Here is a 144179-nt window from a genome sequence, read left to right on the forward strand (position 1 = left end):
TATAAACCGTGTCCAAAGTTAGTAAACACAAAATGAATCAAATGTGAAGTACAAAAGGATTTCTCCATCAAAATATTCGAGACGTACACTGTCTAATGCATGCCAATTAAAGAAAAGAGTGATTTACGTACGGAACCAAAATTTTTATCTCAAACACAAAATACTCTATTTATAGGTATAAATTACAAAGAAAGTCGGTCGATCAGCAATTTTTTATTTTTACCAAAATTGACCATCGGTTCAAGGATGCCATCATCGAACTGCATTTTTTTTTTTTAATTTTAATTTTTTTTTATTTTAAGATTTTTTGTTAGTGGGGCAATGCCTTGAGCTCTAGGAGCAGTACCTAGGTGGTCGGAGGTTAGAATCCTCAAACAGATGTTGAGCAGTCTGAGGTCCCCATTCTGGGACCGTTGTTTATCTCAAAAAATAAGAAATAAAGAGCAGTTTGAGAATGGAGACCTCAGGCCGCCTTGGAACTGAGTTGTTCTCAGTCCAAAGAGCGGTCCAAGGTCGGACAATTGTTTTATCTAAAAAAATGATATGTATTGCATGGTACGAGGACGTATGAGGATGGCAACCTCGGACTGCTATTGTTCTCAAAATATAAAAAAGAAAGAGCAGTTCGAGGATGGGAATTTCGGACCACTCATGAACGAGAGGGTAGTTCGGATTCGAACCTCGGACGGCCTGGGCACTGCCCCTTGATCTTGGGGCAATACCTTACGAAAAAAACAACTAAAAAAGAAAAAACTTAAAATGTTGTTAGTAGATGGCATTCTTGGACCAAGAGACAATTTTGGAAAAATAAAAAAGCACGTGCTGACTGACTTTTCTTGAAATTTCTGCTATAAACAGAGCTTTTGTGTTTTAGGTAAAGTATTTGGGTATGTACGAATCACTCTAAAAAGAAAAGATTGACGAGCAAAATTGGCTTCTTCTTCTTTTTTTTTCTTACAAGGTTACAAACTTTTATTGACCAAAAGGAATAGAAAGGTACAATTACAAAGCATAGGAATTAGAAATCTCCAATTCTAACAATGTGACACCCCTTCTAGGTAAGCCATCGGCCATCTCATTTGCCGTCCTATGGACATGAGAAAAGATGATGTTAAAGAAATGCCCAATGTCCATGATAGACAGCCACAAAGACCTCAACTCCTTGGTGACATTCCTATCAAACCCTAATCTTTTATATCGAACTTGCGTGACAGGCTTGAACACCATCACGGTAGACCTTCAAATTCTCTACCTTGCAATATGAAAGAAAAAACCGCTTAAGAAACAAAACCTCCTCAACACTGCCTAAAAACACTCACAACCCAAAACCAAAGACTGAAGGAGCAGCCTCTCAAAAGGCATCATTATTCATGGACCCGCCCTAGACTTGTGGGCACACAAAACCCTCAGGAGGCTTCATCCCACAAGTGACAAGCACTTGAAGTGCTAGAGGAATAAATATGCTTAGATTGAGGACCTTAAGCCTTATATTCATGCACAAGCACACAGCAGCCTCCAGCTCCAGAAGGCCTTGAAGTACTGGGCAACATGTGTTGGCAACTGGGTCACCCAACCCAACATGCACCAGGCCTCCCAAAACATCCACACAGGCCCCCAGCTTTAGGGCATCTATAGGGCATGTTGGGGGGGTGGGTGGGGTAATTATAACTGGAGGGGTGCCTATATAAGGTGGGTATTCATAAGTAGGGGGGTTCGGGTTTGGGTTTGGGTTTGGGTTTGGGTTAGGGTTAGGGTTGTAATAAGGTGGGTAATGGCTTCTAGGGGGACCAGTAATGGGTGGTTTGGTGAAATGGGGAGATGGGTTTCTAGGTTTAGGGTTTTTGTTGTTGTGGGAAGGTGGGGTGGAGTGTTGTGGTGGTTGGTTGCAGTAATCGCATGCTAGGATTGGTGGTGTGGTGGAGAAAAGGAGCATGAGAATGAGCAAAGAGGCTGAGAAAACCCCAGATCCCATGGCGTTAGAGAGGGGATTTGGAGGTCTCTAGATTTCTAAATTTCATGGCACTGGTTAAGGGATTGAGAGACAAATTTATAGGTGAGCAGAAAGCCTGGGTCTCATGTTTGGAGTTAGAATGCAGAGCATTGGGAGTTGGGTTCTGAGAGTGCATGGGGAAGGCCTATGAGTACCACCCGTGAAATGGCTACCCGTGAAGCTACAGGAGGTATCGTATGTGGATCAAGTTAAGTTTAAGGAGAACGGTCAGTCTGCAATCTACTCTTGACAGGAAAAGGCCCTTAAACTTCCATGAAAAAACCCTCAAACTTCCGTGGCTTCTACTTCGTAGACCAGTTTCTTCGCTGCTACATCCTCTCTCTCTCTCTTTCTCTCTCATGAAGCATATCGTGGCCAGCCCTACATCAGTAATCTCTTCATTCATGTCTACAACCAACCTCTCCTATTTACCTTGGCACAGGGAGGTCACAATTATTTATAACCATATGAAATCTAATAGCTTGGGTGTATCGCAAAGTTTAAAAAAATTTCTTTTAAACTTTGAGCTTAGCCAATTTCATATCCAATGGTCAAGATTAATCGTGACCACTTTGTACTATAAGTAAATGGTCTCATTATATACCTTTCCATATCAAAAGTAATCCGACACTTAAGGTTTTCTAGCTTTTAAAGAGTGGGCTTCACACTCAGTTTAATACCTGGAAAAGTAGCTCTTTAGCCTAGCTCTATGTAATCTAGTAGTTTAAAAGTGGGCTCTTTGCCTCCAATTGCAGTTTTATAACTCAAGCTTCGCCTTCTCGTTTTCTAGGTTTTAAAGACAAAAGAAAAACTAGATGTGGAATCCTGACCGTTAAGGTGGCTTAAAATACATATCATTATCTGAATTTTAATCTCTTTTTTTTTTTTATATAAATATGAGATGACATTTTGGGTGTATATATTTGATACCATTACACACCATATAAAAATATAAAGAAATTACTTTCAAGATTTTAAAATAACAAAATTAGCCCTACATTTTTTAGAGATATTTTGGTTATTTTATATTTTAAAAACTATTTGTTCTATATATTTTTTTCTTATACACCCTGTTTTTTATTACACATGCCAATTTTATCACGATCATATTTCTAAAAAAGATTAAAATTCAGATAATGATATGTATTTTGAACCACTCAATGAAGATCTGATGGTAGAGATTACAACTATATTACTATCTATTATAGTTGTCAAGTGCTTGTTAGCTTTTTAGTTTAAAAATATAGGCAACATTACGTCCTTACCATAATTATTATGAACTATTTTAATTTTATGGGAAAATTATGTGGAAGTACATTGGTCTGGTATTTACAAAAACGGATTGGTGTTTTTATTTTTAAACAAACACCCCATGCTATTTAATTTTCCATATTTTGCCCCAATGTGTGATAATTAGAAAGTCTAACGGAATTTTCCCTTTGTTTTTTCAATTTTGTTTGTGGCCTAGGCTGTCCAATGTTTTAAACATCGGACTGCCATCAATATAGGTTGTTTGATATTTGAAATATCAAACTCGTCCTACCTCATGATAAAGATGGGTCTAGAATTAAGAACATGGACCATCCATATCCCTTGAGGTTCATTCCAATATTAAATATATTGGATATATTTTAAAGTCGGTCTGATGTTTGAAATATCAGATCGAGAAATGAAGTGAGTATATATCGCACAGACATTTCAAACCACATTTCAAACCACTTAATAGTGTGAGCTAAGGGTTTTTGGACATAGATGAGAGGAGCTCCTAGGCAGTTTGAACCACTTCACATCGCGACCTTATATGGACAAGTTTGGATCAGTCCACACGTCAAGTTTAGGGTCGTTGAACTAATTCACACTACTAAGGTCATTTGTACAGCACACAAAGCACCAAACCCAAACTTCAGAGAACCTCACTTCGAGAGCCAGAATTCGGCATTTGAATTTAAGTATATTTCTTATGTAAATCTTTTTTTTTTTCTTTTAAAATATTGGAATCTCTAGCCCTAAAATCCTATGAGAAGATCCTTTAGTTTGATAAAATTTTTTAAAAATTGGTAAAGATTTTTCTTATTTTTGTGAATAAATGAGACATATTGGGCTAGTTATCAATTGGGAATGTTTACAAAGAGACAATTTATCGTTTGAACATGGAGGTCACAATCATTCCCACTCATATTGGAGGGCTTGGAGCGAGATAAAGTCCAAGAATATATTTTTTTTTAGAACTTTATGTCTGTTCAATGACACTCTTACAAACACCCATTTTAAAATTTAAGGGACAAGAATGATTATGACCTCCATTTAAAAAAGATAAATGGTCTCTTTATAGACAATCCCTTATCAATTTTAGTGAACTTCTTGTTTTCTTGGTTTTTTTCGTTTGTATAGCTACTCTATTAAATCCTCCAAATTGAATCTCCAATTTTTCTTTGAATACTCAATTTGGGTTTCTCTTAAGAGATAAATATTTGGGCTTATTATCCAGATTCATAACATATTAAATTTTGGGTATAAATTGTTTCTGAATACATTTTCTAGTATTTATTTTGGCCATGTACCTTCTATTGTCTTTCTTGTGATGGGACTGAATTACCGCTTCATTTATAAAATAGTAAATTTTATAGTTTTAATTTGGAGTATGAATTCATTTTTTAATTTCCTTTTATACAAAAGCACATATAATTTTTTGCATAAGTCACTTATAATTTGTTCTTAATTTACTTTTCAATGACTATGTAAATTGGTATGAGTTCTTATGAACAAGTTATTAACAATTTCATCCTATAAATACTTCAAAATGCTACTTTTGCATCTTTTTATGTGGGCAAAAGTTTATATAGAGCCGAGGCTCTAAACAATCAAATTCAATCCTACCTAAAAAATTTCACTAGAAAAGGTTGTTTTGATACCCAAATATCCCCAAGTTAATCATCTCAACATCAAGATGCATGGGCATGAGAAAAAAAAAATGGATTTCAAATTTTGGAAATAGTGTATTTTCTAACGCGTTTTTGGACTGTCAATTTTAAAGTTTTTATAGATCTCTCGATCTACACTATTTTTTTGAAGTTTTAAACTTTATAAATAAAAATAAAAAATATATTTTAAGGCTCTCAAAAAGATTTCCAGTATTTAAACCACATTTCCAGACACTATTTGAAGATAGGCTCTAATTTTATTGTTTAGAGCCTAGGCTCTATACAAACTGCACCCTTTTATGTGATTGTGTTTCTCCCTGTGATTGAATATCGCTAAGCGTCGGCTTTATCCAAACAATTTTAGTTTACAAAAAAAATAAAAGATCCTTTCATCAGTTGCCTTATTAATTTTTTGTAATAGTCATATATTTTTCATAATTTTTTGTTGTTATTTTGCTATATCTAGTTCTTATTTTCAATTGCCAATATATAGATATCATAAACAGGAAAAGTTTACATAGCGCCGAGGCCCTAAACAATCACATTAGAGCCTACCTTAAAAAATTCACTAGAAGAGTTGTTTTGATGCTCAAATATCCTTAAATTGATCATCTCAACATCAAGATGCATGGATATGAGAAAAAAAAATGGATTTCAAGTTTTAAAAATAGTATATTTTATAAGTATTTTTGGAACGTAAATTTTCAAGATTTTCAAGTTTCCATAGATCAGTCGAGCTACACTATTTTTTAAGCTTTAAACTTTATAAATAAAGATGAAAATATATTTTAACACTATCACAAAGATTTTCAGTATTGAAACCACATTTCTCAACACTATTTGAAGGTAGGCTCTAATTTGATTGTTTAGAGCCTAGGCTTTTTACAAAACCGCACCCATCATAAATTTGCATTTCTATTGCAAACTACAATCTTAATGTGTATCTCCTAATCTAGATGTACTTGATATATTTTACTTTAGATTATTTTGACGGCTAACTTCAATTCTTATTGCACCCACCTCTGGTCATAATGAAGTCTTTAAGTTGATACAAATGTTTAGATATATTTTACTTTAGATTATTTTGATGGCTAACTTCAATTCTTATTGCACCCACCTCTGGTCATAATGAAGTCTTTAAGTTGATACAAGTGTTTACAAGTTATAGAATATTTCAAGTTGTATTGAAAAGCATGAGGCATTAGTTTGTCTTTTTTTGTTTTGTTTCTTTTTTTTTTTTTTGTAATGGGTTATGTTAGAGTACTCATATTATAGAGCATTTTATAATTGCACTCAACAAATTTTGGACACTTATATACACTTGTTTTGTAATACAATTTTTTTTTTTTATATTTTTTATTATTAGGAGGGGTGAGACATCATGCATGTGTGTGATGTTACATCCCATGTGGATGATGTCTCATCCCTCCTAACTATAAAAAATACTCTTGCTAAAAAAATACTCTATAAATAAAACAATAATATAAAAGAGTCCAAAGTATAAAATTATAAATTTATTTATAATATGAACACCTTAACATAACCCTGCTGTAATGTCCCTATTTGGGTTTTGTAATGTTTATTCTCAGCCTTTAATTAACTTTGACTAGGTAAGAGCTAGAGCTGCCACATAGTGTGGGCTGATTTACGGTTACATATTCACAAGTTTCTCTTATGGTTTCTTGCCCGATAAGTAAAATCCTACTTAATGTTATAATTTTTACAACTTGTTTAAACAACTTGGGACTTCCTCAGATTTAATTGGCTCATTCATCCCTTATAGTGAAGGAAAATTGTTTCATGCTTTGGGGGACGCATTTCTACATTTGCGACCCCTTAGGTATAAAGCATCCATCTTAAAGATAAATCGCAAATAACTGTCCCAATGATTTTGTCATAAAAATATTATTTTTAATTATTTAATTTATTTATTTTTTCATATTTATGATCTCCATGTTAGATATCATATGTCATTAAAAATTGGGTAAAAAAATCCATCCAGCACTCATTTCTACTTGGATTATGACTTGGATTCAGACCATGTTTGGTTCTTTACAAATTCTTGGGCCAGCTCGCAATTAAATTTTGCGATTTATGGATTGCATTGTGAAATCGTGTGAAAACACTTTTATTGTCAATGTAGTTTGTGGTTTTCATTTACAATTTTTGGTGTCCATCAAATTGGGTATACACGGTCCATGTTTAGCCACCCAATGAGGACTCCATCTGACTTGGTTATACTTTGCTGTGACATTGCCATTAAAAGCTTTGCTTGTGACTTGTCAATTGCAATGTTCTATAGTATGCCAAATTGATCCAAAATGTTAAGTAATGGAACAGTTATGCCAAAACTTTTCTTTAGCTTCTTGACATAGTGATTGCTAATGACCAACACTATTTCTCTTGATAATGCCCTTGTTTTGTTTCAATTTCTTATGTTCAGAGTGACAAAATAGAACCATCTTTGCATTTTGAATTGTGTTTGGTATGTATTCCAAACAAAATGGCACACCAAGGAGGAAATGAAGTAGAAGGAGAAGCTAGGGTTCTCTTGTGAAGAAGAAGGAGAAGCTAGGGTTCTCTTGTATTTGGGAGACAAGCATGTCGCCGTAGACACTGCTAAGGGAAAGGTATACAAATTTTTTTGCAGTTATAACTGTTTTGATGTGCATGTTGTATTGAAATTTAATTCATGAGCATGTTGTTGTCAATAGGATGTGTCCTAAAATGTGTTTATTCATTGAAGGAGAGGCCCAAAATTATGTTAATGAGTCTTTCAACTCCACTAAGCAGGGCCCGGGCCCTTACACCTATGCAGGGGGGGGTTTTGTTGATAGAGTGAGGTTATTGCCCTTGGTGGATCTGGTGGCAGTTCCACCTAGAAATATGGACTACCAATTACTGGTGGTAATGGCAGAGAAATGGCTACCCCAGACGAATACCATCCCATCTCCCGACATATGTTGGAGAGATGATGCCAACGTTATATGACATATGGCAAATTCTCTAACTCTTAGTCAATGGCAATGTAGTTATGACCGGGTGACTGATGGCCATACGATGCATAGCTCCACCATGGGCTGGGAGCATGCTCTCCCATGGGGAGGGGAGTCTGCTTACGGTCAAGTTCCATGGCTTAGGGAGATCTTGGAGGAACTACCAAAGGAACCAACCGAATCGAGCGGGATTTCGAGTGCCACACTAGGGTCTTTTAGCTTTACCTGGTTGGTATGTCTATTTTCAAGAGCCAAGGGTAAAGTGGCGGTGCTTATAGTTACTTGGTGATAAAGAAAAATGATAAGGGTATTTTGGTCATTTTAAATTATTAAAAATATATTTTTTAATATTTTTATGTGCTGCACAATAGTATTAAGTATATACACCTAAAATTTTATATTAATCATATTTATATAAAAAAATTAAAATTTAAATAGTGATGTGCATTCTGAACTATATGATAAAGATTTAAAAACTCCTATTCTAGCTATATACTATTCATTATAATTCGCCAGCTGTTGTAAAGTTTACCTTTTATTTATATATATATATAAACTCTATTTCATGTTACACCTTTACTTATATCTTACACAGATATGATTTTCTCATAGCGCACTTCTAGTATAAACCTTTGGTAATTTGTTAGTACAGTTCTTGAGGTGAACGGATCATCGATACTTTGTGTGAGGCATGCATCTTGATTTTCATACTAAACCCATGATACAAACATGAATTTTTGATTGATGAAGTAAGCAAATGTGTATTTTTTATTATCCTGGAGTTGTAATGATGTTTGTCATCGTATGTGACAAGCTCTTTCCTCGTGTTGATATCTTTAATATATATATATATATATATATATATATATATATATATATATATATATATATATATATATATATATATATATATATATATATATATATATATATATATATATATATATATATATATATATATATATATATATATATATATATATATATATATATATATGCAACCATCATAAAAAAACGGTGGTAGAGACATTTGTTTACCACAAAATTTTAAATGCACAAACTTTTCATTCTAAATAACAATCACAACAAAGAAACTTTTGAAAAAACGCCTTAGGTGTTTTTTTACCCCAATTAATATAAGCCATCTATTTTAGTGAGACGGTTAGATGTAAGTTTTAGAATGATTTGTTTTATTCCCAAAATTTTTATATAGCGTTATTATCATTAGATTAACAAAGCTAAAAAAGGAAAAAGTAATTTTGAATTTGTTAAAGCCTAGATCTTGAAGTTCACCAAATAGACGGTCGAGATTCATTGTTGGAGGCTACTAATTTTGACCATATATAAGGTGCAAATTGAATTTTTTTTTCATAGGATTGATTATGAGAATGAAGAGAATTTATGTGCAAAATATGGGGTCATATAAATGTCAAAAACATAGTTTTTTAAAGATGTAGTTGCATTATACTACCATCCATACAACTTACATAAAATTATTCCCCATCAGTGTTCGCGAAATCGAACCGCAACAGTTAACCGGATATGGGCCCGAAAACGGTTTAATCGGCCTAACTAATAAATCATATGATTCAATCGCTCTAACCGGACAAATCCAATGAAACCCTGTCAAACCTTGTAGCATAGGACCCCTAACCATCACCATTGACCTATATCAAGTGTTGAAATTGGAAATGGGTTTCACCGGTTTACCCTTTCTTAAAACCTGTCATAGCAGGTGATAAATGAAAAACTCCCACTCTCCTCTCCTGCTGCTCTTGGTCATTGTCCCCCTTTTCTCTCCATCGCCTCGCCTCGCCTCTCCCACTGCTCTCCTCTCGTCCTTCCTGTCCCTCTCTTTCCCTGCCACGCCGCTCCACTCCTCTCTCTTTCTAAACCCATCAAAGCACCTCTCTCTCTCTCTCTCTCTCTCTCTAAACCAGCAAAGCACTCTCTCTCTCTCTAATCTGAAGCACAAGAAACTCAGCTTCGCTCCCTCCCTCCCACCATCCCATCTCTCCCCAAAAATACTCACATTTTTAATCCATAAAACCTTGCCCCATCCCCTTCTCTTTCTCTTTCTCTTTCCAACCAACAAAACAATAGTAAACCCCAGTATTTCTCCCTCCCACTCTCTTCGTCTCCCATCTCTCCCCTAACCTACAAAATCCAACATATATCCAAATCATAGATTTGGCGTTTTTTAGAGGAAAAATAGTAGGCTAAAGATTCAGGGAAATCTCAGTTCTGTGCGGCGAATCAAAAGCATGGTAGTCCATGAAACTTCATCTATTTCATGCATCCCATCAAAGCATCAGGTAGGCAAATCCAAAGATCTCCTAACTGCAAGCAAGTGCAACAACTAGGTTCATGGGTTTGAAGATTTAAGTCAAATTTGAAACCATTCTCATTAATTTGAGTTTGAAGCCCGAGATAGAAGCTCAAGCTCCCTAGAAGCTCCAAGTACAGAGGGAAAGTGTAATCTTGAAAAGAGAATCCTTTAGCAAGAAACTGTTTGTATAAAATCACAGCTGCATGAGGGTGTTACTAGTAAAACATTGTATAGATTTGTATACATGGGAGCTATTTGTTCATGTTATTCATACCTAATGTTGGTCTTGGTCTTGGTCTTGGCCTTGGCCTTTTGACCATTCTACATTGTATTTAGCTCTTTTTTTATTTTTAAACAAGCATTTTTACTCTCTTTATGCAATATGTCTCGTGATACTTGTGTATGATAACTTACAAAGAATAGTCGAATATAGATTACTCATTTTTCTAATCTCTCTCTCAATGGATCATCACTTGCAAGCACAATTACAACATAACGTCCTACTTAAAAGGAAAAACTTATACGATCACACCTAGTTTGATAAGTGGCTGGGAGACCATACTCTTCGAGATTCTTTTCTCGAGGTTTTCTTCAAAGTCGACAATCTATTGACCTCAGTGAAAGATCTCAGAAGAGCTAATTTTAACTCTTATTGGAATTTTGTTTGCAGGTACAGGAAGGTCTCATAATCTTTCTTTTGTGAGTTCTAATGCTTAGGAATCTGTTGCATAATTCCTAATGAAAATGATCAATTAGTGTGGGAACTCACAGCTTTAGGTGATTTTCAGTTAAGTCTGTCTATCGACTACTGCATGAGGAGAATCACAAAGCGATTAATCGTAGTTTACCAATAATTTGGAATTTGAAGGTGTCGCTGAAGGTTTAGTTATTTTTGTGGGTAGCTCTTCAAAAAAAGCTGCCTACTGTGGATAACCTTCGTAAGATAGGTTTCATAATTGTCAATGTTTGTAGGCTATATTTGAGGGATAACGAAAGTGTGAACTATATTCTTTTATATTATCCTTTCACTCTAAGCATATGGGATTGATGTAGAAAGTTGTTGAATCTAAATATCTTGATCCCATAAATCCTATAGTTGGTCCTCTCTCAATGGATGAGCCCTGGTTGTCGAAAGTTGGCACCGTACTATGAAGAGCTTTATGAGTGAGCATTATTTGAAATATTTGGAAAGAGAGAAATAGAAAAATATTTGAAGGGATACAAAAAAAGCTGCCTACTGTGAATAACCTTTGTAAGAGAGGTTTCATAATTGTCAATGTTTGTAGGCTATATTTGAGGGATAACGAAAGTGTGAACTATATTCTTTTACATTATCCTTTCACTCTAAGCATGTGGGATTGATGTAGAAAGTTGTTGAATCTAAATATCTTGATCCCATAAATCCTATAGTTGGTCCTCTCTCAATGGATGAGCCCTGGTCTGTCGAAAGTTGGCACCGTACTATGAAGAGCTTTATGGGTGAGCATTATTTGAAATATTTGGAAAGAGAGAAATAGAAAACTATTTGAAGGGATACAAAGTGAGATTGAAGTATTGAAGTCCAACACCTTAGCAACAACAACTGAATGGTTTTCAACAAACAAGGATTATAAGTTTATCCCAAAATCACATATTTTTAGAACCCATTTGCAGTTGCTAAGCTTAGGCTCGAAATGCTATTTGGATGCCGCCTCGTGAAAATTGTTTAAAACTCAATTTTGATGGAAGCTCGATTGCAAACCCTGGCCCAACAAGTTGTAGTGGTACCATTAGAGATCATATGGGTAATTACAAATTCACCTACTCGGGACCATGTGGACATACAACATTGAACGAAGTTGAGGCAAGAGCTCTTTTAGAGGGTCTAAAGATAATAAAGAACCTCGAGGGCCAAAAGATGATTGAAGGTGATTCAAGCAATGTCATTGCTTGGGCAAAGAAATGAGGCCACCTTGGGGATTATGCAGCATTTTCAATGAAATCTTTTTCATTTTAAGTAGTGGTTCTTGTGAGTTATCTCATTGTTTTAGGGAGGCTAATATAGAAGCCGATGCTTTAGCAAAACGTGGTGTGCACCAATATTCATTGGTGGTTACATCCTTTTCTTCTCGAATCTCTTTGTAATCGTTTATGGGTCGAATCCTGCGGCAAGCAGTGTTTTTTTTTTTTTATTGGACTTCAAAAGACCTCTTATGAAGATGTCTTTTAACATTAGGCATACTAACCAATACATAGTTTACTACTTAGTTGACAAAAAGAAGGGCCTATATTATATAAATTAATTTTTTCTTCATTTTATTTTTCTTAAAAAAGAGTTAGTCAAGTCAAATTTTTTAACACTGTTTTAATATTCTTTACATTATGGTAAAGATTAAAAATTTTTTTGGTCATTAATACTCACTTTTATATTTTTTCATATTTTTCAGAAAATTTTAAAAATACCCCTAGGCACAAATCTATTAATTAAAATCCATTTTTCATTAATTTCCAACTTCATTTGAGTGTGTTTTAATCATTCTTTATATTTTTTTTATATTTTAGTAGATTTTTTTGGTATCTTTTTTATTTTTTTCAAAACTTTTTGACCATCCGGAAATTGCCCAGTTAGACCAGTTGAATCAGATGATTTACAGGTTAGGCCAGTTAAACCGCTTCTAGGCCTATATCCGGTTAATTGTTCCGGTTTAATTTTATGAACATTGATGGGGAATGATTTCATGCAACGGTTATATAGTATTATAATGCAACCACATCTCTAGAAAACCATGTTTTTGGTATTTGTTTGACTCCAAAATTTGCACATAAATTCTCATCATCCTCATTGCCATTCCTATGAAAAACAAATATGAATTTGCACCCTATATATGGCCAAATTAGTAGCCTCCAACAATGAATCTCAGCTGCCCATTTGGTGAACTTCAAGATCTAAGCCTTAACAAATTCTAAATTAAATTTTTTTTTTTTTAGCATTGTTAATCTAATGATGATAAAGCCATATAAAAATGTTGGGGAATAAAAAAATCATTCTAAGGCCTATATCTAACCATCTCACTAAAATGATCGACTTTTATTAATTGGGCTAGAAAAACACCCAAGGCGTTTTTTCAAAAGTTTCTTTTTTGTAATTGTTACTTAGAATGAAAAGAGGGTACATTTAAAATTTTGTGTCAAACAAATGTCTCTAACACGGTTTTTGAAGATGGTTATATTATATTACTATACAACCATTACATTAAAATTTCCGTTTTGGCATGAAAAAATCAGACACGGTGGTAATAATAGAAACTATAATGGATATGTATGTAATTTTCCTTATATATATATATATATATATATATATATATATATATATATATATATATATATATATATATATATATATATATATATATATATATATATATATATATATATATATATATATATATATATATATATATATATATATATAAGCATCTATGCAACGCCTATGGGCGAGATGCTATAGTGATCTCGCCCATAGGCCCATTGCCATTCGAAAAAATTGGATGACATGAGTTTTTCGACCGCCATGGACCTAGCATATCTGTGGTGGTACCGTCACGGACATACTAGGTCCATGGCGGTCAAAAAATTACGCGGAACTGCAACAAAAGGCACACCATCTGTTGGGGGTCTGATCGATACACCGTCACGGATAATAAACCGTTCAGAACAGTGATTTTGAATTTCTTAAGGCCTAGATCTTGAAATTCACCAAATGGATGGTCGAGATTCATTATTGGATGGGTACTAATTTTGACCATATCCATGGTACAAATTAAATGTTTTTTTTTGTAGGATTAATTATGATCATGAAGAGAATGTGTGTGCAAAATTTGGGATCTTACAAATGCCAAAAATATGGTTTTACAACTGTTGCATTTGATCATTTACCATATCTATATATATATATATATATATATATATATATATATATATATATATATATATATATATATATATATATATATATATATATATATATATATATATATATATATATGAAAATGCTTCTATGAGCCAATGGGCTCACAAGAAAAAAGGAGCCCATTTGCCCAAATTGAATCTAGGTCGATCTAACGATCACGGATGTCCGATAGTGTTTGAGTTTTAATTTTTTTTACAAATCCAAATCACTTGAAATTTTAGTTGTGTATTGATAAAAAAATAGGTGAATATTCAAAAAATATTAAAAAAATGACCAAAATACCCCAAAAATATTTTGAGGGTATTTTGGTCATTTTAATTTTGCAAATTATTTTTTTTATATTTTTACTAGGTACGGACTGATGAGAAAAATATTCATGTAAAATTTCAAGTGATTTAGATTTGTAGAAAAAAAATAAAATTTGAGCAATGATCCAATGCAACAGTTGTATCATAGTATAATACAGCGACACTTCTAGAAAACCATGTTTGTGGTATTCATATAGCCTCAAATTTTTCACACACACTCTCTTCATCTCAATAATTAATCCCCCCCAAAAAAAATAAGTTCAATTTGAACCCTAGATATGGTCAAAATGAGTCCCCTCTAAAAATGAATCTAGACCATTCATTTTGTGAATTTCAAGATCTTAGCCTTTATAAACTCAAAATCAATTTTTTATTTTTTTAATATTGTTCATCTATTGATAATAAAGCCATCTAAAAAAATTGGAAATGAAAAAATCATTCTAAAGCCTAGATCTAAGCATCTCACCAAAATAAACGACTTATGTTAATTGGGTTAAAAAAATACTTTTTATACCGTGTTTTCAATTTTTCCTTTTTTGTGATTGTTCATTAGAATGAAAAGGGTGTATATTTCAAAATTTGGATCAAATAAATGGCCATAAGATGGTTTTTAAAGGTTGTTGTATCATATTGCTGTACAACGGTTGCATGAAATCATTGATATATATATTTGTTTTTTTTTTTTTTTCTTCTAATAATACAAGCACTAATTTCTGGCTAGAACAAGAAGTTGGAGATGCGCCATGGAAGAGCATGCACCATTATCTTCTCGATTCTCTCTCTCTCCTCCTCGCCACTTTAGTGTAGTTCTCTCATATGTTCTCTGGAACTAGAGGCTGCCATTGTTGGAACCAGAGGTTTTCTCTTATCTTCTCTGCAAATACTTTAGCCATTAAATGGCTTTTGGAGGAGGAGGAATAGGCATTAGTTATCCTCTAGCTAAGGCTCTTTTGAGGATGCAAGATGAATGTTTAGAGAGACATCCACAACTTTATGGGAGAGGCGATTGCCTCCATACCTGTATCTTTGAGTTTGTGGTACCACTGACACGAGACTCCATAAGGGATTTAATCTGTTGCCTTTGTGTTTATTTCATTGTATACGTTGGGTTATTAATTGCATTCTTCTCTCTTTACTTGATTTGATTGTGTCTTATTGAATTTAATGGTATTTGTATAGTATTTTATGAATTGGGTTGTGTTTTTTATGTTCATCACAATTTTGTTGTTCTGCAGACAATTTGTTGTTTTCATTGATTATAGAACGTTAATTATTTGATTATTTAGTCTTATTTTATTTTTATTTTAGTAAATTTTATTCTTTTTTCCCGAAGGATTGAGTGAAATTATACTCTGCTTTTTTTCAAGTTTAGATCCGATCGGATTTGGATATGGATCCAGACCCTATTTATATGTTTCAGATCCAGATCTGGATCTAGGTGGATCAGGACCTGATCCGAAAAATTGTCAGCCCAGATCATCATTTCTTAATCGATAGTAACAACACCCACAACTGCAGTGGCGTGGCACTCGCGTCATGATCATGTTTCCAACCGCAGTAAGTCCGTCTTGTCAACGAGGGTATCACCTTTGTTGCCTATCTAATACACTGTAGCCCAAAACCACATCGTGCTACAAAATCACAGGTGATGTAAGCGGAGTATTATGTGTCCTGTAATAAATGATAAGGAAACGAGAGTGATAACGGTGTTGACAAGAAGCATTCTCTTCCGCTCAGAACAACCCAGATTTGACCCCAAATTTCACTAGTGATCAAGGGGAACATTTGTCCCCAAATTTCACTAGTGATAAGGGGAACATTTGTCTATAAATATGGAGCCAATTCTCTGATTTTGAATGACGAAGAACTTACATATGCATCTAGACTCTGTTGTAATAATCCCAGTCTCAATATACCTGAACTGAACCTAAACCTTGGACCCTTAAACTCTGGCGTAGCTTAACCAAATCAAGACCCTGAATATCCCTACATTTCTAGCCTCAGCTACTTGCATTCACCTCACTCGACACACCCATAAGGGATCGAGAGAAGTCATGCAGTTACTAACTCTGAATCAGCACTGGGCCTCAGATGCGCTTTTATTTTTTTTCCCTCTTATTTTATTTTCTCTTTTTCTAAAAAATCTTTGAAATCTCTTTCTTTTCAACCCCGAGTTTGAAACTTCTTCTCGGACTTCAGATTCAACCATGCCAAGAGCTAGCTCTGCTGGCCATTCGAGTAGGAGAGGGTCTTGTAGCTTGACTCTCATCCGAATTGCAATTTAACGGGACCTATTTCTCGAGCTACTCCTCATTCGACAAGTTTACACCTAAAAACGAGGCAAGGACAGCATTCCTGACCACAATTCTCAAGTATGATTAGTAATGTTGGGTGGTTTCTAAGGTGTTATGAAGTGGCCACAAGTATTAAGGTAAATTTTGGTAAAACGTCTTTGATTGGAGTTGGGTGTGATGACTCCATGGTCGCTTCATTGGTAGAATGTTTGGGCCGTAAAGTTGACTCCTTTCCTTTTACCTATTTAGGTATGCCTATTTCAGACTCTAGCCTTCCTTGTTCTATTTAGGATAAAGTTATGTGGTGTATTCAATTTAAATTGGATCTATAGAAAACTAAATACCTTTCTTGAGGAGGGAGAATTACGCTTTTCAAGTCGCGTTTGGAAAATCCACCTATATATCAAATGTTTGTTCTTAAGATTCTCAGGGTGGTGGACAAGAGAACTGAATATATGATGCACAATTTCCTTTGGGGATCATTTAGGGAGGATAGAAAATACCATCTGCTTAGGTGGGATAAAGTTTATACACCTAAAAGTGATGGTGTCCTTGGAATTAGGAAGATTATGCGGTGAACGCACTGTTGCTCTCTAAGTAGTGGTGGAGAAGTATATATTTTTAGGATTACATGTGGAGAACGATTCTATTGGCAAAGTATGGCGTGGATAAGCAAACTCAATCGATTGGTAGAGGTAGAGGAAATTCAAACCCATCTTTTATGTGGAGGGCTATCTTTTCTTGTAAACAAGCAGTTCAAAGAAATGTCAGATGGTTGGTGGGTAAGGGTGATAATACTTCGTTTTGGCATAATAAGTAGTTGGGGGATAGGGCACTTAAAATATATTTTCCTAAACCCTTTGGTAAAGTTATTAATCCCCATGCAACGGTTGCAGAGGAGGAAGCAAACATAGAGAACAGACTGGTATGGAACATCAATCTTCATTATAACAGTGTGTTAGAGGGTGTATACAACTAGTTTATTAATTCGATGTAGTGCTTATAATCAGTGTATATTTCCAATTCTAAGGGGGATGAAGTTTTATAGGAAATAAAAAATGATGGGCAATTTACAATGAAATCAGTTTATAGGCTTCTATTTCATGATAAATGGCAATGGTCTATACCCCAGTTATCATAAATATGGAAATGGTCCATCCCTAATAATGTTCAAGCCTTCATTTGGTTGGCTTTGTAGAATAAGATACTCACGGTTGACAATCTAATTAAAAGAGGGAAAGCACTACCCAATGTATGCCTAGTGTGTATAAGTGATGAGGAATCGGGGTCTCATCTATTTCTCCATTGTTATTTCGTTGCTAGGATTTGGGGTCGGAGCTTTCAAGAATAAGGAATTGCATGGGTGATTCTTTCTAATGCTATGGACATTCTGATGCAATTCTTTTCGCCGATAGTGAATAAGGTCAGAAATGTTATAAGAAAAATTCTCAGAGGAGCCATAGGGTAATATGGAAGGAAAGAAACTTGAGGTATTTTGAAGGCATCTTATTGCCCTTTAAGAGAATGTTGAATAATATCGAGCATTCATTATGATGCTGGTCATCAAATTGCTAAGGAAGGATGGGGACTCTCGGAGATTGATGTGTTCTTGAGCCTCTATAATTTGATGAAAATGAAGGTGGTGAAAGCTAGGCCAAGGGTCAAACCACAACCTCCGTTACAGGGTTTTACAAACTAAAATTTAAAATTTGATGGCAGCACCTTTGGGGGTAGGGGTGGTTTGTGAGAGATTGGAATGGTAATATTATTTTTGGTTACGTTGGACCTTGTGGATCTACAACAACTAATCGTGTTGATTTAACCTCTCTCTTGCAGGGCTTGAAGCTTTTTAAGGAGAAGATTGGAAGTCTTTTTTGTTTGGTGGAAGGAAATTATTTGAATGTGATAAAATGGTGCATAAAGAGCAATGGGTTTGCAAGTTATGGATTTGTATGTTGTTTTAACGATTTCGTTCCAACATATTTATAGGGAGTTCAATGACGTTGTTGATGCTTGGGCTAAGAGGGTGCTTCTTCTGCGATGTTGTTGGTCTCTAATAATATAACCTCCATATTGTGGCTCTTATTTGTTATTAAAAAAATTTCTAAAAATATTGTGACAAAAAAAAAAGCAATCCAAATCAACTCCTAGCATCCTGAAATTTGGTCAAAATTGTCCTCAGGTTGTGATCTTTCATCCTATAAAACGATCAAGGCCAAAAGAACACCAATTTGAAAGTGATTTGAGTGTGTCTCTAGTTTTACATATTTTGAGTATTTTCATTCCATAAATTCCATCGAACGCATATTTGACCTAATCAACAGCCTTCGTCATAGCACTACTAAGGATGTAATTTATTTTAATCACCATTTCTCTCCAAAAATTCGAGGAGAGGCTGGTATGTCTCATCATGTTCCTCACTATTTCAACTAATGTCTTTTTCTGTCTTTCAGCCAAATGAGATGCATAGGATATAGTATACAGATGGATTAGGACGTATTGTGTATGCAAATCTTTTGGGAAATTATAAAAAAAATACATTTTTTTAGAGTATTAGAAATAAACGCTAATTTTTTCAAAACCTCATCAATATCTCTTTTCTGCATTGTTTGTATTTTTTTATAAAAGTCTTAGATTTGTGAAGGCAAAACGGTCGACCCAAAACCACGATGGTCGTGGAGAAAAAGATTGTGATGCTCTTAAAGTTTCAATACCCAAATAACCATCATGGTGTTTAAAATGCCGTGATGGCTAAGGGAGACATTATGGTGTTTTAAAGGTCGTGATGTTTAAGGAAAGCATCATGGTACTCTATAGACCGTGATGATTTTAAATTTCAAGTACACTCAGAACTATCATAGTATTTAAAATATTGTGATGGTCAAGAGAGCCATCACGGTGTTTTAAAGGCCGTGATGTTCAAGAAAAGCATCACGACACTCTACAAACCATGATGATTTTAATATTCCAATATGCTCAAAACTATTACGGTGTTTAAATACCGGGATGGTCAAAGGAGGCATCACAAAGTTTGAAAGGTTGTGATGCTCTTTAATCTCTAGTAAACATAACCCAATAATCAACACGATGTTTGAAATTACATTATGGTTCTTGGTCAACTATGATGTCTTACGGATCTAAGACTACCAAAAAAGGCATTTTCGTCAAAAAAATGCAAACAGTAGAAAAAAGAAGTATGGATGAGGTTTTGAATTTTAGAAGTTTATTTCTAGTAATCTTAAAAAAAGGTATATATTTTATAATTTCCCAAGTCTTTATTGTTGTTGGAGCTCTATAAATACTACTTTAAATCCTCAAATTCTATAAATATTTAAAATCCCCAAATTCTCTAAATGCTGAAAAATCCCAAATATTAGGGCAATTTCAAAAAAAAAATCTATGTTATTATTAAAATAAAAAATAGTCCTCAATGTTTAATATTTTATGCTTAAATCCCATTTTTTTAGGAGCTCATATAGTATTTTTAATTTTATTTTTGATATTGTACTTTATTTTTATTTTCTTTACTATACATTAGATTGAGCTCAAATTTAAGGAGTTGATGCTTCTCATCATCTCACGTTTAAGAAAAATGCAAAAACATTTTTTAAAATAAATAAAATAACCATATTTATGTATTTTACTTGAAATTAATTTATCTTGTTAATATTTTTTACAAGTGAGATACGGTGAGAAGTATGGATATCTAAATTTTAAGGTCAATCCGATATATAGAAGAAACAATATAATTAAAATACAATATTCATATAAAAAATGAAACTTGAAAGAAAAATATAAAATATACGGAATTACTTTTAAGATTTGGATGGGCTGGCCATGTATACCACAAATCCAGTACAACACAAATTAGAATGTGCGAGTTAGTTCAAGTGGAAAGCTAAAAAAAGACAAGGAGTAGGCCCAAAAGTACATAGTTGGAAGTAGTGACAAAAGATATGGGGACTTATGGCCTCATTGAGGGCATGACCCTTGATACAGCAGAATGACAAATTAAGATTCGTGTAGCTGACCCAAATACTTGGAAAAAAGACTCCGAGGATGAGAAAAAGGGCTCTGCGGATGACGATGATGATATGGAACTGCTTTTAAATTTAAAAAATAGAAAGGAATTTTTCTATTTCCTAATTTCTTTTATAAAGAATAACTTATTTTTATGAATATACCCGCTAGAGATGAAGTATTTAACATGCAGAATTAAGATGTACCTCTAAAATCCTTCAAAAAAACGTTGTTTTGAAATACATCTAATTGATCATCTCGACATCGAGGTGTATAGATGTAGAGAGCAAAAGATATTTCAAGTCCTACTAATAGTACATCTTGCAAATCATTATCTAAGATTTCCATATGTTTATAAATATGCTTGATTTAAACCATTTTTAGAGTGTAAAATTTTATATTTAAGATAAAAAATATATTCTTGCACCATCCTACAAATTTTTTATAGCAAAATTACATCTTATGATAAAGTTCGAAGGTGCACCTTACTTTGATTATTTAATGTTGCAAATTTTTTATAACAAAATTACATCTTATGATAAAGTTCAAAGGTGCACCTTACTTTGATTATTTAATGTTGCAACTTCATGCAAACCATACCTTTTTTGACATATTACAAATTTACAACTATTGCAACTCAAGACCATATAATTCGTTATAGGTATTTTGAAATTAAAATAAAAAGATATTGAAAAATGTTAAATTGCTCATCTCTAGTGAATAGGCAATTTGCGAAATTTCCCTTTAATAAATCCAGAAACCAAGAAAAATGGGGCACTATACCCATAGAGGGGACTGCCATCAATGGAAAAAGTCGGTGTTGAACTGATTCTTCCATACTCCCAGAAACATATGGCAACATCTATGGTTTTCCCAGAGTTGATGGTATGATTTGGGACATTTTCAGAGGAGCTATTATTTGAGAACTGTGGTTGAAAAAGAATAGAAGAAGAACTTTTTATGAAATGTATTTGGAAACACAAGTAATTAAAAACAGAATCCTTTATACAGTTTGGAGTTTGTTTAGTGCCATGGGACATTTAAAGTAGACATTGTGCTCAATATGGCAAACCTCATTTTGCTTCGTTCCCAAAAGTTTAGACCAAAGAGTACTTGGCAGCCGCATGTAGTAGTAGTGGCGTGTTTTAAATTAAAGTTTGATAGGTGTTCACTTGGTAACCTAGGGATGGATGGTGTTTGCATAGAGTGAGGATTGCTATGCTTGGTCCTTGTAGTTTCGTACGGCTGAAATTGCATTTCATGTGCAAGGGGTTTTAATTTGCAAGGAAAGGTGCCTTGGTGATGTTTTGATTATCAAAAGTGACTCTTTCAATATAAATAATTAGTTGGAATAACAAGATATCAAGACCACCCCAGATCCATGTGGTTACAGCATCATCTTCGGCAGTAAGCTTTCATCATGCGTATAAAAAGACTAATGGGGTTGCAAATTATTTGGCGAAGAAAGGTTCCTCGTTGGATTCATTCTTCTACTTTGTTTTGATAAGTGACTTGTATCTTCATTTTAATTAATGAGAAGTAAGTACTCTGGTTTAAAAAAAAAAAGAGGTCCAGGGAAGGGAGCAACAACGAAATGAAATTGCCGAGCAGTATGTCTCTCAGAAACCATGATCTGCAACGGAATCCCACAAAGGCACTAAGGAATTTCTGGTCTTGCACACCCACACATACCTTCGCCATTCAAACCAACCAGGAAGAGAGCTACTTTTTTCAACAAGGTTAGGAACTGGAGACATTGGGCTATGAAAACCTACCCTCCACCGTGTCTTGACCTAACCACATTTCCTAGGAAAAGAGCTACTTTCGTTTTTAGAATAAATATATGCGACAGTTTCCATAATGGGTGTGGTTCGTATTAGATGGCAACCTACGCAATCAAAGTAATTTTGGAGTAAAAACTTCTAAGATGGCTTAAGAGTCTATTTTCATCTCTAACTATAGAATTTTGAAATCCAAAAATGACAAGAGGTAGTAGGGATTAAATCTTTTTCTTTTTTACATCCATACATCTCAATGTCGATATGATCAATTAGATGGTTTCCAAGGTCAAAATAAACTTTTCCAGTGTATTTTTGAGGTGCACCTTATTGCTACATTATAATGTGTCGAACTTGTATAAACTTCTTCCCCAATTTTTTTTCCCCTTCTCTTATTAAGACTGCACTCACTAGCATTTTCATGCTGAGGTTACAACGAAAAACCTGAAGGCAAATCCCCCAATTCCTATTCAAATGGCCTGTTAACAAAAACCCTTCAATCCAATCTCCTATAAGACATTCCTCTCTCTTCTCTTGGAACTAAGACATGAACGAGAGCAGATACAAAAAGAGACCAGAAAAGAAAAACCAAAAAAGACAATTAGGTCCATAAAGGGACCAATGGGCTACAAGGTGAAGAAGCCGATGAATTTAAAACACACTTCAGTAAATTTGCAGAGAAAAATTCTCATTATTGGATTGAATTAGCCAATACAGAGGGGATACATCAAACAATATCAGAACTACATGGGCCTCAAATTTCATTCAACATTAAACAAGGATTTTAAAAAATGAAAATGGAGAGGAAAAAATCAGTTAGAAATACACGACCTCACCTACCTTCAGTTGTTGAATAACACGTTACCTTCTCAGAACCCATTCCAGATCTGCCGCTCCAGTTCAAAATCCAAAAGATGACAGTTCAGCAACGGGGAGAGAGAGAGAGATTGCAACCTACTAACCCATGTAATCCTTCTGCTTGTTTCTCAAGAATCACTAATCACGTCTCCTGTAAACTGCCCAAATATACAAGGACATCCATCCCATTTCTTCTCTTCTCTTGCTTCCCAGTACCCACCTACATAACGAAATGTTCCCTCTCCAACATCATTCCGAAACCACCGTGGCTTCCACCCATTCTCTTGCAATTTCCTTGACTGCAACGACAAAAACCACATCTCATCATATGAATCTCTACCCTGCTTATTTGACATTCATATAAGAATGCAAAACATATATATGCAACACATGCAAGAATGCAAGTACCACATTTATGTATATTATTCGTATGCTTGTATTTATGTAATGCATTATCCAGCTTATGTATGAATTACGCATGCGCCTATGTACCAACATATGCATGGTGACCATCATGGACGTACAATAGTTTGCTTGTACACATATGCTCGTTTGCATGTACCAAATAAATATGATGCCGCGTTTAATGACTTCAGGTTCAATAGTTTGGTAGCATCAGGCTTGAGGGCAGTGGACAGTACTGAACTATGCGAGTACATGGAATCTGCTTACCATCCGCTGCCTTGTCTCCAACCTCAGCTTCTCAGCATTTGCCATGTCATACTCCCCATTCTCCAGGTGTCGCTGGTCAGGCCTGAGTCTTGAGTCCGTAGGGGGAATTTTGTCCTTAATCCGTGATCAAACATTTGGGATCAGATGGCTAGAACAGAAAATCAATTAAGGATAAGGGAAAAATCAGAGAGAGAGAGAGAGAGAGAGAGAGAGAGAGAGATCTCCAATACTACCTTCAGCCCTGGTGTTAGCTCATTGAGTGTGATGGCAAAGGACGACAAGTTGTATCGAGTGAGATTAGGTGGAGGCATACTTCTTTTCCACAAGAGAGTAGCATCTGAAGAAGGGTTATATCCCCTGGGCTTGGTACAAACATCCCCAGCCACGTAATACATACTGTCGTCCCACTTTCCGAATAATGTAGCAACCTTTTTGCCCATTTTATCATTGACGAACCCTTGTACCTGTGAAGGATTCATGCCAACTTAAATTATTAGCAGCTAAAAGTAAGAGCCTCATCCAGTTCATAGGATTTTAAGCAGTCAAAACCCATCCACGGCCTAATATACCAACAGTTTTTAACCAAAATTAAAATGTTCACCAAAACCAACATGAATGGTATAAAAGCTGTTCCCTGAACTTTTTTCAGCTGAAATGATGTAAAATTTCATATTTTCAAATTTCAACATCCCCATTAACTCATAATTCAAACTTGAGCATAAAGAGCATATGTTCTTTTGAAATAAAAAGGACTTCCATTCAAGAATTTATATCCACAATGGGAATTCAATAAAAAGCTAAGTTTCACCTATGGTCCAATGCTCAGTGAAACACACATCTGTCTTGAAGCAATACCTGGTGGGGATTCCGGTCAATGAGAGACTGCTCCTTGAACTTGAGCATACAAGAAAAAAGGCCGTTTCCCTTAATTTGCATTGTTCCATGATGGTCACAGTATACTTTGCCGAAAATAAGATTATAGATAGATGTTGTTACCTGTGCAAGGCAAATACACTCAAGTTAGTTAACCTTAACAAGCAATGCTATAGAGTTCAAATTATCTCAGGCATAGTCAACCAACTCGAAAGAATACCCCACAAATTGAAAATTGAGGTTTTACACTATGCAGTGTGAGACAAGATTGGGTAGGAAGTATGAGCAAACCACTGGCATTTTACTCCAGAAACAAAAAGAAAACTGGCATTTTACTCCAGAAACAAAAAGAAAACCTTAACTATAGAAAACAGGGACTTTCATATGAATAAAAGTAGCAAACTCATACCTTACTCCATTGGAAGACCTCACCATCATCAAACTCCAGGGTCAGAACTCCCACAGGGTCAACTTGAATGGAGCGGCCCCAAAACTTGCTCCTAAGATTACTATCACCCCACAGTTTCCATCCCCTTCCTTCACAATGGCAAGCAATTATCATTGGGTGGTGGCTTACCTACCAAAAGGAAATAAATTTAGCCAATACAAAATCAGAGTTGCTAGAAAGTTCAAGACCCTGCAGCATGTTTTACTAAATACAAGAGAAATTGATATCAACGATGAAATAAATTATTTGCAGATGTCCTAGAATAGGGGTAAAAAATTAGGATTCGGCTACTATGTTCCTGAATTTGACAGGAAAATTGAGTCATTTGCAAATTTTATGATCATTTGAAATATTTAGAAGGAATTTCTGTGAGAAAAGCCATCTGAAATGGTTTTCATTGGGTAATGGCTATCCGAGTTTAACTTCTTGGGAAAAGCTATCCCCTGCACCTCGACCTTTGAGAAGGGTGATAAGATAATAATACCCCTCTTTTAAAACCCGAAAGAAAAAAATGAAGGCTTTTCAAATGAAAAAAAGGTACTTGAAACACCAGTCTTTCATGAGTTTGTTGATGCTTACATATGTAGCAAAATATGGGTAATTTGGATGCCCGTATTATCGCCCTTTTTTTTAAGCTCCTAATGATGAAACATGGATGATTGAATCACCCGAATTTGGAGTTTACTAGAGAGAGGAAGTAGCACTTAGGATAGAGAGATTCTAGTGTTTACTAAAGAAAGCAGAGCATTTAGAGTGACAGTCAGGAAGTATTTACTAAATTGAGAAACTTTAAAGAGAAATCCTCTGTGTATTCTAGAGAGACTGGAAGATCTTAGAGAGACATAATCAAGTGTCTACTAGAGATAGAGAAGATTTTTAGAGAGAGTGAAGAGAGAAGACTTTAGAAACAGGAGAAAGATGTTTACTAACGAGAAAAATGAAATTTGAGAGAGAGAGAGAGAGAGAAGAAATTTGAATAGACTCATCCTACTATTGCAGTACTAGAAGATGGACAATGATGTATCCTTGCCAATCCCAAAAAGTGACTTAGAGGGTGCATTGGTATTCTTAAAATGTTAATCCCCAAATATCCATTGGCTTAAAAAAAGAAAAAAAGAAAAAAACAAACTCAGATGGTTTTATAGCCCTTTTCACATTCAATCTAGCACAGAAGTCCCCCAAATCCGAACTCACCAGACCTCCAAAAACACACAGAAATGCCTGTTGAAATTCACCAGCTAGTGATTGTATAGTGAGTAGTGTTTCCATCACACTCCAGGCTGGTGTAACAAATTGACATTTCAACACGCCAACACCTTTCAACACTTGGGTGTACATAAATGCAAAAATATTGCCCAGAAAGGGCTCAAACCCAATATTTCTTGGAGAGATATGTGTGATCTACTACTTTGCCACCCATTCATTACTGATGATATAGGTAATATTAACTTACACTGTAAAATGTTTTATTTTATTTAAAATATGATGGTACACATGAATCCTGCCGCATTTACCATTCAGGCAAGACCAGCAGACATTTTCAACATGTGTCGGACACTTTCAACGCTACGAGCCCATGTAACACTGCTATTGAGATTCTACAATTTCGGAAACTTTTCCAACATCAAGATATGGTAAGTTCCTACATCAAATTATCACGATCAAATTTCAAAGTTGGATTGTATCCAACGAATGTGGACTCTTACTACATGGAAACTGTAGGCAGTTTTTCCATAGGAGCATTCCCCCTCAAATACGGTGAAGAAACAAAAGCTAAGGGCCAGTTTGGATATCAAATAAAAAAATCTGCACAAAAAATTTGCGAGGCTTTTTTATCTCAATAATTGAGAAATATTGTCATCTTATTTTATTGTCTTGGTAGATTGTTTGGATGTTTGTTAAAATATTAGAAGAAAATTTTACTTACTAGATATATGTGTTTGGATGCTTTGCAATAATTCTGAACATATTTTTTTCCTCATTTTTCTCATTATATAAAATTTAACCAACCTTGATATTGACTTTGTTGTTACATCAGTTTGATAAACAAATAATGTGGGAGGGATAACATCATTCAGCATACACTTGGAGACCAAGAGAGTTAAGGTGCAGAAGCATATCTCCAAAATGGAAGGCGTAACATTATTCAGCATAAACTTGGAGACCAAGAGAGTAACAGTGATGGGCCATATCTCACCAATTGGAATTCTGGAGATCATTTCAATGGTCATTAGGGCAGAGTTGCAGTCCACTGCTGCTAGAATACGATGAATTACCTTAACAAGTAAATGGGATCCAGTAAAAGATTGAAGGGTGGTAGGAAGGAAAAGATAGCGGCATTTTTCATTTCAGAAAAACCAGCACAAAATTGTAGTTCTAAATCTAATTGCCATAGTTTTGTTTATCTTTTCCATTAGAGAATGAATTAAGCTTCAAGAGACCATTTACAATGATCTAAATTAAATTACATTTCTAATTTTATAAAGAATTTGAATTAATTTTCTGCTGATCACGCAACTGAGGAACAACAACAGAATTCTATAATTTTTTGTTGTTATAACATGGGATGTAATATCTTTTTTTTTTTTTTGAACATGAACATGGGATTTAATATTTTCATCACATCTTCTTGTATTGACTGACGTTGAACATTTGTTTGAGTTAATTAATCAGTTTGAAGTAGAATTGATCAAGTAGACACTGGTTCAAATGAATGAACGCACTGTTATTGTGTAACAGCATCAAAACTAAAACTAGTGATAGTTCTGTCTTCGGGTTTTGATCTTTAAATAAAGTCAAACCAAGAGTTTATTTTAGCTTTAAATTGACATAGATCATTTAAAAAGTTGCTTTAAGAGAATTGATCAATTAGATTGAAGTTTGATCAATCTGTTTGATCATAGAAAATCAGACAATCATTCTATCGACCTTGCTGAATTAGATGGTGAATTGACGTAATGTCATTAAAAAATGATTTACAGCACAATTGTCTAGAATCAAGATCAAAATGAGCTGAATTTATGATCAAGAATTCACATTTTCCTAGGTACGTTTTTCTCTTCGTTTTTTTTTTTTGAGAATAAGTTTTTCTCTTTTGATGGCATGGAAATTGGAAGGACTCAAGATTGTTCATGTTGCACTCCCAACTTTCATTAATTTTCAGCTCTATCTCACTCAAATTGAAACATGCACTAGAAACCCTAGCCTCCTAGACTAGTGTAGAACAATTGGAAAAAGTAAAGACTTAACTTGAGCAGCCAAAGAAGAATACATAAAGGGTGCGGTTTGTATAAGGCTGAGGCCCTAAACAATTAAAGTAAAGCGCACCTTCAAATGGTGTCGAAATACATTCAGTACTAGAAATCTTTGTGATGGCCTGAAATTTTATTTTTATATTTAATTATAAAATTTAAAGCTTCAAAAGTAGTGTAGATCGTGCAGATCTATGATCGCTTGAAAATCATGAAATTGACCGTCTAGAAAATGCATTACATGATGCACTATTTCCAATATAAGAAATCCATTTTTTCGCATGCCTATAGATCTTTAGGTCGAGATGATCGATTTGAACATTTTTGGGCACCGAAGCAACCTTTTCTAGTGAATTTTTGAAGTGCGCCCTTATATAAACATTTTCCATACATAAAAAGCATCACACATAAAAGTAGATAGAGGAACAGAGCACATAAAGGCATCAGAGCTGACATGGCATCAAGGTTCTTTGCTCTGCTAATGAGAGAGTGGTTCACTGATCTGCAAATGAGAGAGGGGGATTGATTTGCTGATGAGAGAGAGGTTTGTGAGGAACAACTTGTTTAGAGAGTAGAGAACGTCCTTGACCAACCTGTGGGGGAGAGAGAGAACTTAAAAGACTTGAGTGAGAGATAACCAGTCCAATGAGAGAGAGAGCTAGTGAGACTTTATCGAGAGAGGGAGACAGCTTTTGTAAGTGCGAGGGATTTTCTGCAGAGTAAGAATGCCATGAGGGAGGGCCCAACAGGGGAAGCAAAAATTATTTTAAGCCAAAAATATTTGAGTCCAGCTCAAAATCTTTCGGCTCACGATTTTGGTGGGGTTTGGGGGTAAAGCGAGATTTTTTTGGAAGAGGATAAAATCTTACAGGATTATCCAAATGGTTCCCACCAGCCATTTCAAACTTTTTTCCTTGAAATCCAAAACAAAATTTAAATATGGGTACATCCAAATTGGTGAATGAAGTGGCTATGTGAAATTCCATAGAGTAAAATAAAAAGTTCTTTTTTTTTAATTAATATATTTGAATTCCACTAACAAGTGCAAGAAAACAATGCTGTAAACAAGAGATACAACCTAAAATACAAGCTAGGATCTTCTATTTCTACTGCTAAATGAATATGACTAAATCCAGAACTGAATACTAGCTTTAACTATTAATTCTAATACAAATAATGCTCCTGGAAATTGTAATAGATGGAACAATTATGATTAAGATAAACTTAGAACAGCTAGGAAGACTAACTTGACTTTGCCTAGGGTCACTTCCCTACACCCGATTACTTGCCCGAAAGGCACATGCTTGATCCTATTGGTCCTGCTGAATTCTTTGAGTCGCGAAGCTCCTTAGACAATACCTTTTTTAGATCTAGGGGTTTGAGAGCACAAATTATGTTTTTCCATAACCTTATAGACTCTTAGGGCATATCACCTTGGTGGCACCTCCTTTTCTTTCAAAGTGGATAGGGCATGCCCTTCTATGACCCTGTGGGTGGAGTGTCACCCCAAGCGCTCTAGGGTGGTGCGTGCCACCCCTTAAGGGACAAGAGAGAGAGAGAGAGAGAGAGAGAGAGAGAGAGAGAGAGAGAGAGAGAGAGGCATGGAGGAGAGAAGGACAAGGGCTAGTAAATTTCAGATGGTGAGAATGAGGAGGTCTACCCTATATTTATAGCCTCCAAAGGGGTCTAGTTATATCTCTATCCAATTGAGAATTCATCTTCGCTATAGGACTCCTACATAACCTGCAAGGTGAAAAAGAAATAAATCTGATCCATCCATCCCTTTAATCAGCCATCATGATTGAAGGAACAATATAGGGACCCCATCCCCTAAATCTTCAACCCACATCCACTTCTAGTCAACCTAGTATAAGACCAATCAAAACACATCTCCTATTTTGAGTAGAACTTCCTGTCTCTCACAAAGATATTGTAGGAATTCAAAGCGGAAAAGATCTGGTCAAATTCAAAGATTGAAAGACTATTTTCAAAACGTAGAACATTCTCCTTACTCACAAAAGATGGACACTAAATCTCTTTCAAAGATTTCATAAAGCTTCCATCTCTAATAAAACATCTTTATTGAAAAGGCATAACTTAATTCTTAACAAAAAAGAAAAGCATGGGCATCCTCACTAAGCTAGGACATGCAGGCCATGTGGGCCCCGGCCCACACCCATGTGGTGCCCCCAATGAGTGGAGCTGGGCCCTTGGCCCCCCACATGGGTCCCGCAATGCCCTAGAGATATTTGGAAATTATGAAAACACCCTTTTAGAGTTTTTAATTTCTGAAAATGATAATAAATTCCAGAAAATTTTTAAAAATCACATAATCATTTCTTAAGCTGAAACCAACAATTTTAGAAGCAGATTGGTATTAATGGATCAAGCAAAGTGACCGTCAGGGCACTCCTCCAAACTCAATAACTATGGTCCTCGACAATCTTCTCAAACCAACCCAACGAGACTCATAAACGACAGTCTCATGCAAGAGCTCATGATCAGCTTGTAAAAGCGGGCCAATAAATAGTTAAACCACAGTTTGGAATGTGGATTATAGGTTCCTCAAGAGCAATACACATGCACATACCACTACAATGCAAAGGGGACTCTCTGTGCGCATATAAACACATCCCTTTGCAGGGTAGCTTCTCAGTACGTGGCTGTCATGTGCACATGTCGTGCTGAAGTTTGTTAAGGATTTAGCCCTCGCTCTCATATGTCGACATCTGTACACAAGAGATCATGAAGCACTCCCGGACTACAAACCATCCCTGGACATATCTCTAACTTCAACAAGGGATACTCCTCTATGGTAGTGTCATATGCCCAGAGAAAGGTTTTTACATGACCATAGATTGCCTAACCCCAGGTCAGTCAACTAACACATACATTCCCAATTAAGTGTATAATCTACTATAATTCATTATTTACATGCTCTCACGAGCTTTAAAGGCCATAAACCACTTGATCTAAGGAATAAAGTAAACAATATACTCTCCAAAAGACATGTCATAAGACCTCTAAACTGTATTCCTCAGATCCTTCTAACATATGTTACAAAATAAAGTATGCATCAGCTAAATCTATAATTTGTTGTAATTTAATATTTTGCTTGTGACAGTTGAAGAAGAGGTTCAATTATCCTATACAGAATCTTTATAGATGCATTGCTAGAGTAATGAGAAACCAGCCTTTATATGCAAGCAACAATGCAGTTACCATAAATAATTTCTTCTTCACTCCCATCCTATAGTCACGCACGTCCACAGAGGGTATTGTTCTATTAATTATCAACCAAATCATAATGTGTAGGGGAGTGCTTTATAGTACTATTATGAAACACACTTTCATAGGCTATGTTAGGCGCATTTGTTGCACCCCAATTTTAAAGATGCAGAATTTTCACTGGGAGGAACAATATCAAAAAATACATATTCCAAAAATCACCCTCAGAAGTGATTTTTTAACTCAATGAACATAGGGCCCCTAGTTGATAGGGTGATTAGACCGAAGCCTTTAAAAACTTTTATCCCAATTTTTGTAGAGGGCCTTGTCAACATTACATGAACAATTTTAAAAAAGAAAAACTAATATATATATATATATATATATATATATATATATATATATGGGTGCGGTTTGTATAAGCCTAGGCTTTGAACAATCAAATTAGAGCCTACCTTCAAATAGTGTCGGGAAATGTGGTTTCAATATTGGAAATCTTTGTGATATCTTTAAAATATATTTTTACAGTTATTTCTAAAGTTTAAAGCTTCAAAAATAGTGTAGATCAACATATCTATGAAAACTTGAAAATCTTGAAAATTAACGGTCCAAAATACGTTACAAAATACACTATTTCCAACTTTCTCATGTCCATGCATCTTGATGTCGAGATGATCAATTTGAAGATATTTGGGCATCAAAACAACCTTTTCTAGTGAAAGTTTAGAGGTAGGCTCAAATTTGATTGTTTAGAGCCTCGGCTCTATATAAACTTTTCCCTATATATATATATATATATACGGAAAAAGCTTGGGTGAGCCCACTAGCTCATAGAATAGTATAAGCCTAACGGCCCAGATTGAATCTGGGCCAATCTGATGAATACGGACGTCTGGTAGTGTTTGAATTTTATTTTATTTTTCTACAAATCCAAATCGCTTGAAATTTTAGCCGTATGTTTTTCTCATCAAGCGGCACTTAATAAAAATATAAAAAAAAAAACTTGCTAAACTAATCGACCAAAATACCCCCGAAACGTTTTGGGGGTATTTTGGCCAATTTATTTCATGTAAAATATTTTTTTGATTTTTTCAAAGATTCACCTATTTTTTATGTACACACGCTCCAAATTTCAAGTGATTTGGATTTGTAGAAAAAACAATTAAAATTCAAACACTACCTGACATCCGTGCGTCAGATTGGCCCAGATTCAATCTGGGCCGTTGGGCTCATTTTTTAGCATCTTCTTCCTATATATATATATATATAGGAAAATTGTTTCTTGTGGGCTAGGCCACATTTCTACAATATGCGGTCCAGAGATAAAGCATCCATCTTAAAGATGGATGCAAATAGGTGGTCCATCCAAAAACAATTGTAACTAACAATCCAAATGTTTTCTTAATATAATTATTATTTTGAGTTTTCAATTTTTTTTTCCATATGCAGTATCTCCATGCTATAGATTATACAGTCTCCAAAAATTAGGATCAAATTATATTTAAAAAATATATTTATTGCCAACCCCGCATTTCTACAATATGCGGGCTGGCCGCATAGATACCGTGTCCATATATATAATGGAAAAAGCTCGTATAAGGTAGCAACTTTAAAATGCAGAAATAAAGTTGCACCTCAAAAATCCATCATAAAAGATTGTTTGGACGTAGGAAAACCCTCTAATTGATCATCTCGACATCAAGATGTATGAATATGAAAATAAAAAAAAGATTTCGAGTGTGTGAAATAGTGTATCTTGCAACACATTATCTGGAGCGTCCATTTTCATGATTTTCATGTGTTTATAGATCTACTTCATTTGAACCATTTTTAGAGTTTAAAATTTTATAATAAGAGATAAAATAGATTCTCAAGCCATCCTAACAATTTTTTATATCAATATTACATTTATAATAAAATTTAGAGGTGCGCCTTAATGGGATTGTTTAAGGTCACAACCTCATCAAACCACACCCATATATAATTTCATCCTCTAGAGGTTTCCAATGCATATCAACACATAAAGGGCGACAAAAATATGAAAACAATTTAGCATGAAAATCTTGTTTGTGGCACTAGAAAGTACTTGCGTTCTAGTAGCTTTTCTCTTAGCCCTCAGCCTAGGAGCTTCTCAATACCATCCACTAATTCCTATTGAGAAGATAGTATTTCTAGAAACACTAGCTTCCTATTTTCATCTTCCAACTCTGTCCAAAGTTCCAAACTGGACACACAAAATTTTAAACAAATTTTCATCATTTTTACTTGCTTCGAAAGCTTCGATGCAAATTGGTGGATTACAGAAACAATGACTTTATATATGCAATAGTTTATTGGCCTTCCAAGACATACAAGTGCAGCCTATGAAGGAATTTATGGGTCTATGAAAATTTGCAAGATTTATGCAATGGAAACTTCTTTAAGATGTAAACTTCTATGGATTTGGCAAACATTTCTCTATTTCCAAGGACAAAAGACACCACGACATCATGCTCGTTTTGTAATACATCAAGTAGAGGATATATTCTCTGTAAACATAATTAGCAACACTAAAAATGTGTTTTCCTACATTCATAACATACTGCAAACACTTAATCAAGAATAATAAGTTATCGATACCGGAAATTATGAAACGATACATCATTATCATCATCCGAGCCACATCCAAACTATTTTGGGTCGACTACACAAATCTTGTGCTACTATTATAATCTATCAAGGGTCATACCCTCAATCAGACCATAGGTCACCATATCTCTTTTGGGTTTTACCCTTGCTCTTTTAGAGCTTTCTACTTGAATCAAATCACCCCTCCTAACCGGTGTTGTTGTAAGTCGACCCCGCATATGGCCAGATCACTCAATTCTATTTTCCCTCATTTTATTGCCTATTTGAGCCACCCCTAAGTTCCCTCAAATGTTTTTTGAATTCTATCCTTTCATGCCTTTCCACTCATCCATCTCAATATCCTCATCACAGCTACACACATTCTATGAATGTGTTGCTTCTTTACCGCCAATCTCGTAAAGCATGGATTGTCTTACAGCGGTCCTATAGAACTTCCCCATCAATTTCATTGATATTTGACGATCATGTAAAACTCCGGAAGCACATATCCACTGCATCCAACCAACTATAATTCTATGCAAGACATCTTCCTCAATCTCTCCATTCTCATGGATTATTGACTCAAGACATCGAAATTAATATCTTTTAGGTACTTTTTGGCCATCACTCTTAAGATTCTTAACTAATTCCTAATTTCTACTTCTGTTATAGCTAAATTTGCATTTTATATATTTTATCTTAGTTTGGCTAATACTAAACCCTTTTGATTCTAGAGCATCTCTCCAAAGTTCTATCTTTGCATTAACAGTGCCTCTAGTCTCATCAATCAAAACTATGTCAACCACAGATAATATAAACCACGGTACCTCAGCCTATAGATGCCTAGATAACTCGTCCATTACCAAAACAAAGAAATATGGGCTCAATACTGACCCCTAGTGTAAGCCTATCACTAAAAACTCACTTGTCTCTCCACTAGTGGTCCTCGACACTAGTTAGCTCTCCCTCGTACATATTTCTCACTATGTTAATATTGTTGGAGTTATCTTTCAAGGCCTTGACTCTGCCATTCCACAATAGCCCTCGGTCATAATGGGTGCATTGGAATACTATGCTTACTAGATTTTAAGTAAACTGGGATCAGGAAAGACTAAATATCTCGAGTCATGAGGCAAAACTGAAGGGCTTTATTTAGATTCGAGAGGTTTGGGGGTCTCCTTTGGTCAGGGCTGGTGAGAGAACGCCTCATGAGTCTATTAGTCAAGGCATGTGAGATAGGATAAGAAAATGCCGAATTGTTAGACCAAGCGTGAGAGAAGAAAGCCCTGTGTGAGTAAACTAAGCTTTGAGATGACATAAGCTAAATCTATGACGAATTCAAGTTATTCATAGCATGTGCATATGATTGTTTTGATGAGGCAATGGGAAGTAGTTTTGCAAATAGGAACCCTGCATCCACAAGAGTCCATATTCTCGAGGGTGCACCTGCAATGCGTTGAACACCTAGAGAGTTTTATATATATATATATATATAGGGTGGGGTTTCTATAAGGTTGCAACCTTAACCAATCCAATTAAAGCGCACCTCCAAAATTTATCATAATATGTAATTTTGATGTAAAATATTCTTAGAATTATCTTAAAATATATTTTTATATCTAATTATAAAATTTTAAACTCCAAAAATGGTTAAAATCAAGTAGATCTATAAATATATGAAAATCTTGAAAATGGACGGTCTAGATAATGTGTTGCAAGATGCACTACTTTTTAGGACTCAAAATACTTTTTTTTTCCATATTCATATAACTTGATGTCGAGATAATCAATTAGAGGGTTTTTCAACATTAAAACAACCTTTTCCAATGGATTTTTGAGGTGCATCTGTATTCTACATTTTAAGGTTGCAACCTTATATAAACTTTTTCCGTATATATATATATATATATATATATATATATATATATATATACACACACACACACACACACACATGTGCCCCTGCTTAAGATTGTGGGACATGGGCCTATTGGGCTAACTTGAGAAAATGGTCTGGGATACCAAAGCCAGTCCAGTAGAGTACCATCCAGCCCAACCTTGATTCTAATTTCCCTAACTAATTTTACCTAGGAGCCAAACTAAATTATTTTAATAGAGGATGATTAAAAATGATTTACTATAATTTGTGAGAATTTTTGGTAATTTTATTTTGAGAAAAAATGATTTACTAAGTTTGTTGGCACGTAATTCCTAACAAGGACAGTTGCACATGCGAACGGGTGGCACACAAGTGGCCAATGTGTGCCAACACATAGACCCCACTTGGACCGTCACGTCACTACCAATTTGTGTGACATGGATAGTGTAGGTAGGAGAGTGTAAGACTTGTTTGTTTTAGCGACATCGATGATATGTAGTAGTGCCACATGTGTGTGTGCACACATGTGAGCATGAGAAATTATTTTAAAAATGTTGATTTGATAGTGAAAAGCATTTTAAGGGTCTGTTGATTTCCAATTGGTGAGAGTGCTTAAACATGAATATTTCATGACAAGGGAATAAGAATGTGTCCCCTTGTGATAGTGACACATCAAGCAGGAAGAGTGGGAGCCAAGTTTCAAATAAGAGAGAGAAAATAGGGAATGAGATGTCCCATTCACTAGGTTTTATAAAATGGAAGGTTGTGATGTATTTTTGGAAAATTGGATAGTGATAAAAGACTAAAATCAAAATTAGGGTTTTCAAGGGCACATTGAGAATAAGGGAAGTTCGGAGGGCAAATTGGGCACATGATGCCATCCTATGATAGCCATAAATGGTGATGCACTAGGCTAGGACTTTAGCATCTCTCAACCCTTAGATGGCTCACAACGATGGCTTGACTTTAGCCTCTCTCAACCCTTAGATGGCTCACAATAATGGCTTAAATTGAGTCTACGCTTAACTCCATGCAAAAACCTCATATAAAAGCACAAAAACCCTATCTCATTTCATTTTTTTCCCACATCCTTAAGAAAGTTAGAGAGAGCCTTGGAGAGTGGTGCACCCCTCTCATTCCATCTCCTTCTTCATTGTGCATTAAAGAAAGTAAGTGAATAGTGTTTTAGCATTCATTGAAGCCACAGCCTTGAAGCTCTTAAAGCACCTTCTCCTATTCATTTTGATGTGCCAACACCTTCATCTAGGCATCATTATTCTGCTATAAATGATCACATAATAATAAGTAAAACCCCTTCCTTTGGTTCCCATTTTGAGTTATATTGTTTCTAGCACTTTGGGTTCTCATGCTATAGTATTTTGATGAAGTTTAGAGCAAAGTTTTAATGGACTGTTATGAATGTTACCTTGCAGTACATCTGAGATTACTAGGTCATAACAGTGAACTTTACATGTCATTTTGAGATTAACATAGTACCCTTTCATGCCATCTTGTTACTTGATAGCTAGAGCGCCCACTAGCACCCTTCCTTTACATAGTACCCTTTCATTCCATCTTGTTACTTGATAACTAGAGCACCCACTAGCACCCTTTGTTTGATCCTTTGGATCCTATTACATCCTCTCCTCTCCCACATTTTTCTCTCACCTTCATTCCCACACAAGGTTCACGCTAGGCCCTCATTTTGAGTTTCAAACATGGCGCATTAGCATCAAAATGTGTGGCATGAATTTTGTATGATGCATACTTCCCTCTAGATGAAGATGAAATCTAAGCTTTCAAATCTTGTGCTATCAGTTGGGGCACATAACAAGGGTCGTATGAAATCCATGGCCATAAACCCATTACCTTGAACATATAAATTGGCTTCCCAAGCCTCTCAAATCACTGCATGTGTCTTTCTTATTTGTTTTAAGATGAGTTCATGTACTTGTAAATGATGATCAATGAATGTATTGAAAGAAGAGATATCAGTATTGGTGTAATTTTTGAGTTCTTGAGTCTATTGTAACTGGTTGAGTGGAAGAACTTGAGTAGTGTATTTTTTTTATTTTATTTTTTTTCATTTTTGAATTTGTAGTCCTTGAGGGGTTTTCCCCAAGGTATTGTAAATGTGATCAAAGGAAATTGTATTAGTTAGTAAGTTTAGTAGAAAAATTTTATTTTACGTACCTTATGTGGAACCCCTAATACTACTTCAAATATATTCTTTAGATACTCCTTTCTTTTCCAACATCCACTAAATTAACTCTCTAGGTACCCAATAAATGCTTTCTCGGACTCAATAAAGACATGTGGAGGTCTAATTTTCCCCCTAAACTTCTCAATCAGTTGCCTAAGTAGGAAAATAGCCTCAGTTGTTGACCTCCCAAGTATAAGACAACTAATTTTTCAATATAGTCGTTTCATGTTGTAATCATTGCTCAATCACTCTTTCCCACAGCTTTATAATGTGGTTTACAAGTTTGATCCCTAGATAGTTCGTACAATTCAGTATGTCTTCTTTGTTCTTGCAAATAGATACCACAATATTTTGTCCATTCTACTGACATTTACTTTGTTCTCAGAATCTTGTTAAACAGCTTGGTCGATCAAGATATGCCAATCTCTCCCAAACACTTCCAAACCTCTATTGGGATACCATATTGTCCAAAAATCTTTCCTATCTTCATCTTTTTCAAAGCTTCTGTCACTTCAGATCAATGTTATCAGCTTTGCTTCGGAACCTTCTTTGGTTTGGTCTGAAAAATGAAGCAATTCGGTGCTTCGGTTAATTCAGGGGATGACTTCAAACTTTTTTTTTTTAATTAATATAAATAAAATATATATTTGTATATAAAAATGTATTAAAAAAAAAAATATCATAAAAATAAAGGAAAAAAGTCCATTTAATTTATTTTATCACTTGAGGAATTGAGGATATATTTATATATCACGTGAGGAGATAGTCCTTTAATAAGAGGACAAGTAAATCTTGGAAATTAATTTATTATTTTAATAAAAGCAAAGGACACTAAAGACAAGAGGGGCAAGTTATTATTTTAATAAAAATAAAGGACACTAAAGACAAAAAAAGGGGGCTACTTGTCGAACACGGTGATAAGGATGGGCCACGTGGAAGGTGAAGTAAATAAAGGACACTAAATACAAAAAAAGACTCTTGGGCTCTTGCGAAAAATTTGGATTCCCGCTCTCTCTCACCTTTGGACGGCAAAAATATCACACTGAAATACCTCTACATTTGCTTCGCTTCAATGGTGACGGATCGTCCAAAGCGAAGCGAATTTAACAACATTGCTTCAGTTATTATAATCCAACAATGTATCAATGACCTCCGACGTCATTTATGTCAAAGGTTCCTTCAAATGTTGTGATTCCATTGCGGTCGTCATTTAGCAATTTTTTAAAATAAATCTTCCGCCTCTCATGGAGCTCGTCATCCTTCACCAAAATCAAAGATATGCGCACCCAAAACACATACACAAAGAAACACATACACATGGCATATTTTTATTCTATTGAAATGATATTAATGATGGATAATTTTATATTGCATTCATATTACATTTTATTAACTTACAACCAATATAATGACAATCACTTTTTTAATCAAAGATATGCGCACCCAAAACACATACACAAAGAAACACATACACATGGCATATTTTTATTCTATTGAATTGATATTAATCATGGATAATTTTATATTGCATTCATATTACATTTTTATAACTTACAAACAATATAATGACAATCAGTTTTTTATTATAAGAGTAGAAGTTGACATCCTAGGGTGGTTTGGATTCACAAAGCAGGTATTGTCTAGAATTAAATGCAACTGAAAGCAAAAAGATAGGGTCTAATTCAAGGTGTTTTTTCAATTAAGTGGGATCCAAATAGCATTACACAAATCTAATTCAAGGTGTTTTTTCAATTTAGTGAATCCACCCAAACAGGACAGGTCCTTAGCCCACAGCACACATCAAATATTTTTATTTTTTTTCGAGGGGGGGGAAGGTGTGGTGGTGGTTGTGTGTGTGTGTGATATAAAGTCAAAATTTATAATATCTTATGATACGAGAGAAAAGGAAAGGTATACATGGTCCAAAACAACATTCTTATCACTGTTATAAGGGTAATCACCCTTGATCGTTCTAGCCACCTATTTTAGTTTCCCTCTCTACTTCATTCTAGAAAACCATTACAAGAATATCACACAAGAAATGGCCCACAGCCATTGCACGGTGAATAACATTACTCTGGACCACAAGGATAATAAATGGCTGATCAAATATCATGGTAGATTCTCAGGAAATATGGCTGACAAGGGTTTTACTTTTTTATCGGCAAATGATGCATGCAGATAATAATCATAGCATGAGAGAGAAATCCATTAATTTCATTCTAGGGTAAGTATACCATGATACTGGTTAATATGATTATAAACCTCTATCACCATTAGACAGACAGAGATGGACAGAGAGTGGGCCTTATCACTTGGGCCATAACATGTTCACCCATCAGATAATTGGATAGCGATACATTTGTAATAGATTTTCAATAGTCATATGGATCATAGTCCACCCTTCTCAACTGAAGGAACCTGGAACAGTCATGTCAGCCCTGCGTATTATAAAATGGCTTAAAATAGACTGCCAGAGACCCAGTTTTTAACAAGAGACCCACCAGGATGCTGGGTCGTCCTGAGACAGGCCAGTCCACTATCCATCTTGACCCAGGCGATTCCCGAGACTAAAACAAGTTTTAAAATTTGGCTTAAACTTACGAGAGTTATCATCTATCCATTCTAAATATTTCAAGCATGCCATTCTTTGACTCCGGTAAAATACCGTACTCATCTACCATTCTTATAATTTAACTTTTTTCCTAGTCAAAAAATATCTGAAAACCAAGTGAAGTTATGAAATAACCTTCTCAGAGAAGAAACGAAGTCCTTTATCTGGATATTCGGCTTCATAAGTCTCCCCCAACAATGGATTGAATGGTTTGCAATGTCGGCCCTCAGAAGAAGCATATCCAGAGACCGCAAAGGCAGCGACATTCAGAATTCTCATGAGACTGTCCCCCTAGATGCACATGCAAAGCATATCAAGGGTGAGAAACACAATTCCTTGATAAATAAATATGTAGAAGCATGAGAAAAATCATCGATACATTTCTAGTGAATTTATCGTACGTGACAAAATCACCGTGACAAAGCTGCATAAAGGGGGTAAGGTATTTTTATCACCAGTTTAAGGAAATCAAAGGTTATCAATAGCTATTCAGAGAACTCAAATTAACCAGAGCATTCTGATCCATAGTTACCGGGATCTCCTACTTTGGTAGATGATCCCTTCTAGAATCTCGATTCTGTCCCTCCTGGAACGGATCTCTTAGGGATCTCAATTTTTAAATTTTGGCACAGATAGGGATCCCGATTCTTTCTGTTAGAGATCTCAATCCCAACCTTAAAGACAAAGACAACAACCGAACTGATGATTTTCTTTGTTTATAGCCAACTAGCAACACAACTATTGCTTGCTTGCTATAAAGAATGAGATCCCTAATTTAAAGAGTATACATAATCTTTGATTATCATACACTTTAAGGTTGGTAACACGATCCCCAAAATATTGGGATCTAGATCCCAAAAGGTCGGCATCAAGATCCCCATAAGGTTGGAATCTCGATCCCTAATATTGGGGTTCTCAATCCCCAACATGTGCATTATATGGACGGCGTTCCCAACCACAGGGTTCTTCTAGCATTTCACAATCCCTCGCTCCGGATCCCGTTACCATTCCCACTCCCGAACCCAACAACTATGTTCTGATCTTTTAAAAAAATTTCAGTTATTAACAAAAGAAAAGTCAAAATTTAGCATTCCAAAGCATGTATCTTATATTACTTTTCACATCAGGTAAGCCGCAAATATTAGAATCATAACAGTGCAGTGATCACTCCAAAACAGTGCATTGCAGCAGAACATGTCAGGAGGCAGCAGGGACAGATGTTACTTGACATTGTCTTTCATGTGTATTTATTTGCATAGTATACATGTCGTTCAAATATCTAAGTGTCTCAATATAACTGTATAAGTGACCTTTATATCATACCATTTTGACAATTTCTTCAAGAAAGAACATCTTTATATGTTAAAAGGGGCAATATAAAGGAGACATAACAAAACTAAAACTTCCTGTATTGGTCATTTCTAGGTAGCTCAACAGAATAGGCAATGATTTGCTCGATTTCCAATTGAATGACTGTTTACTTACCCGTCCTCTTTATAGTTTTGGGACCCATACAGATAAGGCGCAGGTCTGGTTTTACCAATACAAATTATGTCTTTTAAGTCCTGAAATAGTTTTAAATACATTAAGGACTAGAAATTAAAGGAACTGCACATCTGCAAGGGGTTCCAGATTCTAGAGATGCAGCACAAGTGCTAAGTTTATCCCCAAAAGCAACCAATGGGTCCACAATACCATGCTCATCCTTATCAAAATTCAGCCCACAAATATGATGAAAATTGTGATGATATTTTCCAAGTTCTGGGTTTCTGTAAGGCCACCACGTGATTGGTAAGTGTAATCAGAGGTAGAGGAAGCATTCCCACAAATAATAGAAAAAAAACAAAGGGGAAAAAAAGGAGGATGTGAAGACAGAACAAGGTATAAGGGCCGCTTGAATTCAACTATGCTGTGCTCCCAGTCACTGGTGGACAAATAAAAAGCAACTTTTTGGAAAATGAGATAAGAAGTGGTAATTTTTTTTCAACCTACTCATAAACGTTCAGTGTCTGAATGTCCATGATACCCAAGTGCATCTTAGAAGGGCATAAAAAATGATCTCTTAATCAGATTTGAGTCAATATTCACTACCATCCAAACAAAATCAAAATGCGTATTAAGAGGCAGCACCTAACCAGCCCTAAATTTACTCTGAAGAAAAAGTAGCCCTATGCCCATCAAGAATTATAGTGATGAATAAATAACCCTTGTCCCACCATTTTTAGTCTCTGCGCATAGGGCACTTGGACGATGCCAAAATATAATGTGCATCTTGAGGAAACATTAATGATCACAAAATAATATTTTAAAAAAAGCAATATCGAGTATTTGTTTCGCATTATTTACGACGTAAAATTACGTAAAAATAACACAAATATCTCTTCAACAAGCAAAATACTTCAATATCTTCTTGGTTCTTCCCCATCCCCCCTCCCTAACAAACAAAATAACCCCCTATCTTGACGAAACAATGTATTCCAATAGCTAATTCAGGACTTTCAGAGATTCAAATCATACCAATTCATCAACACCAAGGACAATGCAATTTCGGGAATAGATTACAGAACAGTGCATGCAAAAACAAATGCTAGAATTACCCAGGTCCAATTTACCTACTTTATATGTATGCCTCCAACATTATAATGTATACTTTCAAATACTATCAGTAAAAGTTTATATTACCATTCCCAGAGAAGAGAGAAAAAAGGAGCCAGGTGTCCTGTAAGGTGAGATAGACATTCTTTTGACATCATAATACACATGGATGCATGCATGTAAACATGTTCATACCCATGCATGTAACCATGGTAAGGGACCACTTGCAAACCAAAGAGATAAAAGATAGTATCATATTACCCCTCTGCCCCATTCAAATGCTCGATCAAGAAGGTACGAATATTCCAGATCTTCAAAGCACTTTTGAAGAGAAGAAATTGGCTCATTGAAATAAACAGGAAGACAAACTCGGGTTAGATCCTTCCCAACATTATCTTTTATCATCGACCAAAGACTCACGCCCTTCTCTTTCTGAGCAGGATCCGGTAATTTCTTGCGCCTTTCAACATGTGGGTATTCTTGGTCAACATTTTCAGTTTTCAATGGCACATTCTTCATATTATCAAAGCATTCAATGAATTTCAAAGCCCCATTAGTTCTGCCTCCTGCGATAGAATCACAAAAATCTTCTTCTGTATCAAAGAACTTATCTTGATCTGACTCTTCCTCGTGCTTTTTCTCTCCATTATTGTTAAAAACATCTGCATATATGCAATCTATAAATAATAATATAACATTAAAGAAAGCAGATTGCAACATTAACCACCAGATAACAATGAAAAATGGTATCCACTGTCCTAAAGTAACGATAACAACAAGATTTTAGCTATAAAACAGAAATAAATAAATCAAAATAATAGGCATAAAATCATTGACGACCAACACGTAACAAGACATCTATGGGCCTGTTCAGATCATGTGTAAGCTGCTGCTGTGGCAGGTTATACACACAAGACCTCGTATTTTGTGTTCGGTGCGTGGCTGATTGCTACAGTAAATCAGCCCTGCTCATACAGAAAACCCAACATAGTGGGGATGGAGGTAAAACATGAACTACTTGTTTACCCCCATCCCCAATAAAGCAGCTTGGCACGGCAACTTATATACCACATCCAAACTCGTGGTATAAGAAGGCGTGATTACTTCCACCCATATGAATGACTACGAGTGCCAAACCAAGGAAATTATCAATTTAGAGCAACCAGATTCATGGATAGACTAAGACTAGGAGATTGCTTCATTGGAGAAGAGCATCATAGGAGACGTCATTGGAAAAGAGCGTCACAAGGTTGGGGCTGCAACTTCAACATAGAAATCTAGGGCTTGAGCATCGTAAGAGATTGCTTTAATGCCTGTTCTCGGAAATTTTTGGGTTTTCAAAACCCCTGTTATGGGGCTGAACATAGAAATCTCGGGCTTATACATCAAATCTCCAATATTTCACCTCAAAATACAATCACCTGAACATGAGATACAGGTCGTAGCCTAGAATTTGGATTTTTCATCACATTTCCATAGTAAAATACCTTAGAAAGGAAAATTCGTGAAACTACTCGCTATAAAACACAGGTTTTGAACGAATTTCAACGAATGATTCTGAAAACAACTGGAATTTTAAGTTTTGCTAAAAATTAATCTGCCATGAAACTATAGTTGGAGCTGTGTAGAGGCTTTATGTGATCACTTCATACCATTAAGGCTGAAGAGGAAGCTTTATAAGACAGCTGCAAGACCAGCCATGCTCTAGGGGATGGAATATTAAGCGGTTAAGGAACAACATAACCATAGGCTAAGCATAGCTAAGATGAGGATATTAAGATGAGGATGTTGAGATGGATGAGTGATGTAGGAATGATGGGTAGGAAATTAAATCCACCATTTTCTTGAACCTTAAACAAGTAAAATCAGTAGTAATGGACAAGAAATGATCGAATTTGGAATAAATACATATGAGGGAACTTAGGTGTGGCTTCAATAGACAATAAGATGTGGGAAAGTAGACTTAGGTGGGCTAGCCATGTGCAACATAGACTTAATGCAGCACCGGTTTCAAGGTGCAATTTGGCTCAAGTTGAAGGCTCTAAAAGGACAAGAGGACGGGCCAAAAAGATATGGATAGAAGTAGTGATAAAAGATATAGTGACTTTTGGTCTTACTGACGGTATGGCCCTTGATAGAGAAGAATGGAAGAACAGGATTCATCAGCAGAAATGATGATGATGTCATGAAACAATCAATTGAAGAATGCATTGTGATGGTAAGTAGGAGAAATGGAGTGCTGGTATCCAGAGGACAAACAGGAAAAAAAACTCAAGTTTGTCTGCTGTTTCTGATGTCTCTGGCCATGAGTACCACAAGTAAAGTAAAGGAAATAAAGAAAGCGCAAGCCCCAGAATCAAAGCATCTCCATGCTCTAATCTTCATCTATTGGAGATCACTGATTCCAGTAAATGTTTTTGTGATTTAAGTCCGTTTTTAAATGAAAAGGCCCAAACCGATTATATATCATACAGTACATAGATTATCAACTTACATAAATATATATGGTAAATAGTAGAATAACATAACCACATATGGTATAGATTATAACAATATAATATCTTAGTTAAATTAAGACCCTTTCTTAGTTTTGTTAGATTACTACCAGGCTAAAATACTTAAAAACAATTCTGGATATATTAGAAAATATGCCAAACCCATCCCCACCCCCTTCCCAAACAAAAAACTTCTAACAAAGAAAATGATGTGAGGGATATTTTCAACCCATTTTTTTGTAAACACATCCTCTTGACCATAGTAACCATTCCATGGAAAGATCATTTGCATTTTGTCGAAGGGAGAGAAGCATCATCATCATCATCAGAGCCTTTTCCCAACTAGTTGTCGGCTCACGAATCCTAGTCCACAACTCTGCTTTATCAATGACCATAGCCTCAGTGAGGCCACAAGTCCACATATCTTTTCTCACTACTTCCAACCATGTCCTTTTGGGACTACCCCTCGCCCTTTCTGAGCCTTTCACTTGAACTAACTCGCACCTCCTAGTAGTTGTTGTACTGGGTCTGCACCGAATATGGCCAGCCCACTTAAGTCTACTTTCACTATCTTATTGCCTATTGGTGCTACACCTAATTCTCCCAAATGTATAAAAAAAAAAGTTGATAAGTCCAAATCTCACATTAAACTCCCCACACAATCAATGCAAAATAGTCAAGCCAGAAAGAAATAACTTAGAATAGCAAAGAAAAATGATAAAATCTAAGGGGCTTTCTGTAGTCAAAGGCAAAGATATTATTGTACGAATTAAAAAAGTTGTGGTACAAGAAATAAGCATCGCGTAGAAGATACAATATGACGAGCTACAAGAATGCAACAAAAAAGGTAAGATATTGGTGGCAGCATTAAAAATATGAGATAGGAGAGCTACTAGAGGAAGTTTAACGGAATTGAGGTAGAAAGCCGTCCAGAATTCACAACCAAACACCTAGGACATACAACTACAAACATGATATTGCTGTCAACAAGGGCATTAGGCCTAAATGACTCGAAAAAATACTCGGAAAATTATCTTCAAAAAAGTTAATATAAAGGAGTTCATAGTACCTCACAATCCACGAAATTGTATTTAGCCTCATTACAGTAGCAATTGAAATGAATTCGGTCAAAAATATTGTACTCAAAATGTTGTTTTATCTAATGGGATAGGATTTGCTCAAAAGCATAAACTAAGAAATTATCACATCGAAACCATTAAGAACCATCCTCAAGTTGGTTCAAAAATCTACAATAGGACTGAAGGAGAGAAAAATAAAACATCCCCAGTTTCAAAAGAGTCCATTGAAAGAGATCCTTTGAGTCATACAAGGTATACCAAAAGAGAAAAGCCAAACAAAAATCCAAACCATGTTTTCCTTGTCTGTGGGAACTAGGAAGGGCATGGGCACATTGCAATAGAATGCCCTAAGAAAACAGTTAAGCAAATTAAGGCAAAATTCCAAAAAGAGAATCAAAAGAACAACAGAAATTGGAGGAAACTGCAAAAGAATTGCAAAAAGCCTTTAATGATGTAGACCAAGAGATGCTGCCCACATCTTTAGAAAAGCAAAATTCCAGTGACATCCCATTTATTTATGAGGTTAATAAAGTTAATATGATGTGTCCATGTACAGTTGAAATCATAAGCACTCCCTCAAGTCCCCTAGCAAGAGGCGGTCAAGATACAGAGACACAGAGTAAATTTGCAAGAGGTGGATAGTAAAGTATGATGCCAACAAAAACTTGAATGTTATATCTCAAAATTCAAATGAAAAGTCAACTCCCATCTCTATCCAAAATAAATTTGACGTACTCAAAGATCTACCTAACTGTATTGGGGACATGTGTGTGGAAGGACACCACCCAATACTGGATACGGTGGAGCATACAGTGAAATCTCATGTCCGCCATCATGAAGCAGAGTCTCCCAAGGGGCCAATCTCTAGTGTGTTTTCTGATGCCCCTCCTTAACCAACCCCAACTATCCTTGCATCGGCAAAAGGCAAAGAAAAAATCTTTGTGGGCATGGCATACAAGAAGAAAATTCTAATGAAAAGAGTGGCTTCAAAACCTCTGAAATCCCCAAAGAAAACTAATATCCTAGAGCCTAGCTATTACCCCTTGATTGATTACAACCTGGAAGAGGAGGAAAATGCCCCTGATGTCTGATAAGGGTGAGAACTTGCATTGGGATGAATATGTCTTTCAGCAACATTTGGAAGGAGTAGAACCTATGGAAATGGCAGTGGTGGAAACAATGAGGAAGATGAACTACTGGTCATGGCAATCCCCCTGGCCTATCGCTTATCAGATGACCCCCCAGAGGATGAAAAAGATGATGAGCCTGGAAGGTTACTAATAGTCCTCAGAAGTCAGCAAGGTTGTTGATGCAATGAATCTCCATTATGGAGACTCTCTAGACTCTATCACCGAAATGTTGCAAAAAGATCATGACAAGGGTGTTGATGCACAACCTGGAGTCTCAAAATTTCAAAAATCAAAGCACAAAGGGCGAATGCAAAGGGAGCTCGACAATCTGGTATGTTCTATAAACTATGACAGGGTCTGCTAGTCCTTCTAAAACCACCAGGCACAATAGGGGTTATGTCTCAGAATGAAAATACTATGCTAGAACGTTTGGGGCCTCAACAGTAGTAGAAGGAAAAAAGATGTCTTGTTTTTGGTTAGGCAAGAAAAGCCTGACATTTTGATTATACAGGAATCAAAGATGGAGGCCCCTAATTTTCGGTTTACTATGTTAGTTTGGGGAAGGAGACCAATGGACTTTGTGGGTTTTGTTTCTAATGGCTTATCAGGTAGTTTGTGGGTCATATGGGACCCAAATGTGGTTCAAAAAGATGATTTTGTTTTAAATGAAAGACATATCTTCATGTTGTTTTTGTAGATGGTTTAAAATGGCGTTTAACAAATGTATATGTTCCCAACTGTCCCAATGAAAGAGCACAATTGTTTGATGAACTGAATGCTTTAACCAATTTCGTTAATGTGCCATGGTGTATTGGACGTGAATTCAATGTGATTCGATGGCCTAGTGAATCCGCAGTTAATCCTAGGGTCTCTCATTGTATGCGCATGTTTAATTCTTTTATTCAAAATAATGAACTTCTGAACATTCCATCGATTGGGGCTGCATACATCTCGTCAAACCATGCTCTTTCAAACCCTACCCTTACTCGCTTGGATAGGTTCTTGGTGATCAACTCTTTTCTTAATAAGTTTCCAAATCTTTATGTTAAAGCCTTAGTGAAAATTGCCTCCGATCATGTCCCTCTCCTGTTGAATTCGATGGGTATGAAATTTGGCCTATCACCTTTTAGAATGGAGCTAAATTGGTTATCAGATAGAAGCTTTATTAAGTTGGTGGAAAAGTTTTGGCAAAATACCAAGACAGAAGGTTGGGTGGGTCATCAATTTATTACTAAATTGAAAATGTTCATGAATGAAATCTGTAAATGGGAAAAAGGATATTGAGGTAAACTACAGTAAAAAATTGCAGTGAGAAAAAAATATTGAAGAGATTGATGAAATCCAATTTATGGGAGGATCAGTGCCACCCAAAAAAATAAGGGAAATAAACAACTCTCTTGCTTCCTGGCATGACCTTCTGAAACAGGAAGAAGTATATCGGAGGCAAATATTTAGGGTGAAATGGCTAAAGGAAGGAGATAGAAATACTAAATTCTTTCATGCTATTGCTAATACTAAAAAAAAGGGTAACTCTATTAGTAAAATTAAAATGGGAGATGTGGAACTTATTAAACCTGGTAGTATTGAAATGAGTTTAATTAACCATTTCAAGGAAGCTTTTACAACGAAAAAAAGAAATCATTTTAGTCTTGAGAATGTCATCTTCGATAGATTGCCTTCAGAAAGGGCTCTATGGCTGGAAAGACCGTTCGAAATGGATGAGATAAAAAGTGTCGTCTTCTCCTTGGGGAGGGATAAAACACCGGGCCCAGATGGTTTTCCTTTAGCCCTTTTTCAAACCGTTTGAGAACGTCTAAAGGAGGATCTTTGTTTACTCATGGATGAATTTTATCATAAAGGTAAAATCTCGACAACAGTAAATTACACCTTTATTGCTTTAATTCCCAAAAAATCTGTTATAGAGAGTGTGAAGGACATAAGGCCTATTAGCCTACTGGGGAACATTGTTACAAAGATTTTGGCAAATAGATTGAGAGAAGTATTGCATCTGGTTGTGAAAGGTACTCAGTTTTCTTTCCTCAAAGACAGACATATTATAGGCAGCATCTTAATGGCACAAGAATGCATACACTCAAGGTTGAAAGAGCAAAAACTAAGTCTTCTATGTAAAATAGATTTCAAAAAGGCATATGCCAAAGTGGATTGGCATGTTCTACATGAAATCTTAGGGGAAATGCGTTTTAGATCATGTTGGAGAGTGTGGATCCAGGGACATCTGAAGTTAACTCATTTCTCCATCATTTTCAATGGAAAATCTTGTGGTTATTTTAAAGCATCAAAAGGCATTCGGCAAGGAGATCCTTTGTCCCCATACTCATATACTATTGTGGCTGAAAGTTTTAATACTATACTGAATTATGAGGTGCGTAGAGGCCTTATTTCTGGATTAAATGTTGGTAGACTAACAATCTCTCATTTACCGTACGCAGATGATAATATTATCTATTGTAGCCCAGAGGAACAAGAAGTAAAGAATTTGTGGGTGTTCTTAAAGTGTATGGAAATAACAATAGGTCTCAAAGTGAATTTAGAAAAGGCGCATTTGATTGGAATTGGAATTTCAAAGAACATGGTTGCATCTTTGGCAAAAATTCTTGGATGCGAGGTTGGCAAGTTTCCTTGCAAATATTTGGGTATTCCTTTAAATGGAAGAAACCAATCGGCATCTATTTGGGATCCTATTATTGAAAGATTTAATAAGAAAGTGGATCTATGGAAGTCTAAAGTGTTGTCGTTTAGAGGAAGATCAACTCTTATCAACACTACTTTGTCCAACTTGCCCATCTATTTTATGTCCATTTTCACAATGCCAAAGCAGGTGATGAAGACTATGGAAAACATTAAGAGATCTTTTTTATGGGGCAATGTAGGAATGAGAAAAAAACTGATACTCGTAAATTGGGAAAAAATATACACCTCCAAAAGAGATGCGGGTCTAGAAGTTAAAAAGCTCAAATTGATGAACACTAGCCTATTGACAAGTGGTAGTGGCGCTTCCAAAATCAGTAGGATAACATATGGGGAGAAGTGTTAAAAGAAACATATTGAGTAGATGCATTGACAGGCCTCATTAAAAGTTCAAGATCTAAGGTTGGTTCTTCAAGTACTTAGAAATGAATTGATGAGTGCCGATCATTATATCTTAGTCATCTTCTCAAAGTGGTTGGAAAGGGAGATCAAACCTTGTTCTGGTTTGATAAGTGGTTGGGAGACCTTGCTCTTCAAGATTCTTTCCCTGAGGTCTTCTCCAAAGTCGACAATCCATTGGCCTCAGTGAAGATATCAGAAGAGCTGATTTAACTAACTCTTCTTGGAATATTGTTTGCAGGTACAAGAGGGTCTCGAATTCTTTCTTTCATGAGTTCCTATTGCTTATGAATTTGTTGCATAATTTTTTCTATATTCCCAATAAAGATGATCGATTGGTGTAGGAACTCACAACTTTAGGGGATTTTTCAGTTAAGTCTGTCTATCAACTGTTGCATAAAGATAATCACAGAGCGACTGATTATATTAGCAAGAATATGGAATTTGCAGGTACAACTAAAGGTTCAGTTATTTTTGTGGGTAGCTCTTCAAAAAAAGCGGCCTACTGTAGACAACCTTCATAAGAGAGGTTTCATAATTGTCAATGTTTGTAGGCTATGTTTGAGGGATAACGAAAGTGTGGACCATAGTCTTTTACATTGTCATTTCACTCTAAGCATGTGGGATTGGTGTAGAAAGTTGTTGAATCTAAATATCCTGATCCCACAAAGTCCAGAGTTGATCCTCTCTCAATGGATGAACCTTGGTTTGTCGAAAATTGGAACCGTGTTATGGAGACCTTTATGGGTGAGCAATATTTGGAATATTTGGAGAGAGAGAAAGCGAAGAACATTTGAAAGGACACAAAATCAGATTGAAGTTTTGAAGTCCAACACCTTAACAACAACAACTGAATGGTTTTCAATAAACAAGGATTGTAAGTTTATTCCAAAATCTCATATTTTTTAAAACCATCTAAAGTTAGCTTAATAATAACAGACAAACTCGAAATGCTATTAGGATGCCGCCTCCTGAAAATTGCTTAAAACTCAATTTTGATGGAAGCTCGATTGGAAACCCAAGCCTAGCAGGTTATGGTGGTACCATTAGAGATCATATAGGCAATTACAAATTCACCTACTCGGGACCATGTGGACATACAATAGTGAATGAAGCTGAGGCAAGAGCTCTTTTGGAGGGATTAAAGATAATAAAGAACCTTGAGGGCCAAAAGACGGTTGAAGGTGATTCAAGCAATGTCATTGTTTGGACAAAATGAGAATTGAAGCCACCTTGGAGATTATGCAGCATTATCAATGAAATCTTTTTCATTTTAAGTAGTGGTTCTTTTGAGTTATCTCATTGTTTTAGGGAGGCTAATATGGAAGCTGATGCTTTAGCAAAGGGTGGTGTGCACCAACATTCATTGGTGGTTACATCCTTTTCTTCTTGAACCTCCTTGTAATCATTCATGGGTGAATGAAATTCATAGTAACTGATTTAAAAAAAACAATGTCAAAAGCATGTAAGAGGTGTCCATACGAGTTGCCTTTACATTGAGTCCTATCAAGTAAAAAAAGTTGGTGAAAGCTTGCTTTATGCGATTTAAATAGACTTATGGTATTGTACGGGCAAAATTGGCTTTATGGTTCTATAAATATGTAAGATCAGGCAAAGTAATGCAAGCGTGAAATTCGTTGTGAACTCCCCCATAGAGTTTTATCTAGTTTAGATAAGGGCAGCAATCGAGTCGGGTTGACCCACCAAGTGTTCCAAGAAGCCCTGGGTGCCAGCCTAGCTGCCCAACGCCTAGGTGGGCGCCCTAGGACCTGATGACCCACGTTCAACAAGGGGCAGGGGGAGGTCAGAAAATCTTATTTTAGGTCCAACTTTTGTATAAAAAATGCACATCCAGGCTTTTCTTTTGTTTCATTCTTATGTCAAATCACACCAAATCCAAACCAAAGTATTACGGTACAACCAAAGATACGCAATACATAACCAATTAACCAAACCATAATCCACACCAATCCATAACCTTAATCCAAAGTTCCATACCATTCTGTAATCCATTCCTTTCTATAGTTCCATACACATGATCCTTAATCCATGGTAACCAACCAAAGTAAACCACTCACTCCACATTCCATAAGCATAAAGCATAGTACCATAATATCATAGACATTTAACACAAGTATGAGTATATTACAATAACACATCATTAATATCAAAATCCCATAATCCAGACAAATGTACTAGCACAACCAAATATACAATACAGTCACATTCCATAATCCATAGGCCATAGTTTATACTCCATAGTCCGTACCACCCCATAATTCATACACATAAGAGGAGGAAATATTTAGAAAAATAAAATCCAAATTGAAAGACTCAAGAGTCTCAGTAATCATTACAAAAAAGGATGATGTTCATACCAATTCTCGGAAGCTTCAAATGCTAAGTTGAATTCAACCAAATTTGAGATTTGAAGAAATTTTTTCGTTTTTTTGGTGTTTTAAAGGAATAAAATAAGTTTCCCTAAACTCCCCTCCCTTTCCCCCTTATTTTAGGGCAAAGTTACCAAAATTTCCACCCTTCAACGGTCACAGTCCCTAGACACCACCTAAGGCTAGGCATTGGGCGCCCCAAAACACCCCACCTAGAAGGCCCACCAAAGCATGGGTGAGGTGCCTAGGACCCCCTAGCTCGTCTAGGCACTAGATGCAACACTGTTTTAAAGTACTAGACCTGCCATCCTGATGGGTCAACCCAACCTAGGCTCGATCTTGGGCCAAAATACTACACATGGTGTGTTGGGCCTAGGTCCATTTGATTTGGACCCAACTCAAGTCGTTCCGAGTACATTCAGGACCTCATAGGGTTGATTCAGGTTTAGGTCATGGTCAACTCGACCTAACCCAATATATATATATATATATATATATATATATATATATATATATATATAATTTAGAATTCTTTTAATTAACACTTTGACCCGAACAACCCAAACCAATGGATTGGGTCAGGCTCCAATGGTCTAAACACGACCAAGGTCCAAATTGGGTATGAGTACACGTAGGACCCAATTGAGTTGAATATGAATCGGGTTGATCTAAGACCTAACCTATCCTATTTACATACCCAAGTTTAGAGACATTGAAGTCCATCAAGATACGTTAACCGATCCGAAGGGTCACCTTTGGCTTTCCTAGGTCCTACTTTCTCCCTTTGCAAGTCCACTTACCGCAGATACTACAAGATGTCCAAGAACCGCAAGTCCAAGCAGGCCTTCTCTGGGCATTGCAGGCGAGCATCTCTCTCCTTTCACCTTCACTGGATGTCTTACTAGGCCTTCCTAGGTCATTCTAGGTCCTGCTTTCTCATGTTATGAGTCCCTATATGGAAAATATTGCTAGACGTACAAGCCTTCTTTGGCATTCCAAGCAAGCACCTCCCTCTTTTTGTCATTCATTGATATGTTACTAGGCTGCCCTTTGTGTAATCCCCTATAAACATCCACTGAACCATACTATTCTACTTGTTTCCAACTTTTCTCATCCTTCTCCCCTTATGCCAAAGAGAAGAAAGGGATTGAGAGAGGATGGAAACTACGGGAGAGCAGTGTGGGTCAATGGAACCTCATGAAGAATTACGCTTGAGATGCCAAGCGAAATACCCCACGAAAGATGAATGGGAGATCATAGACTACCAATGGAAGGCTTGCTAAGACTTAGCTCACCAAGACACCTAGCAGTTGCTTCCCTATAGGGATTTCCAACTAGAGAAAGCAGGACCTTGGAGGGACAAAAGGATTTGATTTGCCAAAACCTAAGAGAGTTTTCCAAGGCGGAATTTGATGTCTTTAAAGTTATTATGGGAAGTTCAATGAAGGCTCACAACAAATTTCACTCTTACAATACCTCAATTAAGTTTACATATTTATTGACCCAATACTGCCCTTACAATACCATGGGTCGGCATACAAAATCGCAAGCTTAAAACGACAAAGCAAATTTACTGACTGCTTTTTTACATGATGGGACTCAAGCTAACTTTCCATAATGTATGACAACTTGTGTAGACACCACACCTCCTGCCTGCTTTACACTAGGACATTACTCAAAATACCATATGGGTTGATTTCATCTTTACATTGCATCATCTTCAGCTTTTTACAGGACATTACATTCATTTCTATAAATTAAAGTCAACCCGCAATAGCTTTTCAAAAAAGAGGGACACATCATTCTTCTAAGATGTAGAGAGCCTAACAATTACTGAACGCTTCTTACAATTCTTCAGCATTTTCTATCATTTCATAGTGCTCATTTACTGCTACCTTTTATAAAATAGTCTTAATCTACTCAAATGCTTTTATGAGGCATTCTATTAACATATCTCCTTCTTGATAACAAGCAAAAAACGGCAATGATTGCTTGATTTATTTATTTTTTTTCTATTAGTAAAACCTATATTGATTGAAGGCTCATTTTTTATATTTTTTCTTAAATAATCGGATATTTCAAGATTATGCTCCTCCAGGGCTATAGCAAGCTTTTGAATTTACTTGAGGCATATGCCTAGTAGCTCCATGTAATCACATACATGTTCTAGCACACTTTAAAAATCAGCTAAAACCATCGATACTAGCAAAATAATCTTTTACCTAAAAAAGTTTCAATTACCAATTCACCAATGCTTTAGGGTAAAGAGTAAAAATAGGATGTATTACACATAGGAGTTCTATGTCAACCTAGTTGATAGCTCCCATCAAGGTTTTCAAAAACGTCGTTCCGATCCAGATTCACATGATCTGGACATCGTCGGAGGCATTCCAGATCTATGAAAATATCAGGATCTAACCATGTCATTATAGAGAAACACGTGTCATGACGTCATGGATCGAACACGTCACCGGTTCCCAAGTAAAAGCCGGACACACCGCCGGTTTAAACATTTTTTTGACGTTGGGTAAATATGAATTTAAAAACAAAAAAAAAATAGGGGTGGCCCACCCCACCCTTTTGGCCACATGTTTCAACTATTTAGCAGCTTGCACTTGCACACATGGCTAATGCTCACACAACCATGCACGACTAAAGGTTTTATAGAGCCTTTGCCAATGTAAGTTTCCCGATGTGAGACATTTTTTCCATATAGCTCGTGTGAAGTGCAACACTCAAGCTCGCATTTAAATAGAACGAAATAAATAGTGCAGCTTGCTTTTGAATAAAATGTAGCTGGCACTAAGTGCAAACCACAACCTAATATTATAGTTATGTAATTATAAATATTAATAATACTATTAATAAATATGATTATAAGTTTAAAATCAATTCAAATAATTTCAAATTTTATATAATTGTCTATAGTTGGCTCTCTACTATGAAATTTTAATTATATGCATATGATCAAATCAAAATTACGTTAATATCATTATGTTGAATCAAGGTTTAAAAAAACGGATCAATGACCCAGATCGTCTACCCCAAAAACCGTGTTGGATTGGTGGATCAGCGTGTAGGATCGGGGAGTCGACCGAATCGAGAAGTTTCGACCCACAAAAATTCCAAAAAATCACTATAATTTCTTAAGAAATCTAGTTTCTTAGTTTTTTTTAAACAATAGCGGTAATTGCATTATGGTTTTTCATTATTTATAAAAATTAAGGAAATATTGAGAACCTGTTTCATTATTTTATACAGCAACAAATTAACAGTAAGTTATTTGCTAATATTTGTAAAAGTTATAAATATATTAATTTAAAATTACAATCTACTCTAAATATGAAAATAACATCTATATAACAATAAAAATTTATTAAATAACATAGCAATTTAGTATATTAAATTATGTGATGTTTTAATGTATTTATAATAATAAAAATTTCAATATAGCAATTACAATTTTAAAATAATTAAAGTAAATAAGTTAATAATTTCTACATGATTATATTTATTCAACATATTAATATTAATGTAACTTTGATGTAATCATATTTACATAATTAAAATTTCATAGTAGAGGGCCAACTATAGACAACTATACTAAATTAGAACTTATTGGAATTGATTTTAAATTTATAATCATATTTATAAATAGTATTATTAATATTTATAATTACAAAACTATAATAATAGGTTGTCGTTTGCATTTAGTGCAAGCTACGATTTATTCAAAGGCAAGTTATTTATTTCGTTCTATTTAAACGCAAGCTTGCGTTCTGCACTATTGCACTTAGCACGAGCTACAAGGAAAAAATGGCCCACATCGAAGAACTTACAATGGCAAAGGCTTTATCCCTTAGCCATGTATGGTTGTGTGAACACTAGCCACGTGTGCAAATGCAAGCAGTTAAATGGCTGGAACATGTGGCCAAAAGGATGGGGTGGCCCAACAATATTCTTGTAAAAATAATTCATATTTGCGGTTCACAAAAAAAAACTGTTTAAACCGATGATGTGTTTGGATTTTACTTGGGAATAGGTGACGTGTCCGATCCATGACATCATGACTCGTAGTGCTCTACAGTGACACGACCGGATCCTGATATTTTCGTGGATCCGGAATGCCTTCAACGATACCCATTATGGATCAGGTGAATCCGGATCCGAACGACATTATTAACTTATTTACAATAATTATCTTAAAATTGTCATTGCTATATTAAAATTTTTATTGTTATAAATACATTAAAAAACACAATTTAATATATTAAATTGCTATGTTACTTAAATTCTATTATTTTCATATTTAGTATAGATTGTAATTTTAAATTAATCTATTTTATAACTTTTACAAATATTAGCAAATAATTTATTGTTCGTTTGTTATTGTATAAAATAATGATTCAGGTTCTTAGTATTTCCATTTTTTTTTATAAAATAATGAAAAACCATGATGTAATTATCACTATTTAAAAAAATCTAAGAAACTAGATTTATAAGAAATTATAGTATTTTTTGAAATATTTTTGGGCAAACTTGCCGATTTGGCCAATTCTCCAATCCGACACGTCGATCCGATCCAACATGTTTTTTGGGGTGGACGATCTGGGTCGTCGATCCGTTTTTTTAAACCTTGGCTCCCGTGGAGCCACAATTTTATGAATAATGTTATAAGCCATCTAGGTTTCACAGTATTCTTGATATTTCTCGACCTAGAGGCCAATGCAAACCTAACATATCGGTAGTCGTCCATCCAAAGCATTTGATTATAATTATGAATATAGTTTTGATCCCAACTAAGCAAAAATGCCTCCTCGAATAGCTTTTCTTTTTGCATTGTCAAATGCTAGCACCATACCTTGCTTTTCCTTGTGGCAACCACGCAGCTTGTCCAACAAGATTTTTTGTGATTAAGCACTTTGCTTCTTGAACAATGCTACAAATGTGAATCTACACAATTACATATTGTCCTGGTGATTATTGAAAGTCCATTTATATTCAAGATATGGATATCCAACCCCTTATCTCATAGTCCTAAGGATTGTCTTATGGGCATAAAGCATATCAATTTTGCCCAAACCCATATTATAAGCTTTCACAGCACTTTACCATTCTAGGTGGATTTTTTCAAGGAGCTCAAAAAAATCTTTGGACTTATCAAATTTCTACCATTCTACAAAAGCTTGCAACTTTACTTGTAGAAGTAAGGTTGTGATCTTCTACATGGTCTATTTTAATTGGAGGTGTAGACTTGACACACCTTTTAAGACAATGTCAAAAAGTGGCATGTCTTGTAAGATAGTGACAAATCTATATCTTCCAAATAAAGTGGACATTGTATATTATTGCAACCTTATTTCTAGAACTTATATTGCAAAACTTTTTCCTTTTCTTTTCATATGCTCTAGTTTTTCTAAAATCTAGAAATGATTGCATGGACTTTCAATGCCTAATCACCTTCCATTTCTATTCATTACTCAACATTCTTGGTAATTTCTACCACCAAGAGCTACTTCTGGATTACTTCCCATGGCCTCTCACTTGCAAAGATGTGCCATTCAGCATAAAAATTCTAGCGAAGTAAAGAGCTTAATTATCTTGTATTTGTCCTTTTGAACCCTCGAAGAGTTTATATCACGTTGGAACAAATAACTTGTATCTTTTCTAAATCTTAATACCTCTACATCTAGTAGATCTAGAGAAGCAATAGTAGAATAGGTCATTTCAGTGGCCACTCACCTTCTACTTCTGAATGTTTTGATTCACCATGCCGATAAACTTTAAATGTTCCAACGTCTTCAGTATAACCGAGTTTCTACAGGGGGAAGTTGGTTACACTAGAGGGGGTTCTAATTGCCTCATCATCATCATCCGAGCTTTATCCCAACTACTTGAGGTTGGCTACATGAATCCCGTTGCACCATTCCACTCTATCAAGGGCCATACCCTCAGTGAGACCATAGGTCGCTATATCCTTTCTCACTACTCGTATCTATATCCTTTGAGTCCCTTCCCTTGCTCTTTTAGAGCCTTCCACTTGAACCAAATCACCGCTCCTAACCGGAGCTATTCTAAGTCGATGCTGCACATGACCAAACTACCTAAGTGTACTTGTCCTCATTTGATCACCTATTGGAGCTACCCCTAAGTTCCCTCAAATGCATTCATTCCGAATTCTATTTTCCCTTGCCTTGTCACTCGTCCGTTTCAACATCCTCATCTCAATTACACTCATTCTATGAATATGTGGTATAGTTGGTAAAATAGGTGGTCAAAAAGAACAATAGAGTTCATAGTGAGCCTTTAGAGGAACTAACAAAATAGTGGAAGCTCTACTTGTGACTCATGGGCATTTTAGGAAAACAATATAAAATTAGGTTTAAAAAAAGATATTCAGAAACAGTTAGGAAACAAATAGTACAACTTCTGTATCTATTGTAATTCCTAATTGTTGTACATAATAGGGAAATTCCAGAAATCGTAAACCATAGTCTAATCAAGAATAAATTACAGTACTATTAGTTAGTTGGACTGCACATATGGAAGCAATTATTGCATACACAAGGCCAAGTAGCAGATCTATAAATTTCATACAAATTTACACAAGCTAAGTAGCAGATCTATACATTTTATACAAATTATAAAAACTTTTGCTATAAATTCATCATTTTGAAGTTAAAAGAAAATTTTCCTTGGCCCGAACATAAACCGTCTATATCCAAGTTTCCTCAAAATTGGCAAAAAGATGTTGCCTCCCAAGTAATACGCCTTATATCCAATAGAGTCACCAATTATTCCACAGTTAAATTCTTTCTCAAAAATTTTCAGCAATTAAATTGTAATTATATGTGGGTGAAATTAAAATATCAATCATCCAATATGGACAATTGAAACATCTATCCATCATTTTTGTGATTCATTTTTCTTAACAAAAAAAAAAAATGGAAGAAAAAAGGACAAATTTCTTGGCCCTTGACATGCAATTTTGCTTTAGCTTGTCGGACCAACTTTAATTACCCTAACTCCCAAGCCATGATATAACACAAATTCACTTTCTTGATTCTGAAAACTTTATATTACTATTCTTAGTTATAAAACCTCCTCCTTCCTGAATGAAAGAGTGAAAAATCGAAGTTTTAGGAATTTGGCACAATATTTTGAATTTTCCAGCAAATCAAAAGAACAGGCTAAGAAATGTGTAGGATTTGAGGGGCGAATAATTTTTACCTGACAATTTAGAACTTTCTGTCTTAAGATGAGATTCTTCTTCCCCAAATCTTATAGGTCGCGACTAGTCAACCAAAGGTAAGACTCATCAGCAATTATTTATTTGGATTCTGCTATTCCTACATCTAGGAGAAATGAATCGTTCATCATCTTCCATGATAGGAGTTGGGAAGACTTGTTCAAGAATAGGGGCAAACCAGTCCTTTTTATCAGTTTGCATGATATACAATAAAGCATATCACTTATTCCCAACAAGCTCAACAAAGCAAAATTCTCATTGAACAATTTTGTCCATGGGTGCATCATTAGATATCCATTCTTACTTTTCTTTCGTTATAAATGATGGGAAATCATTGGGCCATGGCTCGGCCCAATATGATGCTTCTAATTTTAGATGGAAAACTTTACCAACTCATACTCAAAATATTAACATCTTTTGTCTTTTATCTTAGGCACTCAGTTTTTAGAATGAAACAATTTTTGATAAATTTATCTCCAAGAAGATAGCTCTTCTTCTCACGACTGAATTGGTTGCAAGAAGCCATTGAAATGAGAGAGAAAATATAAATACATCAACATAATAAAACAAAATTTCCAACACACAGAAAGACTGGCAGGGTGAGGTCTAAAACAAACACCAATTCCTATAACGCTTCACAAGAGCATAGATTAGAGACAATCCTAGGCTTAGTTATTAGGAGCGGGGCGCGGGGAGCGGGGAGAGGAAGTGGGTGTGGGTGCAGGTGCAGGTGCTGGGGAGGGATAGGAGTCCACGAGTGGCTGAAGCTCCCTACCTCAGGAGCGTCGTTTAGGAAAAGCTCTTGAGCTCAGCATGATTTATGACTATACGTATATTGCTACAGTATATTAAAGTGATTTTCAAAATTGAGAAATGAATAGTCCACTTTTTAGCATTACCTACACATGCACAATTGGAAAAACATAGCTTGAAAGTCCCTATAGAAATTGGAAAAAAAAGAGATAGGGTGGCCATGATAAGAACTGAACTTAAAAATTGCCTAAGTACCTAAATGGACGAGACATGGTGATTTGCTATTATGAGAATTGCTTGGTTCTAGACAACTTTGGAAATTTCCCTCTTTGGAACTATTGGGGCCCAAGAAGCTATCCAGGTCCGCATGACTCGGGTAATTCCCAGTTGGTTCTCCAGTTTTCAACCACATATGCAATCCACAATTATGAAAATGAGAAACAAAAATCATTTACAGGTCATTAGATAGAAAACTAATGAAAAAAAAATCCCAAAATAAAGCCAGCTTCAAAATTCAAAAACATTTGAAGCCTACCTAGGATTGAGATCCCTTCAAACCAAAATCGCACCCCATTTTTAGAGGAGTCACAATCCCCTTCTAAAGCAATCAACATTCCTTTTAGTCAGGGATCGAGCTCCCTTGATAGGAGTGAGTTACTACCGCTCTAACTCCGGAGTCGCCGAGCAATATTATAAGAGGGGATTGTCACTCCTTGACCAAGTTCCCCACATCTTTGATCTTAGGAATAGTAGAAATTACAAGCCTGAGAGAATTTAGAGGAGAAGAAACTAATAAGAGTTAGAGTAACAGGGAAGCAATCAAAGGTCACGGATTTTGAGGGAATAGGACGAGGGGTAATAAGAAATGAACTTGGCAAGCGAGGGAAGCAGAACGAAAGAGGGGAAACGCTAGAGGTTAAATCTAGGAAAACAAAGGGATATTGTGAATTCTTTTTATAGATAAAGGGTAGAATGCAACAAGATCGTACCTCAGATTAACAAGAACATGTCCTTGGGCTCTGTGACCTAAGAGTGTGAGAAGAGTGAAGTGTGGTGGGGGTTGGTGTTTGTTTTTAACTTTACGCCTTTTATTCCAATGTCTCAATTTCAAATATGGCTTATGAATATATTTACCCAAACCGAGTACATAAATCCCATCATGAGTCCGATAGTCATAAGACATTTGTTAAACATAGAGTTCCTTGAGCATCATAGGAAAATTCACCCCCAAAGCCACGATTTGACGAGGGGAATTTATCCAAATGCCCATGAGAGATGAACTAGTTAACATTATAAACATGTTTTTGGTATAGTTATTAAATACAGACACATGATTATGACTTGGAATTGTTGCAAATGGGTAAAAAGTTCAACTCTTGTGGATAATTTGATAAATTTCCTTTTGACAATTCTATTGCACATAAATCAGCTTTTGGTATCTCCCCTTAGTATAGAAGCTAAAGAATGAGTATATGTAGAAACCTAACCCTTAGTATAGAAACTAGAGAATGGGTTAAATGTAGAAACCTACCCAAGTCCAGAGACAAAATCGTGGGATGTATATTTTGGGGGAAGCTTTAATGCCGTAGACTGGTCTGCCTGCCCTCATTTCAATAATGAAGGAATTAATGAAAGGCACAAGCTAATAATCGAACACAAAAATATGGCTTAGGCAAATCAAACAGTCACCAAAGAAGAAGAACCAAATGAGTTAATTTTGAAGAACTTATGCAAAACCTCATGTACAAATGAGTGAATAGAAGGTACAAGCTCTAGCGAAACACCTTCATGGAAAGATTCTCTATTTTTTTTTAGGACTAAAATCTTGGTAACTGCATAAGAATCACCATATCATTATGTTTCAAAAGCATGGATTTTGAGTTCAACACATGACTCACCTTCCAAAAACTTGACAATCTCTGTTGATTTTTGGGATGTTATGTTTTCAGCACATACAAAGTCTAATCTGAAAATTGTTTTTTTTAGATTACTCGCTATGATGAAGAGGTAAGCATCCCCAAAATTTCGGTTCCTAAAATTGCTCTTAAATTGGGTTTTATCCAAGGGAGTAAATAGACAATATTCTCTTGCAAGAGAAAAAATATTTCACCTAATCACAAACAATAGAAAGATTCCAGGGAAAAACCTCCAATTGCCAGATGCTATAACAAGAAAAAATGAAAATGATGAAACAACCTCTAATGTCAAAATCTATTTTGACTTCGGAGTGTCTCCCGCTTAGGACCCCTATTGCAAGAGAGAGATTTTGTCATAGATGATAGGATAAGTCTTTTTTCTAATGAAAGTGCTCTATATGAAGAGTACATAAATATAGACCTCTTCCTGAAATCTTCTAGGAGAGTGAGTGCCATAATTAACCATTTGAAATGGACTGCCCTAGAAGGAAATACAGTAGCATGGCTCACTTATTAAGCCTGTATTTGAAGATATAATCATTTCTTCCAGCTACACGCTATCAAGATATCTAGAAAATCTTTGAAAGAAATAATAAGGGCATGCAAATTGAAAAGATGACCTCTAAAGTTATTGTCAAAGAACTATTGTTTTGAAAGAAATTTGACATGAGGTGTCAAGATGAGGAAGACTTAAAAAAATATCGAAATGCCCCAACTATCAAAAAAATGACAAAATGGTTTTGCTTTGTACACAAGGAAGACTTACAAATCCATTCTAGAAGATTTAGATGAGGAATAAAGTGCGTACTGTATCAATAGTTTATGTGGCCATAGGTTGTTCTCGCTTTATGTAAGCAGATTTTACTTTATAAAAAAAATGAGGTATCATATGCTGGCATCTGTCCTACTTTTTAAAAGTTGAGTCATGTCAATGTAAAGATAGTATGAGATGTAAAGATAGTATGAGATGCCCATATGGGATATGTTTTACTATATGTGAAGTTACATTAAGACCAATCATGTAAAAAGCAATGAGCATAAGTTAGCTTTATTTTATGCCATTTCAAGTCTGCAATCTTGTAAACCAACCCATGGCAATCTAAGGGCAACATTAGGATCTAAAAGTCTATAAATATGTATGTAAGCTCAATTGAAATTCTTAAAGAGTCAAATTTGATATGAACTCTCCATTTGGTTTTATCTAGTTTAGAGATGTCAATGTCCATGCTGGTATGTTAACCTAGGTCACTATTCCCTTCTTAGGTCATGCTTTCTTTGGTTGCAAGTACCTATAGGGAAGATACTGCTATTTATCCATGCTATGACACAAGTGCTAGGGAGCCCTTCTCTAGGTATTCTATGTAAGCCCCTCCCTCCATTTATCTTCCAAAGGATATATTGCTATGATGCTGCAAGTGTAATCCCTAGTAAGGTTCCGCTGACTTGTACTCTTCTCCCATTGTCCCACCCTTTTTCACTCTTCTCTCCCTCATTCTAGTTGTTGCAGTATTAGATCTTGACTTAGATGCAATTTTACTTGGGTCCCATCAGGGGATCGATTCTGCTCTGGAATCTCACTATGTGGTCCAGGAAAGGGAATCTTGCTCCCCCACAAATTTTAAACTTTCGAATCTCAATCCGTCCTATTAAGATCGTGAACCTAAGTTATGGCAGACCAATAATCCCTAGCTTGTAGTATACTATATAGCTTACTAGTGCGGTGTAGCATTGCAGTATATACCATATAGCATAATACATATTGTATAGCTGTATGCAGTCAATTTAAATATAATATAGTACAATATGATAATTAGCATATTATTATAGGATAGTACAGCAATGTATAGCATAACACATATTGTACAGTCGTATGCGGTCAATTTAAATATAGCATAGTATAATATGATAATTAGCATATTATTATAGGATAGTACAGCCATGCGTTATTGCATAGCAGTGGAGTATGGGCGTATGGCATAGCATTATCTACTATACTACTGTAGTAATGAAGTACTCTAGGGGACCTCTATTTTCAACCAGATAAAGCTCGATCCTGAATAATTCATCATTTAATCCCAATTAAGTTCAGATGGAGCTCAAGGGCTCTGACCCCTACCATAGGGAGCTTCCTGCTTGTCTAATGCCGTGATCGCGGTCCCGCTTGATTCCTATCCCAGTACTTAAGGTTAAATGCAATCCAGATTAACATTTTTTTTATATTTTATTCATAAGGTGTTTTCAAGAACATCCCCTAATTCAGGTCAAGAACATCCCCTAATTCAGGTCAAGAACATCCGCTAATTCAGGTCAAGAAAATCACATTAAGATGGTCAAATTAAAGGTGGCATGCATAAAAACTCCTCACAAGATAAAGACTTCAGATTAAAATGGGTTGTGATGAATGTATTTACCAAAAAATTATTGTTTTTTGTTCAAAAAATATCCTCATCCTTTAACGAAAATTTCAACTATATCCTTACAAAGATGACATAAGTACTCCTTGTCCTTTAGTAATACTTATTCATCCACCATCACGTAATGACCAAGGTACTATAGAAGTAAAAATTTAGTAAAAAGCAATCACATATTAAGTAAATCGACCATTTACAACTCATTCCAACCTTAACCTTTGTATTTTGAACGTTTGTTAAAATTAGATTAAAGTTGTTAAAATAGACTATCACATATACGTGTGTGTGTGTTTGTTAAGGTCGTGCCTTTATGAAAATTGGGAAGGCCATGCCTCAAAAACTCCACTGGAAGTACAACAAGAAAACCTTGGAACAGCCTAGATATCTATTTCTGCCCAAACTGTTGAATTTGAAGTTCCAAAAATTAGTGCAAATGTAGCAGACCAATAAACACTTGAATTGAACAGTCGAGAAAAAATATGGCAAGATGAACTATTTTTAGAGCTTGAAATCCATTTTCTTTCAAGTCCATGATAATCGAGGTTGAGATGATCAATTTGCAAGTTTTCCAGCACTCAAAAACCAATTTCATGGCTAAACTTGAGATGTCAATTTGTAAAATTGAGGCTTTATGAAATGCTTTTCCAATAACACACCTTAAATCTTGACGAAGAACTCAATTCAAAAGGCAGAAACCTACAAATAAATCATCTCCAACTTGATGTTCTTGGATCTGACAAAAATGGATTTCAAGGCCTAAAAATGGTCCATCTTGCAACACTTTTTCTAAACCATCCATTTCAAATGTTCACATATCCCTCAGGTATACATCATTTCTAGAGCTTTCAAATCCACAAAAGCAGAAATTGACTTGCAGACCATCACAAGGTTGTCTAACACTAGATCTCTAGTGGGTTTCAAGGTAAATGGTTAGCAAATCTAGTAACGTTGTGGCCTTACAAAAAAAACTGCATGTGTATATATATATACCACTAACACAGTATGCCCATTCGCGTACCACAGTGGTCCTCCCTACAAGATAGACTGATTCTAGGGCAAACAAATGGCCAAAGCTTGATTTATGTTTTATTAATTCTTATCTTAATCATATGAAAAATGGGTCGTCCATGCATCTAACAAGGGCACACTTAATAGTTCAAATAAAAAGTTTGAACAAAATAACTTCCAAAAATTTAGGGTTATTTAGGTCATTTTTTATTTGTAATTTCAGGCTCCAAATTTCATGTAAATAGAATTTGTAAAAGAAACGCAAAATAACCAACAAATTCTCATTGTGGCCATCCAATGGACTAGATTTACAAGTGGTCCATTCTTGCACAAGATGGGGTTCACGAATGGGCTTACATCATCGATTTTCATATATATATATATATATATATATATATATATATATATATATATATATATATATATATATATATATATATATATATTTGCGTGTGAGAGTCGAGGTACCTCATTTTCTTCCACGTGTGTGAGGAGGTTCTTTAGGGGGGCTAATTCCATCATGGTGTATTCATTAAACCTATTCAACATTTTTAAGCACCTGATATCCTTGCTCTTAATAGTAATTTTTGTCCAAGGGCATTTAGACAATTAATGAAAGATAAGCTAGAAATTTCTTGTGGAAACGAATGCATTTATTAACTATTTTGTGAAGCGACAATAGCCATATTGGATGCAATATCTTCTACATGGGCTGTAACATCACCCACATGACGCATGCTCTACAACCATTAACAAAAGGTCATTTTTACAATTCAAAATTATGTATTTTACCCCACTAGAGACCTAAAAAAACCCTTATTCAAAAGGTTTCTTTCGTAAAAGCAAAGGTAATGAGTGTCTACTGACTATTAAGTACGTAAAGGAATACTTTGACATGGATGAAACAAGGGTACTGGTACACATGGAGTATTTACTTAATGCACACGATTTTCATTGGACATTTATTTCCCTTGCTTAATAATACAAAATTTTTCAAGCAAGAGCATTCTTAGTTATTAAGAAAGGTAGAATATATATTTATATTAGAAAGTAGTGGTACTCTATTAGATATTAAAAAATAATTAATGCTCAATGTGGGTAATATCACACCTCATGTGGATGATATCATTCTCCATTATAGTTAATAGAAGTTTTTCCTTCCATCAAGAAATTTTATTCCAAACTTGATAAATTACCTAAAATACCCCTAGACAAAAAGTTAGGGGGATAACAATATCAAGTGTCCAAAATAGAGAAATTTACGAACAGACCATATTGGTAGGGGGGGTACTTACAAAATGGGATCATGTTTGTCCCAAATTACGAGCAACACGCTTGCCCTCATGGCGTTTTTGTCCCCAAGTTACTCCCCTGTCCGGTAACGCGAACACCGGACAGGTGGGGTTTATATCATACAAAGAAAAACAGATGTTCAGTATTTGAAATACCAAATAGTTATCCACTATCCCCAAAACCATCAAGCCCTCTCTCTCTCTCCAATCGTCGTGACTCTATATTTATTTAAAAATAATCTCTCTCTCTCTCTCTCTCTCTCATAACCCATCTCTCCCCCCTAACCTTACAATAGAAACTCAAAAGGCCATCTCTCTCCCCTAACCTTACAATAGAAACTCATAAGGCCTTAGAAACTCAGAAGGCCATCACCCAGAACGCGAAGTAAGAAAGGACCCCAACACCACTGAAATTTCAGTTGATTTCGTTTCAAAAGCTCCAAAGCCCATCATCCAAACAAAGAGAAGAAGACAACAAGGACCCCAACGTAGATCACAATCCTAAACCCACCGAAACTTCAATTTCGTTTCAAAATCCCATAACCCCATCCCAAAGGAGAACACAAGGATCCAACAAAGTAGACCACACCAAAATCTCAACTGATTTCATTTCACCACCTCCTGGCCTTGTAGAACTCATCCTCGAAGCGTCTGAAAAATTTTCAGCTAAATTCGTTTATCCACAGGAATATCGGCTGATTTCGTTTTAGCTTCCCTTGGCCTTGTATAACTAAGCTCCAAAACCCAACAAAATTTCAGTAGATTTCATTTAGGGAGAAGAAGAGATATGCGCCTAGTGTTTGTGTGCAATGCGGAGGAGCACGTAGTGGGCAAGCATGTGGCCCCTAGGAATTGCCCTTACTGTAGCGAGACAATGCAGGCCACTGATGTGGAGAGCTCTTGGAGGTTTTATAAAAGCCTTCTGAGTTTCTATTATAAGGTTAGGGGAGAGAGATGGGTTATGGGAGAGAGAAAGAAAGAGAGAGATGGTTTGGGGGGAGAGAGTGTAAGAGAGAAGGGTCCAGAATGATTATTTTAAAAAAAATGTAGAGTCAATATATTTGGAGAGGGATAGCGCTTGCTGGTTTTGGGGATAACAAATAGTTGTCCGGTATTTCAAACACCGGACAGCTGTTTTTCTTTGCACAATATAAACCCCACCTGTCAAGTGTTTGCATTATCGAATAGGGGGGTAACTTGGGGGTAAAAAGACGTCGTGAGGTGGAGGCGCAGCCTGTAATTTGGGACAAACGTGATCCCATTTTGTAATTGATCCCCCCCCAATATGATCTGTACATAAATTTCTCCCAAAAATATTGAGTACACTTTTTTGTCTGGGGGTTATTTTTGGCAATTACCATGAATAAAGTAGAATTTATTGATAGAAAGTAAATCATTTATTAATGTAATATAAAATGATATCATCCACATGAGGTGTGACATCACCCACAAAGAGCATTAATTGTTTTCTAACCACTAATAGAATATCTTTAATTTCTAATAAAACTATCTATTCTAACCTTCTTAATAACAAAATATATATTGCTCAAAACATTTTGCATTATAAAACAAGGGTAATGATTTTTCAGATTCAAAAAAGAAGAAAAGCAAAGGTTATGATTTTGTTAAGGTACTCCTACACATGGAGTATTTCTTTAATGTACTCGACGCTTTATTAAGGCAACTCTTACAAATGGAGTCTTTCCTTAACGTACTCAACACATTGAACACTCATTACCCTTACTTTTCAAAAAAAAAAAAAGCAAAGGTAACAATTTTCTTAAGGTACTCCTAGACATGGAGTATTTCCTTAATGTACTTGACGTTTTATTAAGGTACTCCTACAAATGGAGCATTTCCTTAACATACTTGACATCCATTGAACACTCATTACCCTTGCTTTGTAATGCAAAATTTTTTGAAGAAGGGCATTTTTTATCATTAAGAGGCATAGAATAGACATTCCTATTAAAAACTAGTAGCACTCTATTAAGTTGTTAAAAAACAATTAATGCTCCATGTGATTATGTCTCACCTCATGTGGATAATGTCAATATCTATTATAATTAATAAATATTTTTCTTTCTATCAAGAAATTCTATTCTACCCTTGATTAATTACCTAAAATACCCCTAGATATTGCTACATTATGGGGTAATGGAATCAGGTGTCTAAAAAAAAAATATATCTATATATATATATATATATATATATATATATATATATATATATATATATATATATATATACATGGAGTATTTCCTTAATGTACTCAACGTTTTATTATAGTTCTCCTACAAATGGAGTATCTCCTTAACGTACTCGACATTCATTGAACACTCATTACCCATACTTTTCAAAAAAAAAAAAAGCAAAGGTAACGATTTTGCTAAGTTACTCCTAGACATGGAGTATTTCCTTAATGTACTTGATGTCTTTTTATGAAGGTACTCCTATGAATGGAGTATTTCCTTAACATACTTGGAGTATTTTCTTAATGTACTTGACATTCATTGAACACTCATTACCCTTGCTTTGTAATGAAAATTTTTTCGAGCAAAGGCATTTTTCATCTTTAAGAGGAGTAGAATTGACATTTCTATTAAAAACTAGTAATACTTTATTAAGTGGTTAAAAACAACTAATAATCCATGCGATGATGTCTCACCTCTTGTGGATAACGTCAGTATCTACTATAATTAATAAATATTTTTCTTTCTATAAAGAAATTCTATTCTACCCATGATTAATTACCTAAAATAACCCTAGATAAAAAAGTTGCTACATTGTGGATAAAGGCATCAAATGTCTAAAAATGGTATATATATATATATATATATATATATATATATAGATCTTGGGGAGTGATTTCATACAGCAATTTTATCACATTGACAGCAGTACATTAAACAGGTAAGAGTATTTATGTATTTCAGCCAAACACTATAAAAGATGGAAATGTTTTTGACTCAACGAAAAACAACTCAAATTGAGTCCTAGCCTGAAAGGGAAAATGGATACAACATCAAATGCTATTAATCCCAAATCCAGAAAGTAGCAATAGCATCAGAGTTAAGAAACAATAGTCAAGATGATGGAAATTGCATGTTATCAAAATTTAAATAGGAATCATAAAATAAGAAGTGCATATGCATCCACCCACATACACTGATGCACATCCACATTAATGTCGTAAATCAACATTAGTGCACTACTATACAAGGATGGGTGAGCCAAACACAAGCATGGGCAATCTTACAGGTACACACAGTCCAGTAGAATGTAAGTCAAAAAAGAAACAAATAAGAAATTTAATCCAGAACTCTAAAGGACAAAACAGTGGACAAATATAATTCACCACCAATCAGGAACTTAATTTGCATTAACATAGATAATATGATAAAAGAAATGCCATTACCATGCTAACTAAAATGTAATGACTAAGGAAACATAACAGGCCTTCAAAAAGTAAGAAAATGCATAAATGATCATCTCAGCATTTCAATAGGAGAGTAAAGAAAGCAATAAATCAGAAAATCCAGGAAAATGTATCACTAAGTAACGTACCACTATCAGTTCTAGAGCTACGTCTGGAACCAACATTTTCATTTGATTGTGATAATCCCTCATCAGTTCCCGAAGTTTCTACATCCAAATTTCCAGCCTGCGTATGCAATCATATAAATTGAGTACTCATACTCAACAATGCCAACTAACATGACCACAAACTTGTAAATTTGAAATAAATAACCGAATAAAAATAGTAGGAAACAGAGAGAAATCAGTACATGTCCATAATCATTTTCAATGAATGCACACAGCAATATGAACTCTAAGTTAAGGAGTTTTGAGTTAAAATTACATAGAAAAAGAATTAAGGACAAGAAAAATTCCAAAGACCAATCCTGATCACAAGATCAAAGAAATTCTCAGCAAGCTCAACATCTCACATTTATCGTGTATCTAAAAAATAAAATAAAATAAACTTGCTCAGCACTGGGCAGGGACAGAGAGCATTGTACTCTATAGACTTCAGGACTAGTAGATATTCACACAACTCCGTCCACAAGTAACAATCTCGCATAATCAACACACCAAAGGAACGATTCCTCCTAAATGCACACAAAAAAAGTTTATTGTGATAGAACAGTATAATACAAATCCTTCTAAAGGATTACCACTCCATTCCTATGGATAGCATTTCCAAGTCAAACTTAGCTACCATTCAATCCACTCCCACTCCCAATCAAGTATTTAAAAATATACATGTGGAACAATTCATATTATTTCCACTTGTGCGCTGATGAAAACATCAAAGTTTCCATTTGAGAATGAAGAGTACAAAAACTTCGCAACGCCAAGCAGCCAATGGAAGGCAGTTACATAAAAACAGCAGCCTACACATTCATATGCTTACTCCTGTACTTTGTCAAGTATAAAAGGTGCATCTATTATGTTTGGATTGTGGTACCCAGTGGAGAATAGCTGTCAAACCATGTAACCACGATACAATAGTTTTTTTTCTTAGTTTTTTAGTAGAAATAGTGTTGCACTAATATCAAAATTGCTTTCCTTGTTTCTTAATTAACATTGTGTCAAGATTAAAATTCAATAATTCAAACTTAACTGATTTCTGGTCCATTGTGGTTAAAGTACCCAGTGAAGATGCTTGTATGATCTAGATGGTGTCTTATATCTGAATGAAAATAGCGCCATGCTTATGACCCATGTTACAATCACATGAATGTGTATCAGCATTCAACACAGACAGACATCCACATCTGAAACATTTATCCTTTCAGAGATGACAAGTCTGTATGCCATTGAGAGAGGGGAGAGTTGGCATTTTCAGTAACTTATCTTACTGATGACATTCCAACTCAGACATGGGGAGCAGGACTTTCCCACTAACTAATCATCCGACATGCAAGCCATCTCTGGCATGTCAACATGCGCCATGAAACGTGGACACATATGAGACTAGAATTATCAAATTATGTATGCAGGACAAAGGAATGCCAGAACCAAAAAACAAAAAAAGTTAAAATGAATAGTCCACGAGATTTGCATGCACAACCACTATGTAATAAAAGACTGCTATAGCATTAAGAAACCAAACTAGGATAAGGAAAAAAGACAAACATCTCCAACAGTACAAAATTTTGTGTTTTAATGATTTTCCTCTGCAGATTTACCTCCAAATGCTTTAAAGTGTCCAGGAAAGTAACCCGTCCCTCATGAAGGAGCTTCAATTGCCTCTGAAGTTCTGAAAATTCAGAGAGCATGATCTCCTCACAGTCCTTGATCAATCTCTGGTCAAGTCCCTCTTCAAGCAAGCGAAGTTTAAGTTTTTCAGTGGAAATAGATAATTCATCAATAATAAGTGCAATCCTGTTGCCTAGGGATCTTTGAGGGAATAATTTCTTAACAGAAGCTAAGGCCCCTATCCAAGCCTCTCTATCCTGTCTGGAATCAGTCCTTAAATAAAGTGTTTTTGTACCAGTAAATATGTAAAACCGTTTGTCGTCCGACTTACTCTCGCGAAATGCTGAGACCTGAAAATGAAGAAACAAAAACATTTATTACTCATGAGAGCTCATGACTATATGCACAAAGGTCTCTCATTTGTTGGCGCTAGTAAGAATTATGATCTAAACTTTTAGATAATAAACAGCATATGCCTCAAATTCTTGCCTCAAAAACTCTGGATAGTTAAGGGACAAAAAAAGGCAAACAACGAACTGCATACTCCTCAAAGCACGAAGGGAGGATGGCTCCAGATAACTCAGATAGTCCATGCCAGTTACCTCAACACAAAATATCATCAAAGAATCTGATGCTCTTAAGCACAAGAAATGGTTTGAAAGAATAGAACATCGTAAAAGTACAAAGTATATATTCAATGTACAGTAGTGTGTCCTGAGGACACTAAGAGGATTTTGTATTCAATGTTGCATTTAAACACACAAAGAAACAGCATACAGCAGATATCAAACTCCTGAATTTCTGCCAAAGACACCAGATAGAACAGCCTGATCCTCTCCTACCACGGTGCTGACTGCAGAACGTAAGGCTCCCAGCCTATACAGCAATATCAGCTTCAAGTGTCTCAAACTTGAAAGGAACAACTATTTCCCAATAAAATATAGTGTATCTAATAATATGTTATCATGTTGCCGTATCCAAAATCATCATCAGGACCAAAGGGCCTACTACAATATTATTTTCAGAAGAGTAAAGAAGTAGACCATCGTTCTGTCCCATTTCTAAAATAAATGAGGTAATCAAACTTCAACTTGTCAAAATTATTTGAATGTTTACTTTAACTTGCCATTTCCATTTATTTTGAATGAGTTCATCCCAAATCCCAAATCTCAATATTTTCTGAGCTGGAGGTGGATCCATCTATGAAAATATTGTCTTGCTCCAGAAAATCATATGAGGAAGATGGCTAAAGGTCATTCAATCCCACTTCACCCAACCAATTCTTTCTTAACTGTAGCACTCTCAAGGATCCAATGGTAGGTGACTGATGTTCATTTAGATCATTTCTACTCAAATTTTGATTACAAATTAAGCCTGAATCTTCTATTTATATTTCAATTTTTTGAGTAAAATATGCCACATGGTTTCTAGGCTCTCAGTCAACCTAGTATTGTCCCAAGACTGCAGGCAACTACTGATATCAATATTTGGCAATGTCCAAGGACATGGGCACGCAACAGGCAAACAACATATTAGACACAGGTCCTCAAAAAGAAAGGAAATCTGTGTCAAACACAAACATCACTACAATGCAGCATGGTTGAGGGATATCCGTAGGTGAGTGATTAAATATTGAGTGTCTACAGCATACTCCGGCCGGAGCATACTCTACACTTACTATTCTCAAGAATTTTCTTGCTCTGAAATTTTGATCCCCACCTTATTAGATGAGTATTCTCAGGAAAAAAATGTATTAAGGAATGCACTGATGAAAATTGGGAAAAATTGAAATTTTTGCAGACATGTAAAATGCATCCAAAAGAGAGCATAAACAAATGTGTACAACATGGTGAATAACTTCCATTTCAATATACATATGAAATCATGCACTTCGGAGTTGTAAGCAAACAGATTGTATAATAATTACCAGTTCCATTCCAGAAATTCCGATAACAAATGCATATATAGTGTAAAATAGAGCAATTCAAACATAGCATCATAGCAGAGCATATGAGCTTATAAATCATAAAAAATTTGAAAAGCGCTTTGGACCTCAAAGCCACTCAAAAGAAGTTTGAAATAAAATGAGTGAAATATTGATTCAGTATTCTCCATGTACAATTCCTTCCAAGCTACCAAGAATGGACCTAGTTTCTTTCTACAAATCCTTATTTCTATAAAAAGAGAAAATTGAAAGCATAAAACCTTCACCTGAAACACATGCCTTGCTCTTCTAAAATGTGTTGTCAAATATGTCTTATAACAACCTAAATGCCCTAAACTTTAAGTTCAGGCTCTTCTAAAATATTGTCATATATGTCTAACGCAGCCTAAAGGGCCTAAACATGAAATTCAAGCATTTTGATCAGTAAATGAAAACATATATTTTTAAAATTTTTAGAATAACACAATAGAAAAGATAAAAGTATTGACGACAACATATCTGTTTCTATTTAAGTGAACTGGACCTGATCAGACACAACCACAAGTCTTGCTCGACCAAGGATCTGAACCCTTCAGACACCATAATCCAGATAAATGGAAAAGAATAGCAAATCATAAGCAACTTCTGAAACAAAGGACCAAAAGTCTTCATCATAATTACATGCAAACTGCCATTTGTATGATATAGAAAAACAACTCTCATTTAATTACAGAAGGATCATAAAAAACGATAAAGCCTTTCTGCATCTCCTCAAGCATACCATGGCTATAAATCTTACTCAAATGTAGAAGGTGCAAATGAATACCAACAAAAATTGCAAAGCATCACAAATATAACCACTCAACAGAAAGCATTCTCTCACTTAAACTTTGAAATAATCCAGCATTCATGATGAACAGAAACGTGGTACTCAAACTTTAAAGACTTTAAGAGCGCATCTTGTTTGATAATGAGGAAGGGTGGCTTGTATTTCCATAGGGGACCATGGAACTTAGGTTCCAGAAATCACACACGCCCTCAAAGAAAAACATCCAGCAGCAACCAAAGAAGATGGAACTCATTATCGTACGGGGAACCCACAAAGGAGAGTCCAAAAATACAAACATAAAGTTCCATTCCATGGTGAATGGACAATGGCCGAACATCTCCCAAATGTGACTCAAGAGGCATATACAGTATGCTCCACCGCGACCCATAAATCCACTAGATATGGGCCACGAAGAAAAAGTAACCATTACACACAAATTATCATCAAAATTACAATAACAATCGTAATTATTGTCCTACGAACCAGATCTCTAATGCTTGTTGAAAGACGTTCACCATCCATGCCTAATAATCCCATGCAAATATGCTCAAGAATATATGTTCAGATTCCTCCATTAAATCCAAACAATCCATGAGGACGAGAAAGTGATCGCCGTTCCAATGGGGTTCCAAGTGAAACAGTAGAGAGAGAAAGAGAGAGTGAGGGGTTGGAAAGTAAGGCAGGCACCTATTAGCACGAGAAACAAGGACCCCACAGCTCCAAAGAGATAAGATCTACTGTGAAGCGATGAAGATATTGGGAGTTTACCCCACCCCATGTGGGAACAAAGTTAAAAATGAAACCAAAAGAAAAACACAGCAAAGAGAACAATAATATCGCCCAAGGGGACCCATCAAGCTTCATGTGGCTTCAGGGAACACGATTGATCCACATCGAGGGGATAACCACCAATGAAGAGAGAGAGAGACAGTCATTCATGTGAGGGAGTCTTTCATGTGGGCCTCTCTCTCTCTCTCTAAAGCCCGAGTAACAGTAAGAGAGAGAAAGAGAGGAGAGAGAGGAGACCCTCTAGGTTGGGCCTATTTGAACTCCTTTGGGGTCAGCTATGGAAATAGCCCCTGTCAATTTGGTGACCACTTCACAGAGAGAAGGGCCAGAATGGATCTGGTGCCATCTAGAGAGAACTGGAAAAGCAAAGGTTGACGTATACTAGGTATGTAGGTCTTCTAGCTTCACCCTTATACTCACCAGGCACTTGACAGAGATGCATGTAGTTTCTCTCTCTAAAAACACCAGAGACTCTCTCTGAGTGACTTCATAGTACAGTCTTTCTCTCTCTAGATTGCTAGACTAACGATTATTACGTGCATAGGGAAGACAGGCTAAAACATATAGGGAGGATGGTCCTGTTAACACCAGCTGGTTATGGATGTGACCTAGAGAGAGATAGGGTACTGAAAATGGCAGGCAGTCCCCCACAAAGGTCTCAAGGTCTCCTTGTATTTGCTTTAAAGCACATTCATTTGCGGCCATGATGTGACCCACTCCCACTTAAACACCACCTGCACAATCCCACCTGAAATTGGACCACGAATGAAATTCTACTCACCCACGTCTCTCTCCAGAAACCCTAACTTCTCTCCAAAAGCCCTGGACCAAAAAATCTTTCTCTCCTGTTTCTCTCTCTAAAAACTCCAAGTGAAAATCTTCTCTTTCCTTCCCAGACATGCAAACATTCTCTCTCTCTCTCTCTCACTCTCTAAAAATGTGAAAGATTTTCAACATTTTCACGGCGCTTTTTCTCCTCACAGTTTCCTGCTCATCGTATTTGACATCGCCATGAAATGTGGTTTATTTTACCAGATAAATTCCTGGTATCTTTTTCCTAGTGAGTGAAAATGTATTTATTTTCTATATTCATTAAAAGCATGGCAAATATTCTTGAAAGTAGATTCCGATAACTTTTTCTTTTCTCTTTTCTCTTTTCTCTTTTCTTTTTTCTTTTTATTAATGTTAAGCCTCCAATCACTCAGTAATGATAATAAACCACAAAATAATTAAAAGGCAGATCCAAAATGAGGAAACTGAAAAACAATTTTCAATATAAAAATAACTCCCATTGAAGCAAAGAATCATTTCAATCCCTTCGTTCAAATTCCAAGTATTTTATAAACATAATAAAGAGATTAAAAATAAGTAAAACAGAAAGAAAAAGACATAGGAATTTACAGAGAATGAAACACTGTCACCATCTGAAATAATATCACACCAGATTTCTTTACCACAGAGATTCAGGAAAAACAAAAACAATTTCAGGAAAGCACGACGTAATAAATGAGAAAACCACATTTCAACACGAGAAAGCAAAATAGAAAAAAATGCGAAAAGATTTAAAATACAGGACGAAGAAAGAGAATGCGAAGAGAGATTTCAAGAAAAAGGGCGACCTTGAGATGCACTACGCCCACATTTTTCCGGCGACTTCTTCCGCCGGATCCGCTGTTAGCACGGGTGAGGCCATTCCCAATTACCTGCACATCGGAGGACGAGGCCGTCCTCCTCATCTCATCATCACCATGACCTCCATCTCTAGGGCACGGGTGAGTGTGGTAGATTGGGGTTGGGATCTTATAATAAGAGAGGAGGCCGTCCCTCAAGAGGAACCAGCGGGACCTCCAACCCTTTCCAAAATTCGTCCATTTGTAAAGGACTCCGGCGACGTTTACCTCAGATCCAGAACCCTCTGCCGTCTCTCGAGGAGGAGGACAAGGAGGAGGAGGGGTGGTTTCCGGCTGACCGAACCCTGCGGCAGGAGCAGCGCCAAGACCCTCCAGGGAAACGCAACACAGGGGGTGCAGCATCATGCATTCTTTCTCTTTCCAATGGGCTTCATCCAGACGCCCTTTTTGGATTGGGATTAGAGGAGCCTCAGCAGATGGAAGATATTTGAGCCATGCCTGTGCAGGTTCCTCACAGTAAAGCTCACAACATAAAAAAACATGTAGATAAATTTTGTTGCAGGGGGAGAAGGTGGGTGGTATAAAATATTCCTCCTCGAGAAGAGGTTTAATGGGTTATTCGTGATGAAAAAGAGAGAGAGATTAATTGTTGGGACCTTTCTTTTCGGGCGAAATGCGAAAGAGAGACAGAGGGGAAGTTGCAGAAGTATAGTTACCAAAATGGAAAATACCGGGGAACCAGAGCGTCATTTGTGAGATTAATACTGGTCATTTTTATATTGAACGACCCCCCAAAGTAAGGGTAAATAAATGGCTCGGTAAAACCGCAAGGCTTTCCCATTGCCGTCTGGGACTTGCACATGCAAAAACTACAGGATAAGGGACGACATTTAGACCATAGTTATTAAGTTGGGGAATAAATATTATATTGGTAAACTAAAATATTAGTTATAAATCAGTTTTGGTCGAGGCAAGAAATGGGGTACAAATAGGGTCGCCAAAAATTGTGCAAGTTAAAGTATCTTGAATATTTTGGAATTGGATGAATAAATTAGAGTGAAAAAGTTGTATAGGTAAAGATAATAAAATTATGATTTGTAGTTATTGTATTTAAGATTTTATTTGGTAATTTTTTCTATCTAAATCGCTTAAATAAAACAATAATGCTTTTGCCATGACACAAAACATATAATTTGATTTTATAGGGAGCATACAAGGAAATAGTAACAACAAAAACATAAAACTCATTAAATGTGAAATAGTGGTCGATCTAATTATATACATCAATGAAATAGCAAAAAATTAGACACAAGTGAAATTAATCAAACTTTTGTATATAGAGAGTAAGTAACAAATGGCTTACTTGTATTGAACAATACGTGTATGAAACTCAAATATATATATTTGAACATTTCCCCTAATTCTCAGTTGCCTAAATCTTTAGTTTTAATTAAACATTTCCCTCTCTCTTCCTCCCTGCAATGGTGCTCTTGGTTTAGAGAAAGATAAGATTTTTCATTGGGTAATTCTTCCTCTAACTCTATCTATTATTTTAAGATGTATAGTTGTTTTGGCGAATATATTTTTCTAGGAATACACTTTATGTTTTGCCGTTCTCCTCCATGCAATTCCAAACCTCTATCAGGACACTATCTGGTCTTAAAGCCTTTATATATTCATCATCTTCAAAGCTTCTTTTACTTCTGATATCCTAACTCTATAAATGTATATATGACATCCGCCCTCACTTGTGCCAATGAATCGTCTCCAATGGTGTTTTCATTACGTTTGTCTTTTAATAATTTTTGAAAATAGACTCTCCACTTTTTATTGATATTTTCATCCTTCACCATGACCCTTTGATGATCACTCGTAATGCATTTGATATGGTCTAGATCCCTATATTTTTTTTCTCTCTCATTTTTTCTAATTTGACATATTTTTCATCTTTTCTTGCTCTCATCATATGCCTTAAGTTTAATCTTACTATTTACTTAGTATTTTTCTTAGCATATTTATATTTTTATAAATTTTGATCATCTCTATTACATTGCCAAGTTTTATAATATGATCATTGTTTGCATATAGCCTTTTGAACCTCATAACTCCACCGCTAAGTTTCCTTATCAAACTTTATTTTTCCTCTTGTTTCTCTTAAAAATTCTTTTGCCACTTTCTTAATATAGTCAATCATCTCATTCCACATAACATTGACCTCATGTTCACAGTTTCATTTTTTTTGTCTAACTAATTTATCCCTAAATAAATATATTTTTCATTTTTTAAATTCTACCACCTAGTTCTTTCATACCTATCAATTTCACCCCTCCTCTTCCATCTCTTTATGCGGACATCGATAACCATGAACTTATGACTCTCTCTTGGTATAACCTTACAATCTTCATATGATAGTCAATCAACATTCTTAACCAAGAAGAAGTCTATATGATTTTTATATTACCCAATTTTATAGGTTATTAAATATTCATCTTGTTTTTCAAAGTAAGTGTTTTCTATTGCTAGGTCATATGCCATAGCAAAATCTAAAATAGCCACACCCATTTCATTAATTTTACCCATCTCATTAATTTTCCCCACGTACCTCTTAATATTCTCTATTATACTTTCCTACATGAGCATTTAAGTCCCCTCCTACAAAGGTCCTTTCTCCATTTAGTATGTCTTGGATTAGTCCATCCATGTCCTCCCATTATTGCCTCTTAATTCTATATTTCTATATTCTCCTCGCATGGTACTAATTATTACTTATCTCTTCCTTTAATACAAGTTTAATTAATAAGAGTCTATCACTTACTATATTTTATCTTTTAAATCTTTATTGTCAATTATACCTACACATTTTCTATTATTATCCTTTCCTATTTATGAACGTTTATATCCATTCATTTTCGTAGCTTTTTTCCCTTTCTACTTAGTTTCATTTAGAAAACACTATGTGTACTCTCCTTCATCTTATTGTATCCACTGACTCCATACTCTTACCTGTAAGTGTTCCTACATTCCATAATGAATCCTACTTTTTGGACTCGCTTCTTTACACGCATTCATACAGAGTGTCAAATGAGCCCTTGCCTATTTTTCACTGCAAATCGGGCACCGTTACGACACATTGCTTCTAGGGAACGCCTTACCTAACTCTTGCTTATTTCTCATAGTACCCCGGTTTTTAGTTTAGCTTGTCATTTACGATAAATATTCTACGATAAGCAAATAACATAGATTCAAGATTCATAGAATGTTTTTGTAAATCATTAAGTTGGCTACCTAGTAACACAACCCACCTCCTTTACCAGGATTGGGGATGGGTTAAGGGATATTTTAAGGTTCTCACTCTTATTAGACCAAAGTTATCAAATCAATAAAGAAGAGAAGTAAAGTTATATGCAAGAAATATTTTTGAAAAGTTTTTTTTGAAAATAGATAAAATACACATTTATATCAGTTCCATAAAAAAATTGCTTGAAGATCTTTTGAAAATTTTGGAATTTTTTACATATCTATAAAAATGGAACATTTTTTTAAAGAAATCATCTTTTAATTGGAAACTTGTTGATTGTGGTTTCGATGTATATTGAGACTCTAAATCTTTGGTAAGAGTCTTAATATGAAGGGTTCATCTGTAAGTTTATTATCAGTCATATGGACTGTAGACGAATAATATCTGTACATTTTTTTTTCTAATTTTTTAAGGAAATATTACCTTGTTGATGTTGATACTCTAATATCCATGAGTTTCATAGCCCTTATCGCCACACTCAACGACATATTTAGGAGTTTGCTTAAAATAATCCAATCAATACTATGGAGGAATTGTCTAACCTTCATGATTCGTTGTTATGAAATGTTAGTGAATGTGTTATGGGGTTCTAAGAGTGCGATTTCCCATCGAAGCACAAGTCAAGATCATCCTAGCATGTTGTATACTGCATAATTTCATTATAGAGGAGGGTATTGATGATGATGATGATGACTATGACAATGGCAACTTGTCAGATTCCCTTTGGAGTCTTCGTTGGTTTGGTGAAAAAACGAAGCAATTTGGTGTTTCGTCCGATTCAGGGGAAGACTTCGGTTTTTTTTTAATTTAATATAAATAAATTATATATGTATATCTATATATAATATGGCAAAATTAGAAATAAAATTTTTTTTTAAAATTTAAAAAAGACTTTTATATAGGTATTTCTTTTCTGACCGAAGCAATCCAAAGAGACCTGAACCGAAGCAGCCCGAAGCGGCCCGAATATGACCGAAGTGGCAGCCCCACGCTTCTCCGATTTATGCTTAAAAGCCGAAGCCTTTGGCCTCTTCAGCAGAAGCGAAGCAAATTTGATAACTTTGATTAAGATACTCTAAATGTACCAGGGGTAGAGACATATGGGAGCAGAGGGAAAGAGATGAATGAGAGAAATTTCGATATGATATCGTGTAGAAAATGTGACAAGATTATTGTATTGAGCTGAATTCCTAGATTTATGATTTCTCTTTAAAGATATTAGATGTTGCATTACACTTTATGTGTTTTAGGTATTAAAAGAAATGGAGGTATTTTTTATTATTCGATCCACAAGTGGATTGTTGAGTAATATCTAGGTCTAGCATCTTTTTTAATTACTGAATGGTTTCATATGATTCTCTCCTCTCGAAGTTTTGTTGTTAATTCATGTGTGGAATATTTCAAGATTAACACAATAGAAGTATGGATTTATGCTTTGCAACTGTTGTTTGGGAAATGATGTGAATGAAGTAAGCCAAAAACCATCCACCGAGCTAAAAATATTACTTAGAACCAACAGATGAATCACCTATTTTGGCTCTTACTTAAATAGTAGGTAAATTTGGGAAAGAAATCAGAGGGTGCATTCAGGAAAGATGCATGGGCTTCTATGCAAAGGAGGTTTAATTTAGAGCTTGGGCTCAACCTCACCAAGGAGTAGTTAAAGAATATACAGAAGACGTGGAAGAACAATTATAAGGTCATAAAGGACCTACAGAATAAAAGTGGGTTTGGATGGGATGGTGAGCGATAGACAGTCATATTAAATTTAATTATTACAGACACCCCATTTTAAATATGGCAAATTCTATGATTTCTTGAGCCCTTAGGACCACACTATCTTAATAAACCCAAATCCATTGTCCACACAGCCTACCCTGTGACCCAGAACCAGTTTGCCTGCCCAGAACCCTGCAGATGCCCTGTTTTGACCTAGAATCCTGCAGACGCTCTGTTTTACCAAAAAAATCATTAAAATTAGTAAGAAAATCCTTTTTGAACCAAATATTCTTTGGAAGCTTCGCAACAGCCTGAACTACACATTGGAATCAACAAAATTCAATTTTGGTCTGTCAGTGTCGCCCAGTGTCGCTCGATGACACTACTAGTGTCGCTCGATGACACCACTGATGTTGCCCAACCCACCCAAAATTGTCTGAAACTAACAAGACAACCCACTGGTCTGTCCTAAGCAGAAAGTTACCATTTTGGGCAATCCAGACCTAGGTGACATTGTTGGTGTCGCCTAGCCCAAACTGCTTGAAAACAGTAGTTTCCGCACAAGAATGATCCCCTGCCATTCTTGACCAAATTTCCATAATTTTTGCCAATTTTGGCTGGGCGACACTGCCAGTCTCACGGCAGTGTCGCCCAGACCCGGTACCCCAAGAAGGCAGTGTAGGGTTGGCAAATGGCTGGTGATGGAAAGTTGTCCTTTTTTAAATGATTTCAGTTCATAGAAACTTCATTTTCATGGCTGTTTAGGGAGCTTCTTCGGGAATTAAGTCAAGAATAAGACTTCTGCTAGAGAAAATAGTTAGCTGAGAAAAACCCTAACCCTAACCCTAAGCCTGAAATACCTTAGATCTCTACGGCACAATAACATCCTTAGGGCACGATAACCCTTTATCTCTACGGCACAATAACATCCTTAGGGCACGATAACCCTTTAAAACAAGAGACCTTCTGGTCAACATCCAAATCAGAGAGGTAAAGACGACGTGGGTTCTAATACGGGCAAGCCCTCGAGGGCGCGAGAGCCCGGTTTGGTATTGTTTTCTTTTACCTTCTTTCTTCTTCTTCTTATTGTTTTGATTTTATTTTGCTTATTTTGATCTATTCATTGCTTTGAATTTGGGTTTTAGTAATTTGGATCATGCTGGCTCTACCACAGATCTGAAAGCGGATCTGCTCGTTTTCGAGCAGATCTGGTCTCAGATCTGAAATCGATTTATCCCACTTTCTCTACCACATTATTTTCATCAATTTAAGGAGTCAAGATCTAAGAGATCTTCGTCGGAAGATCTGTCAGATTTTGCATCGTAAACAGTTTTACACCCACCATGGGGCATTTCGAGCATGATCCAAGCGCCAAAACATGAGTTTTATTCACTATTTTCAGTCACAAAAGGCTTCAAATATTGGCTGTGACCATGACCCAGGTTTCGGTGCCGCAAAATCCTGTTTATTCTGAGTGACACCAACAGTGTCGCTCGGGCGACACCCCTAGCGCACCTAGATCCAGGCGACACACCGCCCCTCCCCCCCCCCCCCCCCCCCCCGGTCGCTCAAAGTTAGAGGACTCATAATTTTCTGAAACTTTGTAGTCCTGTTCCAGGGACCCTTTTGTGACTGTTCAAAAAATTTCAGATCAAAATAAAATTTTAAAAATACAAAAAAAATATTTTTCTCAAGATTGGTCTGATATATTTACACTTTTCTGTTTCATTTTATTTTACTTTATTTCATCCGAAATATTATTTTCCCTGCTTTTGCAAGTTTATTGTAACATTATTTCATCATAAAATAAATAAAAACTAAAAAAGATACTTTTTTTTTTAGCGACACTAGCAGTGTTGCTCAAACTGCAAGGGCGACACCAGTAATGCCACCCAGTTGCAGTGGTCCTAGAAAAATTGTTGGACCTCATATGCCTCTAGCAGAGACTTTAAAATTATAAAATTTAAAGTACAAAAAAAATATTTTACTTCAGATAGATTTGTTATGTTCCTGGCTTTTTATTTTATTTTAATTTGATAATTTTGATTGAAATCATGTTTTCCCTACTTTCACCATGATTAATTTAATTGTGTTTCATCAAAGTTAAAAAGATAAAAAAAATTAAAAAATAAAAAATACATTGAGGGTTGCTTGCACCCTTCTTGAACTGTCCTGTTCGAGTCACCCTCGACTCGGGCCGCGCTCGACTTAGTACGGACTGTGCTTGGTCTCACTGTCTTGGTTGTACCTTCTTAGGGGTTGCCTACCCCTACATCTGAGTTTCATAACCCTCTAGGTCCAAGCCTAGGCTTGTACTTAGTTCAGTCCAGGTCCGAACCAAGCTCACACCCAGGCCCGAACCTAGACTCACTCTTGATTCGAGCCAAGACTCGTATCTATCTAGTCTAGATCTCAGTTTAGGTTCTAGCATAGGTCTAAGCTTAGAGTTGCCTCCAGAGCTAGACTAGGCTTACCCTAGTTCAGGGTCTAAACCAAAACCCATTCAGTCTAGATTCCAGTCTGGTCTTAGCCTAGGTCTCAGTTAAGGTTTTTCCACTAGAATTAGGCTTGGTCATCCTTAAGCCGTTAAGTCTAGATCTTACCTAAGTCTAGATTCTAAAACCCCACCAACAGAAATTACCATGTCAGTCACTCAAGGTGACTATGATGATCGCTCCACGGCCGACTCTACGCCTAACCTGCTCAAACTTAGGGACCAGTTTGCCACGATCCCTTGGGATTATCGACAGAACTCAGATCAATCCATTATCCAACACCCAGGCCTTCATTTAGAGGTAGAATCCCAAGGATCCACTTCTAATCCTGAAATCTGTGTGGCCTGAAAAGTCGGCTCCGCTCAAAAAACTTTGAATGGTCAAGGGGTCCGACTGGGTGTCGTCTTACAGGGGCTTTTAGGAAACCAAAGAAGCCGAGAGAGGAAGAAGTTCAGGCCGTATCAAACGCCAATTCCCACAACTCAAACCGAGATACACTCAAGGCACAACGACCTCAAAACCAAGACCCACCTAGGTCTATGGGATCTAACCCAACCTCTAGCCACCATAGTACAGCTAATGATGTCTTGAACATTGTACAAAGCACAGGTGTCAATCTAGAATGACCTTAGGCGAGATGGGCATCCAAGCTGCCCTTAAAAGTCTAGTTGACCTAGGTTACACTGTTCATGCCCCAGCTCATGGGTCGATGCCAAACAAACTTAGTGGTATAGGTCAGCCCCTAGCACAACCGAGTCAAACGATTCTTCAATCGGCCTCTCTAGTTCACCCGGTCCAACAAACAGTGCAATTTCTGTAACCGATAGCGACACCTATGGGCAGGCACAAATGTATCAAACAGCCCTGATGACTGCGGCTCATCAATCTTAGTCTCATGCAGACCAATATGTACCCCATGTCTCGACTCATCAGTCTACGCTTGGGAACCCATCGACTGGTGGGCCTACTGTCATGACAAATACCCAATTAGAAGGCACCATAAAAGTAATGCAGGATATACTTGTAAGGATGGGCATGCATGAAATTCTACCCCCGAAGGCCTATGTTCATAAGACCCTTGGAGGCATGGAAGACCTTCCCCTGGGATTTGTCGTCCTGGAATTTAGAAAAAATTTCAATGGGAAGAGCGATCCAGATGCTCATGTCAACGCAAACCTCCGCTCCGTTCGAGCTTTGCGAGACATGTCTAACCAGCTGAAGGCCATATTTTCACAAACATTGATTAACGAAACCTTGAACTGACATTGAAAAACAATGTCCGCTTGACCACACATCACTCTAGATGAAATGTTCAACCTATTCGTCTCTCACTATCGAAAGTCGACACTAAGACCTCTCTCCCTAGGCAAGCTCAGTGCAATGAAACAAAACCCAGGAGAATCCTTCGAGGATTTCATCGGTCGATTCTGCGAGGTGACGATGCGAGTCATAGAATTTCCACTTACAAACCCAGCGAAATCTCCATGGCCTTAGAGAACGCTGCTCCCGAATACAGGACCTTCTGCAGCCAAAGTCTTATCCCCCACTCTTTCGACTCTATGATTGAGCGGGTAGCGCGACATGAAAGAGCTAGAGGGACACCCCTCATCATTTGGTCTGAATAAACCGATAACAACTCCCCAAAATAAGAACAAAAACAATAACAAGGGGAATGCTTCCGGTCATGTTTATGAGATTGTCGTTAACGGACCATCTCAAGGTTTAGCCACTCAGCACAACGATCGGAACCAAAACCGAAGAGGTCAGCCTAGAGCCATCGTTTAAAATAATAACCAAAAGCGAGAGGATAATTTCACACCTCTCAAAGACCCATTAGAAAAGGTGTTGGAATCACTCCTGACTAGAAATATGGTTTATCTCCTGCTACCATCTAAACCACAATTTCAAGTCACGGATTATAGCAAGTGGTGCAAATGGCATCAAAACCATGCTCATGATACTCAAAACTGCTTGTATTTGAAATGGGTGATTCAATGGTTAATCAATAAGGGGGACTTCATTGTCGCACCTAGAAATCAACCAATTGAAGAGCCAAAAGATGGGTATCTTCATAAATCGTCTCCCTAAAAATATGGTCACAACGACTGAAAAGCCGGGAGCTGAAGGCAACTCAAAAGAGAACGTCGTCATTCACATGATTGAGAGTGGAGACGAAGAAGATGATTCCAATCAATTCATTTTTGCTTGTGATCATCACTTTCAAGAGTCCGAAGAAGATCTTTTGAGTCTTTTAAGAGGAAACTCTTCATCTTCAAACCTCGATAACCTTCCCAAATGGGACCAATATGGTGAAGATGATATGCTAGAAATCGATATGGTCAGAACCAATGAAAAGGTGTCATCTCCCAAACATGGGGTCAACACCTCGAAATCTCCCGTTACTCTCGCTAGGGCTGACCCTGTCGAGCTTCAGGCTGGCGAGGTCAATTCTCTAACTTGAAGAGGCCAAGTGTTCAAACCCATTCAACTGATGGCCAATACTCTCGATGAAAAAATGGGAAACACCTCAAAAGCCAGACAACCAGCAGGGGTCGCAGATCATGAGCCGAACAAAGAAATTCAAGGATCCGTAACCACCTACGATCTATCGACTCATCTCGGGAAGATCCAAGCTCAAATATCCATCATGAAGCTGCTTGCCAATTCATTAGCACACAGAGCCTAGATCAAAAAGGTCCTCACCAAGATACACATCCCGAGCAACACACATCCGAATGAGTTGTGTAGAATGATCAACCAACTGATGGCACCGACGCCAATCGTATTCACGAATGACGACATCCCCGCTAACTTCAACCGCTTTCATGTCCAACCTCTGTACATTACCATTTTCATGTAAGGATATGAGATACGGAGAGTGCTTGTTGATAATGGGGCATCCTTAAACATATGCCCCATGAAAATAGTGAAGCATATAAGCAAAAGCCCAGATGACTTCTAGCCATGTCAACTAACTATCGCCACATACGATGGGACCAAGAGACAAGCTGAAGGCATACTACCTCTCACACTCAAGATCGACCCTATTGTCTAAGTGATAAAGTTTTATTTCTTGGACATAAAACCTTCATTCAACATGCTGCTAGGAAGACCATGGCTGTATGTTGAGAAATCCTGCTCGCTTCCTTCGAGTAAGCCGATTGTGCCACCTTACGCCTAGAGGCCAGCAACCCTGTTCCCCCAATCTTGCAAACTTCCGCATTGGTGGATGACATTATCCTATAATCCAATGTCAACATCGATACGGTTTCGGGTCCCTCGAGGCTTGGCACATGCTCTTCTTTTTACAACTGGAGGATAAGTGCGTGCCGTTTAATAGGCTCCTTAAGAATTATACCCCATTCATATGGGATAATGAGTGCCAAGAGGCGTTCGACCAAATTAAGGAGTACCTAACCAAACCTCCCGTCCTTAGTCCTCATAATCAAGAAAAACCCCTATTCCTATACATATCTGTGAAAGACAAGACCATGGGGACAATTCAACGATCATGAAAAAGAACAAATGATATACTACATCAGCAAAACCATGGCCGACTACGAGACAAGATACACGGAAGTGGAGAAGCATTGCTTAACACTTGTGTGGTCTATGCAGAAATTAAGACACTGTCTTATCTCACGCAGTCATTCTCATCTCAAAAATTGACCCACTCAAGTATCTATTGGAAAGACCAGTCCTTAACGGATGTTTGGTGAAGTGGTTAATATCATTGAGTGAGTTCGAGATCGAATATGTTATTAAAAAATCAATCAAAGGACAAGTTATTGCTGAGCGCTTGGCTGAACACGCACACCAGGTAACACTCCCCATCAACACGGACCTTCCTGATGACAACATCTACACAATCGAGGAATCAATTTGGGAGCTATACTTCGACAGTGCAAGGAATAAATATGGGTCAGGTGTAGGTATCACTATGCTCACCCAAGAAGATTTTAGTGCCAACAACCATCAAATTGAATTTCCCATGTACCAATAATATTGCTGAATATGAAGCCTTGATAGCCGGGCTCGAGAACGCTATGAGAATGAAAATCCAACAAATACAAGTGATTGGTGACTCCTTACTTATCCTAAACTAAGTTCAAGGGATTTGAAAGGTGAAAGAAGAAAAGCTTAAACCCTATCAAGAAAAGGTAAAAAAAATGATCCCATATTTTAAGAAAATCACCTTTCAGCACATAACTAGGGAAAATAATCAGTTTGTTGATACCCTTGCGACCCTTGCTTCAATAGTTGATATTCCTTCAAAAATCACCACGCTGCCATTCTACATCAGGAACAACATGACCCTTCCCCATCAAGGATCAAAGAAGAACTTGAGCAAGAAAATGAAAACGATGGGGACGTGTCTCTCGTGGCTTCAAATGCGTTAGTTAAGGCAAAACTATGGTTCCACGATGTTTTGTCCCTATTGAAAGATGAGTTATATCCCAAAGGAGCCACCGAAAATGATAAAGAAGCCCTTCGAAGGTTTTCGATGAGATTCTTAGTAAGAGGTGATCTCTTGTTCAAGAAATCCTTCGATGGCATCATTTTACGGTATCTCGATCAGCCAAAAACCGACCAAGTACTGATAAAGTTACATAATGAAGGAGGTCATTTAAGGGCAGGCAACCTCCTTAGCTCAAAAAATAAGGCGCCAAGGCTATTACTGGACCACCATGGACGAAGATTGTTGGAAGTTCGTTAAGAGGTGTCCCAAATGTCAACTTTATGGAGACCTCATTCATGCACCGTCCGTACCACTCAACTCAACACCGCCTGTATGGCCCTTTGCCATGTGGGGTCTTGATATCATCGGAATGATCTTACCAAAAGCCTCAAATGGCCATCGTTTTATATTAACAGCTACAGAGTACTTCACCAAATGAGTAGAGGCCACATCGTTTGTCAAAATTGAAGGACATCATATTGCCCGTTTCATAAAGAACAACATTGTATTCAGATTCAGTGTTCCTGAGTCAATCATTACTGACAATGGATCCAACTTCAAAAATGAAAAGGTCACTAAGGTGTACAAAAGTTCGGGATAACACATAAATTCTCTACACCTTACTGCCCTCAAGGAAACGGAGAAGCGGAAGCCACAAACACAGGGCTGCTCAGAATTCTAGATAGAATAATAGAAGGTGGCAAAGACTGGCGTGAAAGCTAAACGATGCGCTATGGACCTACCATACAACTGAGAAGACTCTTACTGACATGACTCTATACTCTTTGGTGTATGGTATGCAACCCATTGAAGTTGAGATACCATCTCTCCGAGTGCTTATTCATAAAAATTCAGATGAGGAATAAAAGATCGAAGCACGAATCGTTGACCTCGTTACTTTGGATGAAAAACGACTACGAGCAACACAAAATATTGTTTCTTACTAGTGCAGAATCAAGAGGGCACACCAAAGAAAAGTTGTTCCTTGACAATTCAGAGAAGGGGTCATGGTACTCAAGAAAATCTTCCACACTCCTGCAAATCCATACCTTTTAGGCAAGTTCAAACCTAATTGGGAGGGTCCATTCGTGGTTACCAAAGTGCACACAAGCAATTCTTGCAAGATAAAAAATCAGGAGGGGTACGAACTCAATAACCCCATTAATGCGACGTATCTAAGAAAATACTACCCGTAACGAACTCAAAAGCATGATGAAAACTTGAAAATGTGTCACAAAGAAAAAACAAAAGAAATGGACGTGGTGAAAACTTGAAAAGGCATCAAGGGTAAAAAGAATAAAAAGATCTCCAAGAAGGAACTTTCGATTCAAGACCTCAAGAACAAATAAGTATCTGTGAGTTACGACAGTATTGTACATGCAAAACACTCAAGTAAAAACAAGTACTTGCAAATTCCAACAATAATGCACAAGCATACCTTGAGGATGTAGACTCCTCCTAAACCCTGCAGGTTCCTAACAGAACCAACTCAGAACGATGTGGGAGGGTGACATGAATGGAAAACTGAAGTGACTTCGACGACTAGAAGAATGTCGAGACTTCTCCAAGGTGGAAGCCTAGCAAGAATCTAGAGAATTCTTTATGAACCCGCAAAACACAGGATGAAAGCTCCAAAGGTGGAAGGACAACTTCGAGACCTTTGAGTTCTCACGATCCCACAAGAAAATCCTTCCATCATCTTTGAGTAAAATATAATACAGAAAATGACCACCAAATGGGCCACAGGTGGCAAAACTATAAGGCCCATCCCTTTGAAAATGCTTTTTCAAATTGATTGTTAAAACTGTCCATTTCTAAAACCCTTTTAGAAAGGACTTCCTCCATTTCTGACCTCGTTCTTGAAGCCAACTTCCTACGCCTGCTATGAGGGCTTGAAACTAGTCAGGCACTCCTTGGTTGTATGAGTATAATTGCCAACTACCACATATTGGAGATGGGTGAACCTCGCCAATGACGATATTGGCTAGTTTGAGAGGGTTTTTCTCTCGACTGGATCCCCTGAGGGAAAATGAGGCAAACTCATCCATGTGTATGCGTACAATGACCCCAATAGCTGAAAATTTGAGACAAAAACCCTACAACTAGGGGACTGAATGTGTAATAATTATGTTTGAAAAGTGTGTGCAAAGAAAGTGTTCTACTATGCTTCGATGAATCAAATGCACATGTAGAAATGAACAAGAACCCCCTAACAGAGGTAGCAACAAAGATAAAAAAAAAAAATAGAAGGGATTACACAATCCCAGAGGACCAATCAAAATGGGAAATAAAATTCTGGATGTCTCAAAATTTTCTATTTTATTCATCCATTGAAAATGGGTTTATTACATGCATTCACACAATCAACTCTAGTCCCAAGACAAAATTTCTACTGTCCTAACCGACTTCAGCAAAAATCAAACTACTGAAAAATAACAATGATCATGAGATCAACTTATTCATGCCAAGAAAAAAAAAAAGAAAATAAAACACTTTGGCTATTCAGTCTTCGGCGTCGGATCAACATCATTCTCCTTGAGTTCTGCCACGAAGGCCGCCTATTGAGCCAATTAAGCTTCAACATCTTCCAAACTGATGTCTGAAACATCCTCATTCGATTTAACTAGCTTATTTGAAGAAGAGGCATCGTCTTCTCGAGAAGGCACGGAACCCTGAGTAGAAGCAGAAGGTTCGCCATGAAGTCTCGAAGATCTGTGGCATAGTGGAAGAGGACATGCACATTCCCACCAGGAATCGTAGTTAGAAGTGGTTGTGGGCTCGTCTTGCTTAACCAACCCCTCACTAGAAGAAGACTTCTTCCTCTTCCATGACAAACCCGCCTTGACCAGAAGGGTGGAAGAGTGTCGTCAAAGAGGAAAAATAGGACGGCGATCGATCGCCTCTCCTGGGGAAGTGTAATGTCGAATATGGTGAAACTGGCAAAGTACCCATTGAGGAAAGTACCCATCTATGAAGTACTGCCCTGCCAAAATAAGGCATGAATACCCCATAGCAGGCAAAAATAGGGGCACATTCTCAAGACCCCTGATCACCTAATCAAAGGATGACAACTCATCCAAAACCCGCTGATAATAATTGACGTCTCGAGATCGGATGGAGTCATTGATATACGCCAGTCCTAGAGCAGTAGATACAACCGTTGTTGATCGAGGAGGACGGACAATGGCAATATGTTCATAAGCCCAAATCTACAGAAAACATGAGCCAAAAAACACCCCAATATGTCACAGAACAGAATTCTAGAAGCCCAAAAGCCCAGAACCATCCAGGCCAAGATGACCAAAGTGACACTACTGGTGTCGCCCAACCAATGTGGGCGACACCACCAGTGTTGCCCAACTCAAACCCTCCCAGAACGATCCAGGCCTTTTCCAGTGGTTTTCTATGACAAAAATATGGGATCCAGTACTCAAAACCAAAAGAAAAATTTAGTTGCAGGGGCAAAAATAAAGTAAAATTGAGTTCAAGAACATACTTGCAAAATCAGGACACTGCCCTAAATGAATCGATTATCTCACGTGACCCGGTCGTGAAGACCTTGGTAAATGCCTACCAACACGGTCGGAACAATGGTGTAACCCGCTTGCTCCCTAAGGCATGGGCTAAAGGAACAAGAGAACTACAAACTGTCTTACGATCGCTCGGAAAAAGAATGGATCCCAATAGCACAAAAAGAAAAATACGGATCTGTTTGGCAGCTCGAGAGCATTCTCGATTCTGGACCAGCAACTCCATATCAACCCACTGACCGTGTGAAGAATAAGCAACCTCCAACAGCCGTGCACTCATGATGGAATGATCGTCAGTGGTAGTAGAAGGTTGATACGCAATCCCAGTGAAGCTCAAGCAAGAAATCCTGGCAACTTCCTCCAAAGTTGGCATTGTCTCGCCTATAGGAAGGAAGAAGTGTTTGTTTGATAGTTGAACCTCTCAGCAAGAGCCTCAAAGAGCGAAAAATTCACATGGCAAGAGGCCATGTTCAAGATGCCTATCATCGAAATTGAAGCCAAAAAGGCCATAAGCTCAAGCTACTGCGGAGCGGAAAGAAACCAATCCCTGAACCAGGGCCCGATGATAGGGAAGCCAATGACACGCCAAGGGATTTCGCCCGATTGATGGCCTTGCGAGATATGGGAGGCAAGACCTTCAGGTAAGTGCCACGAAGGAAGAACCTCCTCCTCTCCTCCATTATCAACCCGCTTAGAAACCTTCCCTTTGCCCTTAGAACTAGCATTGTCCTTCCTAGGAGCCATGAATGCCTAAGGGTGAGAGCTAGAAAAACCAGTGAGATCAGAGGGAAGATGATGAAGAAGAAAGAAGATGAAGATGGGAAGAAGAAAGAAGAGATTGAAGGATGAGAAGGAGGGGAATGGAAAATAAGAAATCCAACCCAAGACTTGTCCTACAAGTTTCCACTTCGGCCAACAAAAGACTTTAGCAACCCCATGACCTTTTAAAAAGAGAAATTTCAATTTTGGAGGTCGGTGGTCTGGGCGACCCACCTAATGTCACCCAATTCCGTACCCAGGTTGAGCGACACCATCAGTGTCACTCACAAAAATTTTGAAAAAAGATCCTCTCTCATCCCATTTTCCAAAAAAAAAATAAAAAATTATATGGGCGACATGCCTAGTGTTGCTCAGCCTGTGAGGGAGACACAACTCGCGTCGCCCAAATATTTTCATGCCCTTGCTTAAAAACACTTAATAAAAAAAAAACATAATATTTTTTTTTCTCTTGGGCTACACCACCAGTGCTACTTTGGCGACACCACTAGTGTCGCCCAAAACATTTTGTCAAAAAAAGCCCCTACTCATTTTTGAGGTCTTCCGGGGATCAATTTTAGTTCTATCATGAATTTTTATGACCGTTTTCAAATATTTTAATTAATTTTCAAAAACTTTTCAAACGGTCCTTGGTGGCATGAGCCTAAAGTGTCGACCAATTTCAAAAAATTCAAAAAAGAAAATGATCCTTGGTGGCACGAGCTTAAACTGCCAACCATAAGTCCAATTCAGAAAACGTCAAACTCGTGCGACATAAAAGAGCCAAGACAGGAAAAACGTCAAACTCGTGTGACGTAAAAGAGCCAAGACAAGAAAACGTCTAGCCCCGTATGATGCAAAAGGTCGGGTGTATCCAGTTCAACGTCAAACTCGTACAACGTAAAAGTGCCGAGATGGGTACCGTCTAGCCCCGTATGACGATAAAGGTCGGGTGTATCCAGTTCAACGTAAAACTCGTGTGACGTAAAAGAGCCGAGGCAGGTAACGTCCAACCCCATATGACGTAAAAGGTCGGATGTATTCCGTCTATCCCCGTATGACGTAAAAGGTTGGGTGTATTCCGTCTGGCCCTGTATGACGTAAAAGGTCGGGTGTATCCGTTTAGCCTCGTATGACATAAAAGGGTAGGGTGTATTCTGTCGAGCCCCGTATGACATAAAAAGGTTGGGTGTATGGTCCATCGCTGCATAGCACTAAACTGCTTAGAGGGCTCTATGGTTGCAGGAGTTAAAACTGCTAACCAACCTTCTTTTTCAAACTATCTTTCTCTTTTTAAAAATTTTCAATATATGTCTTGTATTTTAAAAAAATTTAATTTCTTTGTTAAAATCATGACCTGTCCAAGCTCTGGGTTCTATTTCAAATCTCCCCCTACTTTCAAAATTTCTAAAACGACTTTTAAAATAAAGGAACTTGGACACCCGTATATGATGATTATCGCTTCGCCGCGATTACCGCATTGTTGCCTCGTCTCTCTCTTCAGAATCGGCCAGACAAGTCTCTTCCTATAGAAAACCTTTTCTTATAGACAGCCTTAGGAAACCCTAAGGAAATCAAAGAAGATGCCTGGGTCAAAAATTTCAAACTGCAAAACCCCTGAAGTTAAGTGGCATGACCAAAAAATCCCACTTGAGTTTCAAGCTTGTGTAACTCACCGACATCTCATGCCGAAAACCCTAGGAGGAAAATGTCCTAGGTGGGTGAGCTCCGTGAGCGCAATGACTTGGAGTGATTAGTTGGTGTGCCCTCTGATCACGTGACGTCAGGAAGAAATTTAAAATGTCTGCATTATCTTTGTGTGGATTTCTTGAAAAGTATTCATTTGTGGATTATTATTAATTATTTTGTTTCACAAGATGTAGCCAAAATTGCACAATGAGAGACAATTTCAATATGTAGTTATTTTTTTTTGTATTGCAGGACCGTAAGGAGATCAGGCAGTATTAGGACAAGGTCATGTCTTACAGAGACAACTTATGTTGCATAACGGGAAATGATGTGGTTGATGGTGGTGGTGCACAAAGCTATGCTGACACAGAGAACGACCATCTTGTTAAGGAGGGGAGTAAGGACACATTGATGAACCAACAGAAAAGTGGAGTCAATGAGAGGGCTGGAGAAGAGGATGAGAATATTGAGGGTGCCGAAGATTCAAGTTCGAAAGGATTCCTTAAGTTGTTGAGAGCTTTGGTAAGGACAAAGATGACGAGCTATTCAATGACGTTTATAAGTCGTTGATGAAAATCAGATTCTTAAATCTTGATGTGCAATTGACCATATATGAACACCTCGCTATTGATAGTAGCAAGTGTAAATTTTTATTGACTATGAGTGGGAAGAGAAGCGTGGACCCTAACGAAGTATGGTTATAGTATGATTGTTGACTAACCCTTCCCTTTTTCCATATTCAATTTTATAAGATGTCTAACTTGTGTGTGATGGCCCTTGGACTTCTTTAATTTCTAGTTTTGGATATTTTTATATGGATACTTTCCTTTGCGAGCCAAGAAACTCATTTTACTTCTAAAGGGCACTTCATTAATGAAGTCCATATACTTTGCTTTCGTAGGAGCATATTATATAGTTAATCCCTTAAGTCAGAAAATTAACTTGAGAAGTATCTTTCGATTCGAAATTTGAGAACCACCTCAAAATTATTACATAATTATATTCAAAACAACAAATTTTAATTTTGAATCTTCTAAAAGATTGGATGGTTTTTATTCAATCTTGGGTCATTGTTTTTTCAACCTTATAGATAATGAAATAAGAAATTCTTTTTTTATTGAGTATACCTTAGGGATTGAAGATGTTACATCACTAAAATTTAGGATCCTAAAACTACTCCTAGATGGGTTTTTTCCTAAGGGAATGAATGGATAGTACTCTCCATCGGGAGCATAAAATCTTTTTGGCTTATTAATAAACCTAATTAATATTTTGATTTTACTCTTTTTTTTAAAAGCAATTTATTGAACAAGCCCTTCTAAGATGACGCCTCTATGAACCTGTGGAACGACCTATCTTCGTCCTTAATATTGCTTCAAATCTTCGCAATTATCGCTTCTTTTGAATGTTACTCAAAATTCCCAGAAACATGTAACTCTAAACCCCTTACTAGAGCTTTTAGATTTTAGATCTTTTAATCTTAAGAGACCTTTAAGCCTTAGAAGTTAGAGGAGAAAATGTCTAAGAACTTTAGGAAAATAACAACAAATACTTAGAGATTAAAAACCTTAGAAAAATTAGGAATAAACCCCCCTAAATCCCATTAGGATCTCATTCAGATTCCAAAAGTTGGAATTTAGCTAAGGCCATATCAAGTCTGTCTCAAAGATGTGCAGCGGGTCATTCACATTAGTTTTCGAGATGCACAACGAGTCGATAAAATTTAGTCTCTAAACATGTTTTTCTCTAGAAAAAATTCTTGAATTTTCTAGAGCATTTGAATTTTTTCTTGTTCAATTGTTCTAGAACTTTTGGATTAGCTTTGGAAGGGATTTTGATCGATTTTGACCCAATGTAAACCCATCAATCCTGAATTAGATAGACCTGGAACCCTATCAAACCTAAAGATAAACCTAGGAATCCTAATCTTGAAGAAGAATATTCCTTAATTCTAAAGCCTATACAAAGCCCCGAGATATCTCATAACTCAACATTCTAAAATCATGAAAAATCCCTAGAAAATATTTGAAAAATCCCTTAGCAATTAGACAACAAAAAATTATAGAAAATCTGAGGAAAATCCTTAGGAATTTGAAAAAAATCCCCTTAGGCTAGGGAAACCCTATAAAACACTGGAAATTATGAAAACCTTAGAAGACACCCTAGGCTCCAAAACCCTAATTCCCTACAATCCAAATTCTCTACAATTTTTAAATCTCCAATCAAAACCCAAGGAAGAAAAGAAGTTTAGGTGAAATTTGAATTCAAGCCAATTGTGCAAGGAAATAGTGTAAATTAATCCATGGTCTTGATACACACCCCAACTCTAGGTTTTGGGAATTCGGTCCCAACCGGCCTGGGTCAAGTAAGTTTTCTTTTAGTTTAATTTCTAGTTGAAATTTAATGTACATTAATTGTATTTATATTCTTTCCTATTTTTTTAGTTTCTCTCATGGTTCTGCGCGATTTCAAGCTGAAATTACCGGCGGTTCTCTAGTAGAGTTGATTTTCTAAATAAGATCTAGTTTTGTACCATAATTTGATGAAGCTCACCATTCTATTGGTGAAAACATGAATTGGTGAGGGTTTTATTTGAGATTCTCCTAGATTTGGCTATAAGGGGTCTGCAACTTAAAATCATGTAGATATCTATCTGAAAATGACTTTGAAACTGAGTTTCAGGTCCAGTTCTTAGCAAAAGTAGAAACCAAAAGGCATTTAGGAAAGGCACGAATCCCTTTGGGCCCAACACAGTCTAGTGACACATATCGTGTCGTTGGGTTATCTACTGATGCAGCGTGTTAGGATAGCTAACCAAATCAGTCCCAGGATTGATCCAAAACTTTTTCCAGCCCACTATTATCTCTTCTTGCTTATTTTTCTTCCCGGTTCTTATATTTTGATGTAAAACACTAAATAAAATGGGAAAATAAAAATAAAATGAAAAGAGAAAAAAATTATTGCTTTCCTTTTTATCGTTTCCAATTTATGGTATTTTGCTAATTGTCTTACGACTTCTCTCGCAACCATACATGTGCGTTAGTTTCCACAATTTTACACAACCACTTTCAAATTTTATTTTCAAAGTTTTTTCTACATCCCCAAATGCCCGCATTCAGGTTGTGAGGGAACCTAGCTTTTGTGAGCATGACAACTGGGGGACGTGTGCAACTTTTACGTGAGTGCCTCTTCGTTACTTTCTAGTCGCAAAAGCAGTTCACACATACTAAGATCCTATCGTATCTTGGAATTTACATGGGTACCATCTTAACCTTGATTTTAGCTTTTTCCTTAGTTAAGAACCTACATCTTCTTTACTCATAAAACCTAGGTCATAATTTTCAAACCTTTTTGAGATATTTTGTTTAGCAAATCGCGGCTAGGTTTGTTCGTATTTAGTTTAGCATGGATAAGATGTCGTGTCTAAGGAAGTCTACGTAGGTTTGAAACTCGGACTTCAGTCCAACCAAAGTCTAGGACGTTAGATCATCGAATATAGGGGCACCACTAAGATGCTCATTCAACCTATAGTACCCATGTGGATGAGCATAGTGGCAACCCATAAGGAACCTTAGCTAGCAGTCCAAGTGTCCAAGCTAGTAGCCCTTTGGACCGTTGTTTAGGAACCGTGGACCATCAAGTTGACATGACCCATGGCACCATGAATAACCAATGGGTTAGACAAGGGAAAATGCTCCAAGATATGGGACCAGCTTTAATTCTGGTCTGCATAGCTAACTATAGACACCCCCTAGAAGTTCGGGTTGAGGGAATTCTTAAAAACCTTAAATTTTGAGTTCAAATGACCACACTAACCCTAGTGAACCATAATAAACTTAAACATAATAGAACTGTCCAAAAACTATCGAAAACTAGTTCCAAGTCCTGGTAGACCCCAAGACCTAGTAGACCCCAAGACCTTTCCGACAGACTAAGGATCATTGAAATCGAACCTATTGTTGAAAGATTAGGGCTTCGATTTGGCCAAAATAACCAAATTACCCCAGTGCAAACCTCCACAAGTCACGCTTGGGCCACGCAAGGCGTCGCGAGTCACACAACCTGATGGGTCAAATGTGTTGGAGTTTCTTGAAATTATATTTTTGAAAGGATTTCTAAGTTAGTTTAATTGGCGAAAAACTCCAAAAATGCTCTATTTCTTATGAAATTGGGACATGGAGATTGGTTCAATTATTTTCAACCCTCACCGAAACCTATTAATGCCTTCAAAACTCCTTGAAAATCGCTACCAAAATCACTAGAGAATATTAGGAAAGATCAGGAAAAAAAAGGAAAATAGTCTACATAATTGGGAAATAGCCTAGAAATTCTTTCAAATTTAGGAAAATTCAAGAAAAATACTCAAACATCCTAGAATATTCCCAAAATTTGTTGAAATCTATAGGAAATCCTAAGACCCATAGAAAACCATGGAAATCCCACATATAGGATCCCTAATCCTTCTTCAACCTCTAGAAACATCAAATCTAGGACATCTAAGCTTAATCATTGCAATTACAACAACAAAGACAATCATTAAAAGAGATGGTGGTACAAGAGTAGTCCGATACGAGTCAGAAATCATATTCATCAGTCCAAAGACCGCTTCAATCTAAAACGCCTTATCTAGGAGCTCCTAGATGGAGGTGACTTTAACGACACTCCCACCGACATGCTGGTGAAGGCATCCAAGTAAAAGGTAGTTGTCTTTGCAATCCACTTCCAGATAATGGCAAGAAGCCCCGAAAAAAACTACCTAAGGAGGTCACTCCGAGCTCGATGGTCATCATGATACTCAAAGGCGATTCATTTAAGGAAAACCCAAAAAATTCAATTTTTGAACAACAATATTCCCAAGGGAAGCGACTGGTTTCCCCTCAGGATTCTCCCTTCACAAAGAGGAAGAGACGTAACTACCCAAGACATGTCAGTGGACATGATCTCAATAAATTGAGACTTCACAACAAAATTCCCAAGAATAAGGAAGTTTTGATAATCCTCAATTGGGCATTATCACTATGGCTAGTGAGAACGATTCCTAAGAAGTCGACCACCTCACAAGAAGAGGAAGTCACTTTACATAAGCAAGATTAGTGGCTGATACTTTGGAGAAGAGAGAGAAAGTAGAGAGAGAAAGTGGAAAGAAAAAGAGAGAAAAAGAGAAAAATTAAAAAAATAGGGAGAGAAAATAGAGAAAGTAGAGAAAAAGAAGAGAGAAAGTAAAAAGAAGAAGAAAATATAGAAAATAGTGAGAATATATAAAGAAAAGAAGAGAGAGAAAGTAGAGCAAAAAAGTGGGGATAGAAAAGTAGAGAGAGAAAAGAGAAAAAAAGAAGAGAAAGAGAGGAATAATTTAGAGAGAGTGTGTAAAAGAAATAAGAGAGAAAAGAGAGAAATACCTTAAGATGTGGGAGTAGTGAATTCGAAAGTCGGGAGTTTGGAAGTTGGGGCTTTGGAGTTGGAAGTAAGGAGTTCCAAGTTGGAAGTAGGAAGTGGAGGTTGGAAGTGAAGAATTCCAAAGTTATCTCTAAGGGGGAGTAAAGTTTTCTCTCTCCTATCTCTCAAGCCTAGAAGGGTAGAACAAAATTACAAGCTAAAAGGGGAAAGCGCCAAATTCTATTACACCATTAAAACTTACATCCCCCTTAGGTCACAAATGACTTAAGAAGCTTATATACCATCCCCTTGAAATATGGGTGGATGATGAAAAGAAAATGAAATTGTTGAAAATTACATTTTCTTAAATTAAAAGTAAATCTCATTTTTGGGGTAAAATAACTATTTTGCCCGTAACCATTATCATGGAAATGACCAAATGGTCTCAAAAAAGATTCCATAAGCCATATCCATGGTTCAAGGTCATTTTCAAGTACTTCTGGCAATCTTCCGATGAAAATAACGACATAGAAACGATGGGCTCGATGAGACGTTTGATTTGATATCCACTTTTGGTCTGGGATCAAATATTTAATCTCACTTTGAAAATCCGAAAAAGATACATAAACTTGAAATCTTCGATGCTTGATCTTGATCATCTCGTGATGTTTCAAGTCAATTTCTTCATCACAAATTGATGGGATGCCGTTTGCGATTGTTTTGTGATAAAAATCCCTCAATTTTTTTGTTGAATCGTCTCTTTCTAAATTGTAGAAGTTGCTAGAAAATGGGATTCCTGTCGCCGAACAAATTTGCTTATTTTGCAGCATTAATAGAGTGCCTTTTGGGCCTCCATTCTAACAGCTGGGGACCTTGCTTAAGGGCTTCTTTCTCAATTAGTCAGGATTTTAAGGAAGGTCTAATGGTTGAGGTCAATGTGAGCTTCCTCCTCAATTCACCAATCTTCAAATTTGATCAACTGGTAGGGGCCTTACTTAAGGGTTTGAAAACCCACTTCAGTAGTCCTTGCTTCAAATGAATAGTCGCAGGTCCCTTTGTGGGCGTATGAACTGCTTCACTGTGGTCCAATCCGAGTGAATGTGGCATCTTCTTAGGGGCGTGCATCCTCAGGTCCTGCTAAGCCTAGTCAGGGTTCCTACTCGAATGTTGAGGCATATATAGCAGCTGGGAGCCTTATAAAAGCACTTACCATGTCGACCGACATGAGGGACTTGATTGATGCGTTGACAACCTTTTTGGGATCTATGACCCATTTCTGTTGACATGATCTTTTATCTTTGGTTGACTTCATGGTTGGGAAAGCTCTTGTTGGTTCTTCTGATTCTCAGGGACCCTCAGAGACTACCCCGAGTTGTTGGAGTTTTCTTAAGCTATTTTTGGTTTTAATAATAGGGGTACCTCTTGAAGGGTATTGATTCTCAAACTATCAAATTTTTTGCATAGAGGGGTTGATTGAAGCCGCCTATGAAGGCGAGCGCTGCATCAACCTGCTTGTTGGTTCATGTGCCCTTTCGGGTTTTCACCTGAATTGGGTGGAAGGTGGAAATGGCGCCGTAGAATGGTTTTCACCAACTCCCTTTTTATTAGGCTCTTTTACCTGTAACTTCATGATCACGTTCGCTTTTTATCCCCATTTTTGCTCATGGCGCCTTTCGGGTTTTCACCATGCCCAATTTTTATTATATTCTGGACTCTTTTACCAGCAACTTCATGACTGCATCTGTCTTTATGTTCCATTTTTACTCATGATGCCCTTTCAATTTTTTTTACCACACTTGGTTTCTTTTCTTTTTGGCAATTTTACCCATGGCTCAATGGCCATGTCCACCTATATATTTTTTGATTTTTGTGATGTACACAGTGATGGTGGACATGGCGAATGATGGGAAGGTCTCCTTATTGGTGGTAATGATGTGAGGGTGGTGGTTTGAAGTGTATTTTGAATTTCATTTGGGGCTATGAGAGCCTTAGGTGAGATTTACTAAGAATAAAGGCGATGGTTTAAGGCAAGAACGCTCACTAGTGATATTAAATGATGCTCAATGGGGGTGAAAGTGGTTGGGATAGTGGGACTCGACTGGCGGTTGATGGTTATCCAAAATGGTAATAGATGATGAGAGCGACTCACTGGGGATTGGGTTGGTTTGGGTGAGGGCAACCATTCATGATTTTCAACGACACCTTGTATTGTGACAAAAATGCATTGAGTCAGGTGAGGTGGAATGGTCAATTGATGGTACCCATTCAGGGTCTTGAATGGTGGCCCCAGGAGATGTGAAGATGTGACTCAACTAGGGATTTGGTGTTTTGTAATGGTAGATGAGTCGAGGCTTCACTATGGATTGTGAGGGGTGAATCTCGCATAGATGTGGTGGAGGCCCGAAAGCCATAGACGATTGTTGGCAATGGTGATGAGTGATGGGCGTGACTTACTGGGGGATTGGAGACCTATGCATGGCTTACTGGTGGTGAAGGGTTTTGAGTGGAGTGACCCCCCTTATGTTTCTTATAATGGGTGATGAGGGTGCAACGTATGAGGGTGAGAGGGTTCATAAGGTTTGGGGGTTTATGAGGGTGTGACTGAATTAGGGAATTAGTTGACTCATGTGGGGGTGGCGTCCTCATGGTGGTTATTAATGGGGTGATTCACTGGGGAGTGGAATGGTTGAATGAGAGCGCTCATTCATGTTTTTGACTTATGCTTGGTGGGAAGCGAGAGACTTGCGTCGACTATGGTAAAGTGGTTAAATGGGGGCAACCAAGGGTTTGAATGGTACAGGTGATGGGGAGCGATGAAGCTAAAGAGGGTCATGAGAGGCGCGACTCGACTGGGGAGTGGTAGCCTCAGGGGTGCCATGAGTGGTCTGACTCACCTGGGGAGTGGTGTTCGATAAAGGCCTCGACACCGTTATGGTTGATGAGTAGGTAATGGATGGTGATAATTTGCCTTTACCCGTATTGACCCAGTTAAGGGGTAGTTTAAGGTCATCACCCATTTTAGACCAAATAGGGGTGCTTTTAAAGTTCTCACATGCACTGGACATAAATAGGCTTTTAACGTCTCTCATTGGACGTGATCAAGGATCTTTTAATGTCATAACCTTTGTTGGATGTGTATAGAGGATCTTTAAAGTCTTTACCCCAAATGGACCGTTGAGGGGTGCTTTTAATGTTTTCACCCTTGTTGGACATGTGTAGGGGATCTTTAAGGTCTTTACCCCAAAAGGACCATTGAGGGGTGCTTTTCAGGTCCTCACACATGTTGAACATAAAGATGCTTTTAACGTTTTCACTCTAATTGGATGTAATCAATGATCTTTTAACGTCATAACTCTTATTGGACATGTATATAGGATCATTAAGGTCTTTTCCCCAAATGGCCCATTGAGGGGTGGTTTTAAAGTCATCACCTTTGTTTTTAATACTGTTCAGGGGTGCTTTTAAAGTCCTCACCCCGTGTTGGACATAGAGAGGGGTAGGGCATGCATGACACGAAGTGGGATCATGGGGAGCCATGAGGTGCAAGGTCTGAGGGGCAACTGCAGGTTTTGTGAATTATGTGGCCCTTTAGGGACATTTGTGATTTTGTTGCTCACGACAAGACTCCATGGGGGAGCTATGCAGATTTGGGAGACACCAGGGGAATTGGGTCACATGTGGCATTTGAGGCGTTACACAGTTCAGAACTAAGACAATGGTCCTGTGGTCTGCCCCGAATCATAACTGGTTAAGGGGAAATGTTGTGCCCTATGGAAAAAAGTAAAAGGCATTTTGGGCGATGGTAGCGCCCTATCAGATGTGGTGGCATAGTTTGGTCTCATAGTCGAGACTGTGGTATGCCTCTACTGAGGATATTGCTGCTTTGCATAAGGAGGCTGTTGCATGCTTTAAAAGTCACACAATTGGGACTGTGGTAGGTCTCCATTGAGGATGATATTGTTCTCATGGGGAGATGGCATGATATGAAGTCACACAGTCAAGGTAGCGGTATGCCTTAATAGGGGATAGCACTTTGCGCTGCTGAGTTTGGAGTGGTGCTTTTCCATAGGGATATGGCTTTACGAAGAGGCTATGGCATGGCTTAAAGTCACACAGTTGGAACTGTGGTACACTTCAATTAGAGAGAGCACTTTGTGATGTTGAGTTTGGAGTAATGTTGCTCATCCACTAGGGATATTTATGAAGAGGCGCTGGCATGGGGTGGTTATGAAGAGGCAACATGATAGGGGTTATAAATGATGAGGTGTCATGCGGCAATCCCATTGGGTAATGTATGAATGAGAAGCAGTTTATAGTCATGCAAATGGATTATATGTCACACAGTTTAACATCATGCCGTAAGGATGTAAGATTATGACACCTTTTCCCATAGTGCCCTTGTGGGTTTTTACTATGGCTGTCTTTTTTTTTTCGCTTTTTTTTTATTGACATATTTTGCCCATGATGGATTTTGGATGCGCATCATGTCCGTCATTTCTTTTTCTGTTTCCACTGTCATTATATTTTGTCGGGGTGTAAAGTAACTCAAAATCCTTGATAGAATCTCATAGTTTAGGGTCATATGATGAGGACCATAAAGGAGTGCGGTTCATGGTCATGCAACTGGGACCGCAAGGTAGTGCAGTTTATGGTCTTGCCACTAGGACTGTGATGTGATGTAGTGTAACGTCATGCCGGCAGGACGAATGTTATGCAGTTTAGGGTCTTGTAGCACGGACCATTGCAATGCAATTTAAGGTCTTACAACTTGGACCATTACAATGCAGTTTAAGGTCTTACGACTTGGACCAATGTGTGGGCTCAAAATCCATCATGCATAGAATAGGGCCCAAGTTCAATTGCCCATTGTTTATGAACCTTTGGATGATGTGTTTAGTAGTATGATAATATTTGGTCATATGACCAAGTATTATATGGTATTGTCAATACTTGAGCTCATCATCTCTTCTGACTTCCTTTGACCTTTTTGATGTAGGTAGCTCGCTCATCCCCTCAGATAAAAGAGTTTTGAGTAATTTAGGGACCATCTCCTCATCAAAGGAATAACTCTTTATGCCAGCTTTGGTACGAAGCGTGCCAGACACCAGGCATGGTGGCTACTGATTGTTCATCACCTTCAGCCAATGTGAAGGGCTCAGATATCTTGTTATGATGCATGAGCAAGCTTTCAATTTGCACTACCTTGTTGACCATTTCAGTGAATGTGGAGGGCCATGCTAAGATAACATAACATGCCAATTCTTTGTGCATCCCATCCATGCAATACTCCACCTCTTGAAGCTCATCCACTGGAGTAGCCAAATTGAAGGCCAGATTGCGCCACCTTTTGATGTACTCACTCACTAGCTCGTTTGGCATTTGCTTCACCTCAAGAAGTTCACAAAGCTGCACTTTCTTTTCTATGTCGTAGAAGCGTTTGAGAAACTCTCCTTCCATTTGCTCCCATGATGAGATTGAACCTGGTGGTAACCGAGTGTACCACTTGAATGCGGCTCACGCAAAGGTTCCCACAAATTATTGGAGTAATAAATGCTCATTGTTTGCTGTATTGCCACAAGCAAAAACAAAGTGGGCTACATGTTGTTGTGACGAGCCAGTGCCATTGTACTTGGAGAAGTCGGGCCTCTGGTAGCCCGGTGGGAATGGAGTTTGGTCAACATAAGTCGAGTAAGGTTTTTGATAGCGATTCAGCCCTCCACCACTGGGATATTGTATCTCTTCAATGCTTCGACTACCACGCCTTTCACTAGCTCTTCATTCACAACTTGAGCAAATGGAGAGGAGACTTGGAGTGAGGGAGGAGTGGGTGGGAGCAGCTTGTCTTTTGTTGGCATGATTTCAATTGCCTGACACGGTAGTTGGGATGCAGTAAAGAGATTTTGGTGTGCCTAGGGAGAATGTTCAATCTCACAGGACACCAATATCTCTTGGCGTATGGTTTCCATCATTTCATCTTTTGACCTCATCTCGGCTTGCAATTGCCTTAATGTGGCCTTAAGCTGGTCTTCATAGGATTGTGATATTTCATCGACCATCGTGGCATTGATAATGGCCATGCTTGGAGGTTCTTCTTCCCTTGAAGGGCCAAGTTGCTCATCATTAGGGAGCGAAGGGATAATGGAGGATTTGGGGCTGATTGCCTTGAAAGCTTGTTCTTCGTTTGGGGTGATAGATTCCAACAAATTTGCTCATCACACGCCTCTTGTTCGATGGAGTTTTTGATCATGGGTTTGACTGTTGTCGTTTCAACAACTACATTGATGATGGTTATTGGGCTTTCCCTTCGGCCCACTTTATTTTTCAAGGTATGGATATCGTCATCATCGAATGAAACTCTCATAGAATGGTGATGTCACATCATCATAATTGAGAGAACATATGAAGTTTTCTAGACATGGGGAGAGCATGAAATCGATCTCATAAGGAATCATGGCACCGTCAGGGCATGGAGAAGCCACTTCAGTGAGGTTGCCAATTGAGGGAGTGCAGCTCATCCCATTCACTGTTAGGGGATGGTTTTCCTCAAATGAGAGTGATGAGTTCTCATCAAAGGATGGGGTAATTGAGCGGATGAAGAAAAAGGAGGTGGCATCTTCAACATCGGGCTCCTCACCATCAAATGAGAATGTTCAACTCTCATAAGATGTCGAGGTCACATTGTCATCATCAAAAGAACATATGAGGCATGCAATCTGCCTCATAGGGAATCATGGCACCTTCGTTGTAAGGGGAAGCCATTTCAATGACGCAGCTAGTACAGGGAGTGTGACTTATCCCATCCTCTACTTGGGAATAATTTTCCTCGAATGAGAGTGACAAGGTCTCATCATAAGTAGGAGTATCTAGGTGGATGAGGGTAAGGGAGGCTGCATCATCAAGACTAGCAAGAGGAGGCTTCGGTTCATCAAGTCTCCGAGATTCTAGGACAAATTCGGGTAAAGGTTGAGAGGGGACGAACGTCAGTGGAATATCTTCCTTTCTCATGAGATTTATCTCAGCAATGAGGCTCTCACCCTTTTGAAGAAGTTTAACAATATTGTCTTGCTCTTTCGTTTCAACTTGGGGATCTAGGATGTCGGTGAAGACCTCAAGTGGGGATGGTAAGTCAATCTCTTGTCATATGGTAGTGAGTCCGATTTCTTCATAGCTTAAGATTTTCATCATCTAGAGGATATTTTGCTCAAGTGAGCAGTTGATGGCCTCTTTAGAGGGGCCAACATCGCTCTTTTCCGCATGCTCCATAATTGGGTTCAATTTCTGCCTCTTTAGAAGCTTGGGAAGCGCCCTCACATAATAGGCTCCTTACAAATTTGGGAAGGGAAAATCTGGGATTTTTAACCATTGGTGGCTTGGGACTGACTGGTTAGTTGGGCCCTTGCTCTAGATTTGGGTACTTGCCCCGTTTGTGAGTTTGGCTTCCACTTTTCTTAAGACTAGGGGGTTGCCTCGAGTTGGTGTCTTCTGACTCAGCATGACTTCTTCGGGCTCATTAGCATCCCTGAGCTTGGATTCAATTGGCTTAACCTCCAACATCATGACATGCTAGGACCTAGTCGGCTAGGAAAGGCCATTGCTTCCTACTTGAAATGGGCTCGAGTGGAGCTCCTTTGGAATTCTGGGCTAGAATGAGTGCAAGTCAGGCAGGTTCTGGCTTGGGGGCTTGAATTGGTGATGGCTCGATTTGCTCAGGATTGATGTGATTGTCGGAGTCAGACCGACTCTTTGCCTCGTTCGTAGGCTCATCTTTGCCCCGAGCCAGGCTTCAAAAGTTATAGATGTCTGGCCTTACCATGCTCCAAGCAACCTCTTTAATATTCACTACGTGACATGTCTCTCCAACATCATCTGCATCAAGGGGGTCAAGAGGGGAGAAGGGGTTCACATCTTTGGAAGGAAAGTCTTTGATGCTCTTATTTTATTGGCCTTTGAGTCGGGCTTTCAATGTCTTGGTCTCCCAGCCCCATATCCACGCTTGACCATTATTTCCCTTCTTGATGGCCCGGTAGAACTGCCCCCTAGTGATGACGAGCAGTTCTTCCAACATCTTTTCATGTTTTCCATCAGAACCATGGGTTGTTTCCAGCATGTGAGTGTGTGCACTATGCAGAGATGTGTTTGGGGTGGCTTTGAAGATAACCTGAGTTATAGCAGAGCATCCGACTTTAGAAGTGTTGGCCTCGCTGTTGAGTATGCGCGATAAGGTGGAGTGTGCGCGATAAGATGGCCTTGTGGCCACCCTTCACATCGTGTAGATGCATGTGCTCATGTGACACATGGCTAGGTCATCGGTCATGTGCTCTTTGGGGAACAACCTTTGGGCTGCTCGGGCCAGATGAATGACATGTTGTGCAGGTTGAGTGGCCTTTGGGCTACCTTTGTGTGATGGGCCGGTGGTTGAGCTGTCGGTTTGCTATGTGTGGAGGGTGGTGTTAGGTAGAATGCCGACACGCCTATGATGATTATAGAGGGCAGCCGAAAGGTTGCCTGTAGGAGCAATGACAGGTGAGTGTTTGAACACATTTTTCAACACCTTGGTCCTCGATGCGGAATAAAGAGGAAGCAGGTCAATAAAGTCTACAAAATAGTGGAAATTTTGACAGTCTCAGAATGACCCCAGAATCGGTCAAGATCTTCATCAGCACTTTAAAAGATCACCTATTAAGTTTCGTAGCGATCTGACATGTTTAAAGGCAGTGAACATAAAGAAACAATTTCGATAAAATCGATCTCTAGCACCCTGAGATGAATCCTGTAACTAGAACTATATTTTTGATGCGTCAAATGGTTGTGGGACCACTGCCATTGGATTTGGTACGGTTGAAAACCCTTAGGGGTCAAGTTTCGGCTTAATCGAGCACTCCAAGGCAAAGTTATGGGTAAAATACCAAAAAAGGGTAGGCCGCACACTATTCTCGTGCGGCCACCTTGCACCAAAACACCATTAAAGGTGGCTGTATTCACAGTCACGGGCAGTGTTCTGGGGCTTTTATCTCACTCGATCCGAGTCGGATCGCGCTCAAATTTGGTGAGCGTGTTCTTCTCATCAAGAGGAGTGTTTTGATATGTCATACATCCCGTGACGATTCTCGAGCAGGGAGAAAAACTAGAGAGAAGTTGTTGATCCGTAAAGAAAATTATAGAAAATTCAGCAGCAACACGTCTCACTTGAGTGGCCAAATCATGGTGCTCGCATACCAGATCGGCATGAAACCAATTGCATTATGTGCGTGAGGTCCGTGGCTATCTCTAGTCCGATCTATACGTACATTGAAAGGTTGGATTTCATACACGGAGGCATCAAAGCAGCTGTAAATTCCAGCCGTTGGATTTTAAGATTCCGCCCAAAAATTCAAGACGATAAAATCTTCATCCGGACACGAAATCGAGCTGTGTTTGTTGCAACATGATTGTGATGGCATGCTCAATGTGATTCACTGAAGAAACTGAAGAAAAAAATTAAGAACCGAGCACACAATCGATCCAAAGTTTTATCGATTCAAGCGAATTTCAAGTTTCACGATCACGGCTTAAAAACATGATTTATGGCTCGAAGTTGGTATTAAATCGATTTGCCATACCAAGCCCCATAAGAAAATAATCATCTTTCAATCAAACATGCATCAAAACAACCCTGGATCAGTCATGGACGATCACACAAGTTCTCGGGTAGTAGCAGGAACTGTTATGGAATTCCACACATTGTTAGGTAGGGGCAAAACAGTCTTTTTGCACCCATTTTAAGAATTTCTTTTAATTCATCTAAATTGTAATTATCTTCAATTCTAGGTAGTTTTTGGGCGTCCACCCATGTTTGGGCTCAATTCTATATAAGTATGTAAAGCCAAATTATAAAATCTCTTGGGGTTCATTCTTAAAGATTCAATAAGGACTTCATTTGTGCTTAAGCTCGTGGGTGTGTCTTGGAGAGAGAGAGAGAGGAGAGAGAAAAAAATGGTTGGTACCCTTCGGTAAGGTAACTTTCTCTCTCTTCCCCTCTTTTTCTTTTTTTTCTCTCTATTCTTCTCATCACTATCTCTCTTTCTCTCTCTTCTTCTCATCTCTATCTCTTTCTCTCTTTTCTTCTCATCTCTATCTATCTTTCTCTCTTTTCCTCATCTCTATCTCTCTTTCCTCTCTTCTTGTCATCTCTATCTCTCTTTCTCTCTCTTCTTCTCGTCTTTATCTCTCTCTCTCTTCTTCTCATCCCTATCTCCTTGATGTTCTTCTTCTTAAAACACAACCGGCAATGCCTAGCGTCGACTGTGTCTTTCTCTCTCTACTCTTCTTAAAAGAAAACCGGCAATGCCTAGTACTGACTGTGTCTTTCTTTCTCCGCTCTTCTTAAAACACAGCCAGCAATGCTTAGCACTGACTATGTCTTTCTCTCTTCACTCTTCTTAAAACATAGGCGGTAATGCCTATTGCCGACTGTGTCTTTCTCTCTCCGCTCATCTTAAAACACAGCCGGTAATGTCTTGCGTTGACTGTGACTTTCTCTCTCCTCTCGTCCTAAAATAAAACACAGTCAGCCATGCTTAGCACTGACTGTGTCCTTCTTGCTCCCTCTCTCTCTAACACAATCGGCGATAACATCGACTATATCCTCTCTCTCTCCTTCTTGCCACCTGTCTCTCTAACACAGTCAACGATACCTAGCACCAACTGTGTCCTCTCTCTTCTTCTTCTAACACAGCCGGTGATGCCTAGCACCGACTGTGTATGCTTTCTTTTCTTCTTCCAACACAGCCAGCGACTCCTGGCGTCGATTGTGTCCTGTTCCCTCCTCTCTCCTTCCTTCTCTCTTCTCTCATACTCTTCTCCTCCTTTCTTTTCGTTCCTCTCTTTCTTTCTCTTATCCTCTTATTCTCTTACTTCTTATTCTCTCTTTATGATTTTCAAGCCTTCTGTTATCCGTTCGTTTGACTAAGAGGGGTTGAGATTAGCCTCTTATGGTAGCCTTGTTGTTTTGCGGTACTGTTGTTGTGTCAGAATTTTTGTGCTCGCTTTATTGCCACGACAGACTAACCATGACGTCTAGCTAGTCAGTATCGGTATTGATGTCTAGTGGTAACTCTGTTGAGCCGGTCTATGTTACCGAGCTTGTTTTACTGCCACGTCAGACCAATTACTTACCAGCTTAGTCACTGTGCTGATCTGCCCACCTAGTCAAATTCTTCTCTCCCCCATCTTCCTTATCTTATTCTTCTCTTCTTCTTATGAATGTGCACGCTTGTGTACGTTCACAAAAGAGGCAAGGTGAGGTCTGTTGACCCACCTGTCTTATGACATTTGCCAAATATGTGTGATGGCAGAAAATAGGAGAATACGAGCCAAGGGAGGCGATTCCGAACCAGGTTTACGATTGGGGGGCTTTCTTCGTGATCTAAGAGGGTGCCTACGCGAGCCAGCCTGAGTAAGTCCCGAACCCACTTTAAATTCCTCTCTCGTCGGTTGGTAATACCTGCCCTTATTCTTGAATGAGGTTCTCGAGAGAGCGCTCTCAAAACGTCTCTGGTCTCCGCTGAAACCCGAGGCGCGTGCCGCCTGATCATCCAGATTCAGAGGGCAAGATCGAGGCACCTAACTAGCTTGGCGACTTCAGTGGGGACTGTGTGCATGCGCTGTTCATAGGGATGGCATGAGTATTGGTCTAAGCTGGTTAGGTGCCTTAATCTCGCCCTCTGGATCTAGATGATCGAGCGGCACACGTCTCGAGTTTTAGGGGAGACCAGGGATGTTTTGAGATTGCTCTCTCGGGAACCTCATTCGAGAATATCGACAAATATTACCAACCTGTGAGAGAGGAATTTAAGGTGCGCTCGACACTTACTCGGGGTGGCTCACGTGGGTGCCCTCTTAGATCACGAAGAAAGCGCTCCAGTCATAAAACTGGTTTGGAATCGCCTCCCTTAGCTTGTATTCTCTTGTTTTATGTAATCACACATATATGGCAAATGTTATAGAACAGGTGGGTCAACAGACTTCACCTTGCCTCTTTGGTGAATGTACACAAGCGTGCACATTCATAAGAAGAAGAAAAGAATAAGAGAAGGAAGATGGGGGAGAGAGGAATTTGACTAGGTGGGGAGATAAGCACAGTGACTAAGCTCGTAGGTAATTGGTCTGACGTGGCAGTAAAATGGACTCGGTAAATCAGATTGGCTCAACAGAGTTACTACTAGACGTCAATACCGATACTGAGAAACTAGACGTGATGGTTAGTCTGTTGTAGCAATAAAGTGGGCATAATAATGCTGGCACAGTAGCATTACGACTAGACGACAGGGCTACCATAAGAGGCTAATCTTATCCCCCCTTAGTCAAACGAAAGGATAACAGAAGGCATGGAAATCATAAAGAGAGAATAAGAAGTAAGAGAATAAGAGGAAAAGAGAAGGAAAGAGAGGAGGGGAAAGAAAGGAGGAGAAAAGTGTGTGAGAAGAGAGAAAGAGGGAGAGAGGAGGGAGAAGGACACAATTGGCGTCAGGTGTCGTGGCCTGTGTTGGAAGAAGAAGAGAAAGAATGCACAGGTGGCGTTAGGCATCGCCATCTGTGTTAGAAGAAGAAGAGAGAGAGGACATAGTCAGTGTTAAGTATTGCTGGCTATGTTATAGAGACAGGGGGCAAGAAGGAGAGAGAGGACACAGTCGGTGCTAGGTATCGCTGACTGTGTTAGAGAGAGAGGGGGCAAGAAGGACACAGTTGGCACTAGGCATTGCTGGCTGTGTTTTTTGTAAGAAGAAAGGAGACAAAAAGACACAGTCAGCACTAAGCATTGCCGACTGTGTGTTAAGAAGAGCAGAGAGAGAAAGGACACAGTTGGCGCTAGGCATTGCCGGTTGTGTTTTAAGAAGAGCGGAGAGAGAAAGACACATTCGTCGCTAGGCATTATCGACTATGTTTTAAAAAGAGCAGAGAGAGAAAGACATAGTCGATGCTAGGCATTTCGGGCTGTGTTTTAAGAAGAAGAACAGAAAAGAGATAGGGATGAGAAGAAGAGAGAGAGAGTTAGAGACGAGAAGAAGAGAGAGAAAGAAAGATAGATATGAAAAGAAGAGAGAGAAAGAGAGATAGAGATGAGAAAAACAAAGAAAGAGAGATAAAAATGAGAAAAAGAGAGATAGAGACAAGAAAAAGAGAGAGAAAGAGAGATAGAGACAAGAAGAGAGAAAGAAGGGAGGAGAGAGAACGAGGGGAGGAGAGAGAAAGTTACCTTATCGAAGGGTATCGACCCCTTTATTCTCTCGCCGCTCTCTCTCTCTCTAAGACGCACCCACGAGCTTAAGCAAAAATGAAGTCTTTATTGAATCTTTAAGAATGAACCCTAGGGGATTTTACAATTCGGCTTTACATGCTTATATAGAATTGGGCCCAAACATGGGTGGATGCCTAAAACCTACCTAGAATTGAAGAAAATTACAATTTAATTGAATTAAAGGAGATTCTAAAAATAGGTGTAAAATGACTGCTTTGCCCATGTCAAACAATGTGTGGAATTCCAAACAGTCCCTGCTACTGCCCGAGAACTTGCATGATCTTGCATGACTGATCCGAGGTTGTTCTGATGTCCGTTCAATCGAAAGATGATTATTTTCTTGTGGGGCTCGTCATGATGATCGATTTGATACCAACTTCGAGCCATGAATCATGTTTTTAAGCCATGATCATGGAACTTGAAATTTCTTGGATCTTGAAAATTTTGGATCGATTATTTGCTCTTTTCTTAATGTTTTTCTTCAGTTTCTTCACTGAATCATACTGAGCATGCTGTCACGATCACGTTGCAACAAACGCAACTCGATTTTTTGTTCGGATGAAGATTTTGTCGTCTTCAGTTTTTGACCAAAATGTTGAAATCCGGTGGCTGGAATTTTTAGCAGCTTCGACGCCTTTGTATGTGAAATCCAACTGTTCATCGTTCGCAGGTTTCAGACTAGAGATTGCCACGGATCTCACGCACATAGTGCAATTTGTTTCGTGCCGATCGGATATGAGAGAGCCATGATTTGGCCGCTCGAGTGAGGTGTATTGCTGCTGAATTTCTACAATTTTCTTCACAGAACAGAAACTTCTCTCTATTTTTCTCCCTACTATAGCATGGTCACGGGGCGTACCACATATCAACATGCTCATCTTGATGAGATGAACACACTCACCAAATTTGAGAGCGATCTGGTTCGGATCGAGTGAGATATAGACCTTGAAAGTCACTACTCGTGACTGTAAAAACAATCGCCTTTAATGGTATTTTGGTGCAGGGTGGCTACACATGAATAGTATGCGGCCTGATACTTTTTGGTATTTTATCCATAATTTGTCTTGGAGTGCCCGATGAAGCCAATACTTGACCCATAGGGGTTTTGAACTGTACTGGATCCATTGGCGGTAGTCCCATAGCTATTTGACGCACCAAAAATATAGTTTTAGTTATGGGGTCCATTTCAGGGTGCAAGAGGCCGATTTTGCTAAAATTGTTTCTCTATGCTCACTGCCTTTAGACATGTCTGATCGTTATGAAACTTGGCAGGTGGCCTTTTGGAGTGCTGATTCTTGACCGATTCTGGGGCCATTATGAGATTGTCAAAATTTCGACTGTTTTGTAGGCTTTATTGACCTGCTTTCTCTTTATTCCGCATCGGGGACCAAGGTGTTGAAAATTGCATTAAAAAAGCTTCCCTTGTCGAATGTTGCGCTTTGAGAGAAATGATGACAACATTCAGAAAATTTCCTTCAGCTTTATTACTTTTTTCTTCCTAGCTACAGAACGACGTGAACGCTGAGGAGATTCACGCAATGGTGTAACTTGGATGCTCAGACGTAGGGATGCATTGTTTGCAGGTTCGTTCGTGGAGACTTTAAGAGGAGAAGATACTTTTTTGAGGGATCTTATCGAAGTCCTCACCCTCGTGTGGACTGTCTACGATTCGAAGCTGAGGATTTTGTACGGACCTCATCAGTCAGAATTAGGTCCGTCGGGCAATTGAGTGCCATGTCGAAGGGCATTGTTCCTATTTGGCTTGGGTTTCTTGTCTTAGATAGATGACAAAAGAGCTTTTGGTCGGCGCTCGGCTGCGTAATGCACCAGTTGTTCCTTGGCGGGTAAGGTACCTCAGTTTATCGAGATAACCAGCTTTGGGTATAACCACCCCTACCCACTGCTTTGCAGCTACAACAATCATCTGATTGCAGCTCCAAAGTCATGGTTGACTTAGCCTTCTTGGGGCATCTTTGGTTCGTCGGAGTGACTTTCTTGTTTGTTTGTTTTGCTGCAGATCCTTTTGTTGGTGCTCGTCTGCGTCGTGCATCATTTGTTCTTTGACGAGTAGGGTACCTCAGTTTATCGAGATGACCAGTTTTGGGGACAACCACCCCTACCCATTGCTGTGCAGTTCGTTACATAGCAGGTCCAAAGTCATGGCTAACTTAGCCTTCTCGGGGCATCTCTAGAATCTGGGAGTACATTTGTAAAATCCTGGGAATGATACTCTTCTTCATGAGACTTGTCTTGCTGTCTTGGTGAATATTATGTCTTTCGAGTCCTTTTTGCAACTGGGCTCAAGCTGTCAGAATCTTTTCCTTAGAGCTCGTATTTTTGGACTCTGGTATTGTAACACTAGGGAATTTTTTTTTTTTTTTAGTGAGGGCTTAAGCCGCTTGTTGAGGCGAGCGTTGCATCAACCTGTTTATTGGTCCAAGCGTCCTTTGTGAATTTTCCCTTGAACTTGGGGAGCGGCATTGTAGAGACGGTTTTCACAAAATTTTTTTTTATTTGGGGCTCTTTTACTCATGACGTTATGGCCATGTTCACCCTTATTTTACCATTTTTACTCACTAAGCCCTTTTAGGTTTTCACCATGCTTGGGTTTCATTTATGGATTTCTTTTACTCATGGTTTCATGACCATGCATGTCTGTCATTTTTACTCATGGCGTTCCCTTATTAAGGTATACACCATGCTCGTTATTTCTTTTTTTTTTTTTTTTTGTGAAGGCATGTTTAAGGTCATGCCTTTGGGACCCGTGCAAAGCCTTTTAACGTCATGCGGCCAAGACGTGCGTTACATTTTAAGGTCATACAGTTGGACCATAATGGAGATGGATGACAGTTGGTAGAGGCCATGGAGTGAGTATGATAGTGGTTTAGCTCACTTTTGGGGAGATGGCGCAAAGCTACTTATGAAAGATGGATGAGGTATGAAAGGTGGGTGAAAAATGGTGACCCACTAGCTTGCGATGAGTATGGGTGGCGGGATGGTTCGCCGTTTTGTGAGCACGGGTGAGACTCACTGGGGAATGATGAAGGATGATGAAGTGAATGAACTCACTGGGGAGGTAGTGCACACACATGGGTCGGTTAAGGAAGACATGCATGAAGATGCATTTAAAAAGGTGTGCACGCGTACGCGAGGACGAGTTTATGGTCATACCTTCGGGACCTATGCAAAGTAGTTTATCATCATGCGGCCGGGACGTGCACTATGGTTTAGGGTCATATAGCTTGGGCCGTGGTTATGCAGTTTAAAGTCATGCAACTGGGGCCATGCGGTTTAAGGTCGTGTAACTAAACCTCCGCTACAGTTTACGGTCGTATAGTTTGAACCGTGGTGCTGAGCCTTTTAACGTCATACGACAAGGACACGTACTATAGTTTTAGGGTCATACAGCTAGACCATAGCGATGCAGTTTTAAAGTCATACAGCCAGGACCATGCGGTTTAAGATCGTGCAACTAGACCTCCGATACAGTTTAAGGTCATATAGTTTGGACCATGGTGATGAGTCTTTTAATGTCATGCACCTAGGACGTGTACTATAGTTTTAAGGTCATACAACTAGACCATAACTATGCAGTTTTAAAGTCATGCAGTTAAGACCATGCAGTTTAAGGTCGTGCAACTAGACCTCTGCTACAGTTTAAGGTCATATAGTTTGGACGATGCAGTTTAGGGTCGTGCATTTAGACCATAGCTATGCAGTTTTAAAGTCCTATAGTTAGGACCATGCAGTTTAAGGTCGTGCAACTAGACCTCCGCTACAATTTAAGGTCATATAGTTTGGACCATGCAGTTTAAGGTCATGCATCTAGACCATAGCTATGCAGTTCTAAAGTCATGCAGCTAGGACCATGCAGTTTATGGTCGTGCAACTAGACCTCCGCTACAATTGAAGGTCATATAGTTTGGACCATGCGGTTTAGAATCGTGCATCTAGACCATAGCTATACAGTTTTAAAATCATGCAGCTAGGACCATGCAGTTTAAGGTCATCCAACTAGACCTCCGCTACAGTTTAAGGTTATATAGTTTGGACCATGCAGTTTAGGATCATACATCTAGACCATTGTGTGGGTCGCCATGTAGGTGGAGTTCCATGGGGAATAGGTCTGTGGATGGCAATCCGACTCCTTGGGGATAAAACGGTTAAGGCCATTCACAAGCATAGGGCTCAGATGGAGATGGAGGCCCAATGAGGGATGGCGAATGGAAACGAACTTAACTTGGGATTAGGAGACAAATGTGGGTCTTTTATATCCTTGAGGACATAATAAATAAGCACGAGGCACCACTGGGGGTTGCCGCAACAAAAATGACCCTAACTCCACTAGGGATAATAGGCTATAATACAAGTGTGGCTCTTCTATTGGGGATGAGAAGTCATGACCTGATTTTGATCAACCTTGGTTCAATAAGTCAGAGTCAAGGTGCAACTTCGCTGGGTGCAACAACCATTATTTCTTGTGAGTGCTTAGCCGGTGACGAGTCTTCGAAATGCAACCGGCGCTGAAAATGGCCAACACTACTTCTTAACGACTCAACCGGTGCTGAACACAGCCGGCGATGAGGACGGCCTGTGCTATCACGTGAGCACAATCGGTGCTAAGTTGTCGAGCACACAGGCGGCATTAGGGTTGTTGAAACGCAGGCAGCGTTGAGTGTCTGAACACACAGTCGGCACTGGGTTTACTGAGAAAGCAGCCGACGCTGGGGCTTCGAGCACACAGTCGGCACTGAAGTCACAATCAAAACGGGCGGTGCTGAAGTCTCTGAACACATAGCCGACGTTGGGTGTTGGTTGGGCTTCGGCTCGAGCCCGACCAGATCCTAACCCATTGTCATTAGATCTCGTAGATGTGGCTAGGATTCCCAATTTGTGAGGGGCATTTAAGGGTAGTGTTGGCTATATAAGGGGTTAAAACCCCATTTTCCCCACTTTTCACCGAAGGTAAAAACTTAAGCAAATTTTTTTTAACAGTGGAAGCTCCGACAAGCAGGCGGATTTCGGCAAGAGATCAAGTCTTCCGGCAAGCCTTACAGGGAAGGTTTCGGCAAGCATGGCAGAAAGTTTTTACCTGGGATTGGTGAAGTTGTAGGAAGGGAGCGAGAAAAGAGATTTCTTTGGGGATTTAAAAAAAAACAGGAGAGCTCTCCTGTGGGCATTTCCACGTGCATTGGGAGTTTTTCTAGGGCTTAAGTGGTTTCCCGATGTCTTTGGTGTCCTTGTAGAGGTTTTTCGATGGGGAAGAGAAGTTTCGGCAAGAAACCAAAAAGATAGGGAACGAACCGTCGCAGGAGGTGGACCGTGGCAGGCGAACGGTTGTCAGTCATTCGTGTGTCAGGCGGCACAGAAGGATGTGGTGGCTATTGTCATTCGCTCGTGTGTCAGGCAGCACATGAGGACGTGGTGATGGTTGTCATTCGCTCATGTTTCGTGACGACAGTTGTCAGGTCGGCGTAGCAGGGCTTGAGGTGTCACGTCAGGAATCTGTGGCATGTGTGAGAGATCTAAACACAGCCAGTGTTAGACGTTGGCAAACACAGCCAGCGCTAGACATAACGAAACATAGTCAGTGCTAAGCGTCAACAGATGCAACCGACGCTAAGAGTTGGTAAACACATCTGACGGTTTTGGCAAACCTAGTCTGCACTAAGCGTCAGCAGATACAACCGGCGCTAAGCGTTGACAGACACAGCCGACGCTTAATGTTTGGCAAACCTAGTCAAGCGCCAAGCGTTAGCAGACATAACTGGCACTAAGCGTTGGCAGACACAGCCGGCACTAAGCTTTGGCAGACTTAGCCAGCGCTAAGGGTTAGCGGATGCAGCCGACGTTAAGGTTTGAGTGCCCAGTTGGCACTAAGGTTTGAGTGCACAGCCGGCGTTGATCTAGTGCCTTAGCAATTTTTTATTTGAATAATTGAGCCCTTTATAATGGCTGGTCCTTCTTATCAAATTCTTGACGTAAAGAAGCTTCCAAGGGATCGAGAGGTCGGTACCGATGATTTTACCGGTGAAGCTTTATCAAGGGGTGAGCCCATTTGGTTGACCAAGCCAGTATGCCTACCAGAGTGGCCTCTCAGTGCCACTTTCATTACTGACCCTGTTCGTTTTGAAGTCCGCGAGGGGAATGACGGAAACGTCAGTATTGAAGAAGGGGTGGCGCTCCTTCTTTGTATGCACATGAATACAGCTTATGGGGAGAACGTGCTTACCATAGGGAAACGAATGGTATGAGCAAAGGGGTTACTAATATGGTCGGGAAAAGGCCTTCGAATACAAAGGGAGCACCAATATTTGAAGGGGTACTCCTCCTGGACTGCCAAGGTGTTGGTGTCGCATAGAAGCATCCTTGAACATGCTTCTTTACTAATAGCGGTCTAGTGTTTGGGTAGTTACTATGATCGGTGCTCTAATATTGTGAAAGTGCTTCTTAAGACATGGAGTCACGTTAGCAATACCAGGCTTCTTGGGCATGGGGAAGCAGTAATCTCTTTGCTAGATCTTCATTTTATTGGGGGCTTTTCGATGATTGGGGCCATGTATGACGAGTTCATGCCCCAAAATGCGATCATCTTTGGTGGTGCTAGCTTGGGGGATGAAGAACCGCCTGCCATTTTTCAAAATATTTTTGAGGCTTACCAATTGATCCATGCCAAGGCTAGCAATGGTCGGGTCACCTTCAGCGAATGGGTTATTCTTTTGTGGGGACTATCCCGAAGGCGGTCGGGGTACTCCGAGAGAAAAAGGGAAGGCAGTTGTATAAGGGACGCCTCCCGTGTATCAATCTGAGACCAGCGATGACTTTATCCTTTTGGCAGCATATTCGACGTTATTTTTATGCATGTTCATACTCTCCGGATGGGCGGACGACATTCGTCTAGGTGTATTGTATGTAGCCTGTGACATGGCCAGAGGGCGTGAGCATGCCCTTGCTTAGGCAATCTTGTGTAACATTTACCATGGCTTGGGGGCCATTTCCCGTGGAAAGGCCTACAAAGGAAAAGAAGGAGGGCATGACTTTGTAGGAGGAGAGGCATTTCCTGGGGATTTTAAGACTCCTTTCCCTGTGCATTACGTGTACGGGTGGCTAGGGGCCTATTTCCTTGACAGCAATGTCAGGAACCAGAGCCCAGGGGGTAAACTGTGGCCCTTCTTGATGAGGATTGCTATCCAAAAGGCTATCTTCCATACCACAGGGGGAGCTCGGAGTTTATTTGGGAATGACTCCTTAAGCATGCGGTGGGTCCCATTTACGGTCAAGAGCTTCACCGATCGTGCTTTCATTGATGAATTGGGGAAGCAACTAAATGGAGCCCCAACAACCATTAGGGATGTTTATCCTGAGCATTAGAGGAGGATATCTGCCTTATCGGACTCCACACAATGCCAGACTAGAGGGGTATTTCCCCCATCGCTTCGCCCGTTAGCATGGGCTTGATCAAATCTACCCCTTCTCTATGTTTTTAGAGAACAGAAGAGCTTGGGACTCTCCACGAGTGCTGGTTTCCATAACACATATGGACTGTCTGGTCCACATGTCTGGAAATGACTCAGATCAGCAAGTATGTGTTACCTCACTTCGACAGGAGGCTTTGAATGACTGCGGCTTATGCGAATTGGTGGAGGATCATTAGCAAGGGATACTGGGATGAGGATCACCCTTGGAAAGGAGAGAACGACAACTGGCGGTAGGAGACTAGGCAGAGGAGAGTGGCGAGTCCTCCTACTCCTGACGAAGTCTTTGTCTTGGAATATCCATCGAACTGGCAAGCTCTAGGGATCCCTCGAGAGATAGCGGCTGATGACATCTCAACGAAATTTCTAGCCATGAAACAAAGAACTGGGAGCATCTTTGATAAACTCAGTTCCATATTTGAATGGGATGAGGGCTGATAGGTCCCTGGTTATGAGAAGCGTCCCACAAAGGACCAGAATGCGCTAATTGGGAGTGGTCCTCATAGTAGACTGACTGAGGGCCCCACTCAAGGGGGGAATTCTGAAGCGGTCGCTCCTTCTCCAGCTGGGGGAAAGAAAAGAAAACACTCCATCACTACTGACATTTGTGTATTATCTCCAGTTAGTAGGCGTACTCGAAGGTGTAGGGGTGCCAATCTTCTTGTGATCTCAGAACCAGGAGGTAGCTTTTCCTCCTCTAATCATTTAGCAACTCCACCTGTGTCGCCTTCTGCACTTTCTCCACCATCTTCTGTCTCTCTTGAATTATCTTCTTCTTCTTCAGAGATTGAAGCAAACGACTCCGGCCCTTCTGAGCCCATTATTATTCCTTCGGACAGGGAAGTGACTCCGGATCTTGGGGAGGCGCCTTTGAGTCCGAGGGCCGTTCCTGAGTCAGAGCCAGCTCCGATGGAGACTGATGAGGCTAGAGGAACCGAAGCAACTGATATAGGAAAGGAATCTGGTGCCGATGCGGCCTCTATGCTTCAGGGGTTTAATGCCCCGACTATGGCAGATGCTATGATTCAAGAAGAAGGGCTTGCAGTTAATGATGCCCCTCAGTACCAAGAGGCCACTACCCCCGAGGGCACAGATCATGAAGATGAAGGGTTAGAATTTTCGTGGCTGAGGTTCTGGCTGATGAGGGTGTAGGCCAGATGGAAGAAACCATGGCTGGGGCTAAATCGACGATTGGCGAAGGCCAAAGGGAAGCGGCAGCTTTTGAAGAACCCAGGTAGGTTGAGGCTGGGTCTGCTTTTGATTCTGAGGGGCAAGAAGCTCAAGACTTTGCTATCGTTCCACCATTGGCTTAAATGACTATCACTTCGGCAGGCCCGGTCCCTGAAGCCGAAGCCTCTTTTGTAGTCATAATCCCAGCAGTACCATCTAGGCTTGGGGTTTCTAGTATGATTGCAGTCATGCTTCGAGCAGGCCTTCAGGGTTTAAGGGAGCTACCTTTCAATGAGCTGGGCGAGGCTTTGGCCAAACTAAGGGAATTTGCTGTGACTGCTGCGGTTGAGAGTGCACCAGAAGTCCTTTCCCATTTTGATGCAACCCTTAATGAGTTGAAGAGCTGGCGGTCGGGAATACTACATCATGAGGTGAAAATCAGCAGGCTAGCCTCCTTGAAGGGGTCAATCTTCCGTCGTCGCGAGAAGATACATTCTTGCATTGAGAAGAAGGCCACGATGACTGGCCGTCAGTAGGATCTCAAGAGGGAGGCGCAATGTAGCTACAAGAGAATGAGCGAAATAAGAGAAGAGATGCGAATATTGAGGCAGGAATTTGCTGGTCTTGAGATGGAGATGATTAAGAGGAGGGCCATGGTGGCCTCTTTAGTTACAGATTTGTCCAAACTTGCTTGCACCATTGAGTCTGAAACCATGGCGATGGAGGAGGAGACCCAAATGGTGGCCGAACTAAAAGAGTGTGTCCAGGGCACTGAGACTTCTCCTGCGAAGTGTAGTGCAAAGATCAATAGGATAATTGATCATTTTTGAAAATTTCTTTTCTTTTATCAGCACTTGTAGAGGTTTTAACTGATGAACAAAGTTCTTTTTTTTCTTCTGGTTGACTTTGCTGTATGATTTCATTCTCCTCTTACTTTGCTATCTTTCATGTGATTTTTTTTGAACGCCTATCGATATATTAATACCCTAGGCCTTGTTTAGCCCCATGATGGGTTGCCGTGGCTTGTATAGCTTCTAAATGGGGAGTCATTGCTTTTTCTCCTCTTAATGTTTGATTGCCCAAGGGCTCATAATTCATTTTCCTCATCATTTGGTGAGCCTGCTCACTATAGATAGTCCAGTCGAAGGGGCTTTGGCCTCTTTTAGTGGTGCGTTCACTTCAAACCCATCATAGCTTTTAGTCTTAGGCACGAACTCCTTGAGATGTTTTGAAGCGATACACATGACCTCTAATTGAATCTGGAGACTGCAAACTTCGCTTCTTAAGATTGCCAGGGGATCCTGCCCCTGAGGGAAAGAAGAATGCCCTTTCTCAAACTGCTCTCCTCCAACCAGACCCAGGAAGAATAGAACTTGCTGCTGATCACTGGTGCGAGGAGCATCCTCTATGCTTATAACAACCTGATTTTGAAGAATCTTTCGCGGCGGTTGATGCGCCACTTCTTATTTTAAGAGTGCAATAGGGATATGCAGGACTTTTTGATGGTTCGGCATATAGGTGATCTTTGAAGCTGGGAACTCTATCCCCATGACTTGTTCAATCTCAAGAACGACCTCTGATTCATTTTTTGGCCAAGGTGGCTCAAAAGTGGGGGTAGAGGGCGATGACTCCTTTTCAAGTGAAGAAGGAGTTTCTTCAGGAATGATGGTTAAGACGTTATTATGAATAGGGGTTAGAGGTAAAATTCTGCCCTGCCTTTCTTCCTCTTTGAACATGTTCACCAATGTTCTCCGAACATCCTCAACGTCTTCATGAGGTGAAGATGCTGCCTTCATTGTTGACTTGTGACCTTCATCGTTTAGATTTTGAGGCTACACCAGATATGTGAAGTAATATTTAGCATCGACGTAGTGAGTTTCGGCTATAGGGAACGGTCTTTTGTCGGCATAGACTGTATGCTATCTCTCATCTCGGCTATACTTGAAGCATTGATGTACCGTCGATGGAACCACCCCTTGGTCATGGATCCATAGCCAACCGAGGAGAATGTTGTAGGAAGTGTCGGTGTTGATTACATGAAACTGGGTGTAATCGTTCAGCTCACTGATCTTAAAATGAAGGTGAACTGTGCCACCTAACTTCTTTCCTGACTTGTTAAACCCTTGAACTGTGACATGGGTCGGAGTAAGATCTTTGGACCCTAACCCTAATCGAGTAAGGATCCTCCTTGGAATAAGGTTAACTGTCGACCCTCCATCTAACATAATTCGGTTGATGGGGCATGTAATTTGCCAGTGACAAAGAGAGGGTGATTATGAAACTTTTCTCCCAGCTGTAGATCATCATATAAAAAGGTGATTGGCATACATCCTTTTAAAATTGTCGGGTTCACGTCAATAGGTTCTACTTCAGTCCCGTACACCTCTAGGTTAGAGACAGCTTGAACCAAAGCCATCAGGTAATCCTTCGAGAGCATGAGGGTGTCATAGATACTGAGGAGAGCTGAAAGCTTCCGTAGATGCCTTATCACATCATATTTCACCTTTTCTTGATCAAGGCATTGTGCCCCTAATCCTGCCATTGGTTTGGGTGGTATGTTGGGTTGAGGAGCAGGTTTGGGTGGAAGAGGTTTATTTTGGGCTGTCGGCTAACTCGATTGCACAACGGGCTTAGTTCGGGTGATGAAGGTTTGAGGTTTTGGAAGTGATTAAGTATATGGGATCAAAGGTGTCTCAGGGAATTGGAGAATAGGTGGATTGTTTGAGGTATTGGGATTGGGAAGGAGCCTAGGGAGCTGTAAGATAGGCATATTAGTCTTTGGATTAGGTGACAGTGGTGGACTAAGAAACTTCAAGGTGCCCGATTTCTGTGGTGGAGGTTGCAATGTCCTCCATGATCTGAGATTTATCTGCCCCGTGATGGGTGATGCTTCTAAGATTTGCACCATGTGGCAAGCTTCCTGAGAGTAGAAACTTTGCCCTCTTGATTATCTTAGTCTTTGCTCAAAGTCGGGCTCAGGGGTCCATTGGGGTTTCTTTGGCTTCGACTTTTTGTGCTTCTTTGAAAAAGGTGGCTCTGCCTTGGCTTTGGCTGTCAGGGCATCAGCAACTGTTAGGAATCCTGCTGCATGTGCCAAGGTCTTTCCCAATCCTTTCTGTTGCATCCTGCTTATGTTGATCCCTTCGAATCCTCTGTCGAGAGCCTCAAAGTCCCGACATTTCAAGGTTGTACCTGCAGGAGACATAGGAGAAGAAAGATGAGAAGTAGAAGAAGAAGAAGGAGAAGGGTTAGAAAGTGGGGGCCTTTTAAGGTCATGCCCCTCATCGGACCGATATAGGCAGATTTTTACGTTATCAGCAGGGTTGGACATGTGCAGGGGGGCTTTTAGGTCTTTCCCATACTTAGACCGTTGGGGAGTGCTTTTAACATCGTCACCCTCATTGGACGTGTGCAGGGAATCTTGTAGGTCTTTCCCTTGCTTAGACTGTTGGGGAGTACTTTTAACGTCGTCACCCTCATTGGACATGTGCATGGAATCTTGTAGGTCTTTCCCTTGCTTAAACCGTTGGGGAGTGCTTTAACGTCGTCACCCTCATTGGACGTGTGTAGGAAATTTATTAGGTCTTTCCCTTGCTTAGACTGTTGGTGAGTGCTTTTATCATCATCGCCCTCATTGGACGTGCTCTTAGTGGAAGATGGCACAAGGACGTCCTCTTATGAGAAGGAAGGAGGATCGTGCTAGGGATAAAATCCAGTAAGGTTGGTAGTGGGGGAAGGGGCTTGAGAAATTCCTACTCAACTAGTGGTTGAACTGTCTTGTTTCTCCAACGAGCAGCCCTTGGTGCCCATCTCCTTCTGATTTTCTGAGGTGGTGTTTGATTCGTCTTGCTAGGCTTGTGAACAACCTTAGCTTGGTGAATTGCTTCTTGTCTTAACGACTTGAGTCTACTTCGCCCATGGTGGACTATCCATGGCTGTGAATTCGAGGGTTCGGCAGAGCCTGAATCATTATTAGGAAGGTCCTGTGTTGGGAGATCCTCTTGCATCGATGGAGTAGTGGCTTGGGGATCACTTACTGGGACAATGTAAAACTCCTGATTTTCCCACATTTTCTTTGTGAATATATCATTAAAATTGGTGCATTCCCATAGCTAGTGGCCCCATGTCTGGTGATACGAGCACTAATGGTCCTCCGTACCCTGAGCAAGGCATCGGGGTTGCCTTTCAGGTTTCGGTGTGATTATAACTTCGTGATGCATTATAACGAAGAAGGCGTGAAGGATACCAGGGCTTCGTCTTCTTCCTGGATGGTTACTGCATGGGAGGCTTCTACTGCCCCGAAGGCCTTATTTAAGTCTTCAAGCTTTATCTGACCCTTCTAGATCAGGGCCTCGATAATATATTTTAACGTGTAGTAGTCATCTGTGGGGTGATTGATCCTTCGATGGTAGGCACAATAATTTGCTCGAGTATTGAGCCCAGCTTGTTCAGGGAACTTGGCTTCTGGAAGCTCGATCATGGTTTGTTCCAACAATAATCAGAATAGTGCAGGGATCCATTCCTTCTCAAAAGGGTAGACCTTGTTCCTATGCCTAGTGAAATAATCATCTTGATTAAGATTCTCCAGCGGGGGTGCTCGATTGTATGGATGTCGTTGCTTGCTTGCCTGAGGCATTGTCTTTACTTTGCTCACCCCTTTGGAGAGGACCAAAGTTTGGGAGGGAGCCTTCTTTGGATCAGTGACCGTGACGGCTGCATTGATTACTCCTTTCTGTTGGCTGCCCCGTGTGTTGTTCCGAGAGCTACCATTGCCCCTCCCAGAGCTTGCAGGTTGTTGTCGTGACCCGTCGTGGTTGCATGATAGACTTTCTATGGGGTCTGATTTAGAGATCAGCTCTGACATGGAAGTTGGATTGGAGGCCTCAATGTGTAGAGCAATTTCAGGTCGCATGTTGTGCACACAAGTTTGGATTGCTTCCTTCTCAAGCATAGGATTGGGATGGCGAGCGGCCAAATTTCTCCATCTTGATATGAACTGGTCCACGGGCTCATCAGGATCTTCAGTCAAGGTGAGAAGTTCAATAGTTTGGGCCTCTCTCTCGGCCTCATAGAAGCGCTGATAGAATAGTTTCCCCATCTCTTCCTATATATGTACTGCGTTTAAGGGAAGTCAAGCATACCACTGAAAGGCTGGGCTGCCAAGGGTTTCAACAAACTGATAGAGAAGAAGTATCCTATCAGGTGCTGTTTCTCGACATGCTGCCTAGAAGTGGGCAATATGCTGGTTTGGGGATGTGGTTCCGTTGAATAGAGGAAACTTTCCTTTTTTGCAATCTGAGGGAAATGGGACCTGGTCGATGTATGAAGGGTACGACATTTGATAAGGCGTCGTGCCTTGTATCCTCGAGATTTGTCTGTTCTTTAGGCTATGGGTCACCATAGCATCAATGTTTGCTTGAGAGACAGGGTGAGGGGCAAAATTGTCTTGTGAGGCAGAGGGCGGGGGCTCCCTTGAAGGTGCACAATCTGAGTGATGGGAATTGACCTCATGGTTAGCTGATTGGCATAGGCGTCTATACGATCGATCTTTTCCATCATCACGCACCATATCTTCAAATTTGTTCATGCGCTCTTCCTGCGCGTCGTTGGGCTCGCTTACAATCATTACACTGACTGTTTCTCTATGGAGTTTAGCATCAGTTACAACTGAAGGCTTTCAAACTTGACGAGTTGTGCGTGGTAGATCGGTCAGTAGGGGGCCAGCGTGCCCCTATTGGACTCGACTCTTGTATGCCGATCGTGGTAGAACCATTCTCGAGGGTGTTGGGACCGTGGCTGCTGAGTGGCTGGGTCATCTTCTACGATACTAACCACGGTACAGGGCTCATGGCCTTCTTCTTCAAGCTTCGTCATCTGAAGAGGGTAGAAGGGATTTAGGTGGAGAGGGTTATCAGAGCTGGTTGCCCCGACCACCTTGGTCACTTCCTTGGTTAAAATTTGTAGACCTCTATCATGCTTAGCTTTGAGGCTTTGATGGACCTCGCGCCAAAACTGTGATCGAAACTGCGGCTGGTCAGCTCTTCTTGCACAAAAGAGAGCTGTCTCCATCAGGTGCGATAAAGGATGAGGGCCAGGGACCGGGGTTATATTGGGCCGAAAAGGATGAAGAACTCGATCTTCCATAAGGTCATTGCCCCGAGCTCTCTTGTGGGCCCTAGAGACACGACTAAAATGACGGGCTGGTTCAAGATGGTACTCTTGAGGAAGGTCTTCAAGTACCATGGTTGGAGGTGCTTGCTCGAAGAAAGGGAGCAGGCGAGAGCCTGGTTGACTCATGAGAACGCTTGAGTCAAGGGTGAGGGGCTGTCTGTGACGGCGACACTTGTGCGCCCTGTGGAGAAGGGGGTCGGCTCGGGCTCGAGCAAGTGATCTGGCCTTAGGAGCCTGAGATTTGCGAGCAAGTGTCAGTAAGAGAACAGGAGGAGACCTGCCCCTTACAGGATGTGCTTGTGTGTGCTGAGTAGGAGAACGAGGAGGTTGTCTCCTGTGTACTCAGGTTGACACAATGACAGCGTTGCTCCAAGTGGTGGGATGCATATGAGCAGTGTGTGCAAGACTTGGCCTTGGGAGGTTTGATTCTGGACACGGACTCGAGGTAACATAAGAGTTGCCCGGAGGTGTGGCTTGGGTGGGTGACCCACGAGCCTTATGGTGTGTGTGAGAGGTGGAGGCCACAGGGCCTCTGCCTCCATGTGTCGAGCCTCTAAGAATAAGGACTCGTGGTGGTGCAGAAATGTGGGGGCAGCCTTGCGGTGATCCACAGAAGCAATGGAAAATTGCTTGCCTTCTACAGGGAGGGACTGGGCAGCCTTCCGACATACCTTGGCAGTACGATTGACAAGTGACTTGTCGGTGGCTAGGTGTATGCTGCGTGTGGCAACAGACGTGCTGCCAATGCAGGGTGCCTTAGCGGAGGTTCCACGAGAGCGAGGAGATGGGGAGTGAAGGACCTTCAAGTCCCTCCTCACACCAATCCAGGTTATGACTTGGGAGGTAGACAAGGGGTCTTTGCTCAAAAGTATGGTTAGGAATGAAGTTGGAGGAACTTGTTCCCAAGAGACACTCGCCAATGCGGGGATGAGAAAATCCCCGATCCTGATGAATGAGTTACAGAACCCGCAAGCCATAAGTGATGTATGAAAATCGAAAAGAAAAGGAGAAACTAGCCAAACAAGTACAATCTGACTAAGGGTTAGTAAGTCCCCAATGGAGTCACCAAGCTGGTTAGGTGCCTCGATCTCGCCATCCGGATCTGGATGATCGGGGGGCATCGCTCTCTTGGGAACCTCGTTTGAGAACAAGGGCAGGTATTACCAACTGATGAAAGAGGAATTTAAGGTGGGTTCAGGACTTACTCAGGCTGGCTGACATGGGCACCCTCTTATATCACAAAGAAAGCCATCCAGTCGTAAAACTGGTTCGAAATTGCCTCCCTTGGCTTGTATTCTCCTGTTTTCTGCAATCACACATATATGGCAAATGTTATAAGACAGGTGGGTCAACATACCTTACCTTGCCTCTTTGGTGAACGTACACAAGCATGCACATTTATTAGAAGAAGAGAAGAATAAAAGAAGGAAGATGGGGGAGAAAAGAATTTGTTTAGGCGGAGAGATCAACACAGTGACTACGCTCGTAGGTAATTCGTCTGACGTGGTAGTAAAATGGGCTCGGTAACTCAGACCGACTCAACAGAGTTACTACTAGACGTCAATACCGATACTGAGTAGCTAGACACGATGGTTAGTCTGTCGTGGCAATAAAGCTGGCACAGTAATTCTGGCACAACAACATTACAACTAGACGACAGGGCTACCATAAGAGGCTAATCTCAACCCCTCTTAGTCAAACGAAAGGATAACAGAAGGCATGGAAATCATAAAGAGAGAATAAGAAGTAAGAGAATAAGAGGAGAAGAGAAAGAAAGAGAGGAAGGGAAAGAAAGAAGCAGAAGAGTGTGAGAGAAGAGAGAAGGAAGGAGAAAGGAGGGAGAAGGACACAGTCGGTGCCAAGCGTCACCGGCTGTGTTGGAAAAAGAAGAGGAAGAAGAGAAAGAAGACACAGTCAGCGCTAGGCATCGCTTGCTGTGTTTAGAAGCAGAAGAAGAAAGAGGAGACACAGTTGATGCTAGGTATAGCCGGTTGTGATAGAGAGAGAGGGGGCAAGAAAGAGAGAGAGAGGGGACACAATCGGCGCTCGGCATTGTCGGCAGTATTTTAAGAAAAACGGAGAGAGAAAGACACAGTCGGTGCTAGGTATTGCCGACTGTGTTTTAAGAAGAGAGGAGAGAGAAAAACACAGTCGGCGCTAGGCATTGTTGGCTGTGTTTTAAGAAGAGTGAAGAGAGAAAGACACAGGCGACGCTAGGCATAACAGGCTGTGTTTTAAGAAGAGCAGAGAGAGAAAGACACAGTCGGCGTTAGGCATTGCCGGCTATGTTTCAAGAAGAGTGGAGAGAGAAAAACATAGACGACGCTAGGCATTGCCGACTGTGTTTTAAGAAGAAGAACATAAAGAAGATAAGGATGAGAAGACGAGAGATAGAGATAGAGACGAGAAGAAGAGAAAAGAGATATAGAGATGAAAAGAAGAGAGAGATAAAGATGAGAAGAAGAGCGAGATAAAGATGAGAAGAAGAAGAGAGAAAGAGAGATAGAGATAAGAGAAAGAGGAGAGGAGGGAGGGGAGGAGAGAGAAAGAGGGGAGGAGAGAAAGAGGGGAGGAGAGAGAAAGAGGGGAGAAGAGAGAAAGTTACCTTATCTAAGAGTACCGACCCTTTTCTTCTCTCTCCTCTCTCTCTCTCCAAGACCCACCTACGAGCTTAAGTAAAAATGAAGTCTTTATTGAATCTTTAAGAATGAACCCAAGGGTATTTTACAATTTGGCTTTACATGCTTATATAGAATTGGGCCCAAACATGGGTGGACCCCCAAAAACTATGTAGAATTGAAGATAATTACAATTTAATTGAATTAAAAGAAATTATAAAAATGGTGTAAAAGGACTGTTTTGCTCCTAACTAACAATGTGTGGAATTTCAGAATAGTCCCTGCTGCAGCCCGAGAACTTGCATGATCTTCTATGACTAATTCGGGGTTGTTTTGATGCTCGTTTGATCAAATGATGATTGTTTTTTTTATGGGGCTCGGCATGGTGATCAATTTGATACCAACTTTGAGCCATGAATCATTTTTTGAAGCCATGATCAAGAAAATTGAAATTTGCTCTTGAAATCTTTGGATCGATTGTGTGCTCGTTTCTTACTATTTTTCTTCAATTTCTTCACTGAATCACATTGAGCATGTCGTCACGATCACGTTGCAATAAATGCAGCTCAATTTCGTGTCCAGATGAAGATTTTGTCGTCTTGAGTTTTTTGGCCGGAATCTTGAAATCCGGCGATCGGAATTTACAGCAGCTTCGATGCCTCCATGTGTGAAATCGAATCGTTCATCTTGTACGGGGTTTGGACTAGAGGTAGTCACAGACGTCACACACATAATGCAATTAGTTTCGTGCCGATCGGGTATGCGAGTGTCATGATTTGGCCACTCGAGTGAGGCGTGCTGTTGCTGAATTTTCTGCAATTTTTTTCACGGATCAGCAACTTCTCTCTAGTTTTTTTCACTGCTTGGGCATCGTCACAGGGCATACCACATATCCAAACGCTCGTCTTGATGAGAACGATTCGACTTGGAACGAGTAAAATATAGGCCCGAAAATCACTGCCCGTGACTGTAAAGTGCAACCACCTTTAATGGTGGTTTGGTGCAGGGTGGCCACACGGGAATAGTGTGTGGCCTACCCCGTTTGGTATTTTACCCATAGCTTTGTCCTGGAGTGCTCGATTAAGCCGAAACTTGACCCATTGGGGTTTTCAACCGTACCAGATCTAATGGCGATGATACCATAGCTATTTGATGCAGTAAAAATATAGTTCTAGTTATGGGGTCCATTTCAGGGTGATAGAGGCCAATTTTGTCGAAATTCTTTCTTTGTGTTCACTGCCTTAGAAATGTCTGATCACGATAAAACTTGGCAGGTGGCCTTTTGGAGTGTTGATGAAGATCTTGACCGATTTTGGAGCCATTATGAGACATTCAAAATTTGCATTGTTTGGTAGGCTTTATTGACCTACGTCCTCTTTATTCCGTATTGGGGACCAAGGTGTTGAAAAATGCATTCAAACAGCGAGCTGCCGGTTACAAAAAGGTGAGGGGTTGCCTTTTGGCTGCTCTGAGCATCTAAACTCGCGGATGAGCCGCAATAGCGAGGTGGATGCGGTGAGTGGTTGCCTTTGGGCCACTAATGCAGGTGACACCAACGGCTTGGTCATTAATGTCGTGACATGGGGAGTAAGGGACTCAAGGGTCCCTTCTCAACAAAGGCTGGGTCGGGGCCTAGGATCATGCAGTTTGGTCTGCGTGCAAAAGGAAGGCGAGAAGCAAGGTTTTAGAAACCCCGTTCCCTGAGGACGAGTTCGCGGGTGGGGGGTTCATAACGTCCCCAACCCAAAAATAGGAGTTTGATAACTGCAAAGACATACTATTGTGTGTTTGTAGTGTGCAGTGAGTTTGCAAGCAAACCAGACCAACTTTGGGGCGACATGTCCCCAGTGGAGTCGCCAGCTAGTCGACCTTGGTTTTTGGTTGGGACCAAAAACCCTTTCTCAAAACTACAATGCGGTGTGCATGCATGCGGCTAGAACCAACAAGAGAAATATTTAAGGTGTGAGGTGGGACCTACCTCACGGGTTGTGTTTATGACATGCCTGAGCATGTGAGCAACCCACTTAGATCATGAATCAGAAAGCTCCCCTGCCTCTCGGCTCGGTTTGGCTCCGGCTCCCTTGAAGAAGAAGAAGAAGAAGAAGAAGAACCTCTTAAGAGCAGTCACATGCGAAAGAAGAAGAATAAGAAGATAAGAAGAAGAGCCTCCTAAGAGCAGTCAAATGCGAAAGAAGAAGAAGAAGAAGAGCCTCCTAAGAGCAGTCAAATGCGAAAGAAGAAGAAGAAAAAGAGAAGAAGAATGAAGAAGGGAAGGGAAAAGGAAAGAAGGAAGAATAGAAGAGAAACAGAAAGAAGAAAGAAGAAAGAAGAGGAGAAAAGAGAAGAAAGGCCTATAGAAGTAGAGAGTGAGAAAAATGGGGAGGTACTCCAAGGGATGCAAAGGGGGTCTAACACTATAGGATGAGCCCAAAACAAGATGACCCCTAGTAGAGCCTCGTAGGAGTAGTCTAAAAGAGGGAACGAGCGAGAAGGATGAAGAGATGAGAAGTGAGGGAAATGGTGAGGCGCTCCAAGGGATGCAAAGAGGGTCTAATACTGTGGGACGAATCCAAAGCAGGATGATCCCCAACAGAGCCTCGTAGGAGTGGTCTAAAAGAGGTAGGGAGAGAAGGATGAAGAGATTAGAAACGAGAGAAAGAGATGAGGGATGAGAGAAAGAGAAGAGGGAGAGATGAATAGAGAGGAGACTAAAAGGTGAGAGTTGAGTGTGTGAGAAGAGAGTGTACGAGAAGAGTGCGTGTGTGAGAGATGAGTGTGTGAGAAGAGAGAGTGTGTGAAAAGAGTGTGTGTGAGAGAAGTGAGAAGGGAGGGGAAAGACATGAGACAGAGAGATATGGGAGATAGGCCGTCGGTCCCCACTAGTGAGAGAGGGAGAGATAGGGGGAGAGAGGAAGAGTGGACTGGTGGCCTAACCACCAGTCCGGGATAGAGTGGGCTGACGGCCTAGCCATCGGTCCGTAAGGAGAGAGAGAGAGATCTAGGATAGAGTGGGTGATGGCCTAGCCACAGGTCTGTGAGGAGAGAGAGAGAAGAGAAGAGAAGAGAGTAATAGAGAAGAGAGTGAAGAGAGAAAAGGGAGAGAAAGAGAGAGAAAAGAGAGAGGAAGAGAGAAGAAAAAGAGAGAGAGAATAAAAACAAAGAAAGAGAAAAGAGAGTAAGAGAGAAAAGAGAGAAAAAAGAAGAGAGAAAGTAGAGAGAAAGAAGAAAAATGGAAGAGAGAGAAAGTAGAGAGAGAAAGAAGAGAAATAAAGTAGAGAGAGAATGTAGAGAGAAATAAAAGAGAGAAAGAAGAAAGAAGAAAATTAGAGAGAGAAGAGAGAAAAAGTAGAAAGAGAGAAAGAAGAGAGAAGGAAGAGATAAGGGAGAGAGAGAAAGAAGAGAAAAGGAAAATATAAGGAAGAGGAAGAAAGAAGAGAGAAAGAAGAGAGAAAGAAGAGAGAAAGTGGAAAGAAAAAGAGAGAGTGAAAGTAGCAAGAGAAAGAAGAGTGAGAAAGTAGAGAGAGAAAGAATAGTGAGACAAAGTAGAGAGAAAAGTAGGGAGAGAAAAATTAGAGAGAGAAAGAGAGAGAAAGAGAGAGAAAGAAGAGAGAAAAGAGAGTAATACCTTAAGATATGGGAGTGGAGAATTCGAAAGTCGAGAGTTCGAAAGTTGGGACTTTGGACTTGGAAGTGGGAAGTTCCAAGTTAGAAGTAGGAAGTCTAAGTTGGGAGTGAAGAGTTCCAAGGGTATTTCTAAGAGGGAGTAAAGTTTTCTCTCTTCTCTCTCTAGGTTAGAAGGGTAGAACAAAATCACAAGGTAAATGGGAAAAGCTCCAAATTTTATTACAACATTAAAACTTACATCCCTTTAGGTCACACATGACTTAAGAAGCATATATATCATCCCCTTGAAACATGGGTGGATGATGAAAAGCAAAGAAAATTGTCGAAAATTACATTTTTTAAAAAAATTAAAAAGTAAATCACGTTTTTTGGGGCACCTAGGCAGAATCATAAAAATGACCAAATGGTCCAAAAAAAGGTTCCATAAGCTATAGCCATGGTTCAAGGTCATTTTGGGATGCTTCTGGCAATCTTTTAATGAAAATAACGACATAGACACGATGGGCTCGATGAGATGTTTGATTTGATATCCACTTTTGGTCTTGGATCGAACATTTAATCTCACTTTGAAAATCCGGCCAAAACACAAACTTGAAATCTTCGATGCTTGATCTTGATCATCTCGTGATGTTTCAGGTCGATTTCTTCATCACAAATTGATGGGGATACTATTGAATTCATTTTGTGATAAAAACCCCTCAATTTGTTTTCCAAATCGTCTCTTGCTAAATTAGAGAAGTCGTCGAAAAACGGGATTCCGATCGTCGGAAAGATGTGCTTACTTTGGAGCATTAATAAAGTGCCTTTCGAGCCTCCATTTCGAGCTACTAGGTACTCAAAACGACCCCATCTGAGTCGTGGTCGCAACAGATTCATCCTTGTAGTTGTGGAGGTTCAAAATTTTGAGATATGAGTGTTCGAGTGAGGAGATACAAGGCTGTAATTTTTCTGCAATTCCATGTTTTTTGGGCTATTTTCTCTCTAAGAATTATCCCAATCAAGGAGCTCCCACGGAGTGTGTCACCCATCAAAACATAGAGTACAATGGAGGAAAGAACATTTTGGCCTGATCTACTTCACGATGAGGGAGATCTAAGCTTTTAATGTTTTCCCTTTTTACAAAACTACGGTTACTATAAATAGTAACTGGTCCGTCTTGGCCAAGTGAATAGTAAAAGAAGTTTCTATTTTTGGAAAGTATGACCTCGGAAGGTCAGAATGAGCTGAAATTTGGTATGGTAACTGTTCTTGGCCTCCTGAATCAAATGGTAGTGGTCCCAAAATCATTAGAGGTCTCTAGAATAGGTTTCCCTAAATGTGGAACCGTAAATCACTAGAAACCTGTTAGTTTTGGGCAAAAGGACCTAGGAAGGTTAGATTGTGTCAAAATTTGGCATGGTGACTGTTATTAACCACACAAGTCCATTGGTGGTAGTCCCACGGCCATTATAAGTCCCTATAGTAGCGTTCTGGCTATGATGCATCGTAGGCATGTTGGGAGCCTAGGCTGAAAACTGATTTCTACCTGCTTTCTCCAACTTACATCGAAATTGAACAAAACTTGGAGGGGACCTTTGTATTGTCATGGGGACCTCATGTGATTAATTTGGGGCTGATATGATATCGTCCTTGGGGCTTCTCAAAATAAGGTTTATTTGGTCAGGGCTTATGTGGTCAACATGGATTTTGGTACCTGCAGGCTTTAGTTGCCATTGGCTTCTCTTTTATTTGTATCGGGGTAGTGTGTCAAAATTACTCTCAAACAAGCCCGTACGACATAAAATAGTTGGGAAAATCAATCAATCAATCGTAATCAAACATCAAACTCGTGCCACATACAAGAGGCAAAGCAGAAAGACGTTTAACCTGTATGACGAAAAAAAGATTAGGAACCCAAATCATCTTAGTTCAACGTCAAACCTATGTGATGTAAATGTTGAGGTAGGTACCAGATCCATCTATCGCTGCATGACGTAAAACTATTTAGAGGGCTCCTTGGTTACATGAGCTTAAAAGTCTAACCAATCCAATTTTGTTTCCAAAATCCTCCCTTTTTTAAAATTTTTCCCTTATGTAAAGTTTTTCAAAAAATTAATTTATTTGGTTGAAATTGTAGCCCAAACCCTAAATGTGTTTCAAAATTTTCTTTCTGCTTTCAAAAGTTCTAAAAAATGTTATTATAAAAAAAATGAAGAAGGAGTTCCAAAAGGGACTCGAACAAGATATTTATATCGTCATTAGATCCTGAATGCTATGCTGAAATCCCATTATGAAGACTAGCCTATAGGTTATCAAAATCTCTAATAATTTAGAATCAGAGGTAAATACAAGTTCAATTAGCTAGAAATTCACCATTTACGTTTATCTTATAAATTTCGAATTCTCATTCAAATGAAAACCATGCCCAAAAGAAAATGTCTAAAGCCGAAGATGAATACACTAGCATCCTAGGTAGCATTGAGGTGACCTCTGTAAGGAGAATTTATGAGCTCAAAGACAACATGGTTCTGTTGTCTGTTACTGCAGATCCTGATTATCAGAGAACTCTCAATGCTACCGCCTCAAAGATAGTGCAGTGCAAATTCGATGTCATACGGATCAAAAATATCTATCAGTATATTGCCTTCCCAAAGGGTACTGGTCATTCAAAAGGATGACCCCTCATTTTTCTTTCATCATATCTCAAATTTCTACTTTGTTACCATTCACTCGATGTCCTAGGTAAATGCCAAAGAGGGACAATTGTAGATACCCCATAGAAGTTCTAGCTAAAAAATTCTCAAAAACTATATACTGAGTCCTAAAGACAAAATTAATGCTAGTGAACCATAGTGAAATCAAACCCAATAGAACTGCCCCAAAACTACCCAAAACTAGTCCCAAGCTGTAGCATACCCCAAGAACTTTCCAATAGACATACTGTTAAAAAGATAGGGTGACCAAATTACCCTAATGTGAAGCCCCACACATCAAATCCCTAAGCCTTCTTCAACCCCTAGAAACATCAAATTTAGGAAATCTAAGCCTAATCACTATAATTCCAGCAACAAAGGCATTCATGAAAGGAGATGGTGGCACAAGAGCAGCCTGATCCGAATCTGAAACTTTGGGTTTTGGGTTCCCAAGGTAAGTAGTCCTTTCCATAATATCTTTTAATTAATTAGTTCTTTAATTTTTGTTTATTTTCTACGATTTTCAGTTTACTTTCATTCTTAGGAAAAGTAGTTAGATTTTATAAGCTTTTTAAGGTCTAGAAAATGTATTTTAGAGTTAGCGTTGCTAGTAGATTTAGAGGAGATCCGGATTTGCAAAATTTGTGATACATCTAAATCTCTAATTTGAGCGACTCCCACTCTCTCTATTTATCTAAAACTTTAACTCGTTTTTCAAGAAATTTGAGTTGATCTCACTCAAATATCGGTGCAAATTCATGCGTAAAACAGTAATGCCAACCAAATGTCTAGATCCCTCAAAACCGTGGGTTAGTTGACCCCACCTCGGTGGTTAGTCACCTACCCATCATTCTAACCTTGAGAACTAGCTGGGTAGAAATCAAGTGAGTTAGGGTTCACATAGGCCTAGCCTATTTGGATTTTGTGGACATTAAAGGCCTTACATGAGCATCTAACAATATTTCATGATAGTTGAATAATTAACTCTAGTGAAAGTATGGTCTAGAGGGACCAAAGTTGATAAATATTGATACCAAAATTCAAACTAGACTTGAAGAGCTAGGTCGGAATGAGTTCTAAAACCCTATAGCCTAGCCTTGCAACTGAGAAGATATTTTAGGGTTAGCCCTTGATGAGGTCGAAGAGATGTCCAGGGTGGATGGCTAAGGGACTTTGTGATCTTTTATGTGATTGGTAGGCTTGGAAAGGACAACGGTCAAATCTTCATCATGATCATCTCACAACATGTATATATGATAGTTGTATTAGGAAGTAGACACTATTAAGGGTGTGATATGTACATGTGGGAAAGATAGGCCACATGCACCAATTACGATAAGTGTGCATAGGTCTGTGTGACCTAGGTTTGTCCCTAGGGGAAACCTATAAGTCATGGACTAAGACTATGTTCTCATAACCTTTTGGCTAGCTTTGATATCTAATCATGAACCCCTGCGATGAGTTATGTATTTGTTAGGCCAAGTTGAGAAAGTGAGTGTACAGATAAAGTGCTCTAATATATTATCATTTTTCTTAATGTAGTTGGATCCAATTCCCAATAAAATAATTTCAAAATGATTAATTATATGTTAAACGACTTTTTTGAATATTAATATGAAGAAAATTCTAGATATTTTATTTTATCAAAAAATGATTTTAAATGAGCTAAAATTGAATTTCCAAGAATTTACATATACAGAGATAACTTTTATGTTAAATAACGTTTTGGAATATCAATATGAAGAAAATTCTAGATATTTTATTTTATAAAAAATGATTTTAAATGAGCTAAAATTTAATTTTCATGAATTTACATATTTAGAGAGAAAAATTAAATACCTATGAATTTATAAAAATCATTTTATTAACTTAAAAAAATCACTTTCGATTGTGGGGACCCAAAATTTATTAGGACCCATAACATTAAAGCCTTTTTAAATGGGGCATGGGGTCCACTAGAGTGGCAAGACCTTATCATTGAAGACGTAAACAAGTTAGAAAAGCCACAAACCTTCAATGATTAAGAACTAGTCATAGGTCCTACTACAGTGGTACATGAAGACGAGGGAAAAGTGCCAAAATAGGATGGGTCCCAAGAGTTTGACATGCTAGTTCCAGATGATAGGGAGCATGGGGAGTAGCTAGTTCAAAGAGTGCCATCGACATTTGAATTGAAAAGGTCCTCTAGGGGACATAAACCCTCTACTAGATACTCAACTTCAGAGTATAATGAAGGGGGAGAACTAGAAGGCTTCTAGGAAGCTCGGACTGATGAATATAAAGTGGAGTGGATTAAAACTATGCAAAAGGAGATGAAATCCTTGGATAAAAACCACATATATGAACTGATAAAGTTGCCTAAAGGCAAAAAGGCACAAAGAACAAGTGGGTCTTCAGGTTGAAAACTGAAGAAAAGAGCTCATGACCAAGTTACAATCTTATGTTGGTTGTGAAAGGTTTTTGGTAAAAAAGGGCATCAACTTTGATGAAATATTTTCCCTCGTAGTGAAAATGTCATCATTTAGCATGGTGTTAGGCCTGACTGCAATCTTGAATCTATAGATAGAGTAGTTAGATGTAAAGATTGATTTTCTCCATGGTGATTTAGAGAAAGAGAAATATATGAAGCAACTAGAAGGATTTAAGGTAAAAGGAAAGGAGCACATGGTTTGTATGCTGAAAAAGAGCCTATACGGGTTGAAATAGGCCCCAACCCAGTGGTGTAAGAAGTTTGAATCCTTCATGGAGAGCAATGAGTAAAAAAGGACAACCTCAAACCGTTTCATGTTTCTTAAGTTCTTTGACGGTAACTTCATAATTCTTTTATTGCATGTCAGCAAGATTGACAAGTTGAAAGAACAGTTCAACAATGCTTTTGCCATGAAGAATTTAGGACCTGCTCAACAAATCTTAGGCATGAAGATCTCTCGTGACAAAAAACTGAGAAGTTATGGTTATCACATGAAAAGTACATAGAGAAAATGCTTGAAAGGTTCAGTATGAACAGGACAAAACTTGTTGGTCTGCCACTTGGAAGCCACTTCAAGTTAAGTGCCAAGCAGTGCCCTTCAAATGGGAATGAGGAGGAGGAAATGCAGAAAGTGCCCTACGCAAGTAAAATATAGATATCGCACATGCAATTGGCTTAGTGAGCAAATTTATTGCTAACTGACAATGATCACTGAGCAACAGTCAAGTGATATTCAGATTCTCAGAGGAACATCCAGAATATGTGCTTTAGGGGTTGTAAACCTATGTTATAAAAGTACATAGATGCAGACATAGTTGGAGAAGTAGACTCCATGAAGTCAATCTCGGGATACCTATTTACTTTTGTTAGGGGAGCTGTTTCATGACAGTCTAAGCTATAAAAGTATGTGGCTCTATCGATCATAGAGCTAGAGCACATTGCAGTCACTGAAGCCTACAAGGAGATGATACAAATGAAGAGATTCTTTTAAGAATTGGGCTTGAAACATGATACAAAGATTGTTCATTGCGACATTTAAAGCGCTATCCACTTGAGCAAGAATGCGAACTTCCATTCTAGGACAAAGCACATTGATGTGCACTACCATTGGGTTTGGGATGTTATAGAGAAAAATTTAATGCAGCTAGAGAAGATCCATGTAGATAAGAATATGTTAGATACGACGACCAAGACCTTGGCCAGAGATAAGCAAGAGTTGTACAGAAGTATGTCTAACATGAGTACCATTTGAGCATGTAGTTAATTTACAGAAGAGAACCTCCCCCATGGAACAAAAAGGGGAGATTGTTGAAAAGTCTGTCCCATGTGGGATGGACTTCCATGTATTAATCCCAATTGTTGGGGAATTTAATGGACGTTAAATGATGATTCACTTTGTCAGCCATTAAAGTTAATTACAAAAGATAACCTCACGTGAGGAGGTTATGGGATTCTCACAATAAAGAGACAAAAATCCCATTGGCCTCAATAAAACCTAAAATTGTGGAGCCTAGGGTTTGTGAGCCTCTTCTTTTGTAGAGAGAGATATACAGGAAGAAGAAGGAGAGAGAGGAATGCTAGCGAGAGAAAGACAAGAAAGCCTTTAAGAGAGAGGAAAAAAAACCTTAGAGAAGGAAAAACCTAGAAATAAGAGAGTCCAAGAAAGCTTTCTTTTTTGGAAGAACTTGTGGCTATTAATTTTGTTAGTGGATTTCATCTCTTTCTCTCGTGGATATATCCTGAAAAGGTGAATTACATAAATTTCGGTGTCAGTAAATTATTATTTATTTTATTTTTTTTATTGCATAATTTTTACTTATACAAAGACACTTTTTTTTGTTGGTATATTTTGTATCCCATAAATTTAAATTTCGCTGCATAAATCCACATTCGTGAAAGACGACTCGAACCGACGAGTCCAACAATGTGTAATGGTTTGGGACCCCCAAATTCACATGCCTCGTACAAAAATAGATTTGCAAATATTTGAGATACTTTGAGCTCTAATTCCAAGAAAAATTTGGAGAAGGAAATGGGCATCTCAGGAAGCAAGAAACAACTTTTATTTTTAAATGTTAGAAAAGTCGATTCCATACAAGCTCTATAAATTGGCTAAGAGCCAGCATGCTACTTAAAAATAAAAATCCATTGAAAAGTATATAAAAAAGGAAGGGTTGGTATTGTGTCCACGTGTTGTGGAAGGTTAGAAGGTGCGTAAGTACCTTTTAATAGTTTAGATTGAACCCAACCTCACTCAAAGGCCAAAAATTAATTTTATTTTTATTTTTAGTTTTAATTTTAAAAATCATATTTATCTGAATTTAAGTTTTGACTTTACTTTTATAAAGAGAATTAAATA

General features: G+C 38.5%; 1 protein-coding gene across 9 annotated transcripts; it reads right to left on the minus strand.

Annotated features, from left to right (window-relative positions):
* Nucleotides 1-23256: 23256 nt before the first annotated feature.
* LOC18430956 (oxysterol-binding protein-related protein 2A) lies at nt 23257-79692 on the minus strand. 9 transcript variants are annotated; one of them, XR_016045660.1, is made up of 11 exons: nt 79011-79692; nt 74145-74199; nt 73840-73970; nt 72212-72308; nt 44075-44475; nt 41354-41509; nt 25398-25565; nt 24971-25111; nt 24349-24579; nt 24116-24263; nt 23257-23742 (listed from the first exon to the last, which is right to left on the minus strand). XR_016045660.1 is itself a non-coding variant. In XM_088853463.1 (11 exons), the coding sequence occupies exons 1-11, from the start codon at nt 79425-79427 to the stop codon at nt 23572-23574; spliced, it is 1986 nt and encodes a 661-aa protein (XP_088709589.1). In that variant the 5' UTR covers nt 79428-79692; the 3' UTR covers nt 23257-23571. The 9 variants fall into 9 exon arrangements, 6 of the variants coding, with proteins under 6 accessions (XP_088709589.1, XP_011622138.1, XP_020520920.1 ...); XM_088853463.1 differs by having other exon boundaries at nt 24116-24229; nt 44075-44379; XM_011623836.3 differs by having other exon boundaries at nt 24116-24229.
* Nucleotides 79693-144179: the final 64487 nt, after the last annotated feature.

This window comes from Amborella trichopoda, chromosome 12 (genome assembly GCF_054954075.1).
Source record: "Amborella trichopoda isolate Santa Cruz 75 chromosome 12, AtrichopodaSantaCruz75HAP2 v2.0, whole genome shotgun sequence".
Lineage (NCBI taxonomy): Eukaryota > Viridiplantae > Streptophyta > Magnoliopsida > Amborellales > Amborellaceae > Amborella > Amborella trichopoda.

Bases quoted from the DNA above. Each gene is read 5' to 3' on its own strand.
- LOC18430956 (XM_011623835.3), bottom strand. From the start codon at position 79,427: ATGATGCTGCACCCCCTGTGTTGCGTTTCCCTGGAGGGTCTTGGCGCT. The intron at 44,476-72,211 runs GTACGTTACTTA...GCATATATGCAG, and splicing joins TAGCTCTAGAACTGATAGTG to ATGTTTTTAACAATAATGGA. The intron at 41,510-44,074 runs GTAATATGATAC...ATGTGCATCTAG, and splicing joins CATTTGAATGGGGCAGAGGG to GGGGACAGTCTCATGAGAAT.